General features: G+C 54.3%; 7 protein-coding genes across 14 annotated transcripts in view; 5 read left to right on the forward strand and 2 right to left on the reverse strand.

The window, feature by feature from the left end:
• The first annotated feature begins 1959 nt into the window (after positions 1–1959).
• On the forward strand, positions 1960–61087 carry NUP210L (nucleoporin 210 like). 4 transcript variants are annotated; one of them, XM_074980503.1, is made up of 39 exons: positions 1960–2171; positions 4447–4583; positions 5121–5252; positions 6059–6152; positions 6766–6916; positions 13829–13961; positions 14517–14675; positions 15214–15282; positions 16614–16720; positions 17727–17867; positions 20939–21076; positions 23389–23544; positions 24108–24306; positions 24641–24786; positions 25616–25837; positions 26336–26509; positions 26945–27137; positions 32775–32863; positions 33186–33290; positions 34089–34190; positions 35035–35163; positions 36580–36707; positions 37636–37768; positions 38621–38683; positions 40039–40218; positions 40705–40785; positions 44643–44774; positions 45602–45760; positions 47362–47453; positions 49056–49230; positions 50020–50195; positions 50420–50640; positions 52204–52340; positions 52861–52987; positions 55558–55707; positions 57532–57582; positions 58344–58448; positions 60229–60303; positions 60741–61087. In XM_074980503.1, exons 1-39 carry the CDS (start codon positions 2014–2016, stop codon positions 60830–60832), a joined length of 5211 nt encoding a protein of 1736 aa, XP_074836604.1. In that variant the 5' UTR covers positions 1960–2013; the 3' UTR covers positions 60833–61087. The 4 variants fall into 4 exon arrangements, with proteins under 4 accessions (XP_074836604.1, XP_074836605.1, XP_074836606.1 ...); XM_074980504.1 differs by lacking the exon at positions 52861–52987 and having other exon boundaries at positions 2033–2171; positions 2929–4583; positions 57378–57582; XM_074980505.1 differs by lacking the exons at positions 4447–4583; positions 52861–52987 and having other exon boundaries at positions 2060–2171; positions 57378–57582.
• A 458-nt stretch (positions 61088–61545) lies between these two features.
• On the reverse strand, positions 61546–63796 carry RPS27 (ribosomal protein S27). Its single transcript, XM_074980507.1, has 4 exons — positions 63747–63796; positions 63410–63518; positions 62634–62744; positions 61546–61776 (listed from the first exon to the last, which is right to left on the reverse strand). Exons 1-4 carry the CDS (start codon positions 63750–63752, stop codon positions 61748–61750), a joined length of 255 nt encoding a protein of 84 aa, XP_074836608.1. The 5' UTR covers positions 63753–63796; the 3' UTR covers positions 61546–61747.
• A 12725-nt stretch (positions 63797–76521) lies between these two features.
• Positions 76522–84928, forward strand: RAB13 (RAB13, member RAS oncogene family). Its single transcript, XM_074981146.1, has 8 exons — positions 76522–77597; positions 80665–80725; positions 80981–81041; positions 81180–81257; positions 81713–81802; positions 82060–82125; positions 83454–83504; positions 84403–84928. The coding sequence occupies exons 1-8, from the start codon at positions 77474–77476 to the stop codon at positions 84475–84477; spliced, it is 606 nt and encodes a 201-aa protein (XP_074837247.1). The 5' UTR covers positions 76522–77473; the 3' UTR covers positions 84478–84928.
• Positions 84929–87136: 2208 nt separating this feature from the next.
• Positions 87137–92525, forward strand: JTB (jumping translocation breakpoint). Its single transcript, XM_074980675.1, has 5 exons — positions 87137–87301; positions 88149–88189; positions 88852–88937; positions 89206–89285; positions 89787–92525. Exons 1-5 carry the CDS (start codon positions 87249–87251, stop codon positions 89941–89943), a joined length of 417 nt encoding a protein of 138 aa, XP_074836776.1. The 5' UTR covers positions 87137–87248; the 3' UTR covers positions 89944–92525.
• A 518-nt stretch (positions 92526–93043) lies between these two features.
• CREB3L4 (cAMP responsive element binding protein 3 like 4) lies at positions 93044–105630 on the reverse strand. The gene is made up of 10 exons (XM_074981184.1): positions 105282–105630; positions 104493–104648; positions 103773–103974; positions 99367–99494; positions 98925–99017; positions 98279–98385; positions 97984–98052; positions 97497–97581; positions 97280–97376; positions 93044–96999 (listed from the first exon to the last, which is right to left on the reverse strand). The coding sequence occupies exons 1-10, from the start codon at positions 105543–105545 to the stop codon at positions 96707–96709; spliced, it is 1494 nt and encodes a 497-aa protein (XP_074837285.1). The 5' UTR covers positions 105546–105630; the 3' UTR covers positions 93044–96706.
• Positions 105631–109707: 4077 nt separating this feature from the next.
• On the forward strand, positions 109708–115875 carry SLC39A1 (solute carrier family 39 member 1). Of its 2 annotated transcripts, XM_074981210.1 has the most exons (4): positions 109708–109751; positions 111729–112036; positions 112589–112719; positions 113887–115875. In XM_074981210.1, exons 2-4 carry the CDS (start codon positions 111838–111840, stop codon positions 114547–114549), a joined length of 993 nt encoding a protein of 330 aa, XP_074837311.1. In that variant the 5' UTR covers positions 109708–109751; positions 111729–111837; the 3' UTR covers positions 114550–115875. The 2 variants fall into 2 exon arrangements, with proteins under 2 accessions (XP_074837311.1, XP_074837312.1); XM_074981211.1 differs by lacking the exon at positions 109708–109751 and having other exon boundaries at positions 111910–112036; positions 112521–112719.
• Positions 115876–119043: 3168 nt separating this feature from the next.
• The window catches only part of CRTC2 (CREB regulated transcription coactivator 2), a 20773-nt gene continuing 3006 nt past the window's right edge, over positions 119044–136810 (forward strand). For 2 of the 4 annotated variants that reach the window (XM_074980864.1, XM_074980865.1), the window contains exons 1-11: positions 119044–119225; positions 126228–126329; positions 126706–126822; positions 127015–127076; positions 129830–129898; positions 133505–133608; positions 134159–134188; positions 134627–134709; positions 134944–134993; positions 135307–135551; positions 136292–136701. In XM_074980864.1, coding sequence (XP_074836965.1) covers positions 119073–119225; positions 126228–126329; positions 126706–126822; positions 127015–127076; positions 129830–129898; positions 133505–133608; positions 134159–134188; positions 134627–134709; positions 134944–134993; positions 135307–135551; positions 136292–136701 — 1425 coding nt within the window. In that variant the 5' untranslated portion in view covers positions 119044–119072. The remainder of the gene's footprint in view (positions 119226–126227; positions 126330–126705; positions 126823–127014; positions 127077–129829; positions 129899–133504; positions 133609–134158; positions 134189–134626; positions 134710–134943; positions 134994–135306; positions 135552–136291; positions 136702–136810) is intronic. The other 2 variants (XM_074980866.1, XM_074980867.1) reach the window with 2 other exon arrangements.

Genomic DNA, 136810 nt, shown 5'->3' on the forward strand with positions numbered 1-136810 from the left:
AAAGTTCTAGGTCTCACAAATGTGGAGAAATATGAAGCCATGAGCGCTTGTGTCCTAGCAGCTAGAAAGCAACAAAATACTTAACGCTGATTATTGGGGGCCTAGCTTGTGGTAATTAAGGATAGGGGCCTGACAATATAAGAACATAAGAATGGCCATACTGGGTCAGACCAAAGGTCCATCCAGCCCAGCATCCCATCTGCCGACGGTGGCCAATGCCAGGTGCCCCAGAGAAGGAGAACAGAAGACAATGATCAAGTGATTTATCTCCTGCCATCCATCTCTTGCCCTTGTTCTGAAGGCTAGGGGCACCATACTTTATCCCTGGCTAATAGCCATTTATGGACCTAACCTGCAAAAATTTACCAAGCTCTTTTTTAAACCCTAATAGAGTCCTGGCCTTCACAGCCTCCTCGGGCAAGGAGTTCCACAGGTTGACTGTGCGCTGTGTGAAGAAAAATTTCCTTTTATTAGTTTTGAACCTACTACCCATCAATTTCATTTGGTGTCCCCTAGTTCTTGTATTATGGGAAAAGGTAAATAATTTTTCTATATTCACTTTCTCCACACCATTCATGATTTTATATACCTCTATCATATCGCCCCTCAATCGCCTCTTTTCCAAACTGAAAAGTCCCAGTCTCTCTAGCCTCTCCCCATATGGGACCCGTTCCAAGCCCCTAATCATTAGTTGCCCTTTTCTGAACCTTTTCTAATGCCAATATATCTTTTTTGAGGTGAGGAGACCACATCTGCACGCAGTACTCGAGATGTGGGCGTACCATAGTTTTATATAGGGGAAGTATGATATCTTTTGTCTTATTATCGATCCCTTTTTTAATAATTCCTAACATCCTATTTGCCTTACTAACTGCCGCTGCACACTGCGTGGATGTCTTCAGAGAACTATCCACTATAACTCCAAGTTCCCTTTCCTGATCTGTCTTAGCTAAATTTGACCCCATCATGTAGTACGTGTAATTTGGGTTATTTTTTCCAACATGCATTACCTTACACTTACCCACATTAAATTTCATTTGCCATTTTGCTGCCCAATCACTCAGTTTGCTGAGATCTTTTTGTAGTTCTTCACAATCCCTTTTGGTTTTGACTGTCCTGAACAACTTGGTGTCATCTGCAAACTATGACATTGCACCAATATAATTAAATATCCTTTGCACTTTACTCAAGTTTGTGCTATTCTCCCTTTAGCGTCTTTCCTTTTTCCCAGCTCTGAAGAGGTAGGTCTGCCCACAAAAGCTTATCACCAAATAAAGTGTTAGTTTTTAAAGTGCTACATGACTACTTTTTTTGTTTTCTTACCCTGACCCACCTTTGGCTCAGTATAAAAGAGCAGGGTCACTCTTCTCTCTGGCATAGTTGTCTGCTGATGTACGCCCCCCCCCCCCCCACCCACTTTTCTGCCAGCTGTCAGAATAACCTCAGGCTGTATGTGAAGAGCATAGGGCTGGCTCCGTGGAGGATAGGAACAGCCCCTAAAGCAGATTATTTGTGGGCTGGGGCTAAGTATGCAGCTAACTCTGGGGAGGAGCTAGTGCACAGCTAAGAACAGCAGGTTACTTGGTGACTCAAGGAATTGGCCTAGGGATGCTTAAGGATAAGGCAAAACATACATCAGCCCTGATCTAAATGATTTCTGCACCAGGCTCCCAGCTTTGCAGCAAGGGGGGCAGTTCTGCCCTTCCACTGAGCCAGCGTCCTGCCCCCCAGTCGTGCTCATCTCGGGGCCGCAGGTCAAGTCCCTCCTGCGCCGGGATCCGAACCTCGGGCTTTACGGAAGCCAAAGCCTAGTCGGGCAACGTGCGCGTGTGAGGAGAAACCCAGCCCCCGCCCACTGGCGCATGCGCAATTGTCGGGCTAACGCGCAACTGACGCCGGGGCGTTGCGGCGCGCGTGAAAGGACGCATGCGCAAAACAGCGGCGTGCCGGCAGGCGGGAGCCGAGCTGCACGGCAGCCGCCATCTTGTTCCTGCTCTGCTTCAACTGTCCAGTATGAGGCTGGGCCGGCCCCTCCCGCTTCTCCTATTCCTGCTGCTGCTGCTGGGCCCCGGCTGCCCCTTCAAGCTCAACGTGCCCAAGGTGCTGCTGCCCTTCAGCCCAGAGCGGCGCGTCCCCTTCGTGCTGGAGGCCGAGGGCGGCTGCTATTCCTGGTAGGGGCGGGGCTACGGGAGAGGGCTGGGGGCGGTGCTGGGGCGGGGCCTGTGGGGGCTGGGGGCGGTGCTGGGGCGGGGCCTGTGGACAGGAGATGCGGGGCAGGGGTTAGGGTTTGTGGCCCTATGGCTGAGGGAGGCTGGGTGAGGTGGGGGAGCATAGAGGGGCAACACGTAGGCTGTAGGGAGCTTGGCTTTGGGTGCGGACTCAGTGAGTGCGAGCCCGCAGGGGTGTGGGGGCGCGAGAACGGCTACACTGGTCACACCAAGGCTCCCTGTAGCTCAGAGCCCTCTCTCCTGATGCTGGCTGATGTCGGGTGCCCCAGAGGGAGTGAGCAGAACTGGCGATTGTTAGGTGATCTGGCGAACTGAGGCTAGACGCGCTCTCTTGGCCCATTCCGGCTAATAAGCATTGACAGAGCCCTGCTGTAGTTTTTACCTTCACAGCATTCTTTGGCAGGGAGCTCCATGGCTTGTGTGGGGTGTGAAGGAATATTTCCTTTTGTTTGTTTTAAATCTCCTCCCTATTTAATTTGGTGACCCCCTGTATTTCTAACCGTATGAGAAGGAGTAACTAACACTTCCCTATTTATTTCTCTACACTTCATGATTTTATCGAATTTAGTCATCTATTTTCTAAGCTGAAAAGTCTTAGTCTTATTAATCTCTACTCATGTGGAAGCCATTCTGTCCCCCCGATCATTTTTGTTGCCCTTTTCTTAATCTATTCTAATTTCAATTTATCTTTGTTTTTGAGATGGACCAAACACATCTGCACACGGAATTCAAGCTGGGTGTTTGGCAACTGTTAAGAGGAGTAAGGAGCTGTTCCTGTTTCCCATGAAGAGAGGAGTCCATGTCAGTGGTTCCCAACCTTTTCAGTAAAAGGACACACTTCAATGAGACAAACAATTCCATGGCACACCCACTTTTTTCAGCTGAATAGATTGCTCATAAATGTCACAATTACTTACATTTACTATGGTTACAGTCTTACTAGAGAAGTTTGCAACATAGTAGTACATACAGCAAGCTAAATAAGGCTCAGACCCATTAATGTTTGAAATCCACTGCAGAACACACCTTCTTTGACAAGTGGGAAAAAAAGGCAGACAAGTGAATGTGTGCCATGCTGAGGATGTTGAGTAATCGAGTAATGGGTGAATATGTCAGTGGTTGCTCAATTACTTGCGGGGGAGGGTGGGAGGAGGCAGCTCCAGCATGGAGAAATTGACAGAATTTCACAGCGCACTTGGACAGTTCTCATGGCATACCAGTGTGTCATGGCACACTGGCCGAAAACCTCTGGTCCAGATCTCTCTCCAGGAGGAGCCTATGAGGTGGGGAGCAGCTGAGCCTCTGTTGAACTAGAGGAGTTTTGGCCTGTTAGGAGAAGTTATGGCTAGAGGGACACTATTCTTTGAGAGGAGCATATGGGCCTTTGGAGGCGTAGAGGGGTCACAGTTCTGGAGAAGTCAGGACCCATGGAGAAAGGTCAATGAGAAGTCCTGTGGCACCTTACAGACTGACAGATGTTTTGAAATAAAAGCTTTCGTGGGCAAAGACCCACTTTGTCAGATGCATGGAGAAAGGGTTGTCGTCTTAGTTTATTTTATCTGAGTCCTGTGAGAGGCCAGATAATGTGGTACAAGGTTGGTTCTGTTGGCTTCTTACCCTGCTGAGCCCATGTCATTTATGTATATCCTTTTGAGTTTCAAAAGGATCATTGGCCCAGTGGGATTTACCCCATGAAACTCTTGCCACAATATATTGGTAAGACCTAACCTTGTGTGGGATTCAGAAGGAGGTTAGATGTTTACATGGATAACAAGAATATCTCAAATTGGATAATAAATAAAAAACCCAGTTAGAGTTTGGAAATGATGTAACCCTTATTTCTTAGGGCTTAAGCCACCCCTAGTTATTGTCAGTTAGGAAGAAACAGTTCCTATGAGTGGGCATTCCATGATTGCCTGTTACAGAGTTTCTCACATCCTCTGAAGAATTTGGTACCACTCTGTGTTGTGGGACAGGGTACAATTGCTAAATGAGTCGCTAGTGTGATACAGCATGGCAGTTCCTATGTATCCTCTGTAATCGCATGTAGCTGTCCCTTACCAAGGGTTGCAGTTCCCTGAGACATCTCCTTATTCTGAGTTGCAGATCCACCTGATATGGAATCCATCTGTAATAAGCAGGGAAAATGGTTTCCTCCCTTATTTTGCCTAGATAATAAAAATAGGAATAAAAGCATCCACATCTCTCTGTTTTCCAGGTATTCCACACGTCATGATGCAGTCACCATTGAGCCTATTTATGAGAATGGTACTATTTGTTCACAGAAAGCCTTGTTGTCTTCTCAGTCTACACAAGCCACAAAGCTAAGCAGTGTTGTTATAGCTGAGGAGCTTGGTAGGTAGATAAAAAGCAACATAAGGAAGAACTAAGGTGCTTAGTAGGGACTTCCAGGGCTGAGATAGAATAGGTTCATTTAAATCATCCATGCTTTCCCAAAGGGAGACGTACACAGGATTGTCACAATAGTTCTAGTGCTTTGTCCCATTTTAATAATTCAGGATGTGGAACTGTGGTGTATTTCGTTGTTCATTTCAAAATCACAGATCTGAGTGATGTATGTGGAGAATGACAGTACTGTACAGTGGGCACACCAAAGTCTGCATATGACTCAAGGAAGGATAAGATCAAAAGGTATAATGGTGTATCTTCCATGAACAACCTTGTCCCAGAATGGGCTTTGCAGAGGCTTTGTTGAGGAACTTGTGCTTTCTGACAAAGGCACCTCCTCTTCCTTTCCCTCATTTAAGAATCACCACTTTGTTTTTTGTTTTGTTATTGTTTACATTAGTGCTACCTTCTCCAGATTTGGAAAATCAAAATAGACTTATGGGATGTTGACTTAAGGCACACTCATTTATTCTCACATTTTAGTGACAGGCCACTTACTGCGTTGTGACATCATTGTCGATATGATAAACAGTATTGAAGTTATCTCCCGGACCCGAGAAATCTATGTGGAAGATTCTCCACTTGAGTTAACTGTGAGAGCGCTGGATATTGAAGGTACTGTATGCAGGGCAAACTGCTGGGGCAACTTCCAGGATTAAACTCTGCCTCCTGAAAAATCATGACATCATTTAATCTGAGGTTTTTTTTTATATTTTGTAGCAGATTTTGTTCCTAAACTTCTGGGCATTTTACCGTTTATATTTCATGTGTTACCTAATTTTCAGATGGAGAAAAATGCCCGTTTCTAATTAGCTTCCTCCCAAAATGTTTTAATATGAGCAACATGAGAAAGTATTGCACTTCTGTTTATTGTTCATCTGAAGCACTGAGCAAAAACTGTGTCCCTTTAGTTTGAGTGAAGCAACTTGTGTGACTCTTCAAGGTTCTCATTAGCCCTGTTAATGAACCTACTATAAAAATCTAGCTAACAGGGAACCAAAATTATTGTTTTCTTTACTACTATTCTCAACCACAGAGCTGATTAATAATTGTTTAAAAGTGTTATATGTACATTCCAGCTAATTTCCAGATTGCAAATACACTAACGTTCTTCTTTTTATCCTAGTTTTTTGTCTTTATAGGTTTGTATGTCTGTGTTTAGGGAGGATTTGGATATGGTCAGAAATATTGTGGATTGTAATAGGCATGGACAAGTGCACGAGATCTGTCATCGGACATACTCCACACTTGAAACATGGGCCTGTGACCTGTTTGTTCACAGTTCTGTAAAAGAGCCTGAGGAACAAGACAACAGTAGACAGTAGAAGATACACATTTAGCTGTGTATGCCTCAAATACATAAAAGATATGTATTCTCCAGCACATACTTCTGACTCTGTCTGTCTGGTTTCTGTCTTCAGGAAACACTTTCAGTAGTTTGTCAGGAATGAGATTTGAGTGGAACATTGCTAAGGACGATGAGGTGGAAGGCTTAGAACTGTCTAGCAAAATTAGGTAACAATATTCAGAATGATAAATATGTTGTATTTCTATAGCACCTTTGGTCCCAGCATCTCCTAGTTGTGTGGGAGGTACTATTATCCACATTTTACTTACGGGATTGCGGAAAAAAGAATTGATTTTTCTGAAGGTAACAGTGGGTCAGTGGTAGACCTAGGTGAAGAACCCAGGAGTTCTGATGTCCAAGTTCATGGACTGACTCTTTGTTTACACAGAAGTCCTGCTACTGGTAAAGTCAGATGCAGCAGAAGCAGTACTTGTGGTCTGCACATCTGTAATAAGTAGACAGGTGGAGGGTTCTGTAGTGGAATAACTTCAGATACTTGTCTGTACATTACCTTATTCTGTTCTATTGCCATGTACACCCTGGGGAGGTTGAGAGGGGCTGTTGTCTCCCTGATTTGGTGATTAATGGATATGCACATATGAACATAGAAGTTACAGGGGTTTTGTCCCTTTATTCTTGCTAACATAGGTCTTTGTTACACATGATCCCATAAGGCTTATTCTTTGGTTACAAAAATGTTTTTGTGCACACTGAAAATATAAACTGAAATGATTGTGGAGATCCTTTTCTGCCTGTAAAAGCCTAGTTTGGTCTTTTTAGGATTTTAAAATATTCTGAAGCAGAGTATTCCCCACCAGACTACATTGTCGAGATGGAAACAACAGGAAAACAAGGGGATAGGATTCTGGTATCAGGTGTCAAAACTGGTGCAGCTGTCATAAAGGTCCGAATTCAGGAACCAGCTTATAAGGTGAATTCTTACTGTAGCTTTGACAAAGTACCTCACCAAAGGCTCTTGTGTAAATTAGGTTGTCGTGGGATAAGAGGGAACATCCTTTCACAGATTGAGAACTGGTTAAAAGGAAACAAAGGGGAAGAATAAATGGCAAATTTTCTGAATGGAGAAAGCTGACACTTGGGGAACACCACTTGTCAGTCCTAGGACTGATCCTATTCAACTTATTCATAAATGATCTTGAGAAAGGGGTAAGTAGTGAGGTGGTAAAGTTTGTGGATGATTCTAAACTGTCCAAAATAGCCAAGATGAAAGCAGTGTGTGAAGAACTTCAAAAAGATCTCACCAAACTCACTTATTGGGCAACAAAATGGCAAATGAAATTTAATGTGGGTAAATGTAAAGTAATGCACACTGGGGAAAAAATAACTTCAACTGTGCATACAATGTGATGGCGGCTAATTTAGCTACAACTAATCAGGAAAGAGATTTTAGGGTTATCATGCATAGTTCTCTGAAAAGATACATGCAGTGTGCAGTGGCAGTCAAAAAAGCAAATAGGATGTTAGGAATTATTAAAAAAGGGATAGAAAATAAAGCAAACAATATTTTACTGCCCCTTTATAAAAGTGTGGTACACCCACATCTTGAATACTGCGTACAGATGTGGTCTCCTCACCTCAAGAAAGCATTGGTATTGGAAAAGGTTCAAAAAAGGGCAACTAAAATGATTAGGGGTTTGGAACGGTTTCCATATGAGGAAAGGTTAAAGAGACTGAGACTTCTCAGTTTAGAAAAGAGGAGACTGAGGGGTGATGTGATAGAGGTATATAAAATCATGATCAGTGTGGTGAGGGTGAATAAAGAAAAGTTATTTACTTGTTTCCATAATATAAGAACTAGAGGATACCGAATGAAATTAATGGGTAGCAGGTTTAAAATTAGTAAAAGAAAGTTCTTTTTCACATAGCACACAGTCAACCTGTGGAACTCCTTGCCAGAGGAGGCTGTGAAGGCTAGGACTATGAGAGCTCAAAGAAGAGAGAGAAATTCATTGAGGTTAGGTCTATAAAAAGCTATTAGGCAGGGGTAGGAATGGTGTCCCTGGCCTGTGTTTGTCAGAGGCTGGAGATGGATGGCAGGAGACAAGTTGCATGATCATTGTCTTCAGTCTACCCCCCTGGGGCACCTGGCACTGGCTACTGTTGGCAGACAGGCTACTAGGCTGGATGGACCTTTGGTCTGACCCAGTAATAGCCATTCTTCTGTTCTTAGCTTTCCAAACTTTAAAACAAAACTTGTGCCTTGTTAATATTATATGTTCTTTACCGTCAATAACATGATTTGTCTTTCCGAAGTTACAGGCAATGATAGTATAGTACTGATAGATAAATGTGTAAAATATAATATACTTATGTATAGCAAGATAGGAAAACCACTCAGTTAAAAATCACATTTCTGTTTGAACTTGCCGGTAACAGCAGCAAATAGAAAACACCTAAGACTACTGTAATTTTTTTTTCAGCTTGCTGCTGCATTTGTCAGCATTTGTTGTATAGTCAGTTTCACTCTTGTTTTCCAAAATGATTAATTACAAGTTGAACCTCTCTAGTCTGACACCCTTGGGACCTGACTGGTGCCAATGAACTTGCTGAACCATGGGAGGTCAATATTGTCTAGCAACATTACCAACGCTTCCACTGCTTACTGGGCTCTTAGAAGACATTTTGAGGTAAATTACAGCTAAATAACACCACAGAACACTGAGGGTGCATCTGCACTAGCAAGTACATTTGAAATCCAGATTGGAAGACTGAGTTCTTCCGAAAGAACCCACGGAACGTCTACACTGACACGGCGCTCTGTTGGAATTAATTTTGAAAGAACTCCCCCGTTCTTTCAAAGTTGGTCCTCCATTCCTAGTATGGGAAAAGCACCCTCCTTCGAAAGATTATTTCAAAAGAGAGCAAGTGTAAGATGCTCTGTGGCCCATTCTTTCGAAAGAGCAGGTCTTCTGTGACCACAGTCAGCTGGCAGGCATGGCACCGCTCGCAGCACAAGCGGAGCTCTGTGGCTCCAGCGTGCGGCAACACATAAGGACATAGGCTCCCAGAATCCCTCAGGCAGGAAGCTGAGAGTGTGTAGGCAGCAGGGAGCCCATGCTGCTGCCCACCCATCTAGCAAGGGTGATGCTCCAGCCCACCTCTCGCCATCCTTGGCACCATGGCCGGTGCCCCGGACTCCCACCCACCCCAGAGGCCACCCAGGGACAAGGGGGAGTCCTACCAGGAGGGGAGCCAGCCCCTCAAGCGCTGGGCCCCCTCCTGGACTGAAGCCGAGCTGCTGGACATCCTTGCCGTCTGGGCAGATGAGGAGGTCCTGCACCAGACGGGGGTCCAGCTCAGGAACATGGTGGTGTTTGAGTGCCTCGCTAAGGGCCTCACCAGCTGGGGTCATCCCACCCAGACCCTGGACCAGTTGAGGTCCAAAGTGAAGGAGCTCTGGCAGGGCTACTGCTGGGCTCAGGACATGGCTGAGTCGTCAGGGCAGCGCCCACCAGGTGCCCCCACTTTAAAGAACTTGGAGGTGGGATCCCTGGCCGTGTTCCTCAACACAGCAGACCCCCCACCCCGATGGAGTTGGAGAGGATGGGGACTGAAGGGGAAGACCACCCCAGACCACCGACCACCCGCAGGCACCCGGCATGGATCCCGGACACCAGCAATGATGAGGGCTCGAGCGAGGGGGCCCTCATCATTGATGTCCCCTCGGGCCCCTCCAGCCTGACCCCCTCAGATTGCACCTCACCCAAGTTCCTGGAGGGATCTACAGGTAGGTACCGTGCACACGGGTGGCCATGGGGCCAGGTGAGGGGGCATGCAGTCCTGTGTGGGGTGGCTGCAGCCCACCCAAAGAGACATAAGCCCCAGGACACAGGCAGGCCAAACGGCCCGCCGCACCACCCCCCAGAGGGCTGACGTGGCACCCAGCACCTTGTGGGCTGGACAGCACCATGGGCCACCAGGCCACAGAGGGATGGCGGGTGGCAGAGGGGAGCTAGTGCTCCCACAACCCAGAGGGGTACCCCTGGACACGGTCCCTGCAGGGGCCCCCGGGATGGGGTGGGAGGGACAGGAGAGTTCAAGGGGTCCCTCACTGGGACTAATGGGCTCTGAGGAGAGAACAAGAGGCAATGGACTTAAGCTGCAGCAAGGGAAGTTTAGATTGGACATTAGGAAAAAGTTCCTAACTGTCAGGGTGGTCAAGTACTGGAATAAGTTGCCAAGGGAGGTTGTGGAATCTCCCTCGCTGGAGATATTTAAGAACAGATTAGATAGATGTTTATCAGGGATGGTGTAGATAGTGGTCGGTCCTGCCGTCGGGGCAGGGGACTGGACTCGATGGCCTCTCGAGGCCCCTTCCGGTCCTAGTGTTCTATGATTCTATGATTATGATTCTAATGGCCCATTCCTCTTCCCTTATGTCTTCACAGTACCAGAAGCCGGACCAGCCCTGTAATGGGGGCAGGGAGCCCCACCATAGAGGGCGAGGGGGAGCAGCCCAGGCCTTGGTGTGGAACAGCATGGGCTGTCGCCCGTCCCTCCGCCAGCGTCAGCACACCAGGGAAGAGGCAGGGGATACAGCCCCTACGGCTGCCCTCAGGGAGCTGAGGGCATCGTGCAGCAGTGGCTTGTCATGGAGTGGCAGGCATGGGACCGGGTGGTGTCCAGCCTGGATGCCCTCACCCAGGCTGTGGTCAGCCATCTGGCCCCTGCAGCTGCTCCATCGTGGGTCACTCCCACACACATGCCCCACATCGCCTGTGCATCCCCTCCCCTCCCGCCCAGCGGTTCCCCTCCTGCCCCAATCCCCCATCCCCTTGCCTCCCCCACAAAAGCACACCCCCCTGCCCCCGAGGAGGCCAAGCTTGAGGCCTGCTCCCTCCCCACCTCCCCCCGGCCAGCCTCATCCACCTGGCCCACATCCTGTTGGTCGGGGCTGGCCAGCTGGAGGCTGAGCCCCCAGCCCCCCTTTCCCCCTGTGCTGAGCCTGGCACAGGTGCAGGGACCATTCCCAAGCCCTTCCCCTACCTCCCTATGCCACCGGCCTGGCCCCCGAATACGGGGAGGAAGGGGCGGGCAATGGGGCTCCTGGCCAGCAAGCCCTGTGGAGGGGTGAGGCCCCCAACTCTCGCTTCCCATTCACCGTCCCCACACACATGTAAATAGTTCTCCCCGTTCACCCAGCCCCCCATACCTGTAAATAGTTCCCCTGGAAAAAGAGGGGCACAATTATTTAAGTAAATAGTTTATTTTTATGGTTTACCCTGTGTCACCCGTGCATGTGTGCTGGTGGGTGTGCATGTGTGTTCAGGGTGTGGGTGGGGGGGGTTACTGTGGCCCCTGCTCAAAGGCCTGCTGCAGGGCCTCATTTACATGCACCCCCTCCTGCTGGGCCTGGTGGCATGGGGCAGCAGGGGGCTGTTCATACCCATACCCCGCCTCGGCGGCCCACGCCTGCATATAGGGCTCGTATTTCGCCTCCACCAGGTTATGGAGGGTGCAGCAGGCTCTGACCACTGCCAGGATGTTGGGGAAGTGCACCTCCAGCCTGGCGTGGAGGCATCTAAAACGCCCCTTGAGGTGGCCAACTGCGTACTCAACAGTGTTCTGGGCGCAGTTCAGCTGCTCATTTAAAAAGGTCTTGGGTCGGCTGGGTGTGCTTTGTGTATGACCGCATCAGCCAGGCCTGCAGGGGGTAGGCTGCATCCACCACGATGCAGGGTGGCATCATAGTGTCCCCGATGGGGAGCTTCCACTGGGGGATGAAGGTCCGCTCGGCCATATGACGTCCCAGCCCTGAGTTCCGGAAGACCCTCACGTCGTGTTTGCAGCCGGACCAGCCCATGTAGATGTCCTGGAACCGGCCACTGGCGTAGACCAGGGCCTGCAGGACCACCACGTGGTAGCCCTTGCAATTCATGTAGGCCCTACAGCTGTGCTCCGGGGCCCGGATGGCAATGTGGGTACCATCCAGTGCCCCAAAGTAGTTGGGGAAGCTCAGCTCCTGGAATCCCCGGATGGCATCATCCAGGTCCCTGACGCAAACCAGCTGCCTCAGGAGCATGCTGTTGATCCCCCGGACAACTGGCAGGGCATAGGGGGGTGAGCTCGTGAGCAGCGGGTGGGGTGCTGCTTTCCCACCCATGCCTGTCCTCATCCCCACCCCTGTCCCTGGGGTGCCCACCCATCTCCCAATGGTGCCCCCTCACCAGGCTGCCCCTCCCTCGTGCAGTCTAAGTGTGAGCTGGGCACAGTTTACCTCGATGAGGACGGCCCTGACAGTGGCTTTGCCCACCTCGAACTGGTGTCCGATGGATTGGTAACTGTCTGGGGTGGCCGTCTTCCATAGGGGGATGGCCACCCTTTTGTGCAGGGGGAGTGCTGGCCTCAGGTGTGTGTCCTAGTGCTGGAGGACTGGGGAAAGCCAGTGATAAAGCTCCAGGAATGTCCCTTTGGTCATCCTGAAGTTCTGTAGCCACTGGTTGCCCTAGTCCTCCAGCACCAGCTGATCCCACCAGTCACTGCTCGTGGGGAAGCTCCACAGGTGGCGGATTACCTGGGGGACAGCTGGGGACGTTGTGCCCTGAGGATTGAATCCAGGAGGGTGTCCGTTGTGAGCCACCTGAAGCTGCTGCAGCATGGTGGCCAGGACCTCGTCCAGTGCACTGGCCACGGCTGCGATTGGGCTGGGGGGGTGCTGCTCTGGGTCCATGAGAGCCTGGGATGCCTCCTCTGATATCTCTTTCTCTCTCACTCTCACGCTTCCTGTCTCTTGTGCTCTCTCTCTGCCTGGGGAGAAGATGGCTGGCCCTCGGTGTGTGCAGGGTGAGGCATGGGGGGAGCCCTTTAAGGGGACGGCAGGCAGCAGCCCCAGAAGGGCTTGTCCACCATGCAACCCTGCCCGTGGCGTTTCCTGCCCCTGCTCTTTTGAAAGAGTGCCCTGGAATGTGTGGACGCTCTCTTTTGAAATTATGCTTGAGGCCTTTCAAAAGAACGGACTGAACCTTTGGTCCCCGCTGGTGTGTGTGGACGTTCCATTTCGAAAGACCATTTTTCAATGTTGTCTTTTGAAAGATGTTCTTTTGAAATGGATCTGTAGTGTGACACAGCTTGAGAGCCAGGCATGGTGGCTGTAAGCAAACTTTATGGGACCATGGGAAACTTGGCCACACCCATGAGTGGATATACATCTGACTAAACTCATGCTGGATTACAGATGTTGCTGGACCAAAAAAGTGCCAGATTAGAGTTTGGCTTGTAGTAATTTTTCCTGGTTGGTTGTGGGGGGGTCTTTCAGACAGCATCAGAAGAAAGAAACACATCGACAAACAGGAATGTGTGCGTGTAAAACCACAAAAATTAGCAAGGGAACTTGGGGAGATGTTTTATCTGAAACTACTTTTAACATTTGTTTGAATTAATTAGCATTCAAGGTGACCATTCCTTTAAAAGAGTGTGGGCACATTTTACTTTATCTAGTGGGCAGAAGGCTCAAATGATGATACTTCTCCCCAGGAGGAACAACTTTTATGTTAGAATAATATTTTTAATAGAGTTTGAATTTTGAAGACTGCTGTTGGTAGCATTTTGCTAAAAGTGTCAGTGTGATATAGATAGGATGGAATCTCTGATCAATATCAAACTCTAAAACTAGTTTCCCGCTTGCTTTTGACACTGCGTTCAGAATCATGGCAAATCTTTTGCCCTTTATAACCAAGCATTCTGTTTAAATACTTTTTAAAGTTCTGTTTTTGGCTGTTCAAACCTATATTGAAGCTCTGGCGGAGATATCCTCTCACACACACTTCTGTTCAATGTTTGTTTAGTGCTTGTAAACACCTGGTTTTTATCTGTCCTCCATTAGAAAGTAGCTGCTGCACTGGTGCGCCTGTTGGTTCTGGAGAACATATTCCTAATACCGTCCTATGACATTTACCTTCTGGTTGGAGCCTACATTAAGTACAAAGTTGCTAAAATTATACAGGGAAAAATCACAGGTAAATTCTTTTTTAATACCGCCAAGCTTCCCAAAATTGTCAGAATTTTTCTAAATGAAATTTCAAAAGTTAAGGTTTCATGCACAGGTGCTATTCCATTTTCCTGCTCTGACGTTTCTGAGTCCTGGGGAAGGTTGGGGTAAACAACTTGGCAAACCAATGGAACAGACATTTTCCTTGCATGCCTGATGTCCCTTGTGAGGGGGTCTGTGTTCTGCAGACAAACTCAAGTCATAATAGCAATGGATAACTCCATATAGAGGCCAATGACTATCGAGTGGAACAGTGTCTCAATCTGTGGCAACAGAAAATTTAAACTTCACGTAATGGCTGCACTCAGTGTTACCCAACCAGGGAATGACTGCCAAAGCATGTACATAGTTATTTGACAGTCCTCATGGCTAACATATCTCTCCCCTGTGTGTTTGTAGGGGAGTGTTGGCTCCTTGGTTATCAGGAGCCCAAGTCTCCGCCTTTGAGAAGAGAGAATCTTGTGTAAGACAGACGCAGACTATTGTGAAATAATGATTTTAAAAAGTAACTTATTTCCTGCAGAAGTGGAGTTGCCTCTTGAACATTATGAGCTTGAACTGCGTGACCCCATTGTTGCATTTGGTGGGTCTGATCTCATTCCAGTGGCCAAACTGGATGTGGACACAGTTACTGTGACAGCAGTTCAGTTGGGACAGATTAGTCTGGTCTTCATTCATAAAAGTATCCTTTAAAAAAAGTTGTAACCATGTCAGCCTTCATTACTATCACCTTTCTCTTTCCTAAGTGTGTCAGACCTGAATGAAAAAAAACCATGCTTCAGGAAAGTGTGACTTGAAAAGCAGATGTGGTGAGGCCCCATCTTGGAGAACGCTAACTTCTTAGGGTAATGGTCCATCAGGAATTCCTTCATAAGTCCCTATCCCACCTTCAGGCAGGGGATGATAACATACTCATTTATCCACTTCAAGGTCAATAGTGTTGGGTTTTTGTGGCCAGTAAGCAAGTACCCATCGCTCATTTCCTAGCTCATCTCCATCACCTGTGATGCTTCTGGAATGAGAATGAGGCTCTTTGCCAAGTTCACAGTCCAGTTGTCATTGAAGTCAATAGAAAAACACCTATTGACTTCTGTGGAAATTGGCTCAGGCCCCAGGTTCCCACACGTATGAGCTTAAGGAGTCCAGGGATATGTGGTTTATTTTACGGGCTTCTGTTGCTCCCATAAATGACTGATTTCCTTCTTTATATGCAAACTAAGATATTCACATGCGAGCTGCATCTGGACTTCCAAACTGCACAATCTATGTTGTAGAGCCTGGATTTCTAGGTAATTAATCAGAAAATAAAAATTGATGTAAAAAAGAAAATCTTGCTTCATGTTATTGACCAATAAAATGTCCGACTTTTCAAAAAGTGGCATGATTGTATGAGAGCATTGCTCATTTTAGACAGGTCTATCTCAAGCACACACAAACCCGCTGTTCTTGTTTGTAAAATGCTGTATAACTTTACAGCTCTGGATATGTCTTGTTTTAATAATAATAAATTCTTCATATAGTTTACAGAAAACTTAGATATCTGCTAAAGAAAATAACTCCATGGTATTTCAAGCTTCTTGTAAATTTTTGCTTAACTTTTTTTATTGTATACTTCATTTAGTGACATTTTCAAAGAATTAGGTCTTAGAGAGTTAAAAGCTGGTGTTGTGGTCAAATTCCCACATTTGCCATGTTTTATCATGACTGAATTAATTGACAGGCAAAGTGGGGTGTGCTGATATATGCGCACATGCACATATAATTTGTATGACTACTTTGTATAAAGCACTTTTAATTTTTTGAATGAGATGCTTTCTGTAAATGAGCAGATCATTCTCCTTATCGCTTACCTTCACTTTGCAACAACAATAGGTCATGATAGTAGAATGAGACTGTCTTACTGAAAGACCAGATTTTGCTTGTTTTCTTCCAGATACAAGAGTTTGAAAATTCAATCATGCATAATCACAACCCAGAAATCTAGCTAGGTGCCTGCTCTGTAATTTAGAGGAGCTCATTATCTTTAGAGAATAATGGCAGAGTGGACACCAGAGCTGGAAATAGTGGGTCTTGGTTGTCTTATGAACCTATACAGTCAAGCTATCTTATTAAATGTAACTACACCGTTTACTGAACTCTTTTCCATAGGGGAGTTTTCTGGTGCTTAAGAATTTGTTGAGAAGAGGGACTGAGTAGTTTAAGGGATGGGTTTTGTCTTATTTAAGGTCATATTCTCTTTCCACGTAAATGCATAGTGATCATAAGTTACTAACTACCACCTGATTGTCTCCATTCACTTTGCAGCGAGCAGCTGCCTCTGTCACAAAACTCACCACCACTGTTGGTGCTGCTTTAAATTGCCCCTTAGCTAACCTAGGAAAAAATTTACTGTGCACTTGCCTCTTAAGTGGTCCGAGCAGCAGTAAGGATCATTGCAGAGAAATTTGCATTTACCATTGCCTGTGTTCCAACATTTAGTGGACAAAAAGGGGCTGTCTTCCAAGCTGTTAATCCATCACCTTTCACCAACCTTAAATTAACTAAACTGAAACCTAAGTGGGTTTTTTAGAAACAGTTTTCTTTCTTTTAAGAGGCCGCATTCTTTTACATTTTATTTCAGGTTTCACTGTTCAGCCAGGAAACAGGTGGGTTCTGGAAGTGAAGCGGGCATACACTGTTACTGTTGAAGTGTATGATAAAGCCAGCACTAAAGTCTATTTATCTGATGTGAGTATGTATAAAGTTAAAGACATGAGCATCTCCCAAAGTGAAGGGCTTGTTGTGCCCTGTACCTTACAGATCCATAACTGTAATAACTGAGGGATTAAGGCCATTTAAAAGTTTTATTGGAAATAGCTTATTCTTCACATGTTTAGGGTTGAGAACCATTCAGGTCTCTGGAATTCAGCATAATGTGATGTCTCTGAAGAGAGGATAACGTTTTCAAATGTAAACTGCCCCTTCATTTAGCTGTTGTAGTGTTCTAATAAATGTAATTTTACTTATAGCTCTACATTTAGGGCATCTTCAGCAGATGGGGAGAGTCTGTTAGGAGAAAGGTAGTCTCGTTATTTAGGGGAAGGATTGTTTGGTGGTGGACACTACCTTGGGAGTCGGGACAGCTGGGTTTGTTTCCTTGCTCCGCCACACACTTCCTGTCTAACTTCAAATAAGTCACTTAGCCTCTCTGTGCCATAGTTCCCCCTCTGTCAAACATGGTGGTAACACTGACCTCACAGGGGTGTTGTAAGGATAAGTTTGTTAACATTTGTGAAGTGCGTTGGGGTCTGCTAGGTCAAGTTGGTTATAGTGTGTTGTCAGCCAGTGGCTTATAGTGACCTTATTCTGGTCTCACAACTTTCCTTGACCCTTTGTTTCAATGTAATTAAAATGACAGTGACAATGTTTCCTTAACCCCTGTAGCTTTGTAGAGATGGTTGTCCTAACAGGCTGTTCCCTATAGAAAAAATGGCTTCAGTCCAATACAGAAGCCAAAGTAGGATGACTGGGACCTTCCTTTACCCAGTTGTATCCAGAATGCATTCCCTGCTTATAGTTGTTTGTTTCATAACCATGTTGACTTCTGACTTCCAGAGGCACTAGCATGTGTGTACAGTCATGGCCTTATACAGATTAGAGAATTTTTCATCTTGCAATTCTTCTAGTGGAAAGTGGCTCCAGTTTCTCAGAGAAGCAGTTCCTTCATTGATTTCTGGGTTTTGTTGTTTTGCAGAACCTCAGGATAACTCACCAGTTTCCTAAGGAATATTTTGAAGAGTTCTTCTCTTCTGTTAATGGTTCTTACCATATAGTTCAAGCCCTGAAGGAGGGCATCACAATAATAAAAGCTGCGCTAGTATCAATTCTTCTACAGGTAAGAGGTGAAGGTTGTACCCTTTCCATTCCAGAATTTGCTGTTGCCTAATGAGTTTATCTGGTGCCCGTTAAACTGAGCGTTTATTTGGAGTGGACCATGTAATAGTGTGTTCATAAACATATAAGCTGAACTCGTGCACGTTTCAAGTTATGGCAATGTTGCCAATTCCATATTTACTTTGAGTTATGGCAGGTAGTCCTATAAAACCATCTTCTTCTGGGGCTCCAGAATAGCCAGCTTTCTCTGAAGGACAGTGTGATTTCCTCAGAGGCCTGAAGTTCTAAGGACTACAGCAGTGAGAAATGCATGACTAATTCAACTAGGTAAAGCTGAAGATAAATAGACTTCCCTCAGCTGCTTGTGTGACTTTTGCTGCACCCTTTCCTACACTATTCTGAATTTTTCTAGGGTCTACAAACAAAAACAAGGGGGTGAAATGAAAAGAAAGAAAATGTACATTGAATATCAGGAAAACCTTTAGATTAAAGAGGTTTTTTTTTTTAGTCTATCGACTTGTCTGCAGAGGGAATTATAGAACAATAGGGCTGGAAGAGACCTAAAAAAGACATCAAGTCCAGCCCCCTGCCCTAGGCAGGACCAAACCCATCAGATCAGCCCAGCCAGGGCTTTGTCAAGGTGAGACTTAAACACCTCCAGGGATGGAGAATGTACTACTTCCCTGGGTAGACCATTCCAATGCTTCACCACCCTCCTAGTGAAAAAGTTTTTCCTAATGTTCAACCTGGACCTTTCCAACTGCAACTTGAGACGATTGTTCCGTATTCTGCCATCCATGACCACTGTGAACAGCCTCTCTCCAGCCTCTTTGTAACCTCTCTTCAGTAAGCTGAAGGCTGTTATCAAGTCCCCCCTCTGTCTTCTCTTCTGCAGACTAAACAGTCCCAATTCCCTCAACCTTTCTTCATAGGTCATATGCTCCAGCCCCCTAATCATTTTAGTCGCCTTCTCCTGGACCCTCTCCAGTGTATCCGTATCCTTCCTATAATTGGGGGCCTAGAACTGGACACAGTACTCCAGATGCGGCCTCACCAAAGCCGAATAAAGAGGAATAATCGCTTCTCTGGATCTACTGGCAACTATCCTCTTGATGCAACCTAATATGCCATTGGCCTTCTTGGCTACAACGGCACACTGACTCATGTCCAGCTTCTCATCCACTACAACTCCCAGGTCCTTTTCTGCAGAACTACTACCGAGCCAGTCGGACCCCAGCCTGTAACAATGCTTGGGATTCTTCCAGCCCAAGTGCAGGACTCTGTACTTGTCCTTATTGAACCTCATCAGATTTCTTGCAGCCCAGTCCTCCAATTTGTCTAAGTCACTCTGGATCCTATCCCTACCCTCCAGCATATCTACCTCTCCCCCTGGCTTAGTGTCATCCGCAAACTTGCTGAGGGTGCAATCCAACCCCTCATCCAGGTCATTGATAAATATGTTGAACAGAACAGGACCCAGAACCGAATCGTGGGACACTCCACTAGAAACCGACCGACATCCTGACATCAAGCTGTACAAGATTCATTGCTCAAGGCATTTTAAAATTGAACTGTACCCAGCCCTTGGGAACGTAGCACAGGACTGCTTCCTGTGCTGGTGGTCATAGGATGGACAAGGTGTGGATGCTATTAGTATTTTTCTGTTGGTAATTTCCAGGGTGCAGTTCAAACTGACTAAAGAAGTGAACTAACCTTCCCCTATAAAGAACCTTGCTTGAAATTGGTACATAGGAATAAGAAGCAAGAAGATGACCTATTAAACATTAGTTTTAGGGAGCCTGTAATTTTAATGTATCTAACGTTCTCTGTAAAAATCTAGGCTTTAATAACTATGTTGTATATGGGAAATTTTGCAGATGTGTGCTTAATGTCCACAGTTTAAGGCCACACGTGGCCCTTGTTTTGGAGAATATCTCTGACTGAACTGGGTACTGAAGATAGTATGTGTCTCTTAGAGTAATCATCTTGGCTGAAATGAATTCCTGAGTTAGTGCATTAAGCTGGCTGGTTGTTTCTCTCCATTTGTAGTGTTCTTTTCAAAAGGTTTTTAAACAAGGGAGCAGACTTAGTGTAATTAAATAGCTGTGATTTCTCTACCCTTCTTCTAAATTCAATGTAAAGTGTGGCTTGGTGTTATTTCTTCTCTTGATTCTCTGCTGGCCCTGGCAGCAAGTGTGCTCACCTGTCCATAGACCAGCGATTTGCAACCTTTTCACTTTGGGGGCCCCCATCAAAGCCAATTCTAGTCAGTATGTATATTTCATTAAATGAAAGAGGAAACCACAGCACAGGTTTTCAGACAGCAATTAATAACATTATTGGAAGGTATTTAATTTAAAAATAATAATTGATTGTAACTCAGCAATTTATTTAAAATTTATTTTCTGTGATATTTTGTATTTATCTTGTTTTGGGAACCACTTCCATGGACCACACAAACAGAATCATTAAGGGCTGCTTGTTACAGTCTTCTTTAATTTCTGCTTTTATAACTGTGGCAGCAGTTTCCCTTTAAGGAACTCTAGATGTTGTTCCTTCTCTCTCTGGTTGGTGACATACTGTAAATTTCTCAGTCATGTGGGCTTTGACTTATCTCCTAGAGGAGAGTTTTACAGGGGAGGCACAGTAGTTGGGAACAGCTGGAGTTGTTACAACTGTCTTTGAGTAGTATCGGAGAGGTAGCTGTGTTAGTCTATATCTTTGAGAACAACACGAAATCCCGTGGCACCTTATAGACTAACAGATATAGCTGTCTTTGAGGAATTTCATTTAAGTGTATAAAAAAAAATCAGTTGATTTAAAGCAGAGACAGGTGTTCTTCCCCCCCACCCACTTTGTTTTCCAAGTAATCAGTAAAAATAGGAAACATTGTTTCTTCACAAAGTGTCAAGTCTGCAAGGTCCCTTCCAGTTCTAGTGTTCTGTGATTCTGTGAATAGCTGGAAGGGAGGAGCATGGCTGTTACCCTCTCGTATTGGTAGTTAAGCTCTGCTGACCACTTGGTGAGCAGCGCCTCTTTGCTTGACAGATTTGTTTTGTTTTGTGCCTGTAGGCTGGCTCTGAGGATTATTTACCTGTCCAGATCAGCCATGAACAGGAGGTGAAGATTTACCTTCCCATCAAGCTGACACCCTCCTTCCTCGCATTTCCACACCATCCCCTGGGAATCTTGTATCGGTACAAAGTTCAGGTGACGTATATATGGCGTGGTACACCAGGAAGACCTCATTGATATGAGAGCCTCTTCTAGAATAAAACCTTATTATTTCTAGCTAAATAGAAGCCCTGGGAGTATCCTTGGTACTGAGTGAGAGGGTCTATCAGCCTGTCTGTCTTTGCTAGCCAGATCTGCATCCATTAAAATAAAGGAGAAAATGCTCATCGAATTTACTGGGGACAGAACTGGCCCCATGCTGGCGACATCACAGGCACCTCTGTAGTGCAGGGTAACATGGGTCGCAATGAGGTTTGCTAAGGGTCACCATCAGCTCAGAGCTGCATGTGGCTCTTAAAGGAACCATTTGCAGCTCTTTAATGCTGCCACATCCAGCAGCTCTCTCTATCAACACAGAAGGAATTACGCATGACAAAGCCAAGTTCTCCACCTTTGATATTCGTAGCCATCCCAGGCAAGCCACTTAATAGACTCTTTCTGTAAGTAATTTTTGCCACCCTCCACCCTCCTACCCTTTAGTCCCCCTTTCTGTTCTATGTAGCTGATCTGTCAGTTTTAAATTTTTTGGTTTATATCTCCTGCACAGCACCTGAGTGTGACCATCCCAGCTCCGCCAGCTTGAGTGTGACTTCCCCAGCCCTGAATGTCACACCCAGCCCCTGGGTGTGACTCTCCCCCAGCTCCTCCAGCCTCTGAGTGTGGGGTTTAAGCTGGGGGAGCGGTTTGGGGATGAGGGTCTTTCCCCGACCACAACTCAGATAAACTATAATAATAAATATAATGATAATTAACTATAATAAAGGTAGTGTTATTATTCTATTAATAATGTATTTTACCTTTTTCTATGAAATAACTATTGTGAATATTTAAGCATGAGGGGGTGCAATTTTATATTCTTGTGTCAGGCGCAAAATTAACTCCTTATGGCACTGCTTCCCCTTGTTTTTGAATTACCTTGGGTCATCAAGTCTTCTTGAATTGTCATTTTGGATCCTTGTCTGGAAAAGGTTGGCAACCACTGATCTAGTGCTTTATCCCTTCTTGCCAGCGTTCCTCTTCCTCATCAGGTTTGTGTGTGCTTCCCCCTCCCTCACAGAGGTCACGTTTTACCTTTGTCTTAATTCTTAAATTGTTCTTTCGGATTCCTGTTTCTCTGGCTTCATCTTCCTCTGTCATCTCTTCTTGTTCCCATTTTTACTAATCATACCCATATTTCCAGCGTGGCTTACCGTTAGTCTAGCTACAAAGCCCTCAAGCCAGCTGGATGTTTGTATTATTCTAAATTGTATTGTCTAAGCGGCATAGGCAGTGAGTGAACCTAGGGCTGAGGGAGGCAAGACCCCAGCTCCAACCCTGCCACCTGTGGTCCTTAAGAGCCCCCTCCATGAGTATGGATGGCCAATGGCCTGCCCCAACCCTCAGCACAGGTAACCTTTAGTCCCACTTCCAAGCACAGGCAGTCCACAGCCCAACCCCCCAGATCATGGGTGGCCCATGGTCCCAGCCTGTCCAGCACCCCACCCCTGAGCACAGAGAAAGTGGGTGTTCCCAGCCTCAACCTTCCCTGGCCCCCTAGGGCATGGGCAACTTGTGGGCCCAGCTTTCCTCAGCCCCCACATTCCCAGAGAACGGGGAGGATGGCTGGGCATGCCCCATACCCAAACCTCCTAAGCCCCAGGATCATGTAGAAAGTAGGCTGCCCCACCCCATCCCTCTGCCCCAGATGGCAGGTGGCATGTGGTGTTTGATCCTCCTTGCCCTTGGAGTGTGGTTGGTGCCTTGCCCCAGTCTTGGCTGGGCTGAAGCCCAAATAGCTGGGAAAGAGACACTGAATGGCAGGGTTACTGGGGGCAGAGTGTAGGCAGGGCCAGCCAGGTAGTTTGGGAAGGCATTGCCTTACCCTGTCTCTTATACCGTCGCTCATGCTAAGCAGATAGAAAAAGAGCCAACACAATCTTCTTTAACTGTTCCATTCCTGGCTCTGCGGCTGACTTGCCTTTATGGGGGGGAAAAACCTTCCTTGTCTCATTTGTATCAGTGTGGTTTAAACTTTCTTGGCTGTTCCTCTCCATAGGGAGATTGTGAGACTTAATGAATGCAAGTGAGGTGCTTTGAGAGCTTCAGCTGATGTGAACTGAAGAAATGCTGTTCTTACTTAATTTTTTACCCTGTTAGCCTGTTGGGCCACAGCCAGATCAGCTCAAGCATGCACTTTGCCAAAGAATTAGCCCTAATCTTGATCCCTGCACACAAGCTCCCCACACTCCAGCACTTTCATTGATGGTGATCTGCACTGTTTCCCTTTTCTGTCCTGTACTGTTTCATAGGTAGAAGGAGGCAGTGGCAATTTCACGTGGACCTCTTCCAATCAGACTATAGTCACAGTCACCATAAAAGGAGTAGTGACTGCAGGGATGGTCAGAGGACAGAGCACAGTACAGGCTAGGGACGTGCAGAACCCCTTCCATTATGGAGAAATACAGGCAAGTCCATTCCTGACAAATCATGCATTAGTGGCAGAGGGTCTCTTATCCAGGTTTAGAAATCTGACTTGTATCTGAAGAGCAGTGTTGATGGTAGCTACTTGCTTAGAAATGTTGGATTTGATTTTCCTGTGACTTACGCTGCAGCTCAACACTTCAGAAGCGTTACTCTTCATGCCACTGGAGGGAGGGAGTGTGTAGAATCACACCCCAGCTTTGCTGCTGGTTGTTTAAGCACAGGCTTCTTATTAACATATTAACACTTTGCTGAGCACAACCATATTGAGATTTATCTGAGTCAAGGTGCTTGGTGTTGTATAGTAACCAAAATCAGCTTTTAACTCAAGCTCTTAAACCTGTGTAGTGGAATTCTGCCTATACAATTAAGGCTGAAAGTGGAATTCAGCTAAGAGACAGCTTCAAGTTTTGGTGTATTTTGACTGCCTATTCTGAGAGATCCTGGGTATCCTTCTTGAACCTGCAGCATTTTGCCATGACACAATTCTAGCCATGAGTAAGCTAATCCTTCCTGCTTCACTGTTTGAGACTCTTTGTCAGCACAGGTATATGTACTGAGGCTGACAAAGATGGAGATGTTGCCGTTCCATGCAGATATTGAGATTGGCCAAGTTTTGGAAGTTCCACTCATGATGTACCACACCAATAGGGAGACAAGGGAGACCATTGCTTTTACTGACTGCTCCCTCTTAGCCCTGGATATAAGCATGGATAAACAGGGAGTCTTCATCCTTGCTGAAGAAGGTAAGATAGATGAGCTACAAACTAGATCACTTTTTAAAACACCTCCATTTATAACTTATTTCCCCATTTTCTGGTGTGAGCGTTTTATCAGCTGGGCACAAGGTCTAGACAGAGGGATAGTCATTGTGTCCTCATGCCTGATAATGTATAATCAGACTTATCCAACAACTAATAGGGGCAGGACAAGTGGAGAGAGGGTGACAATCAGGGAAACATTCAGAGAAAAATTGAATAGTCATGTGTTCCATTACAGGGATTCTGTAATCCCATGTCTAGATAGTAGCCTGGCTCACTGGAGACATAGAAAGTGCTGAAAATTCTTTCAAATTTACAGGTAGTCAGAAACCTGGCTTGACATTCTGCTCCAGCATCCAGTTAGTGGCAAAGTCCTTGGGACACACTTTAGTAATGGTGAGCACGACTGTGTTCCAGGAGTATTTTGAAACCAGCGCCACATTTGCTGTTTATGAGCCTCTCAAGGTGAGGAGGTGCTCCCTGCTCTCTGCTTCGTTCCCTCCTATTTGGTCTCTGCTTTCTTCACATCTTTGCTTCTGGGCAAACCCACGGGTGGTGGTGAGGCAGTACGAGTGCTCACTTCTCTTCTGTTGTGGGTTCCTGCCCACTTCCATGTTGTCATAGATTTGTGATCAGAAACAGAGGGGCTTTTACTCCTACCCATTGAGGGATTTGTGAGATTTTTATTAACTAACATCTGGCAAGTCTGTTGGAGCAGGGAGTTTTTAAAGCTAATATCCTGAAATGTTCCTGTACTCTCCTTTGGGAGGAGGAGCTTCCTCTGATACTACTTTTTCCTTGATGTTATACCTGCCCACAGTTGAAAGCAAGTTCGTCCTTCAAGACTCAGAGAAGTGAACAAACTCCTTTCATGGAAAAAAAACACTAAATGCATCTGCGCAGGTTCTCTGCAGTAATTTCTCATCTCCCGTTTAGCTGAGCTTTCTGCTACTGCATTTGGGTGTCTTGAATTTTTGGCACAGATGATTATTCTCGGTGCTAGTCATCTTACTGATAGCTTAGTATAGCCCAACCCAATTCTAATAGCAAATGATCTTTCTATGGTACTTGTGGTTCTAATTCTCATTTAAACTTAGGCCTCTTGACACCATGGTAGCAGCGTTAAGGGTCCTTGAAGTGGACAACTCCACTTAAAGGACCCTTGCATTGACAAGTGCTGTAAAGACTCCTGAGTGTAAATGAGAATCACCGTTTGGTTGTATCCTCGACTTTATCTCTTTAATGTCCTTGATGAGCAAGTACATTAAAATAGCTAACTCTTCTTTGTAATCAGGCCCTAGACCCAGTTGAGGTAGCACTGGTGACCTGGCAGTCAGCAAAGCAGATGATCTTCGAAGGAGGGCCGGGGCCATGGGTTTTGGAACCTTCTCGCTTCTTCTTGGAATTGACTGTGGAGCATGAAGAAAAAGTTGATGTTACACAGGTCCGACTGCCAACTAAAAGGAAACAGAACCAGTATATTTACCAGATTTTGTGCCTGGAGCTGGGGGAACAGGTAGGAAAAACAGCTACAATTTCTGCCATGTAATAACCAACTGACGACAGATGAGCTAATGTCTCACACGTAAAGCAATACAATGAAAAAACATGTTCCATTTTTCCTGACAGGAGAACTCAAGGCTTGCAGTAGCACAAGTGAAATGGTTCCTCAGTTAGCTCTTGTGTACCGAGCAATCACTTCAGAAATTTCTACTCTCCACTATGGTGTGGAATTGCTGCATCTGATACTTAGATGATAGTACCATCTTCTTCAGTGATGGTACCTCTCTGGGCCTCTAGAAATCCTCCCGTAGAGTGTGTGTTTGTTTTTGAGACTCAGTGGTATGTGTTTATTTAAGAAGATTAGACCTGTATCACGACCCCTGACCCCAGCGTGTGGTCCTGCTCTTGTTTTCTTTAATACCATTTTGGGATGCTGTTCAACATGAAATCATGGGTCTAGCTGAAATTGGAAAGCCTGGTGTTTAACCATTTCTTTTGCATGTCCTTGAAGGTGCTTACACTCCGAGTAGGTAATCAGCCAGGAGTCCTGAACCCTAGTCCTGCTGTGGAAACTGTGCAGGTGACTTTAGTTTGTGCTCATCCAGCCAGTATGTCTGTGACTCCTGTATACAAGATAGCTGCAGGTGCCCAGCCTTGCCCATTGCCTCAGCACAACAAACAGCTGGTATGACTTTATATGTTTTAAAAACACCAAATAACACTCCTTTCCTATACTCATTTGTAGGGTGATTGGGAATCTGTTGTGTGTGGTATGTTTGATGTCCAAGTGAAGCGTGTGTAGCATTAAATGATTGAATATTTTTACCAGAAAATACATTATCTGAAAATGGAATCAGCTCTGTCAAGTGAAATTGCTTTGATGCTCAGTTCCTCTGCCCATCAAACTAGCTAAGACGACAATGTGTAATTTAGCAGTAATGCACTCTCTGCATAAGAAACTTCCAAGAGTAATCACAGCATCCTGGGCTCTTTAGTTTCCTTAGGCTGCACCTCTCTCATTCAGATGAAGGTGGCTATGGGCTGCACTGTATAAGGTAGTTTTCCTCCAGAATCAGGCTCTGAGTTACTAATGAAATTGTGTTCTGTCATTTTCGTGTAGATCCCTGTGTCCAGTTTGAGGAATACAGTTTTGGAGCTGGCTGTATTTGATCAGCACCGGCGGAAGTTTGACAACTTTAGCTCCCTGGTGCTGGAGTGGAAATCAGCCAGTGAAACTCTCGCGCACTTCACTTACTCCAAGTCCATGCAGATGGTAGCAAAGAAGGATGGGAGTGGACAGACCAGATTGCATGGTACCCGTTCAGTTTTATACACTGAACTCCAAAGAAGCCAGTCAGAGTTTGCAACTGCTTACCCCCGCACTGAATTTACATCAAACTTTTCTCCCCTTCCTCCTAATGTGATCTCTCTGTGCATTGCTATGATATGTGGGCTTCACTCTCTCTAATGATTTGAACTTATGATATGATTTCTGAAATACAGGCATTTATGAAAGTGTGTAGCCAGATTCGTAGCATCATCCCTTAAAGGAGAAGCACATCATCTAACTGTAGCTTGAGTATTCCTGGTCATGGTGAATGTTATGAGGCACTTTCTAAGGAGCCAATCTGTACATACTGTGTAGAATTAAATATTCAAGAGCTTTCTAGGAATTAAACTCAAACTTCCAAGTTTCCTCCCTGTGCAGGGCTCCTCCTAGGTCTTTCCCTAAAGACCGTTCAGCTATCTTGCTACATCGTTCCTTAAGTGAGCCAATCCAAGTTCTCTTATATCTGCAAGTAGAGTGTGAAGTCACCTGTCTATGGCTGAGTCTACACTACGAGTTTAAGTCAAACTTAGCTGCAGTAGGTTGATTTTTCTAAGTAAATCCACACCCCAGGCCATTCTGCTGACTTTAAAGGCTGGTAAAATCAGTTTCTGTACTTCTGCTTGATGAGAGGAGCAATGGAAAATTTGACCTTATGTGGTCAGCTTTGGGGTAGTGCAGATGCAGTGCTGCAAAAGTTGCTGTTCTTGGACGCCGGGGATGTTTCACAGTGCCCCAGTGTGACCACTCTGACCAGGACTTTCAACTGTGCTGCTCTCCAGGTGCTCAGGAAAAGCTCCAGGAAAATTTGAATTTAATTTTCTGTTTGGTCAGCATGATGAGCCCAGCGTCACACCTGACCTTAAATGCCCAGAGTTGCAGATGACCTCCCTCATTGATCGTGTAGGAGACCCTGGATTTTATTGCTGTGTGGGGAGAGGAGTCTGTGCTCGCAGAAGGAGAAAGCGGCAGAAAACATGCTGGTATCTATGCCAAAATCATATCACTTGCTGGAAAAAGAATACACCAGGGACAAACAGCAGTGCCGCTTGAAAATATAGGAGCTCAGGTGGGTGTAGCAGAAGACAAAGGAGGCAAATGGGCAGTCTGGGTCAGAGCCACAAACATGCTGCTTCTGTGAGCAGCTGTGTGGGATTCTGGTGGGGAGGGACCCAACCAATGTCCCAGAGGTGTCTGTGGATACCTCCCAAGTGCCCATGCAGCCTTGGGCAATGAGGAGGATGTGATTGATGAGGAAGAGGATGAGAATGCTCAGCAGGCGAGTAGAGCATTCTATCTGACTGACAGCCAGGACCTTTTTTTTTTTTTTTAACTTTGGAGTCAGTCCCCTCCTCCTAGTACATATTCATGTTGGGGAGGACGCTTTGGTGAGTTCACTCTTTTAATCATGCTACAAATGGGATAAGCTGATTGGGTGTGATCTGTGGTGGCCACTCTGCCTACACAGTGGGGTCTCCCTGGATCAGTTTGTTAAAGTGTGTGGAGACTGAGCTGAAATCCTTCCTGCACACCTCTATAAGGCTCTCATAAGAGGTATTCTTCAATCCTGCTCACAGGGTTTCTGGGGAGGCCTTTTTTTATTATGTCCTCCACAGTAGGATACCTTTCCACACCAAGCCAGCAGTAAATTATCTGGCATCATTCTAGCTCAAATCATTGCAGCATAAGGTGCAGGTTTCTGGCCGCATTCAGTCAGCATCGGCTCTTTATCATTCTGTGTTATTCAGAGAAGACTCGTATCACCTTTGACAACCTGGATGAAACAAGGGAAGCTATGTAACTGATGCCGCTGAGGCAGTACACCTTCACTTGCTCATCCCCAGCAAAGCAAGGCTTGCAGACTGTGCAAGCCCCTGCCACCATACCTGGCAGCCCTCCCATCAGCAGGCCCTTGTGGGAAGGGAAGGGTGCACTCTTCCAGAAAATGGAGTGGTGAACACACAGTGACCTCTTGAGCCAGGCCCTGCTGCCACAATGAGCCCTTTTTCCCCCAGGCCACCCCTTTGCAACCACAGTCCCCTTTGCAAGCAGGGATGAATGCCTAGCCGTGGGAGCTGCAATTTGCAGCCACTTTGTCATGCATGCTCTCAAAGCAGGAGCAAAAGCCCAACCTATTTGTTACCATACTTGCCACCAAATTGTACTTGATGCCCAGTTTGTAGGCACTTAAAAACATAACTTTGGCCTTATACGTGAGGCATGCCTACTGTTTGGGACGGAAGGTCTTTCGTGGTAAGAGATCAGCTTCTGTATTCTACAATGTTTCTTCTATAAAGTCTCCCCTTCACTTTTTCTGTGTACTAAAATGTATCTCCTCTGAAGCCTGCTCTTCCACTTTTTTTCATTACAGCAGATGCAACTGTGAGTCAGTTGCCCACTCACCTGGCTCCTCCGGTTATTCAGGTGCAATAGTTCTGAAGGTGAAGAAATCTGTAATTGGGATGAGATGTTTAACAAGCAAATGCAATCTTCCTGCATTGGCAGGGTGCAGTTAAATGCATGGAGGAAAATGATGCTGCAGGAGATGCCAGTAGAGTGTGAGAAGAGGACAGCATGTGGGAACCGCGAAGCCGTGACCCAGAAGTAGATCTTGAGGCTTGGGACAGCAAAGAGAGCTGCTAAAGCGCCTAGTAGGGGCACATGAGAAGCGTATGGAAAACAGACACTCTCCCTTGCACCAGATGCTGAACCATCTGCCCTCCCCACTATGTTCCATAGTCTCCTCTCCCAGGAGCCCTAGAATGCAGGAGTGGCGAGTCAAGGACAGCCTTGCACTCAACTCCCTGGGATGTCTCCTGGAACAGAAGGCTGTCCTTCCCACAGCTGGGATTGCTGAACAGGGAGATTGTCATATGCAATTTGCCCCTGCTCCTAACCCCAAGCTCAAATCCTGAACTCTTCTTCTGTCTCTGTTCCTTGTGTTCGCTAATTAAAAAATGCATGATTTCTCATCAACAAGATCTTTATGGCTTGCATTATTCTGGAGGAGGCGACGGGGGGATTAAAGGCCAGCACGCTTGGTGCCTGGGGCACCTTGTGAGGCGCAACAGACACGACTATCCTATCATGATCTGGTCATTCACAAAAACTGGTTTTCAAAGTGTCTCTGATTCACAGTGCCCTTTGATGTGTTCACCTTATTGCCCTCATGTTTGGCTGCTCATAATTAGTGGCTAGGCAATCTGCCTTGACCTCCGCCACCCCACCAGATAATTTTTCACCTTGCTTTCACAGATATTATGTAGCACAGAGTAGGCTGCCGCAAGAATGGGAATTTTAGCAGGTCTGACCTAGTCAATAAACTGCAGAGCCTTCCCTTTGAATGTCCAAAAGCATATTCTACCACCATTCTGCACTTGCTCAGCCTGTAGTTGAACTGGTCCTTACTAGTGTCCAAGTTACCTGCGTAAGGCTTCTTGAGCCATGGGAGCAAGGAGTAGGCTGGATCTCCAAGGATAATTATATTGGCATTTCAACATCGCCAATGGTAATTTCTGGTCTAGGTAGTAAGTTCTACCTTACAGCTGTCTGAAAAGACCAGCGTTCCTACAGATGCATGCATCATGCATATTTCCTGACTATTCCCACATTGATGTCAGTGAAATGGATCTTGTCATTTACCAGCAACTTACAACACCATCGAGCTGTATCCTTTGCGGTTTATGCACTCTTGGCAAGGTGGTCTGGTGCCAAGATAGAGTTGTGCATGCCATCTGTTGCCCAACCACAGTTAGCAGATGGCTTTGCCAAGATGGAGTGCCCTATGTCCTGCATGTTTCCCAGAGTTGTCATCCTTTCAAGCATCCTTTTTCACCTCAAAAAAGATATATTGGCATTAGAAAAGGTTCAGAAAAGGGCAACTAAGATGATTAGGGGCTTGGAACGGGTCCCATATGGGGAGAGGCTAGAGAGACTGGGACTTTTCAGTTTGGAAAAGAGGCGATTGAGGGGCGATATGATAGAGGTATATAAAATCATGAATGGTGTGGAGAAAGTGAATATAGAAAAATTATTTACCTTTTCCCATAATACAAGAACTAGGGGACACCAAATGAAATTGATGGGTAGTAGATTCAAAACTAATAAAAGGAAATTTTTCTTCACACAGCGCACAGTCAACCTGTGGAACTCCTTGCCCGAGGAGGCTGTGAAGGCCAGGACTCTATTAGGGTTTAAAAAAGAGCTTGATAAATTTTTGCAGGTTAGGTCCATAAATGGCTATTAGCCAGGGATAAAGTATGGTGCCCCTAGCCTTCAGAACAAGGGCAAGAGATGGATGGCAGGAGATAAATCACTTGATCATTGTCTTCTGTTCTCCTTCTCTGGGGCACCTGGCATTGGCTACCGTTGGCAGATGGGATGCTGGGCTGGATGGACCTTTGGTCTGACCCAGTATGGCCATTCTTATGTTCTTATGTTCTAAGGGTATTGATTACTTTGGCTACTTGGATCACAGCAGCCCCCACTGTAGATTTACCAGCTCCAGATTGATTCCCCACTGATCAATAGCTGTCTGTCACTGCAAGTTTCCACAGTATTGACACTTGCTTCTCAACTATTGGAGGAGGTGTCATGCTGGTATTGGTGCACTTCAGGGCAGGGAAAGCAATTTGCAAAGTTCCACAAAAGTGGCCTTACGCGTGTAAAAGTTTTGCAGCCACTGCTCATCGTCCCATCACTGCATAATTATGTGGTCGCACCGGTTTGTGCTTGTCCAACAGGACCAGAATCGGTATTCCACTATGTCAACTTGATTGACTGCCACCAGCATCTGCCAATTGCTCCAATGAATCATTTCAGAGTTGTCTGTGTTCGTGGCCTCCTCACATTCTTCTTCACTCCAGGGGCTTCTGGATAGCCTCTGGACATACTGCGATATAATGCCCGAGGTATTTACAATGCTTGCCACAGCATTCTGAAGCTGCGCAGGGTCCATGCTTACCCTGCTATGGCATCTGCACAGATAACCAGGGAAAAGGGGGCATGAAAACAAATGTTTGCCGTTGCTTTCAAGCAGGGAAAAGGAAAGAGATAAGTGCACTATGGGAGGCTGATGACTAGTACCTAGAACTGCTCGTTGCACTTTCTTTGTCCCACCAGGCACTGAGCCTAACCCAGAATGCAAAAGGGCAGCCGGAGATGTGGGATATTTGCCCCCTGTATCACTGTCATAGGTGAAGTAACCCACCCTACTAGGGAAGCACTCTGTTAAACTTGTGCACACAGCAAGTGCATGCACCTTGGACTTTACAAAATTAGGTGCTAAAATAATCAACCTTAATAAATTTGACTTAATCTTGTAATGTAGACCTGAGATTAGTTAGCAGCAGCCACTTAATCCTTCATGGCAGAATTTCTTCCTGCTTACAGGGTAGATGGTGTATGTCAGACAAACACTGCTGGTTTGTTATACTCTTTAAAAGTGCCACAGCAAATTTCTAACACATTTTCCAGTTCTTAAGGCTGAAATTATTGTTCATGAGCCTCATCTGTAAATATTGCACCATATTTATTCTTACCCCCACCTGGAGGTGGAATTGTTTTTCTCTTTTTCAAATTCTCTCTTATTTCCAATGAAATTTCTGCTTTCTGTTGCTTATAGGGCATCAGCTCCTGGAGGTCCATCACATAAAAGGGAGTGTTCTGATTGGAGTCAGCTTTGTGAAGTATTCAGAGAGAGGCAGTCCAAGAGTGAGTAGAAGAGGGCATTTCGGGGGACTTCTGACTTGGACATACCTGTGGCTTGCTGATCTTTGATCTGTCTAGTGAGCTGTTGCAGTCTGCTGATGAATTGAGCTGAGTAGCTTAGTATTGTGCAGATATTTTTGTCTTCAAGTATGAATACTGGGCTTTTCTTTATTCAAAAGGAAAGTCCCATTTCTGCCATCACAACCACTTGTGAGAAGTGCTCATGCGCTGCCACTGCAATCATCAGTTCCTTCTGTGATGGAGAAGGTTTGGGGTTTTGTGACTTGAAGGAATAGGAATGTAACTTAACTTTTCTCTGGTTTAGGAAGTAGCAAACTTGCCTATTTCCACAGCTGTGGAGCTGTTATTGGTAGAGGATGTGACGGTGGTGCCAGACAATGCCACTATATATAATCATCCTGCTGTGAAGGTAGGAACGTTGTTAGTATGGTTAAATCATATCACATCAGTCTTTGGTGTAGTACATAAAGTTCCTTCAGAACTCAGGTGAATACAGTCTGATCCTGGTCACTTTTATTCCTGTTTAATTTACTAGTTTGTTCCAAAGCCTCCTCTGTTGGCATTTCAATCTGGGACGGTGCCTCTGATTTGTCAGATAAAATGAATAGATCAGTTGTTGTTGGAATTTCCCTCACATCCTTTACAGTGAAGACAAATGAACAAATGTAGTTAGCTTCTCTGTAATGGCTTTGTGTTCTTCAAGTGCTCCTTTTACCATCTGGTAGCCTCACGGATTGTTTGGCAGGCTTCCTTCTTCTGATGTACATACAAAAATTTTGCTGTTAGTTTTTGTCCTTTGCTTATTTCTCTGTAAATTCTTCTTTGGTTTGCCTAAGAATTGCTTTACACTTGATGTGCCAGAGTTTGTTCTTTTGTGTTTTCCTCAGTAGGCTTTGACTTCCAATTTTTCAGAGAGGTCTTTTTGCCTCTAATCCCTTCTTTCATTCTCTCTCTTTAGCAATGGTGGCATTTTTTTGGTCCACTTACTGGATTTTTGTTAAGTTTGGATTCACCTATAGTTTGAGCCTGTATTGCAATGTTTTAAAAATGTTTCCATGAAATTTGCAGTTCTCAATTCTTATTTGGGCTAAAACTCTCTTTTGAAGTCGGAGTAAAAGCTGAGTATGGACTGCAAGTGAGCCAGCACTCTGTGTTGGTAGAGGAGTGAGTACACTGGTATCTAACTTGGTTTTATATCCCCTTTAAGGAAATATTTGATCTAGTGGAAGGATCCGGATACTTTTTGGTCAACAGCAGTGAAAAGGAGACCATAAACATGACCTACCTGGAAGCAGAGAGTGCCATCGAGGTGAGCACTTGGAAAATTTTTTGCTCTGGAGAAAAACCCAGGTTCACAATCTCACAGGGAGAGTCACCCTTTTGAAATAAATAGATATTTTCTCTTGCTTTCCATTCCCCATTTCCTTTTGCCTTCAGAACTGCTTATGCAGTTCACTGTAACACACTGGATTATTTTATTGCTAGCAAATGTGTAAAGCAAGCCAAATGATTGTTGGAGTAAATTCCTGAATAAGAGAAAACATTCTAGAATAATGGAATAAAGAATGTCTGTCACCAAATAGTGCAAAATACCTTTTGGGTTTTATAATATGTTTATGGATTTGGCTGACTTCCAGATCCTGTGTAGCATGACACTTTCAAGAATTATTGTTGCTCAATCAAAATAATTTTCACCCATAGCTTTCCTTGCTGCTATTTCCTGTAGCAATAAACACAAGGCAATATATTTGATACTAACTGGTCCAGGGACATGAGTGAGCAGTCGGGTAAGACATCAAACTTGAATCAACTTCGCTTTCCTGTAAAAAGAAATATCTTCCTCCTGAACATCATGGAGAAACATCTTGATCATTTGACCTTCTGGATTATTAAATCATTTTCAATAATTTTAAATTAGACTGAACAATGCTCTAGTAACTGCTGTAAGAACAATCCTGTGATGGCTTCTGGTTGACCCTAACATAGCTTTTTCCCTCTTTCATTTAGATGATGGTTTGAACAAAGACTTGTCAGAAGCATGATAAATTTGGTCACTTTTACAAGTTTAGATTTATCTTTTTGGTAAAAAAGATGTAAAGTAAATTGGTATCCATTGCAGACAGTCTGGCTATGCCTTCTGACTTTCATTGCAGGTCATCCCTTTGCATCCCGGATCTGTAACCTTGGAGGTCTATGATCTCTGTCTGGCATTTCTGGGACCAGCTGCCATCTATCTACATGTGTCTGATATGCATGAGTTGGAGGTGGAGCTCATTGATAAGGTGAGACAATCTTAGGAAAACTCAGAAATATCTAGCCTGGTGGGATGTGGTATATTTTGTTTTCATTTCTGTTCAAACCTTGGGGTTCTTTTGCACTACATGGAGCTACCTATGAAGTAATTTTTGTTTCAAGAAATATATTTGTTTTATTTTCATGCTGTTAGAGAAATCTTTGTGCACCTATCTTAAATACCAGAGATACAGCCAATGTGGCAGCCCTTCACCTAGGCATCCAATAAGAAGATTTTTGGCTACTCCTTCGTGCTGTCGAAACCCAAAGATAAAATGCTTGACTACACAACATGTATTTCTGAAATGATGAAACCCATCTTTATGTAGGTTGCTTAGTAAGATAAACTCTTAACTGTGGTGAGTTTGAGAATTTGAGACTTCAAACATGTGTGAGTTACTTTGGGTCCTGTAATCCTTGTAATTCTTTCTTCAAATCCTGTGGATTAGAGATACTTCACATGAGCCACTTAACCTGGACTTGGTGCATTTTCTGTGGGCTTTGTACACAGGACTGTATGAGACGTTATTTTATTTCAATACTTGGTTAGATATTACCAACCCCTTTCCATGTTTCTACTCTTCTTCCTTGGGGAAGTAATCTACTTCTGGAATTGAGCAGCAAAGAGCTTATGGAGAAGATTGAGTACAGTATCTTAGCTTGGTGATAAATCATGAGCACATCAGACATTTGTTTTGGTAGTAAATCATGCTGCGGTAGAAGAACCATGCCAGTCTTTGGTTGTTCACATTCTGTTAATGTCAAGTCATATTTCACCAGCATTAAAAATATATTTAAGGCCTTTCAATGTCCCAACGATGATGTCACTGTGTGCACAATGGGAGACCCTGATGGAATTCTGCCTCACTATGCGGCTGCCATACATTCTGGCAGCCCCCACAGCAGCTCTTTAGAAGAGGTGAGCTTCTAACTTTCACAGAAGCAACTCTGTATTTCTGGTCAAGAAGAGACAGTGAGAGGATAAAGAGTCTGTGTGAATCTTCTTGAATGTCCTACCTATGGCTATGTCCACACTAGAGAGTTTTGTAGACAAAACTGGGGGGAACATCTACAAACAAAATGTGTTTTGTTGACAGAAACAGTCAACAAAAAAGCTTTTTAGGTTCTCCACGGGGCCTTTTATTAACAGGGCAGATCAAAAGAGCAATCCACTTTTATGTGTAGATGCAATCTGTCGACAGACTTTTTGTTGGAACATCTCTTCTGACAGTAACTTCTGTAGACAGATGCTTCTAGTATAGACTTAGCCATTGTGAGTACCTTTCTGCAGGTAGAAAGGAGAACATGAAAGGGATAAAGTGGAGGTGTCCTTTTGCAGCTCATCCAAGGGCAGATACAGGTACAAAGACCCTGCCAAAAATGTAAAAGTGCTCTTTTTTACATAGATTGAGATTGGCAAATCTGTCCTTGTCAGCGTGCAAATCCTTGGTTTTCATCGACATCCACTCCGGAGTAAATATTTCAAGTACATGAAGCTCAAACTGCAGGCAGCATCTGTTATTGTTACACTTGTGTGAGTATTACAGTAGGCAGCCTGGTGCCTTTCCACCTCAAATAACAGCTGATAATGTCCATTCAGTACTGCAAAATAGAATTTATTATTACATAGCAAAATCCAGCTCACTATCCGTACCCTGGCCAAAAGAGTGTTGCGAGGAGTAGATGCCTGGACTCTTCCATTCTGTCTCCAGTTATGTTACTGCCTCAGGGTGTGCGTTCTTGGGAATGTCACTTAAGTGCCCCATGTCTGAGGGTTAATCTTTTGTAAAGTGGAGATCATACATAGGGTAGGTCACCAGGCTTAATTCATATTTGTAAACATCTCAGTGTAGGTCATCAGTGAAAAGTGGTGTAGAAGGCAAAGTGTTATCTCCACTACCATCGCTTGGCTTTCTGCACGGCCATGGAATCCCCTTGCCACAGAAAAATACAGCTGTACATTAAATATGTTCACAGTGTTTATTTCTGACATGGGTAGCCCAACCCCTTGCTCACTCTGTTTTCCTTGGAATCCCTGCATTATCTTAGTACTGTATTGCTTGCTCTGAGGAGGCAAATGAAAACATGTACTCACTTACCTTAGTATTCAGCAGTGATGTCAGAGCAAATGAAGGGCGGTTTAATGGATTACATAATTTAACCCTTGCCACAACCTGATGGAAATGTTGTGTGCATGGAAAGAGACTATTTTTCCATGGAAATGAATGATCCCAGAGCATTAATGTGATTGAATGTAGCCACAAGAACATCTCACAACTATCACAGATTGTGAATTCTGCCACTGAGAGCATTGCGCAGTGTAAATCTAAGCTGTGCTGGTTGTCTAAACACAAACCTCAGACTTTTGAACTCCTCTTGTAGTTAGAAGGATTTTCTGTTCCAGCACCCCGTGATCTTAATGCAGGGTGGGAAAGTGAAGTAAATGTTAAGTATCTCTGCAGGCTAATGGAGGAAGTGGATGAATACTCTGAAGTCTACGTACTCCGAGCTGTTGCAATAGGCCAGACAACTTTGGTGGCAACAGCCTGGGACAAGATGGGAAGAAAATTCACTTCTCCTCCTCGGAAGGTTGAAGTAAGAGTGCTCACAATTTGTGTCTGCCTGCCTTTGGATGCTTCTCCCTTGGTGCAGAATCATTTTCTTCAAAGTGCAGTGAGAAAATTCAGTTGGATAATGTTAGCCTGAAAAGCTTGAGTTTTAGATGGTTTTGACAGTTGTAAAAGGATGAACATATCTTATTAGAAATCACAGATCTTGGCAATAACAATATACTGATATTTGTATATTTTACCAAATTATCCCATTTTCCTAGTAAAAAATCTGTGTAGTCCTGATGTTTACAAATCACTATTTTGAGGAGTAAAGGGACTTTGAAGTTGCCCAAGCACTTCAAAGTACTGGCGGGTGAGCCGCGGCTACACGCCAGCTGGCACTTCCAAGTTCAACACTTCAAAGTTGCCCTGGGGGAGAATTAGCTTAATGAAGTTTTGCATATGCAGCGCAGCACTTCATTAATAATCTCTCAACACCCTACTTACCATGCTTCCTTCAAAGGAGGGAGCTAGTGTAGATACACCCGAAGTGTTTGCTAACTAGGAGTCCCATTCTTTCTTTATAGTGCTCTCAAAGGGAGGTGACATAATTATCTTGAGAGATGCATGTGTGATTTATTTTGCATGTTGTAGCAAGTAATTCATATACTGAGCTACCAACAATCTCATGGTCTCTCAAATATACGTCATTTTAGCTCTTGTGAGTTGCGTGTGAGGGTCGAGGATAGAACTTCTGTGGCTCTTCAAGACTTAAGTGCCTGCTGCCCTTTGTTGTGCACCACTAAGCTAAGAGTATTTTCAATATTAATGGTTTGTCTTTTTTAAGTGGAAATGCTGCATCAGAAAAATTGTGCCCTCCTTTTCCTTTTCTCAGGTCTTTCCTCCATTCAGACTCATCCCAGAGGAAATGACCCTCATTCCACACAACATGAGGCAGGTGAGCTTTAAAGTATATTAGTTCTTCCTTAGACAAATGAAACTTACCCAGTCCCCTTTGTCTTTCCTTCTCCTGCTCTGCCCCGGATGCCATATTACAAGAGTATGCCACTGGTACAAATGGCACGACAGAACAGTTGGGGAAAGCTCTGTGTCAGGGTGGGGAACAGTTTTTGGGTTGGAGGCCAGTAAACCACAGAAAAATCAGTCAGGGGCCACATGGAAGTGAGAAGCTTTTTTTTTTTTTTTTTTTTAAAAAAAAAAAAAGACATGGACTTACCCCGACTGATAAGCAGAAAAAGAAAAGAGACACTCTTCTTGCTCATGCAGTTTGGGGCAACAGGGTTCCTCACACTCCAGCTCAGTGGTGCAAGGCACCAAGGATCAGATCTTCCTCCGCAAGGCCGGATTAACTCTTCAAGAGGCCTGGGGCTAGTAGATTTTGTGGGGCCCCTAGGGTTTAGGATGGGATCCAAGATGGGGGATGCAGTGTGTGAGAGAGGCCTACGGGTGTGTGTGTGCAGGGTCTGGGGAGGTGGTGTTATGCAAGAACCGGGGTGGAGGTGAAGGTTCTGGGTTGTGATAGGGTGCAGGAGCTGGGTAGGTCTGGGGGTCAGGGCGTGGGATGAGGGCACCTACCTGATGCAGCTCATGCAGGAGGAGGTGCGGGTGGCTGTGTACTGCCATGTGTGGGTGGGTGCTGCCTCCGTCACTCCCACTGGCTGAGATTCCCAGCCAATGGGAATGAGGGGTGGAGCCTGCAAGCATCACAGAGGACACAACTTCCGTGTGCTGCCATTCCAGCACAGAGCCTGTGGGTTGGATGTAGATCACAGGTTGCTTTGATCCAGCCCTTGAGGCTTGAGGCTCCCCCTCCAGCAGCGGGGAGGTGACGTGATGCTGGCATTCTAGCCGCACAGGGTGGGTCAAAACAAGTTGCAGTGCTGTAGGTTCCCCTCCCCTGCTCTTATGTCCTAGTCCTAGTCCTGTTCCTGTTTTCTACTTTACTGCCTCTTTCTCATGTAATTGTCTCCACTCTTCTCTAAGAGTAGGAGTCAAAGTTACATCAGGTGTACTTGGTCTTTTCTTCCCCTCCCTCTGACTCCACCTCCAGATAATTTCCAGGCTACCTTCTCCTCTTTCTCTAAATTGATTTGCCTTTTATTCGCACTGTGATGTGTATCTGGGACACTCACTTCAGAAGACAGGGAAGGGGTACTGCATTGTGTGTTTCCAGTATGTGATACACTTTGCTTGTGGTCAAGGAAAAGCACAGATCTGGAATGTGCATTATTTCATTTGCTTCATTTTCTTTCTGAGGCTACATTTTCCTCAATTTGTTTAAATCCGTTGCAGGTGATGTCAGAAGGTGGCCCACAGCCACAGTCCATCATTCACTTCTCCATCAGTAATCAGACTGTGGCTGTAGTTAACAGGCTGGGCCAGGTGATAGCTAAGGCGCTTGGAACAGCCATAATTCAGGGTACCATTCAGGCTGTCAGTGAAGACACAGGAAAAATAATTGTTTTCTCCCAGGTATTTTCCTATCTTGTTTTGTAATTTTCCATTGGTTCCTTTGGTTTATTTCCCGTGTACTGACTTCTGCTGGGGAAGCACATCTGCAAGTGGATTCGGATGTCTAAGGGCATGATCTTGAAATCTTGTAGTTGAACAGAACTCCCATCACCCCACGCTAGCAGCATGCTACACCTAGAGAGAAATAGTCTTTGGAGGGTTATCATCAGGTTCGTTCTTTTGTTTTATGGTTGAAATGAGAGGTAAGGCTGTTGGGGGGAGAAATACTGGAGGAACTGCCAGCTGTCCATTCCTCTCAGTTTCTTGCTTTGTTGCACCCTCAGTGGGAAGTGCCTTGTTGAAACTCAGTAGTTATTTAATTCACATGAGAAATCAATGGGGCATCAGATAACTCTGTGCCACTTAGAAACTTGGTCTCCAGTCTCCTTCCTGAGATTCTGTCTGTTCACTCATATCTCAGGGCATGTAATTTGCCTTATATTGCAGGGTCAAGTGAAATTGCAAGTAGTTCATCTGAGAGCAATAAGAATTCATGCACCTGCTACTAGACTTATAACAGCCACCAAGGTTAGTTATGTAGTTAATGTCAGAAACGACCGTGACCTGCAAATAACTGATGACTTTCTAGCTCTAGCTAGAGTTTGTGATTACAGGTATAAAAGGTTCTGAAAATCTTGAAATAGGTGTTAGAGTGTGGGAGTCTCCAGAACCTGCACCCCATCTGCAGTCAGGAGTGACTCTCACTCAGCATGTAGAACAGACAGTTTATTAGTTGACAAGGACACGGCATGCTATAGACTTGTCAGTACGGCAGCCAGAAGCAGTCAGTACAATCCATTTTGGGGACAGGACGCCCCAAGGGGGACCACTGAGCCCAGACTTTGTCTCTCTCCCCTAGTCCAGACTAACTGCCCAGTTCCCACCCAAACCAGTCATGCCCCTCCCCCCTCCTTTGTCCTGTTTCAAGGAGAACAAAAGTGTCACCTGGTAGCTCTCATTATCACCAGACACTGATGCTACCTATCAAAACAAAAAGCAGTCAAGTGGCACTTTCAAGACTAGCAAAATAATTTATTGGATGAGCTTTCATGGGACAGACCCACTTCTTCAAACCATAGCCATACCAGAACAGACTGGATATTCAAGGCACAGAGAACCAAAAACAGTAATCAAGGAGGACAAATCGGGGAAAAAATGATCAAGGTGAGCAAATCAGAGAGTGGAGGGGTGCGGGGGGGGGAAGGTCAAGAATTAGATTAAGCCAAGTATGCAGAGGAGCCCCAGTAGTGACTCAGAAAATTCCCATCCCAGGATGCTACCTAGTGGAACTTAGAGAAACTGCAGGGAACCAAGGGTATCACGCCACCTAACCTGCAGAATGAAATCCTCACACGCCCCACTTCATTGTAGTAGGGTATACTAAACTGTGTAGGAACTGCAAAAGGACTTCCTTGGTCCTCTAGGACAGTAATCTCCAACCTTCCTAGGCAATTGACACCAGTTAACCAAATGCAGACTTTAGCTGACTACTGTTATGTTGTGTGGCTGGAACCTGGGCTGCTGCAACCCCCATTCTCACAATGATAAGTAACCTGAGCCCTACAGCGGCTTACAGCTCTTTGCTCAGCTGAATTGGAGCTGGAAAGTGACAGAGTACTAGGGTCCAACAGAGACACATCATTGAAGTGGGGAGAGGGAGCCTGGAATATTGGTCACAAATGCCTCAAGAAACAGTGCTTGTTGACAAGTATCAGAGAGGTAGCCATGTTAGTCTCCCCATTAGACTCTGACAAGGGCTCACATCCCCCATCTGATCTGACTTGTTTTTTCCTCTTTTGATAGTACTGTTGATACTGGGCCGTTTCCACCTTGCTGAATAGACCTTGTCAGCTCTGGCCCTCCCTCTTACTGTGACTCCACTCTTTAAATACCCCTCTGAAACCACCCCCCCACTCATGCATCTGATGAAGTGGGTCTTTGCCCACGAAAGCTTATGCTCCAAAATATCTGTTAGTCTATAAGGTGCCACAAGTGCTAGCTGAGAATCTTGCATCTAGGTTGCTGTTGTAAGACAGTTTCTGAAACATTTTAATACTTGGAATTTGGAAGGGTTCTCAAATCTCTGGTGTGTATAAGGTGAGAAGGAAGCCATGTGCTGGAAAGCAGAGAAAGTGAACTGGAAAAGGGAACTGCTTGTCTGCCTCGAAAGGACTGAGCATGCTCCATGGGACAGGCTTGCTTTGCTTGCTGTGTACAGCACCTCTCATTAGTCCAGGCAGTGGGGGGCTGAGTTTGGGTCTTCTGCACACAGGTATGTGCACTGAATGAAGGGGTTGGGATATTTACTCTGTGGATAGGTAATTAACAAGGTTGTATATTTGCAGTAATGTTAAGGGACTTCAGAGAGGTAGCCGTGTTTTAGTAAAAACAACAAGGAGTCCTCTGGCACCTTAAAGACTAACACAGAGGTGTCCAACATGTGGCCCGCGGGCCAGAATCCAGCCTGTGGAGCCTTTTTATCCAGCCCACAGCACCAGCAGCAACACCATTTTTAAAAGGCAGCTGAGTGGCTCCAAGCTGCATGTGGCTCTTTAAAGAGCCGTTTGCGGCACACACCGCTGCTGCCTGATTCCTACTGCGCTGACAGCATAGCACTCAATTTAATTGGTTTCAGTCCTATTGTTTCAGCATGGCAGGGCACTGAGAACTATCCCTACCGTGCTCTACATGTGGAGGGCTGGGGGAGCTGTGCAGCCACAGTGAAAGGGAGATGGTGAAGGAGCCGCGAGGGTAGCAGCATGTGGAGTCACTGTGCAAGATAAGTAAATCTTCAGTTTGGGGCTGCATGGGATTAAGCCTGGGGGCGGGGGTGGCTTGGGGCTGTGGGGAGGTTTAAGCCTGGGGGTGGCTTGGGGCTGCATGGGGGTAAGCCTGGGGGCTTGTGTTACTTTTTTACAGTATGAAATATTAATTGACCCGATGATGCTTAAAAAATGTGAATGTGAAGAAAATTAGACCCACCCATGTTATTGCAAAGTGAATAGTTTGATGTTTTATGTTGCAGTTAAGCCTGAGGACGGGGGGTTGCAGTTTGGGGCTGAAGGTGGTTAAGCCTGGGGATGTGGGGGAAGGGTTTAGGGCTGTGAGGGATTTAAGCCTGGGGATGGGCAAAGGTTTGGGGCGATGAAGAGTTTAAGCCGGAGGGTGGGATGGGGAGCGGCGGTTTGGGGCTGCTAGGGGATTAAGACTGAGGGTGGGTTTCAGGCTGAGAAGGGCTGAGCCTGGGGATGGGGAGGCCAGGCATGGGGCTGTTTTGTGTTTGGCCCCCAGAACATGTAAAAGTTTGCCATGTGGCCTCCAATGAAAAAGGATTGGATACCCCTGGACTAACACATTCATTAGAGCATAAGCTTTTGTGAGTTACAGTGCATCTGACAAAGTGAGCTGCAGCTCATGAAAACTTATACCCTAATAAAGGTATTAGTCTTAAGAGAAGAAGCTGTTGGTAACCATTCTTGGTAGTTAGTACAAACACTGACTATTTTTGAAGACTCGGTGGGTTAGTCAAAGTGTTTTTATCCACAAAACGACATGAACTAATAAATTTGTTAGCTTCTAAGGTGCCGCTGGACCACTTGCTGTTTTGAAGAGTTTATAGGTAATGTCTAGTATCACCATGCTGATAACTCTGAGCCCTGTTAATTCCTTTGTTTGCCGTTCAGAAGAACAGCCATGCTAGGTCAGTATTCATGGCCCAGTGTTCCAGCAGTGGCTGGTGCCAAATGTTTCAGTAGGAAATGAGCAATCCATCCCATGTTGGCCATTCCCAGCTTTTTGTAGTTTGAGGTTTAGACACCAGAGCATGGGATTGCATCCTGATCGTCTTGGCTAACAGCCATTGATGGACCATCCCCATAAACTTATCTAATTCTTTTTTGAACCCAGATATAATTTTGGCCTTCACAACATCCCTGGGCAATGAATTCCACAGGTTGACTTGTCTGAAGAAGTACTTTTGTGTGTCTTAAACCCACGTCTTGGTAACTTTCCTTGTTGATCACTGGTTCTTGTGTTTATGTGATGGGGTAAATAACACTTGCCTAGTCACTTTGTCCACATTAGTCATGATTTTATCACTCTCTATTATAATCCTCCCTAGAACAACAAGAAGTCCTGTGGCACCTTATAAACTAACAGGTGCCACAGGACTTCTTGTTGTTCTTGAAGATACAGACTAACACGGCTATTTCTCTGATAATAATCCTCCCTACTTATCTCTTTTCTAAAATGACCAATCCCAGTCTTTTTAATCTTCTCTACTCTGGAAGCTGTTCCACACAGAAATTAAGCCACTTTCAGACTGTAATGTAGGACACCTCAGCAATATGGCGAGTTCCTATGGCAACAGTATTTTTACTTTGCAGATGCCTGTTTATGTCATGGGTCTGACAAGCACTCTGACTCCATTTTCCTTTGGTAATGCTAACCCAGGGCTGATATTCCACTGGTCAATGAGCAAACGGGATGTCCTGAACCTTCTCCCCCGACACTTAGAGGTATGGAGCTGTCCACAAGATTGCAGTTAACACCCACATGCTGGCAGGTGGTGGGTGTCTAAAGGCAGTAGGGAAAAAGGCAAACTGCATTTAGAGTTCTTCGCTGTGTACATTAGCACTGCTTTGTGGATCATATGGTTGAGTGCTAGCATCCCTGCCATCCTGGCTTCATAAATTAGGACAGGAGGTGATCAGACCTTTACATTGGGCCCCACTTTTCATCCTTGCAATTAGGAAGGTCCCCCTAACTTGTCCAAAAGGCAGCAGCAGTCATCTAGAAATGATGCACCGCACTCCCTTGGTGGTGGTGACGTGGATGCTGCAGGGCCATGAGGGGAGCCAGTGGAAGCTGGGAGGGGGGGCCAGTCATGCTGTAGCCCCTTATAAAATGTCATGCCCCCCCACTTTGCACCAAGTGACCTCCCCTTCCTCCTCCTAGTCCTTCCTCAGAACAGAGGGTCTTTCACAAAGTCCTTTAAGCAGGCCTTCTGAACAGTGACCTCTGCGGTGACATTGCTGTGGGTATGTTTCAGATTGTGAGCTCCTTGGGGCAGGGACTCTTTAGCAAGAGAGCCAGTTGGTGCTGATCTTCATAGATCTTAAAAAGAACAGTACTAGGCTCCTCAAAGAGTTGCTCATCAACCGTTCTAACTGGATACAGTTAACTTATAATCACATCTGTCATCATACAGAAAAATATCCAAGGAAAAGTGACTTCTCCAACCCCACGCATGACATTTTCCTGCATTTTTCCTTTACTATAAATGCACAGTTGATCAGAGAGGCTTGTACAGTCTGTAATGACAATCCTGCCATCTCTCTGTCAGGCTTCCCTGCATGTTGTACCTGAGAATAACTTTGCTATGATTGTACATACTAAGGCAGCTGGGAAAACCAGTATTAAAGTGACAGTGCAATGTCTGAATGTATCTGCTGGTCAGTTTGAAGGAAACACTGCTGAACTCTCCGATGAAGTACAAATATTGGTAAGCTCCCCTGGTCACTCCAGACAAGATGTTTTACTTTCATGGGATGAATGATGTACAAGGCAGGATTTCATATCTGAAGCAAGGAGGATCAAGAAGACAAAGTCTAGGCAAGATACCAGGTCTGGCTGGCAGGCATGCTAGGGATGGGCATATGTATGGGCCACAAATGGAGAGGAGCATCACAAAAGATGCATTTTGCTCACAGTATGCTCAGACCGAGGTACACCCATCTCTGTGTGTTTCTGTATTTCTTGTTAACCGATACACATGATTAGTGGTGACTTCATTCATGCTGCCCAAGGAGTGAATACGGTTGGTGTGTAAGTCAAGCCCATGCTTGCTGCTGCATTGTTTCTGCTGCAAAGCATGGGAAAGTTCTAATGAGCTGGCCTGCCCACTTCAAGGCTATGTCTACACTAGCCCAAAACTTCGAAATGGCCGTGCAAATGGCCATTTCGAAGTTTACTAATGAAGTGCTGAAATACATATTCAGCACCTCATTAGAATGCCAGCAGCTGCGGCACTTCGAAATTGATGCGGCTCACCACTACATGGCTTGTCCAGACGGGGTTCCTTTTCGAAATGACCCCAGGAATTTCGAAATCCCCTTATTCCTACCTGCTGTTAGGAATAAGGGGATTTTGAAGTTGCCGGGGTCCTTTCGAAAAGGAGCCCTGTCTGAACAAGCCACACGGCGGTAGCCGTGTCAATTTCGAAGTGCCGCGGCTGCCGGCATTCTAATGAGGCGCTGAATATGTATTTCAGAGCTTCATTAGTAAACTTCAAAATGGCCATTTGCGTGGCCATTTCGAAGTTTTGGGGTGGTGTAGACACAGCCCAAATGTCCAGTCCACACTTTTGATATGGCCGTTATGGGTTTTCATGTAGATTTGACGCCGAAGTCTTCGGAGAGGGATAGCTCAGTGGTTTGAACATTGGTCTCCTAAGCCAAGAGTTGTGAGCCCAATCCTTGAGGGGGCCATTTAGGGATCTGGGGCAAACAGATTTAAAAAAAAAAATCCATCAGGGATGGTGCTAGGTCCTGCTGTGAGGGCAGGGGACTGGAGTCAATGACCTCTGAAAGTCCCTTCCAATTCTGTGGTATAGCTCCATATTTATACATCAACTCCTGCATAGCAGCAGTTTCAGTGACCAAGCTGGGTTCAGTGCAAGCTTGGCATTTTCACAATAAAAGCATATGTCAGCCATTAACTGGGAGAAAGTTCCTCATTTCCAGGATGGTCTAGGAGTAAGAAGGGAGAAAAAAAGCCCTGTGTTTCAGTCCTCTTGTTCTCTACTGTGCATGTAAATGGTGGTAGAGTCTGTCAGGCAGCAATCAGCTTGCATTTGCAATCTTAAAATGTGTTAATCCCTACCATGTCCTGTATAAAGTTATTGAGAGAAAATTATCCAGTTGCTACATTTTAATCACACCTGATAAATCTCTGTTCCCATGTGGGAAGGAGTCGCACAGGATGATCACATACTGTGCACAGAAGCATTTTGCTTCATTAGTCCTAAACATTCTAAACATCTGCTATTTAATTGAACACAGATGTACTTTTCTCTTTATAGAATGATGTGTTCTGTTCCTACAGGTGTTTGATAAGCTTCTGCTTTTCTCTCCTGAGTGTCCTGCAGAGCAGATTCTGATGTCCACAAACTCACAGCTCAAGCTGTATACCAACAGGTAAACAAAGAAAAGATCTTCCCTTCTGAACCCAGGAACTAGCTGATAGGAAAAATTTACCGCAGGGGTGCCCAGCCTATGGCCCATGGGCTGTACATGATTGACCAGAGCATGTCCTAAAGCCTGTAGCCTGCATCGTCATAATATACTAACAGCTGATTTATTAGCCTTTAGTTGTCATGTTTACATCATTAGTTTACACAAGTGTCTAAATAGACAATATTGTACATAGAAACAACCTAGCTAAATGCATACAAAAGAAGCCAAACTTAAAACATAAATCAATACAGGTGATGTTAAAATATGCAGAATTTGTTTGGCCCATGTGCCCCACCTGTGTAATATCTGAGTGCCATTCGTTTACAGCATATGTTCTTCCTTCAGAGCCTGGAGCTGTCCATCTCCTTTGCATTGCAGTCAACTTTTTATCTTCTTTCCAAGATCTACACAGACTTGCAGAATTCTGTTGCATGGCAGAGCCCTTTTGAGGAATGCTCAGTCTCTGAAGTTGCCTTAACATCAGTCTTTAAAGCCATATGTTGTGCGTATTAAGCACAATTCAAGCCTGGCACGTAGGGACTTAACTGAAATTTAAGTGTGGCACAGGCCCTGTGCTAGCCCCTGCACAGAGCTGAACTTCACTCATTGGCCATGTCTACACATATCCCTCCCTTTCAGAAGGGGCAAGTTAATGAAGCACTTTGGAATATGTTAATAAGGGGCTTACATGCATATTCAGTGCCTCATTAGCATAATGGTGGCCAGTCACGCTTGGAAAGTGCTGCTTTTGAAACCCAGACTAGCTGTATCGACTAAACAAATCGGGAATAAGGGAATTTTGAAGTGTGGGGTTTATTTCAAAGCACCTGTGTCTATACAGCTAGTCTGGGTTTCGAAAGCAGCACTTTCAAAGTGTGACTGGCAATTGTTATGCTAATGAGGTGCTGAATATGCATATTAGCACCTCATTAACCAGTTTCAAAGTGCCTCATTAACATGCCCCTTCCAAAAGGGAGGGGCATGTGTCGACATGGCCACTGAGTATTAAGACTACGTTGAGCTCTGTCAGTGCTAGATATGAACTGTTGGACAACTGCAGAGGCTTGTCTCTAGGGTGATTGCTTTTATGGTTCTATTCTTTTCTATTCTATTCTTCTAACTGTTCTATTGAAATTATAACGTGCTTTTTGAGAAGTGTGTCTCATGCCTTTCCACCCCCAGATGTGTAACATAACAGAGTGACCCTGAGCAGAGCTGGGTCTAACAAGCTGAGTATACTGTGTCTTCCTCATGCTGTCCATCAGTATGGGTCTCAAACGCTGATCTGTAAGTGAGTATGTTGTGCTGCCAGAAACCACTAGCTCAGCACTTTCATATCTCATTTAAATAATAATAATAAAGTATGCTAATCTGTGAACTGGAAGAGTTTAGAGGCACAAACATCCTGGGGAAGTTTTGAAATTGCTAGGTACAGGGCTTGTGTGAGAGAAGCCCTGCTGGAGTTGCTGAGGTTTCTCAAAACATCACTGCCCTCCATTTAGACTGAAATTCTTCACCTGGCATAGCCTAACCAAAGGTGTGCTCATTTTGTTCTTGACCTAGGGAGGGGGCAGCGCTTGTGAGCTCTCGGATCCTGCAGTGTTTCCCCAACTCTTCGGTCATTGAGGAACGTGGTCAGGGTCTCCTGAGAGCAGGAGCCATAACAGGCACTGCAGTGATAGAAGTAACATCTCTAGAACTTTTTGGAGTTAACCAAACCATCATAACTGGGGTCCGGGTAAGACTCACTGCAGGCATTTGCCAATACTGTTGCAAATGGATCCAGCATCTGATTTTTTCAAACCACTGAAACCAGCTGATGCTGAGAGATCAGGTACACATTTGATCAGGATCAGTGTTTGAGGGGTGAGTAAGGATCAGTGTTCCCTCTATTGTTTTCCATCTGTGTGGAATAAATTTTGTTGTGCACTGAGGCATGTGTGAATGTGCACCACCAGTAGAAACAAACCCTAGTTGTGGGCGCTCTGCTAATCAGCTAGGTGCCATTGGCCTCTCTCTTGAGTGCTCATACAAGCGCACGGCTCACAGGGAATACTGGTAAAAGCCCCTGGTTTGTGTTAGAGACCAGGTGAACTGCAAGGTAGATCTCCTGGCTTCTGCCTGAGGTCCCCCACTGACCCAATGTGGGACCTGGGAGGCCAGTCACATCACTTCTCTGAGCCTTAATTTACCCACCCCTAAAACGGGGGATAATGGGGTTTTGAGGTTTAGTGTTTGTAAATCAGCCCATTGCGTGAAAGGCCCTATGGAAGTGCAAGTATCTTTATCTGTTACTTTGTATTGTAGGGCATTGATAATTTAAGGGAAACTGAAATGCTTTGGTTGATGGGAGAATAAGCAAAACCCAAGTACTGCAGGAAGAGATGTTGATGGTTCAGTGGGTGGCACTGTTCCTTCTCAATTTGTTACAAACCATTGTGCATAACAAGGGGGTCTGTTTCGGTGGGAAAGACGTGAACTGCATGTGTGTTTGTAAAGTGACCTAATGCAGCATTGTCTCTTGCAGGTGGCGCCCGTGTCCTACCTGAGGATAAGCACCAGCCCCCAGCTCTACACCACTAGCAGCACATCTCTGATGGCCTTTCCTCTGGGGATGGCTCTGACTCTGACAGTTCAGTTCTATGACAATACTGGGGAGAAATTCCATGCCCAGAACACCCAGCTTTACCTGGCTTTGAACAGGTACAGTCCTGAGGAGGTGACCCAAGCTCCCAGGTAAAAGGTTAGCATTGCAGGTGGTAGGGGAGGTGAATCGTTGTGCATCTCAGGGCTAAAGAAGGGAGTTCTTTAGAAGTGAAAAGCTGGCTTGCTTGATTTGTTGTGCTGTCTTTGCTCTGGGAATTTCTTACTGCTCCGCAGCTGAAGCTCTGCTTGTTTTCTTTTAATTGGAGCTTCTTTGTTTTCAGAGATGACCTGCTGCTAATCAGACCTGGGAATAAGAATTACACCTACATCGCCCAGGCTGTGAACAGAGGCATGACAGTGCTGGGCATCTGGGATGAGAAGCACCCAGGCATGGCTGACTATATCCATGTGCCTGTGGAGCATGCCATTGAGCCAGACCTCTCAAAGCTCCTTGCGGTGGGAGATGTTATCTGTCTCAGCACCCCCCTTGTGAACCAAGAAGGTTGGTTTGTTGTTGTTTTTGTTCCTGCTGTGTTGTCTCTTTCCATTGTGGATTTTAGTGACTGTGTTAGGGCTCACAAGCTAAACAGAGCTAGGCAGCGCATACTTGGCTGGGAGACCATTTAAAGGGACATTGGAGCTGTGCTGGGGACTCTTCTGCAGAGTTGGAATGAGACTGGAGTCTCAGTGTGGAAAGAGGGGCCCATGTGCAGCTGAAAGTGCTGACTTGAAAGCAACATAAAACGGGCTGGGGTGGGGGTGTTCACTCCAGCATCCTGGCCAAATTCTCACCCAAACACACCCTGCTTTCATAAAGTCGTGTCCGATTGCAGGTTGGATTCTAACTTCTCCATTAACTCTGTGGTGACAGGACAAAGGCCAGTGTGGAATGTGAAGCTGCTCAGTGATGGGGTGGGAATGCATATCGACACCAAGGAGTTAACTGCAGACATGTCTGAGTGGTCTCCCTTTAACTTGCCACACCAGCAGGAGCCTATTCAGCTCATTTTGGCAGCCAGTGGTGAGGAGGAGAGAATGCATGCTGCATGGCTCTGGCGCCACTGCACGGGGAAAGCGGTGCCGGCGTCACTTCTGCACTAGGTTGACTTCTGGGATTGAGCACAAAGGGAGCTCTGTTGGGTCAGGTGGAAACCCTTTCCCTACAAGAGCCTCGCTTAGTGCAGTGAAGGGCTGCCACTGACAATTCCTAAATCTGCCCCAGAATGGAAAGTGTCAGCATCAGTGCGCACTCAGAAGAGTGGCTGCTTCTTACCCTCTCCTGGAAAGGGACCTAATCTTCCTCCTGCCTACATTGCTTTGTACACCACCGGGATCACGTTGGCATCAGTGGCTCCATCATAGATTGACACCAGTGCCAGTTAGCGTCAGGCCCATCTCTGCCCTCAATAGAAAGCACCCTCCCTTCTTCAGTGCTCTGGGATGCACCCTTTGATTTCAGGGCTGCCTTTCTCCCCAGACCCCTGTGGGGCACTTTACAGGCATTCAAGAGGACAGGCTGCATGGGCACTACTGGCTGCTGTTCTTTATACAAGGGGTCCTGCAGCTGCATTAAAACACTCAGCACGTGCAGTCTGTGCCCCTGCAGCGCCAGTTTTCTTACTGACTCCTCATCCCTGCACAGTAAATTAGGCTTTGATGGTGCCTTAGGAACAAAAGGTAACCAGAGCGCCATCCCATGGAATGCCAGGCCCTTGCCTTCCTCCTGTAAAGCCTAATTCGAACATTCATGCAACTCAGTCACCCTAGAAATTAGCCTGCATTCTTACGGTACTGTTTTAATCCAGCAAATAGGATTTCAAGACAGCATTTGAGATCAAAGTGTATTGCACTGGCAGGAGTGTTTGTGCAGATTTTGTGATTTATTTGAAAGGTTCACTGTGATCTCCAAGAATACAAGTTCTGTGAGTGTGGCCTATGCTGTATGAACTCTGTGACCGTGCTGTAGGGGAGGTGCTGTCTGAAATATATTCTCAGCATGGTCTGTAATCCCTTTGATACAGTGGAACTGACTAAAGGAATCTGGTTTATGACTTGGTCTTTACAGGTGAACCTGGGCTGTGGCAGGTCTCCCCCACTGGCATTCTTGAGATGGACCCTGTGAGTGGAGCAGCATTTATAAAGAATGCTGGGACAGCTACAATCTTTCACGACATTCCAGGGATAGTGAAAACATACAGAGAGGTATTTCTTCCTATACACTTCCATAGAAGAGGCCAGCTTGCTGCTGCTTGTACCAAGGAAATTCTTCCCATAAATTACTTACATGTTGCCCCCATGGCAGCTAGTCTGTATTTCTCTTGGAAGCAGTTGTTCGTAAGAATGCACACCCTATACTTAGCAACTGTAACCAGTGCAATTAGCCTGGTGGGTGAAGACGGTGCTACAGAAGCAGACAGTCTGTACTGTAACTTGACATGAGTTTAATTTGCAAACCTGGATTCAGTTCCTCTGTAAGAAAAACAGGACTGTAAGTAAACTAACTGGGTCTTTAAAAAGACACTAAGAGCTCTATTACACCAGTCAGACAGTGAGAAGGGAATGTAGTGTAAATTACAGTCAGGTCCCAAAAGTAAAAAATGGGCTGATTCTGGAAAATGGGAGAATGTTCAGTAGCAGAAGTTACAGCAATAAAACTACCCACTGTCCATATGAATACAGCAGTCTGGTGGACCCGGAGTTACACTCTGTTTTAATGTTTTAGGTAGTTGTCAATGATTCATCCAGATTAAGCCTCATTCTTGGTCCCAAAAGTTACCTAACCAATACTCCTAATGCGACTGAATTCTGGGTTTTCATTGCCACAAGCAGTGCAGGAACGAGCCTCAGAGGTAAGACCTATTAATGCTGGCTCATAAATTCCTCCATCTTGGCTTAAATTAAACTACAGCATTTAATAGAGTAGCTATGGTGTTTGTTCTGTGAGAAATCAAATGTATTTATTTATAGTACCCTCATATTTGAGAGAAACTGCGTTGTAGGTCTAAAAGCAGTTTATAAAGCTGGGCCTCTAGCTCTTTATTCAAAGTCAGGGTAAGTCTATACTAGGAAAATAAGTTGATTTCAGATATGTGGTTCTAGCTACAGCATTTGTGTAGCTAGAATGGATGCATCAGAACTGACTTATTTCCCTAATGAAGACTGAGCCTCCATAGTCTCGCATCAACATCCCTTACTCCACACAATAGCCTGGAATCCAGCGGCAGCAGCCAAGCCCAGAGAAGTCAATTTTGCTGCGTCTTCACTGGATGCACAAAACTGAATTCCAGAAGGTCAACCGCTAACGTATCGATAGTCTGCTCAGTACAGTAGTCCCTTGGGATATGCGAGAATTGCGTTACACACAACTCTTGTGTATCCCAAATTTCAGGTAAGTCAAAGTGTTGTGGGGAGGCTTGGACGCTGGGTTGGGGATGAGGAGTTAAGCTTGCGGGGGTTAGGGCTGCGGGGGGGGCGGCGCGCAAAAGGGTTGAGTTGAGCCATGGTGTGTGGGGGTTGGAGCTGGGTCTGCGGAGGTTGGAGCAGGGTCCATGGGGGTGGGGAGCAGGGGGCTGGAGCCCAAGCCCCGTGCACCGGGATCTGGGAGCCCTGTGCACAGGTTGCAGCTGATCTGGGGCTGTGGGGGGGAGGGCTGATCCTGGGGGAGGGACAAGGGGGTTTTAGCCCCGCTAGCTGCCTGCAGCAGTGGGCAGCTAGAGGCACTAAAACCCTTCTCCCTACCTTTCCAGAGCAGAGCCGTTGTCAGCTTGACAGCAGCACTGCTTTGGAAAGCAGCTTTTAGCACACTGGGCTGCCCGTAGGGGCAGGCAGCCAGGCGAGCTAAAAGCCTTCCCCCTACCTTTCCAGAGTGGTGCCTAGCGTCTCTCTGGGAAGGCAGGGAAGAAGCTCTGCAGCTGCAGGAAGCTAGGCAAACTGACAGCCACACGTCTTCAAGTTGTGTGAAACCCGCATTAAGGTGCATGTCGTGAAACTGGAAGACATGTAAAGCGGGGACGTACTATATAGACAAGCCCTCAGAACAAACCCTGCAGATATTAATGGTAGTCCATTGATCCGATGATAACCCTGCAGATTTTATAACTTGGAAATTAGGTGAATTTTGCAGCTCAACCTGTGTAACTGCTGGACTACACAGTCTCTATGTAAAAGAATAAATGGACATAAATCAGACATCAGGAACGGTAACATACAAAAACCTGCAGGAGAACAATTCAGTCTCCCTGGACACTCAGTAACAGATTTAAAAGTAGCCATCCTACAACAAAAATTCAAAAATAAAATGGAAGGAGAAATTTCTGAGCTGCAACTAATTTGCAAATTTCACTCCGTCAACCAAGGATTGAACAGAGAATGGGAGTGGTTGGCCTATTACAAAAGTTGTTTCTCCACTCTTGATGTTTGCACCTCCACATTAACATCTGACAATGGGCCACGTCAACTGACTGAACTGACTTATTTTCTTTTAGGGGGCAAGGAGAGCTCAGTGATTTGCGCATGGGCCTGCTATACCCTGGGGTTGTAAGTTCAGTCCTTCAGGAGGCCATTTAGGGATTGGGACAAATAGATGCCAGGAATGGTGCTTGGTCCTGCCAAGAGGACAGGGGACTGAACTACATGGCCTCCAGAAGTCCCTTCCAGTTCTAGGAGATGTGTATCTCCAACTACATCTTTTTTTTCATATCTTTTCCTCTCTTGATGCTCACAACTCCACATTAACTGCCAATAATGGGCCATATCCACCCTGGCTGAATAGACCTTATCAGCTCTGTCCCTCCCCTTGAGACCCCCCTCTTTAAATCCTCCTCTGAACACCCCCCCGACTCATGCTTCTGATGAAGCGGCCTTTGCCCATGAACGCTTATGCTCCAAAATACCTGTTAGTCTGTAAGGTGTCACAGGACTTCTTGTTGTTTTTGAAGATACAGACTAACTCGGCTACCTCTCTGATACAGATCACTAGTTCATCCTATTTGTCCTTCTAAGAATATCAGAATTAGTAATCATTTCTCAAGTAAAGTAGGAAATTCTTTAATGTATGCCTGGCCTGGCTTCCTTCCCTCCAATTATAGCTCAGATATCACTGAATGGAATTAGCACCATAATACATTACAAAAGGACAGGGCCTATTCTTATACTGTTAGTAACCATTTCCATTTCCGAGCTCTAGGTTTTAAGTAAGAAAAACATTCTCTTTCAAGCACAGCTTTGTACTTTGCTATTGAAATGATTGTATGCATCAGGAACCTACTGGGAAAGACTCTACTGCCTAGGAAGTATAGGTAGAATGTAAATTACAGACTGACCCCTCAGTCCACCACAGAAAGCTTCGTCCCTTAGGGTTGCTAGAGAGACCCATTGTGGTAATACTGGCTTGCTTATTCTTGCTTTCTCTTTCTTCCAGGTCCATGCAACCCTCCTCAGGCTCATGCAATCACTCATCTGCTTCACCCAGAGTCTCAACTGCTCTGTCAAGTTGAGTTCAGCAGCACAGTGCTGCATATTCCAGCCAGTGAAGTCTTTCATGTCCGTTCGCACTTCAGTGTTGAAAAAGGTAGGCATGCTGGTCCCCTTCAAGGGGACAGGACACCAGGGTTTTCCCTTCCCACAAAATTCCATTTCTCTGCGGGACTGACATTAAGGCTTCATGCACAGATTGTTTCTGCTGACTTCTCTTGGCATTGGGTAAGAAGAGGCACCATGAACTCTCCTTTTCTCTCACCCTTTTTTGTTTTCCAGTGATAGATGCTTATGTGTTTAAAAACAAGTAAATGCAGCCACCTGAGTGTTGACTCTTGGTTCTCCCTATCTTGAATTAGGTCTCTATGCCTGCATAATCAGTGCTAAACCCCAGTCTGAGGAAGTCCTGCTGGCTTTGAGTTTTGCTGAGGCCTCTGTACATGTGATAGTCTGTTTCTTCAGTGAACAAAGCAAGGATGGAATGCAAAGAATCCTGGTTCCCTTCCTCCCTGCATTTTATCTCAATCAGTCGGAACTGGTTTTTAGCAGCAAACAACTAAATGGCAAGATCAAAGTGCTAGGAACTAAGGCAGTGTTAGAAAAGCTGGAGGTACATAGAAAGGTTTCTCTGACCCTCCGTTCTTGGGGAATACACATACATGCTAAACAGAAGGGAGAATCTGATCCCCTGTGTGCTAGGTTTGGTCGGAGCAGGTTAGTCTGTATTCCAACAAAACAAAAAGGCAGTCATGTAGCACTTTAAAGACTAACAAAATAATTTATTAGGTGATGAGCACTCCTGGGACACACTCACTTATATTTCAGATCTGAAGAAGTGGGTCTATCCCACAAAAGCTCATCACCTAATAAATTATTTTGTTAGTCTTTAAAGTGCAACATGACTGCTGTTTTGTTTTGTTGGAATTCAGACTAACACAGCTACCTCTCTGTTAATACCTAGCAATGCATAACACTAAACAAAAACAAGATTACATATTAAGAAGCAAACAAATGTATGCAGAGTACTTTATTTACCAACAGCAGTAGTGTAGTACACTGTAGACTTATAGTGTATTTGCTGTACTTCTTTGTATTTACTTTCATACTCTACTTATGGAAAATATAAGTAAAGGTTACGTATGGTTAAAATGGAACTCTCAGATAACCAGCATGTGATAGAATGCTGTATATGAAAGAGTTTACTGTAATGGAGACCTGCACCTTTTCACGTCAGGAGCTGGGGGAGTGCGGGGGGGAATGTGGGCAGGTAGGCAAGGCAGAGCCTAAGTTACAGTAACCCCACTGCTAGGCAACCCATATGTCCAGTGGTAAACAGATGTTCCTGTTTTGGGGTGGGTTGTCACCTGTCTGATGATAAAAGAAAATCAGATGGGTGTAGGCAAGGAAAAGGAGCTTGCCATGCCACCCACCTGGCCTCACACAATGTCCAAGGTCACACTCCTCAGGGGTAGGAGGTCACAGTCTTCAAAGTGGCACCTGCCAGGTGGCGCTGCCCAGTGTGTGCTGTGTGTGTAAAGCCATGCCAGCAGGCCCAGGCCATTTCTGGACGTCCCGGAATGTCTGGTATTCTGCTTCCCAATGCAAGTGGTTGAGTAATGGTAATTACAGGAATACTTTGTGTTATCACTACTACATTGTTGTAAAGAACTTCACTATGCTGTGTCCAGGTGTGGAACAGCATACAGAACTGACTTGCATTGTGTGTTTCCCTTTTAAATAACTGCTTCTTGTGTGTTTTCAAAGATCCACCCCAGCTGTCCTGTGATAATAGTGCAGAGGCCTGAATGGTCACCCAACATGCCTGGACTTGTCTCCTACCCACTTAGTGTGGTCAATCTCACATCTCTCCAGCAGATGGCAGGCCCCATCTTCATCAATGTCTCTTGTGCTCTCACAGGCCAAAGAGTTACCCTACCAGTCAGAGTTCTGGCAGGGCAGCATATGCTCAGTAAGTACCAGCTGGTCTTTGTACCACCCAAGCGGTGTGCTTGTTCCTGGATCCAGCCTAGTCTGCTCTCCAGTTACAGTAAAGTGAAACAGTCCATCTGATGGTTTCCAGCCTGAACCTGTGGGAGCTATTTTAACTTTCATTGTCTGTAGGAGAAGCTGAGTGCCCACCCCCTGGGGACTAGTCCTTTGGAATACTGACTCAGTCACAAGGGGTTTCCCATTCTGTTTATTTCATGGTGAGCTGGATACAAGGAAGAGACACTCCCTTGGTGTGGACAGTAGAACTCAGGGTGGGAGCTGAGTTTTATGGCACTGCTAGTCTGTCCCCTTTTTGTCACGGCTTCCTGCTCTGTCCTAGGTTAATAACCACACAAAGCAGTTTCCATCCAATTTCATTCCATAGGCTACATTGTTGTGGTGTTGGTCTGAATCTATTCCAAGTGAACAAATGGGACTCTCAGACTGAAACTGAATTACTCTCAGCCCATGAGATGGTTCCTCCAAGTCCCACTGAGGCACTTTGACAGGGGCCTGAGCCAGGAAGCTTTCACTGTAGTTGTTTATGTTGCACCAAGTCTAGGGAGAAAACTTCTTTGCCTAAGGTTCTCTCATCAAATTCCTATGGAAGGGAGAAACAATTTTGAAATAGCTTTTTTAATATTCCCTTTCAGTTCTTGCAACAAAGTTTAAGGGGGGTTAGAGAAACCAGGAGTCTGCTTACAGCCATGACTAATTATATTTTTTTCTGGAAAATGTTAGGTCAGTGCAAGAAAGCTGACATGGTCCAGCAGCTTATGGGCTCTTACCAGATCCTTCTCTTTACCCTTTTTGCTGTTTTAGCATCAACATCTGTCATCTTTCTCAGTAAGTGAAAATACAAGAGGTTTGCAGTTAATTATTAAATGAGGGGAAAACCTTTGTGTTTGTTCAGTTTGAAAACCCACCAGATACAGCTCAAACTACTTCAGAGCATGTCCTGAAATAAAATACTTCTAGCACATAAAGGGTTTATATATTCTCCTGCCCACCCCCCACTGACAAGTAAGAGAGATATAGGTAAATAACTAGCCATCTGTAATGACCATATAAAGTAGGCAGTCCCCCCCCCCCCCCCCCAATAAATGCCATGTAGCTTAGTGAACCTCCCTTTGAAGGACGATAGGCTAAGTTCCTGCTACTGTGCTCACAGCCTGTAGTTCTTGAGCTTTAGGCTGCTGGGTTATGCTGCATGCAGCGGGAGGGCTAGGCTCATACCCGTATTACACTGTATTTCTGATATGAAACATCACAGCTCTCTGCCCCAGGAGATTGTGCGCATGTGCATAAACACACATTGCTCTGAGCCAGTAATAATCCAGTCTATGGCCTATATAGAACACTGGAACTGCACAAACCTTGAGACGTCAAATGCATTCCCTGCACCAAACCCCATATTGTCCACTGGCGTCCAACACACTGGCTAGTTGGCTTGAATAAATATTTTTCAGACTGAGGCTAGTCTGCTACCTTTAGAACTGGTTGGACACCTCCAATCTAGGCCACACCTGACAAGTGTTTGTCAGACCTCCTCTGAGATCTCCACAGCTGAAGATTCCACAGCCTCCCTAGGCAGTTTATTCCAGTGTTTAACCACCATGCCTGTTAGGAAGCTTTTTTTGTAATTGCCAACATAAACGTCCCTTGCTGCAGTTTAAGCCCCTTGCTCCTTGTTTTATCCTCAGATTAAGGAGACTATTTTTTCTCCCTCCTCTTAGCACTGCTTTAGATACTTGAAAGCTGTTATTTCATGACATTTAATAAGTTCAGTTCCTCAAGGGTTTGCACTCTCCATGGAAAAGCCAAATGTGTGTCTACACACGAACAAGAAGGCCTGTGGCACCTTTTAGACTAACATATTTTGGAGCATGAGCTTTCGTGGGCAAAGAGCCACTTCATCACAAAAGCTTACGCTCCAAAATATGTTAGTCTATAAGGTGCCACAGGACTTCTTGTTCTCAAAGATACAAACTAACATGGCTCCCTCTCTGATACTTCTCTACACATGGTCAGCGTGGAGCAGAGCTGAGGTAGTATACTGGCAAAAGGCAGGCTGATGGATATATAAAAAGTGCCACATGGCCCCTTGTTTCACCTGGTAGCTTTGTACTTGGATTTTTTCCAGCAGTGCCAAAATGTACATTCTGTTCTTTGACACACCTGCATGAACAGTAAGAACAGACTGACATGCACAAGCTGTGGGAAATCTGTTCATCAGAAATCTCCTTTGCCTCTGACATGAGTGCATTGGTTTAGTTAAACTTGTGGTAGAAGCTCAGACCTTTGTGTGGTTTATTGTACTTCAGTCAAACCTGTAATTGACTGAAGCTGAACATTACATCTCCATGTGGAACAGTCCAGAAAGATAGTCAAATCAAGAAGTATCAAGTCAATGCACCTAAATTAAAGCATCTTAACTCCCCCTGTGTCATTCAGGAGTAGAGGCTGATTCCTTGCAGAAATAGGCCCTGGCTCCTGAGCGGCCAAAGCAGTCTTGTGTTGGTCGCTTAAGTCACAATTTACTCAAACTATACACAAACATTTAGTGTAGGGATGACACCAGCTTCAAGCCTGGTCTAGACATTTACCAAATTGGTTATTTTTGCAGCATACAATGCGTTTCTCACCAGAGTGCAGAATGTACCTATTGTGTACATGCCAACCTCAACTCCACCTCAGCCAGGTAAGGTGGGATACTCCATGAAACCTGTGTAAAAGCTGCATACATACGTATCTAGAACATGCTTTGTAGAGGTCAGTAGCTTGTCAGTTGCTTAAGATAAGGTGAGAAACTTGTGCTTCCTTCCCCACAGCCTATTTGCTGTAAAACAAACTCACCTGTCTAGCTCTGGAACAGCCAGACATTAATTCAGCTAGCAGCAGGCACTTCTTGTTGGCCCAAGGTTTTACAAACTATACAATGCAATATCTTCTATTTAAGGGTACCAACAAAAGTTGACCCATGACGATATTTCCCCCCACACTTTTTCCAAGTACAATAAAGGGCTTAAAGTTTTCAGAGCACCAGCTGTCTTCAGTAAGACCCTGTCTTTTTTTTTGTCAATTGATATACAAGTAGTCCAATATTAAACAGAATAACCTCTCTCTCCTTACCTCTAGGCTATTCAAATCCTCCAGCCAGTGCTCCACCACACCCTGGCAGAAACAGGACACAACTATGGCTTTGGAGTGTACGAAGAAGGCACTACTGAAACCATGCCTTTTTGTACAATAAGTGTCTAAGCATGATGTGGTGTGTGTAGTTCTTAACTAGGTGTCACAGCACCTGCCTGCCTCTGTGAGAAAACAAGCTGACTATCACCTGTAGGCCACAGTGATGAGCACTAGTCAGTGCCCACCCATGTTGCAAAGGCAGAATAGGGCTCATGGCATTCTATTGTAATAGTGTGGTACAACCTGCCACCAAAACACTCATGCTTCTGGCCAGAAAGGGTCGGGGGGGTGCACCCAGAATCTACCCAGCAGTTTGACTTTTAGACCTTTTACAGGCCTGTAAGCACTTGCATAGCATTATACATTACAAACAGAATTTGGGGGTCTGCCTGTAAAGATCAGGGTAGTGAAATAGTAGCAAAGCATCTTATTGTGGTTTGAAGAACGTTTTATTATCGCATGTGAAAGCCTGCACTCAGCAGGGCAGAGTGGTTGATACTTCCACTTCAAGGGGGAATATTCTGAAGTCTTAAAGGGTGGGGTTAGAGCCTACCACCACTGTCACTTTAAGGCAAACACATGCTCATTGCACATGCAAATTCTTTCCCTGTTCAGGACCATCACATCATGTTGCACATAAAAAGCAGTCTGGAGTCAAACTGCCCAGAAAGGGAGTGTTCTCTCATGCCTGGTGGCCTTGACATCCCCAGAAGAGGACAATGTAACCATGAGGACTCAGTTAAACAGATGAAACTGTTTTATCCAAAATTTATTGACAGATGGATGAAGCTACAGGGACAGTATGAAAGTCACATTCCATAGACATTTTAAAACCCTTCTGCTTGCACCTTGACAATGTCACTCTGTGGCTGAATCCCATCCTCCGGAGACATCTGTATTTGTCTGTGCCCCAACTGTGCAGGTAGTCCCACCCATCTTAGACACACCTTAGTTTAGTGCTGCTTTCGTCGGAAGGAGCATCCTAGATGAGGAGAGAACAGTAAATAACCCCAAGCACCACACCAGCCTGCACAGGGTTGGAGGGTTCTTAAATCCTTTGTCTATAGTACACTGACATATATTCCATTTTTTCCATCCATGCACAGAGTAAGTGTTGTGTGTACCACTAACGAACATGCAGCCAGCTGAAGAGGGTGCTCTCCTGGTCAGCATCTGACTCTCTCCTATGTGGCCACCACCCAAGCACACAGCTTTTGGGGAAACACTGGTGCTACCCCACAGGAGGGGGACAGTAGCACAAGGCCTTTGGGGACCATGCCTGAGGCAAACAAGGTTCTCATTGCTCAGCAAGACCTCAGGCAGCTACAGCCCACAGTCAAATCCATTGTCAGAGCCATCATTAGACAATTAACTGTAGCAGAGCCTGCAAAACATGGAACTTCCTGAGATAAGCCAAGCATGGCTCAACCACCAAGGCCAGCAGTAAAATTTGAATGTTTGCAGTGACCCTCTTAGGGAGGCCAGAAAATAACTAACCCCCAAAGCAAAGGGTTCAAGAATCGCAAGATTTCTAGTAAATCTGTCCCTACTATCTACACTAGACACTAACTTCACTGATTACTTAAAAGGACCATCAGTTAGCAAACCCACTCCCTCCAAGCACTTCAGGCACCCACAAGCCAGACCCAGACTTGCTCTCAAGTGCTACCCAAGATTAAATTCAGAATCAACGGTATTATCCGTAACACAGAGTGCAGATGCAGTGAGAACCGAGATACACGTTCCATGCTCAGAACAGTTTAAGATGCTCAGATTAAAAGAGCTGGAGAAAAACAGGATATTAGGTAGTAGATTTTTTAAGTATAAAATCTTGTTTACCTTCTGTAAGCCTTGCCTTTCCTCCAGTAGGCTGGCACAACACAGTTGAGCAGCCAACACAGAGAACCACAGTCTGTGCATGGCTGAATACAGTGGTGATTTTATAGCAACCTGAAACAAAGTAAAAGTGTGAGAAGAGCCAGGCCAGGGTTGTTTTCACTGATGAAGGCCAGTTTTCTCATTTGTTCCAAGTGGAGAAATACTTCATTTTCAGCAGCCCAGTGCTTGCTGCAAGCTGGTGGTGACAGAGAAGAGGGTTAAGGGAGACTCTAAAAAGTGTTTCAACAGTCATGCCAATACTAAGGGCAGGCGTCTTGCAAAACAAACCTTTAAAAACTGCATTTTAAACGGTGGTAGTGGAGACTGGGAGCCCTCTCCCTGGGCCTCCAAGGAAAAAAGTCAGTTGTCCACTAGCTACGCTGAACCGGCTAGCACCAAACACAATGGGGATGAGGGAATCCCAGAGCGGGTACTACCCAAGAGGCACAAAGAGGCTCGTGCTTCGCTACGATTGCCCGGGGGAGTCTTTTTGTCGGGGTGCACATGCGTTGAAGAAAGACTCAGCGCCCGGACTCCAGAGAAAAGATGTACGGGTCTGTCCAAGAGGGCCCCGGGTTCCCCTGGGCCTGCTCTCCCCTAGTGCGCGCCGCACGCTAGCCCCTGTGCGGCGCTCAGCCCCGCAAAGGCGTCAGCCCCCACCGCCTCTCGAGCGTTCGGAGAGCGTCAGCTCCGCCGGCGGCTCGGGGCAGGGGCCGGGGCACAGCCCGGGGGCTCACCTGGGCACTTCACGTCCATGAAATAGGAGTTCGGACTCTGAACCAGGCGCTTCTTCTTGTGTTTCCGCTTCTCCTCCTCGGGGGAGGGATGCAGCAGGTCCTTCGCCAGCTGCAAGCCGAGCGCCGCGGGTTAGGCCGGCCGGGGGACCCCCCGCCCCAACCGCCCCCCGCCGCCATCTTGGTCCCTCCCCGCCGCCATCGCCCCGCTCCACCGCCTCCCGCTCCCGGTCGGGTCCGCGCCGCCCGCCCCGCGAGGCCGAGGCCGGGCCCAGCCGAGCCGAGCCGAGCCGAGCCGAGCCTGGGGGCAGCGGGGCCAGGGCCGCTCGCCCGCACTCACAGGCATGTCCGCGTGCAGGCAGCCGCGGCCGAAAAGAGGTCGCGGCCGGAAAGCGGGGCGCCTATATCCGCTCCGGGGTTCCCCCGCACGGGCGGAAGTGAGGATTCGGCGCGGCCTCGCTGCCATCTTGGAAAGGTCCGGGTGACCAGCCAACGTGCAAGGGGAGCTCGCGAGGACGCTATACGGTCATTACGTACGGTCGGCGTCGCCATGCCACGAAGGTCGAGTCCCTCACTCGCACGCACGCACGCACGCACGCACGCAGCCGGCCATGTTCAGAAGGTCGGCCTGTTCACAGGCTGAGGGCGTGGGTAATGACGCCATCTTGGGAAGGTCGGGGGGCAGGCTGCTGAGGCGCCCCCTATCACCGTGCCTCAGGGTCCCGCCCGGAGGATATGGGGTGTCTGGGGCAGAGGTGGTACCTGTGCGTCTCCGGCAGCTGCGGCTTTTCAGGCGGACGGAAGCACCGGTCCTCACCCACCACTCAGCTCTCGCTGTTGGCTCCTAGCCGGTGTTGTGCGTTACAGCGACGCATCCCCCGGGCACCTGCGTCAGCCCGCAGGCGGCACACGCGGAGCGGGTCTGGTCTGTCGCACACACCGACCTCGTGGAGGGACCGGGTCCTTCGCCCTTCGGATGCCCGGTCTCCACGGCCGACCAGGAGGTGCGGTGCTGCAAATCGACAGCGCCTGCGAAGGCGGAGGAAGACGCCCCACTGCCCTGTGGCTTATCCTGGGAAGGAGCAAAGCTCAGGGCGTAAACCCTGACAGAAAACCCGGAGGGGAGGCCTAAGGCGGTTCTGTGCCAACTTCTGGCATTGACCCGGCAACTCCTGCAGCTGAGCTGGTACCAGACGTGGAGGTTACCCTCTGCTTTGGACTGTATCAGTAAAGCCGGGGGGCTGGCATCTGGGCAGCCCAGAGTCTCCATAAAAATTGCCCAGACTCGCGCCTGGAGAGGTTCTCCAGCATCGCTTAACAGCATTGAACCAACACGGGAGGCAACAGATACCGGTTACAAGCTCTTGCTCGATTGGCGTAGAGAACGAGCGCCAGGGGTTGCTTCCGACGGTGGGAGAGATCCTCGCATCTCACTGGACAGTCACCGCCTGCCTCAAGCTGGGCAGCCCCCAGCCAGTAGGGTGCTGTCTCGCCACAGTTCACCTGCCTCACTGGGTGCATGAGGCTTAAGGTTCCCAAACCTGACAAGTGACTGAAATGAGCACCAGACAAACCAATAAGAAAATTATTAAGAAAAGGAAATCATCAAAGTTTCAAGCTTGCTTGTTGGAATGTGTGGACCATGTTGACCAGTTTGACTGAAGATCTTCAGGACATCAGCAACACCCAAAAGACCGCTGTCATCAACGGGGAACTGAAGAGGCTCCAAGCTGGCATCGCCACTTTGCAGGAGACACAACTCACAGCTTCAGGATCCCTAAAGGAAAAGGACTAGACCTTTTTCTGCCAGGGCAAAGCCCAAGAGGAATCCAGGGAGCACAGTGTCAGCTTTGCCATCAGAAACACCATTCTGCAAATGGTGGAACTAGTCACGGGCGGATCAGAAACACTCCTTCAGGTCAAACTTCAAACCTGCGCTGGTCCTGTCCACCTGATCAGCACTTATGCTCCAATCCTGAACGCCACGCCAGAAGCAAAGGACAAGTTCTGTGACAAACTCAGTGCCACCATAGTGCAAATACCTGCTCATGACCAATTGTACCTTTTGGGTGACTTCAATGCAAGAGTTGGAGTCGATCGTGACTCATGGCCCTCTTGCCTAGGTCACTTTGGTGTGGGAAAAATGAATGACAATGGACAGCGTCTCCTCAAACGTTGCACGTACCACAATCTGTGCATCACAAACACATTTTTCTGAACCAAGCCACAGCGCAGAGTGTCATGGATACACCCACACTCAAAACACTGGCACCAATTAGACTTGGTCATTACCAGACGCGACAACCTCAAAAACATCCTCCTGACATGCAGCTACCATAGGGCCGACTGTGATACAGATAATTCGCTAGTCTGCTCCAAGCTCAAGCTGAGACCCAAGAGGCTGCACCATTCTAAACCAGCTGGAAGGCCCTGCATTGATGCCAGAAAGACGGCAAACTCAGAAAAAGCTGAAATGTTCAGAGACACCCTTGAGGAGAATCTGCGCAGCAGCCCTGGGGGTGCTGATGCGACATCCAGGTGGCAGCATATGAGGGACACAATCTGCAATACGGCCTTGTCAGTGTTTGGAAGAAGAGCTGGAAACACAAATGACTGGTTCAAAGCTAACTCCGATGAGATGATTTCAGTCATCGAAAAGAAGCGCGCTGCACTTCTGGAGTATAAACACTCACCGAGTCAGAGTACCCAGCAAGCACTCAGAGCAGCCAGAAGAATAGTACAGCAGACATCCAGGCACTGTGCCAACAACTACTGGCTTAAACTATGCAGCAGTATCCCGACCTGTGCTGACTCTGGTAATCTCAGGGGAATATACGAGGGCATAAAGAAGGCAATGGGACCCATCCAGAACAAGACGGCACCTCTGAAATCCAAATCTGGTGAAGTCATCTCTGACAAAGCCAAACAGATGGAGTGATGGGTTGAGCACTATTCCGAGCTGTACTCATGCAAGAACATTGTGGTTGATACAGCCCTCAACGCCGTCGAGCTCCTGTCAGTCATGGACGAGCTGGACCAGGAACCAACTGTGGTCAAATTGAAGAAAGCTATTGACAGCACTGCAGTAGGAAAGGCCCCAGGCCAGGATGGTATACCATCAGAGGTAATCAAGTGTGCCTTGGACACACTCCTGGAACCCCTACATGAGCTGCTGTGCCTGTGCTGGAGAGACGGTGAGGTTCCACAGGCTATGTGGGACACCAACATTGTAACCTTGTATAAGAGCAAAGGAGACAGAAGTGACTGCAACAATTACCATGGAATCTCCCTGCTAAGTATCACTGGTAAATTGTTCGCTCGTGTCCTCGTCAGCAGACTCCAGAAGCTCGCTGAGAGGGTGTATCCTGAATCTCAGTGTGGATTCCACGCCAAGAGTTCTACCATTGACATGACCTTCTCCATGAGGCAGCTGCAGGAGAAATGCAGGGAGCAGAGAAAACCACTCTTTCTTCTTCGAGTGTCCCCGTGGGTGCTCCACAATAGGTGTCGGGCTCGCCCGACACCGCAGATTGGAAATCTTCCAGCAGTTTCTCCTGGATTGCGCATGCGCCGGCGCGCACCGCCCCCCTGCGTACCCCCGGCCGCGTGCGCGATCCGGTCCCTGCCAGTTCCTTCTCAACCGCCATCGGCTGCAGATGGAATTTACTCAGGCTAAGGCCAGAGTCAGATTAAATAGTGTTTTTTTTCTACGTGTCATTTGTTGTTTTTGGTTATTAAAAAAAAAAAAAAAAAAAAGAGAGAAAGCAAAGACAAAGAGAATATCAGCAAAAAAAAAAAAAGAAAAGAAAAAGAGAGGAGCGGAGAAGAGAAGAGTGGACGTGAAGGCTATTTAGGCCGCCCGCTGACCCGCAGGCCGGTGATCACTATTTGGGGTGGAAAGGCATGGATTAAGTGCTAAGTACCCTATTAACAGTAAAGGACTCACCGCAATGGCCTCTTCAGGTTTTACAAAGCGGGAGTCATGCTGCAAAGCTATTCCGGCCTCCGTGGGGCATAGCGAATGCATCCGCTGCCTGCGGGAATCACCGGCTACCCAGAAGTGTTCTCACTGTGCTAAGCTCACAGCCAGGGCCAGGGAGGACAGAGTGATGAGGCGTAAAATGCTCTTGTTGTTAAGGCTCTCCAGCTGGACTTGCCGGAGAAGCCTCACCCAGAAGGGCCCTCTGGGTTGCATAAGAGGAGGGCAGTTTTCTCTGACCCCCTCGGTGCAGAAACGGAGGAAACTCTCCCTGGCTCGATCCTTGCCGGCGTTTGCAGCGAGCAGGACGAGCGGAGCACACAGCCACCAGCCGCATACTCAGGCAAGCGGCAGCGCGGCAGCGCACGTGGCAGAGGCTGAGCCTCCGGTTATACAACAGCCAGCACACGCGGCGCCTAGAGCGTCAGCGAGGCAAGCACCAGACCCGGTGGCACCGCCACAGGTGGCACCGGTCCCCGCGGCACCAATGGTGCAGGGGCGCCAGGCACGGAGCCTGCAGGCATCGGAGGAGGATACCCGCGCGGCACCGACAGCGGGGCCGAGATCCCCGGCACGGAAGGGGGCGGTGCCGGCCCTGCAGGGGAGGGGCAAGGCAAAATCAAAAGCCCGGCACTGCAGTCCATCTCCGGACAGGGCTGCACTGCTGTTAGCACCAAGCCCTCCCCCTGTGATACACACGCCGCACCGAAGGCCTGTGTCTCCACCGGCCCATCCGGAACCACCTCCTCCGTTCCTCCAACCAATGGCACCAGGGCTTGGGCCACCTTCACCATTTCTGGGATTGGATCCCCTGGAGTACTAGCACAAGCCAGTTTCACCTCTATCTGTGTCGTCGCGGAGGTCTCGCTCTCCCAGACATCGGGGGTACACACCCCGTGAGTGGTCTAGGTCTCCATCCCCGGACCCTTGCCCATGCTGCCATGGTCGTCCTTATCATGCTGGACACAGACACCACAGGCCTACACCCAGGGGCAGGTCCCCCCCAGCCGCCCAATACCCCCGTGGGCGCTCCCGATCGGGGACAGAAACACAGTTATCTCAAGGGGAGTTAATTTTAGAACCCCGAGACTTTCCTTCACAATCCTCAAGCGAGCAAGTGTATCATCGACCACAAGAGCCCGAGGGTTCGAGGGAGGTTTACCCTAGTGGTTCCTCCTCATCCTCCCCAGATGAGGCCATGGCCCCCGGGGAGGTCTCTCCCCCGGATGACCTTAAACAGTTTCAGGAGCTGTTTAAAAGGGTGGCTTCACGTAAGACATTCAAACGGCAGAGGTGCAGGAGAAACATCACAAACTCCTGGAAAATTTGAGACCCCCGGCTTTGTCCAAAATTGCTATTCCGCTGGACGAAGCCATTCTGGAGTCAGCCATTACTGTATGGGCACACCTAGCAAACCATAATTTTGATAATTACTCCAGGCTTACTCCCCTCATGGATTCACTTCCAGAAGACAAAAAGCTGGTGTTAAAGGCGATTATTCAAGAGGGCTACGCAGCATCGCGGACAGGAGTCCAGATTGCCCTGGACATGGCGGACACGGCAGCACGTTCAACGGCTACAGCAGTGGTCATGCGTAGAGAATCCTGGCCCCAGATGTCGGGTATCCCGAGGGACCTACAGGCGAAGATCGTGGATCTTCCCTTTGATACATAAAAGCTGTTTGCAGACTCAACCGACTTGGTCCCTCACTCCAGTAAGGACTCGAGTGCTGCACTTAGAACCTTGGGCATTTATACTCCACCATACAGGAGGGAAAAATTTTATCCTAATAAGAACATAAGAACGGCCATACTGGGTCAGACCAAAGATCCATCCAGCCCAGTATCCCGTCTGCCGACAGTGGCCAATGCCAGGTGCCCCAGAGAAGGAGAACAGAAGACAATGATCAAGTGATTTATCTCCTGCCATCCATCTCCTGCCCCTGTACTGAAGGCCAGGGCACCATACTTTATCCCTGGCTAATAGCCATTTATGGACCTAACCTGCAAAAATTTATTGAGCTCTTTTTTAAACCCTAATAGAGTCCTGGCCTTCACAGCCTCCTCCGGCAAGAAGTTCCACAGGTTGACTGTGCGCTGTGTGAAGAAAAATTTCCTTTTATTAGTTTTGAACCTACTACCCATCAATTTCATTTGGTGTCCCCTAGTTCTTGTATTATGGGAAAAGGTAAATAATTTTTCTATATTCACTTTCTCCACACCATTCATGATTTTATATACCTCTATCATATCGCCCCTCAATCGCCTCTTTTCCAGACTGAAAAGTCCCAGTCTCTCTAGCCTCTCCCCATATGGGACCCGTTCCAAACCCCTAATCATCTTAGTCGCCCTTTTCTGAACCTTTTCTAATGCCAATATGTCTTTTTTGAGGTGAGGAGACCACATCTGCACACAGTACTCAAGATGTGGGCGTACCATAGTTTTATACAGAGGAAGTATGATATCTTTTGTCTTATTATCTATCCCTTTTTTAATAATTCCTAACATCCTATTTGCTTTACTAACTGCCGCTGCACACTGAGTGGATGTCTTCAGAGAACTATCCACTATAACTCCAAGATCCCTTTCCTGATCTGTCGTATCTAGATTTGACCCCATCACGTTGTACGTGTAATTTGGGTTATTTTTTCCAACATGCATTACCTTACACTTACCCACATTAAATTTCATTTGCCATTTTGCTGCCCAGTCACTCAGTTTGTTGAGATCTTTTTGTAGTTCTTCACAATCCCTTTTGGTTTTGACTGTCCTGAACAACTTGGTGTCATCTGCAAATTTTGCCACCTCACTGGTTACCTCATTTTCTAGATCATTGATGAACAAGTTGAACAGGATCGGTCCCAGGACTGACCCCTGGGGAACACCACTAGTTACCCCCATCCATTGTGAAAATTTACCATTTATTCCAACCCTTTTAACCAATTCCCGATCCATGAAAGGATCTTTCCTCCTATCCCATGACCACCTAATTTACATAAAAGCCTTTGGTGTGGGACCGTGTCAAAGGCTTTCTGGAAATCTAGGTATATTATGTCCACTGGGTGCCCCTTGTCTGCATGTTTATTAACCCCTTCAAAGAATTCTAATAGATTAGTTAGACACGACTTCCCTCTGCAGAAACCATGCTGACTTTTGCCTGACAATTTGTGCTCTTCTACGTGACTTGCAATTTTATTCTTTACTATTGTTTCTACTAATTTGCCTGGTACTGATGTTAGACTTATCGGTCTATAATTGCCAGGGTCTCCTCTGGAGCCTTTTTTAAATATTGGCGTTATATTGGCCGTCTTCCAGTCATTGGGTACCGAAGCGGATTTAAAGGATAGGTTACAAACCACTGTTAATAACTCCGCAATTTCACATTTGAGTTCTTTCAAAACCCTTGGGTGAACCTTATGTTCATAGGGGCGGTGGAAAGAGTGCCGGAATAATTCCAGGGGAAGGTTTTTATTCACGCTACTTCCTACCAGAGAAGAAAACAGGAGACTGGAGGCCCATCTTAGATCTTCGGGACCTCAACCGTTACTTGTGCAAGCAACGTTTTCGGATGATCACAGTTGCCTTGATACTCACAGCACTGGACGATGGAGACTGGGTTGCAGCACTCGACTTACAAGACGCTTACTTTCATATAACGATCCACCCAGCACACAGACGCTTCCTCCGCTTCACGGTCGGCCAGGAGCGCTTCCAGCACAGGGTTCTTCCGTTCGGCCTCTCCTCGGCCCCCAGAGTCTTTACCAAAACCCTGGCAGTGGTGTCAGCCTACCTGCACAGACAGGGGGTGTTTATTTTTCCCATATCTGGGCGACTGCCTGCTAAAAGGGGCCTCGAAGGCAGAGGTCTCATGCATGATACGCGTCACAGCGGACACGTTTTCTTCGCTGGGCCTAGTCACCAACCTCGCAAAGTCAAAGTCCGAACCTACACAAGATATAGAGTTCATAGGGGCACGCATAACCTCTATCCCAGCAAGGGTGTACCTACCCGACGCCTGCTTCCGCACAATCATTTCGCTGGTGCAAGTCATCACATACAGCCCCACGGTGCCAGTCTTAACATGCTTACAGCTGCTGGGCCACATGGCGGCAGCGACGTTTGTGGTACAGAATGCCAGGTTGCACATGTGAAGCCTGCAGCATTGGCTGGCAAGCGTTTACAAAACGGCATCCCACACTGTCCACAGGGTGGTGTCGCCTGCAACAGAGGTGCACAGATCCCTGGCGTGGTGGGAAAACCCCGAGAATCTGCCAGTGGGGGTGCCTTTTCACCAACCACAAATTTCTATTTTTTCTTACTACCGACGCCTCCCACATAGGATGGGGAGCGCACATCGGCGACAAGGTAACGCAAGGGCTATGGTCCCCTGCGGAACAGACACTGCACATAACCATGCTGGAGCTCAGAGCAGTGTTCAATGCCTGCAAACATTTTCGAGATTACCTACATGGCAAAGTAGTCGGGATTCAATCCCGACAATACCTCCACTATGTTTTACATCAATCGACAAGGAGGAGCACGATCCCATGCCCTATGTGCAGAAGCAGTCCAATTGTAGAATTGGTGCATCGCCAACAACATAACATTGAAAGCCTCGTACTTGCTGGGTGCTCACACCGTGAAAGCAGATCAGCTGAGCAGGCGCTTCGCAATCACGCACGAATGGCAGATCCGCTCCGATCTGCTACAGCGCATTTTTCATACATCGGGGTTTCCCCAGGTTGATCTGTTTGCCACAAGGTCTTGCACAGAGACAGGAGGGAGAGAGCTCACATGATACTCATAGTCCCGCTTGGGATCGGCAGCAATGGCTTCCCTTGCTTTTGCGCATGTCAGACCGCCCACCGCTCCCTCTACCGGTGGCACTGGACTTACTCACGCAGGCTCAGGGGTCCATAGTGCACCTGCACCCTCAGGGTCTGCACCTACAAGCATGGCTAATCCATGGCTCAGCTCTTTAAAGAGCACGTGTACGGAGGGAGTACAACAAGTCCTGGAATGTAGCCGAAGGACCTCCACCAGGAGGACTTACAAGCAGAAATGGACTTGATTCACAGCCTGGTGTTCCGCCAAGCAGTTAGCTCCCCTTGACGTTCCTGTACCTGCAATACTAGAATACTTATTGGACCTCAAGAGAGGCGGGTTTTCTCTATCCTCGCTACAGGTCCACCTCGCCGCTATATCAGCCTTTTGGCATACAAAGGAAGGGCCCACGGTATTCGCCCATTCTATCATTACCAGGTTCTTGAAGGGGCTGGTAAACCTGTACCCCCTTTGGAAACCGCTTCCACCATCGTGGAATTTGGACTTCATGCTCAGCACGCTATCGGGTCCACCTTTTGAACCATTAGCCACAGTTCCCATACGTCTCCTTACGGAAAACAAACAAACAAACAAACAACCTTCCTCCTTGCAACTACGTCAGCCCGCAGGGTGAGTGAGCTTGCGGCAGTGATGGCAACGCTGCACTGCACAGTATTCTCAAAGGAGGCGGTAACCTTAAGGCTGCACCCAGCCTTTGTTCCAAAAGTCTCTTCAGAGTCCAATCTTAATGAGCCAATAGTTTTACCCTCGTTTTACCCGAAGCCTCACAGCTCCGGCAAGGAGGTGCGCCTGCCTCTCCTGGATGTGAGGAGGGCGTTGGCCTTCTACATAGACAGAACTAAGTCCTTCCGGAAAATGGACGGGCTCCTAGTCTCTCTCACTCCCAGGTCAAAAGGAGAAGGTCTCTCTTCACAGAGAATCTCTAAGCACATTGTGTCCTGTATAAAAATGTGTTACGAGCTTCAAAACGAGCTCCTTTGCTGGCCCCACCCAGGGCTCATTCCACCAGGGTGGTGGCGGCATCAACAGCCTTCTTCAAGGGCATCGCATTAAAAGACATCTGTAGAGCGGCGAGCTGGTCATCATACGACACCTTCACCGAGCATTATGCCCTGCCTTGGGTATTCGAAGAGGATACCCGTCTGTCGACAGCAGTCCTCTCGGGGGCAAGCTGCACATAAACCGATTACCCATCTCCTTACTTGGGTTACTGCTGGATAGTCACCTATTGTGGAGCACCCACGGGGACACTCGAAGAAAGAGAAGTTACTCACCGTAGTAACGGTGGTTCTTCGAGATGTGTCCCTGTGGGTGCTCCACTACCCACCCATCCTCCCCGCTTCGGATCTCTGTCTAGTGTTTTTCAGGAGCATCCGAGGCGGTTGGTCAAGGAACTGGCGGGGACCGGATCGCGCACACGGCCGGGGGCGCGGAGGGGGGTGGTGCACGCCAGCACATGCGCGATCCAGGAGAAACTGCTGGAAGATTTCCGATCTGCGGCGCTGGGCGAGCCCAACACCTATTGTGGAGCACCCACGGGGACACATCTCGAAGAACTACCGTTACTATGGTGAGTAACTTCTCTATGTCGTCTTCATCGACCTGACCAAGGCTTTCGACTCGGTCAGTAGGGATGGACTGTTTAAATTGCTCCACAAGATAGGCTGTCCACCACGGCTACTCAAGATGATTCAGGCTTTCCACGAAGACACGAGAGGAACCATCCAGTATAACGGCACATCATCAGATGCCTTCAGTATCAGGAGCAGCGTCAAACAAGGATGCGTCCTTGCTCCGACATTGTTCGGGATCTTCTTCGCACTCCTCCTGAAACAGCCTTTGGGTCCTCAACACAGGGCATCACTTTGCACACAAGATCTGACGGGAAACTGTTTAATCTTGCAAGGCTGAAGGCTAAGTCTCAGGTGCGGGCAGTGCTCATTGGAGACGTGCTGGTCGCAGACGACGCTGCTGTAGTGACACACACAGAAGACCAGCTTCAAAAACTGCTGGATCAGTTCTCCAAAGCAGGCAAGGACTTCGGGCTCACCATCCGCCTAGAGAAGACAAATGTACTTGGTCAGGACGTTGCTGAACCTCCATCAATCAGCATTGACAATTACACACTAGAGGTCATCCAGGAGTTTACTTACCTCGGGTCCACCATCACTGACACCCTGTCGCTGGAGACTGAGCTAAATAGGAGGATTGGAAAAGCAGCCATATCTCTGTCCAGACTTCGCAAGAGAGTGTGGAAAAACGACAAGCTGTACACTCACACCAAAATGCAAGTCTACAGAACCTGCATCCTCCTCTACGGCAGCGAGTCTTGGACTTTGTACGCCCGCCAGGAAAAGAGGCTGAATGTCTTCCACTTGTGTGGCCTCAGGCGCATTCTTGGGATATCATGGAAGGACAGAGTGCCCAACAATGTGGTCCTGGAGCAAGCTGGAATCCCAACCATGCACACCCTCCTCAGGCAGCGGCAGATCCGCTGGCTTGGCCACATCCACAGGATGAAAGATGGAAGGATCCCAAAAGACATCCTGTATGGCGAGCTAGCCTGTGGCAAAAGACCTCCCAGACGCCCCCAGTTGTGCTACAAAGACGTCTGTAAGAGGGACCTCAAGGAGGTAGACATCGACCCAGATAGTTGGGAAGAGCTGGCAGACGACCGCAGCAGCTGGAAGCAGGAACTACACAAGGGCCTTCAGAAGGGCGAGATAGGCTACGTCTACACGTGCACCCAACTTCGAAATAGCTTATTTCGATGTTGCGACATCGAAATAGGCTATTTCGATGAATAACGTCTACACGTCCTCCAGGGCTGGCAACGTCGATGTTCAACTTCGACGTTGCTCAGCCCAACATCGAAATAGGCACAGCGAGGGAACGTCTACGCGGCAAAGTAGCACACATCGAAATAAGGGAGCCAGGCACAGCTGCAGACAGGGTCACGGGGCGGACTCAACAGCAAGTCGCTCCCTTAAAGGGCCCCTCCCAGACACACTTTCATTAAACAGTGCAAGATACACAGAGCCAACAACTAGTTGCAGACCCTGTATATGCAGCACGGACCCCCAGCTGCAGCAGCAGCAGCCAGAAGCCCTGGGCTAAGGGCTGCTGCCCACGGTGACCACAGAGCCCCGCAAGGGCTGGAGAGAGAGTATCTCTCAACCCCCCAGCTGATGGCCGCCATGGAGGACCCCGCTATTTCGATGTTGCGGGACGCGGATCGTCTACACGTCCCTACTTCGATGTTGAACGTCGAAGTAGGGCGCTATTCCCATCCCCTCATGGGGTTAGCGACTTCGACGTCTCGCCGCCTAACGTCGATTTCAACTTCGAAATAGCGCCCAACACGTGTAGACGTGACGGGCGCTATTTCGAAGTTACTGCCGCTACTTCGAAGTAGCGTGCACGTGTAGACGCAGCCATAAAGATCAGACAGCTGGCAGAGGAGAAGTGAGCCCGTAGAAAGGACAGCAAGGACCTGCCAGACACCCACTACATATGCAGCAGATATAGCAAGGACTGTCACTCACATGTGGGCCTCCACAGTCACAGTCAACGCTGCAAATGGCGATCTTAAATGGAGTTATGAAGGGCACAATCCATAGTCTACACAGACTGAAGGAAGCCTAGGACTAGGGTCCCGTCCATCCTGTGTCACGCCACCACGGGCGGGGCGAAGCACTGGGTGATGTCACCCTAGCCCGATAACGTCACCGAGGGGAAACCGTCCCTGTGGAGGCCACGCCCCATTTTCAAAGCCATGCCCCTTTGCCAAAGCTCCGCCTGCTCCCTCACTCTCACCTGGTGGGGTTGCAAAGTGGGCATGCGGTGGCATGAGGGGTTGGGGTTTTGTGCAGCCCGGGTGGGGCTCACTCCCCTTCCCTACATCCCAATAGAGAGCACAGGACAAAGCAAGGGCGGGGGCTTAGCCTTGCTGCTGGCACATCTCTGCACCCCGTGGGGGCAGGGGCAGCAGGTCTCCGTGAGCTGCCCAGTGCCGGGGCCGGGGCATGAGCTACCTCTCCCCGTCATGGTGCAAAGAGGCCATCTGCTTCTGGGAGCAGCGTGGGGCCACTGGCCACGTGTGCAGGCAGCCTGCCAGCCTGGGCCCTGCTGCGCTGGGCATTTGGGGGCCCCTGTCATTGAGACCCCCTGCTCAGAGTGTTGAATGGTAGAGTCGCGCCTGACTGGCAGACCCCTCCCAAGCCAGGGCTCAGGGCCCCATGGGCTGTCTCAGCAGGCCCTTGCTGAGCCCAGGTGCTGCGGGCAGGGATGAGAGGACACGGGACTAGGAGGGGAGTTTGCAGACCTCTAGAAAAGACTTCAAAGGCCCCTGTGCCCTAATCTCCATTAGCACAGGGCCAGGGCCTGGGTGTGGGCCAGGCCCTGGGCTGGAGGCATGGGCTGCACCCCTGGGTTTCTGCACCTCCTCCATGGGGAGCTTTGCACACAGCTAGGGCAGGCCTGGCTGCACGCAGGGACCAGCAGCGCAGGCCAGAGGAGGCGTCCTGGCGCTGGGGGCAGCAACGAGCCCGTCCTGCCTGGCCATAATGTGCTCGGGCCTCCCTGCTCCTGCTCCTGCTCCTGCTCCTGCTGTACCTCCCCGGCTGGCCCTGCCGGGGTTCCAGGCCAGCCTGGGGCAGGAGGCTCTTTCTGGGGGCACAGGGGGTGGGCTGAGCTGAGCTGAGCTGAGCTGCCGGTTAGGGTTCAGGTGAGGTCAGCAAACACCACAGCGACCCAGCCCAGATCCGCAGCTGCCCCAGCCCCCTCCCCCCCGCTGCTCAGCTGGTGCCCCTCACTCCTGACCCAGGGCCCCTCTGCTAGCTCAGGGCACCGGCTCCACCCAGCCAGAGCCTGACCATGGCTCTTCCCGGGGCTGAGGGGCTCTTGCTTGGGCTGGGGGAGCCCCGCCGGGTGGGCCCGCTTCAGCCGCTGCCGAGGGCGGGAAGAGAGAGGGGGGCGCAGCGCTGCCTGGGGGCCCCTCTGGGAGGCACTGGCTGCCCCCGGGAGCGCAGGGGCAGTGACCGAGGGAGGGATCGGGCCCCGGCCTTGGCAGCGCCCCTCGCTCCCGGCCCCCGAGCCCAGCGGGAGGCAGCCCCGAGCTAACGCCCCGCCGGGCTCCCCGCCCCCGGCCCGGCCAGGGGAGGGCTCGGCAGGCGCAGGCGGGGCGGAGCCGGGGCCGCCTCTCGGCGCTTCCCGGCTGCAGGAAAGTTCTGCCCGGGCCGGGCCATGGCCAAGTCCTACGATCACCTCTTCAAGCTGCTGCTGATCGGGGACAGCGGCGTGGGCAAGACCTGCCTGGTGATCCGCTTCGCCGAGCGCAGCTTCGCCGGCACGTACATCTCCACCATCGGTGAGTGCCCCGCGGGACCCCCCGGCAACCCCCCCGCCTGGGGACCCCGTGCCTGGGGAGCCCCCGCGGCCACCCCGCTCCTGGGGACCCCCTGGCAACCCCCCCCGCCTGGGGACCCCGCCCCTGGGGAGCCCCTGGCAACCCCCCCGCCTGGCGACCCCCCACCTGGGGACCCCCTCGGCAACCCCCCCACCTGGGGACCCCTCAGAACCCTCCCCCACCTGGTGACCCCCCCCCAGCAATCCCAGCCAGTGTCACCAGCTCCTACATCTCCATCATCACTGAGTGCCCCCCAGGCCCCCTGCCTGGTGACCCTCCAGAAACACCCCCGTCCTGGGGACCCCCCCCGGGGTAACCCCAGCCAACTTCACTGGCACCCACTTCTCCACCGTTGAGGAGTGACCCCTGTGCCTGGGGACCCCAGGACCCACCAATGTCACCAGCACTAGGAGCTGCCATTGCCAGTGTCACTCGCCCTCCCCGGCATTTTGGTGGTCGTGGGGTGGGGGTGGGAGCCCCCCTCGGCCAGACGCCTCAGCAAAGTGAGTGACACTCCCCAGCCCATCTCCCTGGCAGCCAGATCTCCCCAGTGCCCCAAAACCCCTCTGCTACCCAGACTGGGTCAGCACCTCCAGGTGTTCTCTGCCAGGCCCCATCTCCTGCCCGGCCTCCGGACCACCCCCTGGCCTCAGGGGAGCGCTGGGTCCTCATGTCCCTCGCTGCTTTCCACCTAGCCCTGGGCACCCGCCCAGCCAGCTCCAACAGGGAAACTACAGCCTGTCCTGGACCTGGGGTAAGGTCAGACACACAGACACAGGGCTGTACTGCACGGCCTAGGGACAGACAGACACTGGGCCTTACTGAGGAATAATCCCCGGATCTGTCTGCCTGGTCCCTGCCCAGCCCAGAGCCCCCATCTGTCCCTGAGGGATAGTCCTTGGTCCGGCTGTCTGACCCGGCCCAGAGCCCCTGTCTGTCCCAGAGGGATAGTGCCAGGTCCGTCTGTCTGACCTGGCCCAGAGCCCCCGTCCATCCCTGAGGGATAGTACTAGGTCCGTCTGTCTGACCCAGCCCAGAGCCCCCATCCATCCCTGAGGGATAGTACTAGGTCCGTCTGTCTGACCCAGCCCAGAGCCCCCGTCCATCCCTGAGGGATAGTACTGGGTCCATCTGTGTGACCCGGCCCAGAGCCCCCGTCCATCCCTGAGGGATAGTCCTGGGTCTGTCTGTCTGACCCGGCCCAGAGCCCCCGTCCATCCCTGGGGGATAGTCCCGGGTCCGTCTGTCTGACCCAGCCCAGAGCCCCTGTCCATCCCTGAGGGATAGTCCTGGGTCCATCTGTCTGACCCGGCCCAGAGCCCCCGTCCATCCCTGAGGGATAGTCCTGGGTCCATCTGTCTGACCCGGCCCAGAGCCCCCGTCCATCCCTGAGGGATAGTCCTGGGTCTGTCTGTCTGACCCGGCCCAGAGCCCCCGTCCGTCCCTGAGGGATAGTACTGGGTCCGTCTGTCTGACCCAGCCCAGAGCCCCCGTCCATCCCTGAGGGATAGTCCTGGGTCTGTCTGTCTGACCCGGCCCAGAGCGCCCGTCCATCCCTGAGGGATAGTACTGGGTCCATCTGTCTGACCCGGCCCAGAGCCCCTGTCCGTCCCAGAGGGATAGTCCCAGGTCCGTCTGTCTGACCCTGCCCAGAGCCCCTGTCCATCCCTGAGGGATAGTCCTGGGTCCGTCTGTCTGACCCGGCCCAGAGCCCCCGTCCATCCCTGAGGGATAGTACTGAGTCCATCTGTCTGACCCGGCCCAGAGCCCCCGTCCATCCCTGAGGGATAGTCCTGGGTCTGTCTGTCTGACCCGGCCCAGAGCCCCTGTCCATCCCTGAGGGATAGTCCCAGGTCCGTCTGTCTGACCCGGCCCAGAGCCCCCGTCCATCCCTAATAGATAGTACTGGGTCCATCTGTCTGACCCGGCCCAGAGCCCCCGTCCATCCCTGAGGGATAGTCCTGGGTCTGTCTGTCTGACCCGGCCCAGAGCCCCCGTCCGTCCCTGAGGGATAGTACTGGGTCCGTCTGTCTGACCCGGCCCAGAGCCCCCGTCCATCCCTGAGGGATAGTCCTGGGTCCATCTGTCTGACCCGGCCCAGAGCCCCCGTCCATCCCTGAGGGATAGTCCTGGGTCTGTCTGTCTGACCCGGCCCAGAGCCCCCGTCCATCCCTGATAGATAGTACTGGGTCCATCTGTCTGACCCGGCCCAGAGCCCCCGTCCATTCCTGAGGGATAGTCCTGGGTCTGTCTGTCTGACCCGGCCCAGAGCGCCCGTCCATCCCTGAGGGATAGTCCTGGGTGTGTCTGTCTGACCCGGCCCAGAGCCCCTGTCCGTCCCTGAGGGATAGTCCTGGGTCTGTCTGTCTGACCTGGCTCAGAGCCCCTGTCCGTCCCAGAGGGATAGTCCTGGGTCCGTCTGTCTGACCCGGCCCAGAGCCCCTGTCCGTCCCAGAGGGATAGTCCCGGGTCCATCTGTCTGACCCGGCCCAGAGCCCCTGTCCATCCCTGAGGGATAGTCCTGGGTCTGTCTGTCTGACCCGGCCCAGAGCCCCCGTCCATCCCTGAGGGATAGTCCTGGGTTCATCTGTCTGACCCGGCCCAGAGCCCCCGTCCATCCCTGAGGGATAGTCCTGGGTCCGTCTGTCTGACCCGGCCCAGAGCCCCCGTCCATCCCTGAGGGATAGTACTGGGTCTGTCTGTCTGACCCAGCCCAGAGCCCCTGTCCATCCCTGAGGGATAGTACTGGGTCTGTCTGTCTGACCCGGCCCGGAGCCCCCGTCCATCCCTGAGGGATAGTCCTGGGTCTGTCTGTCTGACCCGGCCTAGAGCCTCCGTCCATCCCTGAGGGATAGTCCCCGGTCCGTCTGTCTGACCCGGCCTAGAGTCCCTGTCTGTGCCAGAGGGATAGTCCTGGGTCCCTTGGTCTGACCCGGCTCAGGAGCCCTTGTGCCCCTGAGGGTGGGGGTGGTTGTGCTCTGGCCCTGCCCCCCAGACGGTTCTGTTGATGTTGCCTGTCTTGTTCCAGGGATCGACTTCAAGATCCGGACTGTGGAAGTTGAGGGGAAAAAGGTCAAACTGCAGGTCTGGTAAGTGGGACCCGGCAAAGCCGCCTCTGCCTGCCCCAGCCCCACAGCCGAACCGCGCCCAGGCCAGGCCAGGTGGGGACAGGGGCTGGGCTGCTGGTTCAGGCCCTGGGGGCCATGGTCCCCTGGGGGGAGGCCTGGGTGGGTGGCCAGCCCTCTCCCCCTCAGGGCAGCAACCAGGCCTGGGTGGAAGCCCCCCTTCCCGAGCCCAGGGGCTGCAGACGCTGCTGACCTACTGACCCCCCACCTCTCTTGCAGGGACACGGCAGGCCAGGAGAGGTTTAAAACCATCACCACGGCATACTACCGAGGAGCCATGGTACAGGGGGGTCCATGGGACTGGGGGCTGGGCAGAGGGAGTGGGGGGAGGGGCACACAGTCCAAGCTGCAGCATTGCCTTGCCCCCTCCCCAGCCAGGCCCAGGCCCAGGCCCAGGCCCACTGAGCATCTCTTCTAGGGGATCATCCTCGTCTACGACATCACGGATGAGAGATCCTTCGAGAACATCCAGAACTGGATGAAGAGCATCAAGGAGGTGGGGGGCCCGGGGAGGAGCTGTGTTGTGGCTGGGGGGTCATGGGGCAGCTGTGTGAGAGCTGTGGGTCTGATCACCACCCTGATGAGGTGCTGTGTGGGGTTACAAGCTGCTCAGGGCTGGGCGAGCAGGGGGCTGTGGGTGGGGGGTGAGGGGCACTGGTGGGGGGATGGGGAAAGGGGGTGTGGGTTGGGGCGCTGGTGGGGAGATGGGGTGGGGGCTGTGGGTTGGGGGTGAGGGGCGCTGGCGGGGGGATGGGAAAAGGGGCTGTGGGTTGGGGGTGAGGGGGGCTGGCAGTGCTCTGACCTTGGAGACACAGGTCTGGGGCGGGGGGCTCCCCGGGGGCCGTGTGGGCAGGCTGGGGGTACCCATCCAGAGGCTCAGTGGGGGACTCGGCTCGGTGGAGGGGGGTCAGGCCCTGGGGGTGACGTGGGTCTCTCTCTCCCTACCCCCAGAACGCTTCGGCGGGGGTGGAGCGTCTCCTGCTGGGGAACAAGTGTGACATGGAGAGCAAGCGGAAGGTGCCGCGGGAGCGTGCAGAGAAGGTACTGCAGGGGCTGGGCTGGCTCTGGGGAGCAGCGGCTGGCAGAGGAGGCAGCTGTTAGTGAGAGCTGAAGGCAGCGGTGCCAAGGGCCAGGCCCTGCTCCTCCCAGGCCACCTACCTGTCTGGGGCTCTTGGAAGCCTGGGCCGTGCCCCCGGGGTGGAGAGGCAGCCGAGCTGGTTCCAGGCTGTAGGTGAAGGTAGGGAGGCCGTGGGGGGGCAGCGGGTGCCCAGCTCAGAGGCCCCTTTCTCCCCTGGCAGCTGGCGAAGGAACATGGGATCCGGTTCTTCGAGACCAGCGCCAAGGCCAGTGTGAATGTGGAGGAGGTAAGCAGGGCAGGTGCTGGCCCCGGCCCCGGGCAACTCCCCAAGGTTCCCATCATGCCGCTGGGTGCTTGTGCCCATGCAGGTGGCTGCAGGAGCTGAGGGTGCCCGCAGGCAGCGGGGAGCCAATGTTGTTTCCCATGGCTCACAGGCTGGAAGGGGAGGATGGGGACGGGGACGCAGGGACCAGCTCTCTTCAGTGGCTGCCCAGCGATTTCAGTAAGGGAGCGGAGCTGGGCGAGCTGCAGCAGTCGGCAGGTGGTGCTGAGCTGGGCGAGGGGGGGAGCTGCCAGTGCTGCGCAGGGCTGACCTGGGCAAACTGCAGAGATGTCTGAGACCAGTGGAGGGAAGGTGAATAAGGACAAATGAATGGACAGCTCCCAGTCGGTTCCACACACACAGGATGGCGGGCGACTCCCAAGGCAGGAGCACTGCAGACAGGGAGCTGGGGGTCAGCCTGGGCTGTAAGCTACATATGGATCAACAGGGCACCACTGCTGCAGAAAAAGCAAATGAGATTGTGGGCAGTGGTGAGCCAGACACGAGAGTCACCCGTCCACTCTGCTCCGCCCTGGTTGTGCCTCAGCTGGGGCCTGCTCAGGGCCCCACACATCAGGGGAGACACAGAGCAATTGGACAGGGTCCACGGAGGAGCAACTAAAGTGGTGAAAGGTCCAGAGAGCCTGAGCTGGGGGGCCCACTGAGAACTGGATGTGTTTGGTTTGCACAAGAGAAGGCTGGGAGTGGAGCAGAGGGGAGGGGAGAGCAGCTTCCCAGTACCTGAAAGGCTGGTACAAGGAGAGGGAGGAAAATCTTTCCCCCAGGCTCCAAGGACAGGGCAAGGAGCAATGGGCTGAGCCTGCAGCCGGGGGTGAGGCTGGACACTAGGAAGACGTCCGAGCTCTCAGGGTGGTTAGCGCTGGGGTGAGTCGCCCGGGGAGGGCGTGGAACCTCCATCACCGGAGATTTCTTAGGGCAGCTCTGGCGCGGAGACGCGGCTCGGTCCTGCCGCAAGCTCAGGGCACTGGACTCATGGCTCTCGAGGTCCCTCCCAGCTCTAGCGTTCAGCGATTCTGGGTCTCTCCCCGTCTCTGGGCTGCAGCAGGGCCCTGGGCAGATCACTTTCCTGTCCCTGGAATGGATGGGTGGGGGCTGCAGTGGGGCTGTGCGCCCCACCCTGGTGACCTCTGGCGCCAGGCACTTCTCCCTGTGCTCCCACAGCCGCAGGACCAGAGGGCAGCTGGCTTGTTTCCCACAGCTAAGCATCCCCTCCCCCACCCCGGGGTCTGGCTGCCGCTGGGTCACCCCTAACCTGTTCCTCTCTCCCTCAGGCCTTCCACGCCCTGGCCGGGGACATCCTGCTGAAATCCACCAGGAAGCTGGTGAGCAGGGGGCCTGGCTGGCTGGGGAGCCCCCTGTGGATGTGCTGGCCTTCAGATAGGACAGGAAAGCTCGAATCTGCCTTTCCCTATCAATGCCTTTTCTCCAGCCCCTTCTTCTCTGAAGGTCCCAGAATGGGAACCCCTCCCCCGGGGCTGGCTTGCAGCTACCTCTGGGATGGGGTGCAGGGGCTCTTTATAAAGGGGTTCCTCACCTGGGACTGAGATGCAGCTGCCTCTGGGGTGGGGCGTGGGGGCTGATTATACAGGGAGCCCTCACCCAGCGTGCAGATGCAGCTGCTTCTGGGCTGGTGCTCGGGACAGTTTAACAACCACACTGCCATGCCGTATCTGGGCTCATGAGAACTCATTCCCCACCTAGGATAGTGGCCAGGACAGTGATTTGGGATCCTTACTGCCCCTGGTGGGGAAGCCTGACCCCAGCTGACTCTCCCAGCAGCACAGCGCCCTGGTGCCTCTCCAGGCATTGGCTCGGTCACACTGCCCAGAGGGTGCCCAGTCTGGCAGCAGCCCTGGGAGCAACCTGGCTCTCCCACCCCTGCCCAGGGTGAAAGTCCCTTGAAGTTCCAAGTAGTGGCCTATCACAGCCACCCCGGGGCTCGGGGCAGGAGGTCGGGGAGGTCTGCGATATAACAGCATCTGTAAGAAATTTGGGGGGGGGGGGGGGCTGGAGGCAGGAGTGCACGGTGGTGTATGCAGGGCAGAAGGTTGGGGTGCAATGGAGGAGGAGGCAAGGCAGGGGGCTTCGGGTGGGGGGGCTGGAGGTGGGGTTAGGAGTCAGGGCAGGGGGCTGGATGGGAGGCTCAGGGCTGGGGCCTGTTCCCCGTGAAATGGGTGGCAGGGGCCCAACAGTGACTCTCTCTCTCTCTCTCTCTCTCAGGGCCAAAGCCCAAAAGAGCACCTGGACTTGGACAGCTCGGAGAAGAGACGCGGCAGTAAATGTGCCGTGATCTAGCAGCTGCTGTACACCAGCCCAACTGCGTCCTTCACACCCCTCCTCTGCAACTGCACCCCACACCTCACTGGCGGCTGAGCTCCGCAGCTGGGGGCTCTGGGCAACTACCCCCCTTCCACTGCTCTGGGTGCTGCAAGGGGTGAGCTGCAGGCTGGTTTGTGGGGGAAGAGGAGGGCTCCTGGGGCGATGCAGCCGTGGTGCAGGGTTCAGCTGCTCCCCTCGGCCGTTGAGCCAAAGCCCCGGGCAGCCAGGATCCCTTCCCTGCCAGTGGGTCCCTGGCCAGGCCAATGCTGGAACAGGACTCACTGCTCTGCCACACCCAGAGCAACTGTCTGGGAACCAGGTCCCCACACCCCACGGGGGGGCTGTGTCTCCACTCCCAGGGGCTGGCAGAGCCCCCTGCCTGTCTCCAGCTCCTGGACCCACTCAGTGCTATAAAGCTCTAGCTGTGCCTCCGCTCTCGGCTCCCGTGATTCCAAGGGGGGGCTGCCTGTGGAGGGGGCTGGGATGAGGGGGCACCTGTGGGCAGAGGGCTGGGCTGGTCCACGTGAGCTCCTGCCTGGGATTGCAGTGGCTCCAGCCCTGGCAGACCTGCAGCGGTTCAGTGGCTGGGGAACCAGTGCAGACAGGCTACCATGTTACCTGCACACATTTCTTTCTCCTTTCCACACTCCGGGACACACACCTTTACCCAACCCGCAGGGCTCAAGGCGTGACCCTGTTCATTTAAACTCCCCCCTTACTCAGCCCGTAGGGCTCAGGTCCCTGCCGATCTGTGCCACTGAAAAAGCTTCACACAGTAACAGTCTTATTCTCCATTTCTTTACAATTACCAAGAAAGCAGAACACATGCTAAGTACTCAGTGTCCGGCTCACCAGTCCTGACAAGGCAGCAGCCTTCCTATGCTGGGACACAGTCACTCTCTGGATGCTGGTTGCTGCTCCTCAGGGTCTTGGGGACCTTGCGTGGGGGGTGAGTCCTCCTTAGGGCGTTCCTTCTTCCATCTTTCCTGCTTCATGTTTTTTTCTTTCCTTCCTGCCTGAGGTTCTGTTCCTCCTCCTCTTTCCTTCTTGGAGCCCAGCTTAATAGTGAAACTTGAGTCGTGCACAGCTCTGCCTTGACCAATTATTTTAGTACAGTTTTACTAACCAATCATAACCTACTGTAACAGACTTACCTAACCAATCATAACCCACCATCTTAACTGACTTACAGCTAACAAAATTAATTATACAGCAGAGGGGAACATTCACAAACCAGAGAATATACAGAAATCAGTAGAAAAGTGAAGACAATCATCAGAGAATGGGAATTCCACAACCTCAGCCATTGATAACTCATCACTTCCCAGACAAAGTGCTGTTAGCTAAGTTTTCTTTACCCATCTTGAGAGCTGGTTAACACTGGGTGGCATTAGGATGTGGTCTTCTCCTCAGCAGCCTGGTGTGACGCTATTGTACTGAAATCATAGAATCACAGAGCTGGAAGAGACCTCAAGAGGCCATCAAGTCCAGCCCCCTGCCCAAAGCAAGATGAACCTCAACTAAGTCACCCCTGCCATGATTGTCCCAGGACTTAACCTCTAGGGATGGAGAATCCACCACCTCTCTAGGCAACGCACTGCAGTGCTTCACCTCCCTCCTGGGGACCTTTTCCTACTGTCCAGCCTACACCTTCCCCTCTGTGAGGCCAGACCCTTGCTCCTTGTTCTGCCGTGGGTGGAATGCGAGTGTGTGACTTGTAGCTCCACAGGTGGCTGCAGAGGAGCTCCAGGCCTCTCAGTGCGGCTAGAGAAGTCATATTGGTTGTACTGTTGCAGCCGGCCATGGCCCCCTCTGCCTGGCTGGGTTTTCCTCTGCCGCTGCCAGCCCCGAGCTTTGCCAGCCGCGTCTGCCTGGGCCCCCCAGCCTGAAACGGAGCGTGCAGGAGCAGAGGTGGGCGGGGACGTAGGGGGGCCCCCCGCTGTTTCTGTCGGGAGATGAGACGGGGGCTCGGCCTGGGATCTCCACCGCTCCCGCCAGCAGCTGGCTCGCAGCCCGGCGGGGAACCGGGCCCAGCAGCCCAGGCATCGCCAGCCCTTGGGAGAGCGGGCTGGGGCTGGCGCTCAGCCTGGGGCGGCCGCGGGCTCGCAGCCCAGCGGGGAACGGGGCCAGCCCGCCCAGGGCAGGGGAGAAGCAGGTCCCGGGGAGGCCGCAAGGCCGCGGCCCCCACGCAGCGGAGCAGTGACGGGCTCTGCCCAGGCTCCCGCGGCCGCTGCAGTCCCCGCCTCCGCCCCGAGCTGCGGGCGGACCTAGGGCCCGGGTCCGCCCCGCCGACGAGCTTCCAGCCCCGCTCCAGGAGGCGGCGGCTAAAGGCGGGTCAGAGACTGACCCCCGGGGCGGGGCGGGGCCGCGCCGCTTTCCCGTGCTGGGAAACTCGCGTGACGCGCCGCGCTGGCCCCGGCCCCGGCCCCGATCCCGATCCCAGGGCCCCGCCCCGTCACGTGGTGCCCGGCCCGCGCGGATCAGCGAGCGGTGGGGGAGGGGCCGCGCGCCGAGCAGGGCCCGACTTGGGGGCGGGGCTTTCCCATGGGCCGGCCCCGCCCCGCCCCCTACGTCACGGGCCAGGTGCCCCGCGCGAGCCGCGCCCTTCCCGTCATGCCCTGCGCCGCCACTCCAGCCCCGCCTCGTGCCGCTCCCACAAGGTGCCGCGCAGGCCAAGATGGCGGCGCTGGGGGGCGGGTGAGGCCGGGGCCGGGGCCGGGGCCGGGACTCACCTCCCGCCGTCCGTCATGGAGCCGCGCGGTGTCCTGCTCGCGCTCAGTGCCCTGGCCTGGGGCGCCGGGTGAGCCCACGTGACCCTGCGGCCTGGGACCCCCGCCCCTCGCCTGGCCCCAAGTCCCTGTCCTGTGACCCCCCCGCTGCTCCGTCTGCTGCCTGGGACCCCTCCCCGAGCCTGTGTTCCCCACTGCCCCTCCCCCCACCCTGGGACCCGACTCCGCCTACCCCTCCCCCTGCTAGTGCCCTACACTGCTCTGCCCCTCCCCCCATTTGTGCCCTATCCTGTTCTGCCCCCACTGTCCCCTCCCCCCCATTAGTGCCCTTTGCTGTTCTGCTCCCCTCCCCCCATTTGTGCCCTATCCTGTTCTGCCCCCTCCCCCCGTTAGTGCCCTATCCTGTTCTGTCCCCACTGCCCCCTCCCCCCATTAGTGCCCTATGTTGTTCTGCTCCCCTCCCCCCATTTGTGCCCTATCCTGTTTTGCCCCCACTGCTCCCCTCCCCCACCCTGGGACCCCCCTGCCCCTGCTAGTGCCCTACACTGCTTTGGCCCCACTGCCCTCCTTTTCCCCCTCCAGGATCTCATTGCCCTACCATGCCCCCCATGGCCCTCCTTCCCCCTCTTGTGCCCCTATTGCCACATTTCCCTCTGTCCTGGGATCCTGCCCAGAACCCCACTGCCATGTCTCCTCTTAGCCTCCAAGAGCCACACCAGGCTGGGTGTGACCTGTCAAAGGGGGGCTGCTGGAGATGAAGGCCCAGACTGTTAGCTTCTCCTCCGAGGGCCTCAGGGCCCAGCTGGTCCCAGCCCTGGAGTAGAGGCACCTGCTAGCTGATTGGGTCAAGGGGGCAAAAGCCTGGTCCCAGACACCCGCTCCCCACAACTGACCACGTGTGTTCCCATTTCCTTGCAGCTTGGCAGAGGCAACCGTATCAAGTGAGGTCAAGCACTCAGGTGAGTCCCAGGGGTGGGGGCAGAGCTATTGGGGCCTTGCCAGCGCATCCATCAGGAGGGGTACTGGTTTGTGGAGAACTGGTGCTCATCCGGCCTGCATGGCTCTTGCCGACTGTGTGGTCAGGGCAAGAGCACGTCCCATCCCAGAGAGAGCTTTGGGGTGATCTGCAGGCTGTGGTGCCATCATCCCTGTCCTCAGCTGCCCCTGGGGAGGTGTATCTCTGGGACCTCCTTGTGGGACTGAGAACCCCAGTGGTGATTCGCATGAAAATAAACACTCCAGGGCAGGGGTGTGGGGGTGGGCTCAGTCCTGCAGCTGGCTGGTGGCAGAGCCTGGTGCTCCTTCTTCCCCAGCTGTGCTTGGAGCACATGCTGCTGCCCCGCCCCCGTGTGTGATCTTAGCCTGTTGGGGCAGGGGAAGTTGTTGGCCAGAAAGTATCAGAGACCTGTTCTTGGAGGCGGACGGGAGCTGGCTTACACCAAGCCAGGAATCAGTCAGAGTTACGCACAAGTTTATTGGGCTTAGTAGGAGCCCAGCAAGTTCTGACACTAAATCTTTCCTTTGCCTGGCTATCTGCTGCCCTTCTCTCCAAACTGGCTGCTCCGACTGCAGCCCCCATGCAGCTGTGCTGGGTGCTGAACCTCTGCCCCTCTCTCTGCAGTGAGCCCGCTGGCGGCCACTCCCTGCTGGCAAGTAGAGGACTTTGTGATTGCTCAGGACTGTGCCCCATGCTCAACCTTCCAAGCAGTAAGTGTGGGGATGGACTGCCCTGCGGCCAGGTGGCGGGTACCTGTGGGCTCACTGCCTAGTGCTGGTGGTTACATGCTGCTCTGGCCCATTGTGTGGAGAGCATTGCCTGGGTCTGGCTGAAGGTGCAAAGCAGAGACCCCTTAGGGCAGGGTGTGGGGGGGGCTAAGCATCCCACCCCATGGAGCAGAGACCCCCTCAGGGTGGCGGAGGGAACGGGGCATTCTGCCTGGCAGAGCATGTGAATGTGGGTTTGGTTTGATTGCAGAAGACGATGGCTGAGTGTAGCATGACTGGCTTCATTGAGCAAATTACCTGTGCCAAGTCCAAGAAGGAGGAGTACAGGAGGTGAGCTGGGCCCTGGGACCCTGCCAGCGCAGCATGGGACAGCCAGGGCTCGCTAAGACACAGCCTAGGCTCCTGCGTGTGGCTACCTCATGCTGTATGCAGAGCACCTGAGCTCTTGGGGGAGGTGGCCGCCAGGGCAGTATTGCTGGAGGGACCCTGGACTGTACCTAGCATGGCTATAATGGGGCCCACTGCAGCTGTCCTGTCCTGTAATGCAGTGGGGCAGTTCCCAGCAGCTGTGTGAGGCTGTGTTGGGACACGTCACATCTCACAGAGCTGGAAGGGACCTTGGGAGGTCATTGAGTCCAATCCTCTGCCCTCTTGGCAGGGCAGAGCATCAACCTTTTTTTTGCCCCAGATCCCCTCAGGGATTGAACTCTCAACTGGGTTTAGCAGGCAAATGCTCAAACCACTGAGATATCTGTCCCCACTGCCCAGCCCGGCAGAACTCTTGATGCTGGCTCCAATCCCAGCACTGTCACCTCTTTCCTCTCTCTGCAGCTGCCGCTCAGTGGAGACAGAAGCCCACAGCTTCTGGAAGTTTGAGGGAGCCATGATCTGTGTGGCTGTGGTCTTTGCCCTGCTGGTCATGTGCCGCCAGAGGGTGCTGGACAGAAAGGCCCTGGAGAAGGTTCGCAAGCAGATAGAGTCCATTTAGTGCCCAGTGACCTCCCAGTGCTGCTCACGTCGTTGTGTCTTGTGCAGGGAACTGGGGTGTGGATGCCAACCCCCTTTCCTGCTCCAGGGAGCTGCGGGAGGAGGAAATGCATCAGACTGAGATCTGTGTCCTGGCAGAATCCCTCAGACTGCTTAGGAGTGGTGTTCTAGCGGCTCAGAGCCATGCCGAACATTGCTCTGCTTCTTCCTTGGATCGCCAGGCACTGAGGCTCCCCTGTGCCCATCTCGCCGGCCAGTTGGCAGGTCAGGGCCCCGCCCCTCCTTGGCTCCTTTCGCCAGCTCTCTGCGTACATGGAATCCCTCTGTGATTGGTGGCTGCTGGTGGGGTGTGGAGCCTGAGCCCAGCCAGGGCTGCCACCTCGCATCCCTCGAAATTACCACAGCACCCAGCCCTGCTCAGTCAGCAGCTTCAGGAGGAGTGTCTGAGCCTGCCCACATCCTGCTGTGCTGGCTTCCAGCCTGGTGCAGCACAGCAGGGCCCTGGGTTAATGCAGCCCCAGGCTCCTGCAGGAGCAGAGCGTGACCCTGCCTGGCTGAAGGGACAGCGGGGAAAGCAGCCTTCGAGGGAGAGGTGCCATAGGCAGCAGCTGCCCCCTTCCCTCAGCACAAAGGTCGTGCTGTGGGCCTGCCATGTGCAGCCCTGCCACGACTCCAGAGTCCCATGCTGCGGCCGTGGCAGTCTCAGGCAGCACCAGCTGCCCCTTTGCACCAGGGGCTCTGAGCTTGTCAGACCAGTCCCAGAGTTCTGCTGTAAGGAGTGCCAGGCCCCTTCCTCCTCCAAGGGAGGTGTGAGCAGGGCTGCCTGCCCTCGACCCCGTCCCCTGCAGGGGGTAGGGGAGCTGCCCTGCTGGGCTGGATGCAGGGGTGCCAGAAGCCCTGGGGCAGCAGACTGCTGGGCTGGCCGCTCTGTTGCAGTGCCACGTAGGGCTGATGCTGTTACCCAACGCGGCGCCTCCTGCCAGTGTGGAGGGAGCCCAGCCAGGCCTCTGGGCAGGACTGTGCCCTTCCCCCAGCCAGACTTAAAGTAGTGGCTTCCCTCATGCTGCTGTCCCCCTGCTCTAGGGCATCAGGTCTTGGCCAGTAGTTCTCCCAGCTGGGGTGCTGGAGCAAAAGGCAGGGCAAAGGTTTCCCCGGGGGCCTGGCCATGCCTTGGGCTTAGGGCTTTAGCCAAGGTCTGGCTCCAGGGCAGATCCCACCACTGAGCCCAGCTCCTGGGCACCCTGTCTTGCTACTGCAGCAGGAGGCTTGTGGCTGGCAGCTGGGCTAGGCCAGGCTGGGGAGGGGGGAGGGGCTAGAGGAGGCATCTCTGGTAATTCATGGGCATTGAGTCTTCTGGCCTTCATCCTGGCTCCTTGTTCCTCCTTGCTGGGTGTCCCTCCGGCAGGAGCTGAGCAGGCCAGGCTGGGGAGCCCTGGTCACAAGGATCACTACACTCTGCTTCACAGGCCGGGGTCTCCTGTGGCTGAGGCACCCCACCTCCCCACGCCAGCTGGGGCAGCTCCTCAGCCCCCTAAAGCAGTGGTGTCCAAAAGGAAACCACCCAATCACCACATGCCCACTGTCCCCTCACCTGCCGCAGCCTGACACCCTATCCGCTGTGACTCACCAGAGCTGCCCAGCCCCAAGCCGCACAGCCCTGAGAGCTGGGGCAGAGGTTCCTTGGGGGCTGGACGGCAGCGGCCTGGGCCACACGGTAGGGCAGCTGCTTGGGCACAGTGCACCTCTCAGGGCTGGGCAACTCCAGCGGCACAGTGCCCACAGAGCCACCACCTGGCCCCCAAGCCAGCCACATGGCTTCTGCGCCAGCCTGCTGACCTCCATTCCCCGCAAGGTGCTCAGCGTGTTGGACGCTGTGGCCCTAGAGCAGATCAGACGGTTGGGTGCAGCCGGGGGCTGGATGCTCCCAGACGGGTCCTAGCGGGGAGAGCCTCCAGGGTGCCAGAGGAGGGTTATGAGGATGGGTATTCAGGAATTTCACCATTGCCCTCCCCCACCCCAAGCCAGTGCTGGCAGCCAGGAAGCAGCCATGTGAGGATGGTGCAGTGAGCCCTGTGTTCCCTTGGGTGCCCCAACTTGGGCAAGGTGGGAGCAGACAGCTGCACCAGTACAATCCGGCTGGTCTCCTGGGCTGCCCTTGGCGTCGGTCACAGCTGCAGGCAGGGCTGGCCGCCTGCACACCCAGCTGCCCCCACTCGCTGGAGACCAGTTGCACAGCATCCTCAGATTCCCTCTGGGCAGGGCACCCCAAAACCACCCCAGGGGCCAGACGTGGACATACTCTAAGGGTAGCTGGTGTCACTCAGTGGGACCGGCCCAGCCCTGCAGAGCCCCTGAACGCTGCCGGGGCGAACCCTGTTAGTTCCTCTGTAGGTGAGGTGACTGACCCTTGGTGACAGGCTGAAGTCTTCCCCCCAGGTTCTCGAGCTGGGGGGGACAAACCCCCGGCGCGGTCAGGCTGGCTACAAAGGCTGCAGGTGGCCACGTGCAGCTTGGTGCTCAGGGCCAGGTTTAGTATTTAAAAGGCTTTGGAATGAGGAATGTCATTAAAACCCTCTTGGTGCAGCCGTTTGGTTTGCCTTTAAGAGCTGGGGTCTGGCTAAGGGGCAGGCGGCAGGAGCTGGGCTGGAGTAAGCAGCAAGTAGCAGGGAGCCGCAGGCAGTGACTGGAAGCCAGAGGTAAAACCCAGGGGCCGGGCTTCACCCTCCTGGGGATGGGAGGTCAGAGGGTGGCTCAGGGGGCTGGGCCTGGGCACCATCATGTGGGCAGGCGTAAGACAGTGCTGCCTCCGGGGCAGAGGGGCAGCCCCAGGTGGGGGGCCCCCAGACAGACCTGCCCTTTTGCGCACGGAGAGGGGCTGCAGCCTCCCATGGCCATGCTCCACAGGACCCAGGGAGCCCGAGCAGCTGGCACCATGTGGTGCTTGGGAACATGGGGTCCTGCGATCAGGGCCCTAAATCCAGACACAGGCAGCCTGAGCACTGCACCCCTCAGCACAGCTCAAGCGCCCCAAGCCTGGGCCTAGCTTTGGGGACTAGGGGAGCCCCTGGAGCAGCAGCCCCAAGCTAGGCCCAGGCTTGGGGTGCTGAACACAGGTGGCTGAGCTGTGCTGAGGGGTGCAGTGTCCTCCCGGCCTGGAGGGAGCAGAACCTGCCTTGCGGCCGGTGGGAGCAACACCTGGCAGTGCTCCCTGCCCCTTCCTCAGCTGTGCTGAGTGGCTGGCCCCTGCCTGCAGCGCTGCACCAAGTGGCCTGCGCTGGGGCCTGTGGGTGGACGCCAGAGAGTTGCGGCTGTAGGTGGGTGTTACAGGTGGCTCCGTGGGCCTCCCGGCCGCATCTCAGCTACCTTGTGGCAGGGGTGAGGGGAGGAGAAGGGGAACCCAGCAGTTATGCGGAGCGCAGAGCAGAGGCGGAGCCCAGCCCCAGCCCGGGGGCCCACCGCAGGCATGGTGGAGGTGGTGGGCCTGTCCCAATAGGTCACTGAGGACACCCGGGGGGGGTGGCATGTGGTCTTGTTCCAGGGGGAAACAGGCACGGACAGGACTGGGGTGGGGTCCTGGGACGGGGTTGACCTCGCTGTAAAAGCTTCAGCCTCAGTGAAAAGCCCTTCCTGGAAATCAGCCTCTGGCAGGGGGGTGATGGGAGCAGCCTAGCCCTGCCCTGCCCCCGAGTGCCACCCACCAGCCCCAGCAGGGGGGTCAGTCTGTCCATCCACACTGCACCCCGTGTTACTCCAGGCACCCCAGCGCAGGTGAGACCAAAGCCTGAGCCCAGGCAGTGTCCCCAGGACACATGGAGGCCTGAGCCCATCGGCAGCCTCAGCTGCCTGCAGTGAGGGGGTGGGGGGCACCAGCTGCTGGTCAGGGCAGCCCAGTGAAAGGGGTGTGCCTTGTCCCCAGGCAGGGCAGTGTGGTACGTGCCCATGCGCATCTTCCAGGGTCCACTGGGTGCTCGGGCAGGCAGCCACCCAGGAGAGATCCAGGGGCTGTCCAGCTGGTCAGTGTCTGCTGGTGGGGACATCCACACACACCTTGGTGCACAGCACAAACGTTATTCCACCCTGGATGGACACACTGTGTGTGTGTGTGTGCGTGCGCGTACGTACGTACATGCTTGTGCACTGGGGGGGCAGTAGCCAACATGGATTCACGAGGGGCAAGTCCTGCCTCACCAATCTGATCAGCTTCTGTGATGAGGTAACAGGCTCTGTGGACATGGGGAAGTCAGTGGATGTGATATACCTTGACTTCAGCAAAGCTTTTGATATGGTCTCCCACAACATCCTTGTCCAGAAGTTAAGGAAATATGGATTGGGTCCTTGGACTATAAGATGAATAGAAAGCTGGCTTGACAGTCGGGCCCAACGGGTAGTGGTCAATGGCTCGATATCTGGATGGTGGTCGGTTTCAAGCGGAGTGCTGCAAGGCTCAGTTCTGGCATTGGTGTTATTCAACATCTTTATTAATGGCCTGGATGAGGGACTGGGTTGCACCCTCAGCAAGTTTGTGGATGATACAAAACTAGGGGGAGAGGTAGATACGTTGAAGCGTAGAGAGAGAATCCAGAGGGACCTGGATAAATTGGAGGACTGGGCCAAAAGAAATCTGATGCTGTTCAATAAGGAGAAGTGTAGAGTCCTGCACCTGGGGCGGAAGAATCCCAAGCATTGTTATAGGCTGGGGACCGACTGGCTCAGCAGCAGTATGATGGAAAGGGATCTAGGGGTTATGGTGGATGAAAGGCTGGATATGAGTAAACAGTGTGCCCTTGTAGCCAAGAAAGCTAACAGCATACGGGGGTGCATTAGGAGGAGCATTGCAAGCAGATCTAGAGAAGTAGTTATTCCTCTTTATTTGGCACCGGTGAGGCCACATCTGGAATATTGTGTCCAGTTTTGGACACCCCGCCCCCAGTATAAAAAGGATGTGGATTTGTTGGAGCAGGTTCAGCAAAGGTCAACAAAAATGATTAAGGGGCTGGAGCACAAGACCTATGAGGAGAGGCTGAGGAACCTGGGCTTGTGTAGCTTACAGAAGAGAAGACTTGGAGGTGATTTAATAGCAGCCTTCAACTTCCTGAAGGGGAGCTCTAAAAAGGAAGGTGAGAAGCTGTTCTCAGTGGTGTCAGATGGCAGAACAAGGAGTCATGGTTTGATGTTACAGAGGGAGAGGTGTAGGTTAGACATTAAGAAAAACTACTTCACCAGGTGGGTGGTGAAGCATTGGAATGCGTTGCCTAGAGAGGTGGTGGATTCTCCATCCCTGGAGGTTTTTAAGTCCTGGCTGGACAAGGTCCTGGCTGGGATGACTTAGTGGGGGTTGATCCTGGTTGAAGCAGGGGACTCGACTAGATGACCTCCTGAGGTCCCTTCCAGCCCTGTGATTTTGTGTGTGTGTGTGTGTGGACATTTGTGCACTGGGGGGGTGTACACACCCATGCACTGGGGGCTGTGTGTGTGTGCACACCTGTGTGCTGGGGCCGTACCACTGGGTCCCAGGGAGACGCTTCCTGCTTGGCTGCCCTGCGCAGCATCCCCACTAGTGGGGAGGAAGTTCCCAGCTTGAGGCTGCAGTTTGTGTGTCAATCAAAGGGGCACCTTGGTGCCACCCCCTGTAAGGGAGTTGTCCCTGCCAGGCGCCTGCCACAGGCCACTGCCACACCCCCAGCAGTGCTGGGGGAGCCTGGCAGCTGCCTTTAGAGCAGGCTGAGCTTTGGGGCTCCCTTGCTTGGGCAGCTGGGAATGTCCTAACGCTGAGGGGAGGAGTGGGATTGAACAGCTCAGCTGTGTGGACAGGAGCCGGCTGCTCTGGCCTGGGCTCTCTGGGGTGGGCACAGAGCCCGCAGTGGGGCTCAGGGAGCCTCAGCCAACCTTGGCCTGACAGGATCCCTGCCTGCTGTGCCCAGCCCCCGCTGAGACTGGTGGCTGGGCAGAGGGTCGGGGAAGCCCAAGTACTGGCATTACTGGCTCGAGGCCTAGTGCCCGGGCACAGGGTGGTGCCGGGGTTGGCCAAGGCAGCCCTGTGCCCCGTTCCCTCTCCTGCAGCAGCACCAGGAGGTGAGTGCAAGCTGGGCCAGGGCCTGTGGAAAGGACGGGGGCTCAGCAGTGCTCCACAAGCCTGGGCTTGGGAGGGGCCATGCTGAGCGCAGAACCTTTGGGGCCTGGCTGCAGGGTGTAGGTGGGGAGTCCTCCCAGCTGGGCTGGGGGCCCCGGCAGGTGGCATCTGGCCCTCACCCAGTGCCTGAGCCCAGCCTCCAGCAGCCCTGCGAAGGGAGCGGGCGGCTGCATTGAGCCCTGCAGTTGATGGGCTGAGCTGCTCTGCTCCCCCAGGGTGACCTGGCCTCGGAGCTGCCCAGGGGTTGCAGGGTGGGCAGATGCTCCCCACACCTGGGGAGCCAGGTGTGACCTGCCCAGCCCAGGCACTAGCCCATTCAGAGCCCGGCCAGGGAGCTGCAGTGGCCCCCATGTGTCCATCCTGGCAGCAGGCAGGAGATGGGCTTTCCGGCCTGATTAGCTCAGAGTGGCACCTCCAGGGCGACGCTGGCCCATGGCACAGAGTCCCCGGCAGCAGATCCACCCCTCCCCCAGCTGCCAGCTGCTCCGCTGCAGCTGGCATCCTCACCCCGATGGCACTGACACCGTGGGGGTGACCAGAGCCTGTGGGGTGGGTGCAGCAGGGGCACTGGGGACAGTGTCAGTGCTTCCCTCTCCATGGGTCCCAGCAGCCCTGGGAAAGCCCCTCTGGTCCCTCACATCTCCTCCGCGTGGCCTGCCTTAACAGCAGCCCTGCTGGCTCTGAGCCTCGTCCCCTGGGGCAGGCCCATGGGCTGCTCCAGATGGGCCTGCACAGACATGTTCTTGCTGCCAGCACCCAGAGGGGTGGCGCCCCCGTATGCCCCTTCTGCTCTGGCCTCTGCTGCCACCTTGGGCACCAGCTGCTCCCCTGGGGCTGGTTCGGGCCCTGCTGCCGATGGCTCCTGTGTGCTGGGGGCTTCGGCCGGCTCAGAGGACTCTCTCTGGTTCAGGATGTTCCTGGAGATCACTGGGATGGGGGGAAAGGCAGCATTAGAGAGTGACTGGGTGGGGGTCCTGGGGGTGCAGGCAGGGGCCCCAGGGCTGGTGGGGTAGGGATCTGTGTGGCTGCCCTGTCCTGCCAGGGTGGGGGCAGGGCAGGGATCTGTGGGGGTGTCTGGACAGATGCCTTTGGGCAGAGCCAGGCCAGGCAGTGGCAGGAAGTGGGTCAGCCTCGGGGGCGTTTGGTTCTGATCCCTCTCGGTTCCATGGGGAAGTTCTGCCCACCTCCCATGTCCCAGCTGGGTTACCTCCGGTGGGGGCGGAGTTGCCCTGGGTGCCCCGTGCCCCCCCATGCAGGGGGCTGTAGCTGGGGGAGATGAGCAGTGCCAGGGAGATGAGCAGGATCTGCAGGAGGAAGGGAGAAGGGTCACAGCCCCTGAGCCAGTGCAGGGCTGGCCTGTCCTGCATGGGCAGCCCGGAGTGGGGCCGTGCAGGGGTGGGGTGTGCATGGCAGCTGGGCTGTACCAGGATGCAGGTGCTGGTCTGTGCTGCTTTGCTGGATGTGGGTCTGATCAGCGCTTGCAGCTTCCGGAGCTGGCTCAGCAGGGACCTGTGGGGAGCAGAGAGCAGCTGAGGGGCAGGGCCTGGCCTGGGTACAGCATCCCCCCCCCTGCCGTGAAGCTGGGTGGGCTCGGTTCTACCATGCCAGGGATCCTCTGCAGCTACCGGGGTTCCCCACAGATCTGCAGTACACCATGCTCCTGTGGGTGGGAATCTTCCTGGCTTTGGGAGGGGCACAGTGGGGCTGGGTGCCTGGACTCCTGGGTTCTCGCCTGGGAGGGGCATGGGCTGGTGGGTTAGAGCAGGGGGGCTGGGTGCCTAGACTCCTGGGTTCTCCCCCTGGCCTGGGAGGGGCACAGGGGCTGGTGGATTAGAGGGCGGGACTGGGTGCCCGGACTCCTGGGTTCTCTTCTTGGAGGGGAGTGGAACCCAGTGGCTGCGTGACACTCACATGTTGCATTTCTCCAGCTCCTGCACCTGCTTCTGCAGCTCCTGGTTCTGGGCTGAAGACGAGGCCACCCTGCCGGGAGAAGAGCCAGGCTGGTCAGGGTCCTGTCCAGCTGCCTGCCCCGGGGAGGCACAGCCCCGCTGTGGCAGGGCAGCAGCCGGCCCCCTTGGCACAGCATCTGCCGGCGGGTGCTGCTCCTGATGGCTGGCACTGAGCAGGGCAGGCGGTGCCCTTGTGGGGGCAAGGGGGCTTCGCCCATGGTGGCGTGTGTGGGCCCAGCGGTGCCCCTGGCGCTCACCGGCTCTCCAGCCCGTCCACATACTCCTTCTTGCGCCGCCGGCTGTCCTGGGCCGACTGCTTGTTCCGGATCTTCCTCCGCACCTTCTTCAGGAGCCGCTCCTCAGCCTTGGGGCAGACGTGACCTGAAACCCTGGGCGGCTCCCTCCCCCCCCACCCCCAGCGCTGGCCCATGGGGGGGCTCCCTCCCCCCACCCCAGCGCTGGCCCATGGGGGGGGCTCCCTCCCCCCCCACCCCAACCCCAGCGCTGGCCCATGGGGGGCTCCCTCCCCCCACCCCGGCGCTGGCCCACGGGCGGCTTCCCTCAGCACTTGCCTCTGCCCCACCCAGGAATCCCCCTGCTCCTGGGGTACAAGCCGCGTCTCAGACTGCAAGGCCACGCCCCCAGGCTGTGCCCAGTCCCCCCGGAGCCTGCCAAGAGCACCAGCTGCTCCGGCCCAGCTGGGCTGCTCTGTGGGGCGGTTGTGTGCCGGAGTCAGGACAAGCTCCTAGTGAACGTGCTGCCCTGCAAATGTGCTCCCCATCATCCTCTCCTGCCTGGCCTCACATAGAGACGCCCCCCTGCCCTCGTGCAGGCTTGCACACTTGTGGCACGCTCCAGCCAGCCTGGCTCCCACTCGCACAGCGACACTGCTGGCTCCCGTACCTTGGTGAGCGGCAGGGCGCTGGGCAGGGAGACGCCCTCCTGAGACAGCAGCCGCTTCTCCTCCTCCGTCAGGAACAGAGCTGGGAAGTGCAGCTGCTGGACAGAGTCAGGGCTGCAGGGCCCAGCTGAGGGCCTCCCCTCCCCTCAGCCCCCACTTCCCAGCAGGTGTGACTCGGCTCCAGGAGGGAACTCCAGTGACTTGGGGAAGTGGGCGGGGTGGCACCTCAGGCCCTGTGGGCAGCAGCTGAGCTGCAGCAGCTCTTGGTGTGGAGGGGATGTGGGGGCAGGCCCCCAGGGGCTGCAGGCTGGGCCCAGGGGCATTCTGCCACCTTCTCGCTGGGAGTTTCCCTGTAGCTGGGGGCGGGGAGTGCCCAGCCCTGTCCAGCCCTTCTCCCCTACTGGCAAGCCAGTGTCTGGAGGGGGCGTACGGAGCCATACGTACCAAGGGCACCACTGTGTGTGTGTCTCCAGCGCTCAGCACCACGGGCACCGTGCCAGGCCCAGCCGCAGCCAATGGCAGCTCGTTCACAATGCAGGTGTCCGAGATCAGCAGTGGGGGAGACCAGTCACCTGGGGCCAGAGACCACTGGGGTCAGGAAGTGGAGGGGTGGCTGCGTCCTGGGGCCAACCCCCTTTGGGGCTCCAAAGCAGGACTTGGAGGGGGTCTGCTGCTCTGGCCCATCCCCAGAGCCCACTTCCACCAAGCCCAGCATTCCTAGGGGCTGGGGCTGCAGGCGCTGCCCACAGACCCACCTCCATCTCCACCGCCCGGCTGGCAGGAAGGAGGCACTGCTGGGCCTGACGTTACGGGGTGAGGGACTGAGATGTTACTGGACTCTCAGAGGAACGTGCACAATGCTATTGCCAGCACTGCTCTGTTTGTCTCACACCTTGGGCCACGAGGTGTCCATTGGTGCTGCAGTCTCTGAATCTGTTTGTACGGCTTGTGTGGGTGCGTCATTTCTACATGTGGTGTTGTGCGTACTGGCTCTGGGCTTGTAGTGAGATGGCCGTGGCTGGGGGACCTCGTGGGGGGGTGGTTCCCGCAGGTGAAGCTGCACTTGACACACTAAGGGCCTCGTCAGGCGCCAATCTCCAGCTGAGGAGTGCGGCTCTCGGGTGCCGCCCGGCAGGCAGGCGCTGGCTGATGGCCTGAAAGGGCTTGGACAAGTGACCTGCTCGTGTGACCGGCTCCATCTCCGCCGCTCCCACACTGGGCGCACAAGGGAATTCCCTCCACAGGTGTAAGAGTGTAAATAGGGCCCTGAGGTTCCTCCATCTTCATCGTCACTCCAGCTCATGGCTTCAGGAGCATCTCTGCTGTGAACCACGCCCGGAAGGGTCGCTGACCCGGCCTAACGGAGGATGGCCTCCAGAGACTTTTCAGATCCCTTTTTATTACACCACTGCTGCAAACCTGCCCCTCTAATGACCCAGAAAATTCCAATCCCAGTTCAAAGACAAGGAATTAATGGGCACAAAACAGACATAAAAACACTCCTGATCCACAAACTGGTCAGCCAACAGGGTAATGAAGTGGGCCATTCTGTTAATAACCTGAAGGTTTGTGTCTTACTGAAGGGGAATTTTCACACTACTTCAGAAAGAGAGGCTGCTGGACTCTCTTTTATATTCAAATTCGACACATTAACACATGATTTGAACTGGGATGGGAATTGTCGAGGTCTTTATAGGGGCTCTTATGCATACTTGGCTTCATCTAATTCTTGACTCCCCCCAGCCCCTTCCACCCCTCTACTCTCTGATTTGCTCACCTTGATATTCTTCTGATTTGTCAACCTTGATTACTATTTTTGGTTCTCTGTGCCTTAAATATTGAGTCTGTTCTGGTCTGGCTCTGGTCTGAAGAAGTGGGTCTGTCCCACGGAAGCTCATCACCTAATAAGTTAGTGTTAGTCTTTAAAGTGCTACTGGACTGCTGTTTTGTTTCGATAGCATATAGACTAGCACGGCTTCCTCTCTGTTAAATATCTCCAGTGATGGACATTTCCCAAGCTCCCCAGGCAATTTATTCATGTTTAACCATCCTGAGAGCTAGGAAGAGTTTTTCCTAATGTGCGGCCTAACCCTCCCTTGCTGCCGTTTAAGCCCATTGCTCCTTGTCCTGTCCTCAGAAGCCCAGGAGAACAAGTTTTCTCCCTCCTCCTTGTAACACGTTTTTAGGAACTGGAAAACCGCTACCACGGCCCCTCCCAGTCTTCTCTTTTCTAAACTAAACCAGCCCCGTTCTCTCAGTCTTCCCTCGGCACTCGTGTTCTCTGGATCTTGCATCATCCTTGCTGCTCTTCTCTGGAACTTCTCCAGTTGCTCCACATATTCCTTGGAAAGTGGTGCTCAGAACTGGTCATAATGCTCCAGCTGAAGCCTAATGAGTGCTGAGTAGAGCAGAAGACCTCTCACATCTGCAGCTGACACCCCGGCAATGCATCCCAGAACAGTGGGATTGGCTTTCATAGCCTCTCACCTGTGTAAGGGGATGCGATGAAGTGTGGGGGGATTTTAGCCCTGTGGTTAGCTGGCAGGTGTTTCCTGATGCCCTGTAGTTCTCTGTATTTCACTTGGCAGCATTAGTGGGAAGTGAGCTACCAGGTGACATCTTTGTTCCCTGAGAAACAGGACAAGGTGGGACTTGGCTGGTTTGAATTGGAGCTGAAAGTTGGACAGCAGTTCATACAATCACAGAATCCCAGGGCTGGCAGGGACCTCAGGAGGTCATTGAGTCCAGCCCCTGCCTAAAGCAGGATCAACCCTCACTCAGTCATCCCAGCCAGGACCTTGTCAAGCCAGGACTTAAAAACCTCCAGGGATGGAGAATCCACCACCTCTCTAGCAACGCATTCCAGTGCTTCACCACCCACCTGCTGCAGTAGTTTTTCCTAATATCCAACCCACACCTCTCCCTCTGTAACTTCAGACCATTGCTCCTTGTTCTGCCGTCTGTCACCACTGAGAACAGTTTCTCTCCGTCCCTTTTAGAGCTCCCCTTCAGGAAGTTAAAGGCTGCTATTAAATCACCCTAAGTCTTCTCTTCTCTAAACTAAACGAGCCCAAATCCCTCAGCCTCTCCTCATAGGTCTTGTGCTCCAGCCCCTTAATCATTTTTGTTGCCCTTTGCTGAACCTGCTCCAGCACATCCACATCCTTTGTATACTTGGGGGGCTCAAAACTGGATGCAATACTCCAGATGTGGCGTCACTGGTGCCGAATAGAGGGGAACAACAACTGCTCTAGATCCGCTCAAAATGCTCCTCCTAATGCACCCTAGTACGCCACTAGTCTTCTTGGCTACAGGGGCACACTGTTTACTCATATCCAGCCTTCTGTCCACTATAACCCCTAGGTCTCTTTCCACTGTACTGCTGCTGAGCCAGTTGGTCTGGGGGAGAGAGACAAAGTGGGGGCCAAGGCTCTGGCTCAGGGGCCCCCTTGGGGATTCGTCTCCCCAAAATGGATTGGGCTGTCTCTGCCTGCTGTACTGACACCCCTGTATGATGGTGTCTACCTGTTGCCTGACACCCGTTCTGTTCTCCCTGCTTAGTGAGAGTCACTCCAGCCTGCAGCTGGGGAGCAGGGCTGGGGGACGCCCCACTCCGTGCTGCGGGGGGTACTGGCGGTGGCACAGGAAGCAGGTGTGTTGGAGGGATTTGCAGGTGTGATGGCTGGCTGGGCATGTGGTGAGAGCAGTGCTCTGGGGCATGTTTTTGGGGCCTTACAGTGGGTGACCCCCAGTCTTGGCCTCTTTTACGCAGTTTGCCCTGAATTGGCGTTCTCAGCCATGCCTGGAAAAACCTCCAATATTACAGGGGTCAAATCTCCCAGCCGGTGCCCACGCTCAGCCTGACCCAGGGCTTCCAAGTGACTTTGGGGAGCCAAGGGCCACAGAGTGTAATGGGCAGAGGGCAGGAGTGGGCACTGGCCAGGCAGAGGGCAGCGGTGGGGGTGGGGGCACCGGCTGGGCAGAGGGCAGAGGTGGGGGTACTAGCCGAGCAGAGGGCAGCAGGGGTGGCAATGGATGGGTAGAGGGCAGCAGTGTAGTGGGGGGGCAGCAAATGGGCAGAGCTGCTGACAGCTGACCATGGCCTTGGCACTGGTGGTCTTTGCCTCTTCTGGAAAACTGATGCGGGGGGCACTGGCTGGGCAAACAGAGGAGCAGGGATGGCAGTTTCCTGCAGACCATCGGGCTGGCTACACCACTTTGGGTGCCCTGTTACAGCTGGAGTGTTGGTCTCTGCTGGCTACCCATGGGCAGGACAAGGGCACCTGGCTCTGCTCAGCTCCAGGCTGCACATTACCCCCAGAATCACTGAATCACAGAATCCCAGGGCTGGAAGGGACCTCAGGAGGTCATCTAGTTGAGTCCCCTGCTTCAAGCAGGATCAACCCCCACTAAGTCATCACAACCAGGACCTTGTCCAGCCAGGACTTAAAAACCTCCAGGGATGGAGAATCCACCACCTCTCTAGGCAACGCATTCCAGTGCTTCACCACCCACCTGGTGCAGTAGTTTTTCCTAATGTCTAACCTACAGCTTTCCCTCTTCAACTTCTGACCATGACTCCTTGTTCTGCCATCTGACACCACTGAGAACAGTTTCTCACCCTCCTCTTTAGAGCTCCCCTTCAGGAAGTTGAAGGCTGCTATTAAATCACCTCTAAGTCTTCTCTTCTGTAAACTAAACAAGCCCAAATCCCTCAGCCTATCAGCCCTGGCCTGTACGGTGCAGCTGCATCTCCGAAAGCCAGCTGGGGATGTGTACAGCTGATCCCGCCCGGAGCCGCCCCGCCCCGCCCTGCCCCAGCCCAGCTTGGTCCCCCCAACCCCACTCACCCTGCTGGATGGCAATGCTGGGGCTGGGGAGGGGTGCACTCTGGGCGCAGATGTCCGTGTAGCAAGCTGGGGCTCCCTCGCCGGGCTCCTCCCAGAGGCCGCAGGAGCTGTCTGGCGAGGGAGGGGTGCTGCCTGCGCTATGCGCTGTGCTGGGGCTGGTGGCCTTGCAGAGGACAGCCTGGGGCTCGCCATCACTCAGGGCCTGCGGCGGACCGGGGTGATGCTGGAGCTGCACAGCCAGGGCCCGGCCTGCCCAAGGGGACCCACCTGCAGGCACCTCGGGGCTGTGGGCAGCTAGTCCCCAGGTCTCAGAGGGGCAGGAAGTGCTGCCTGGCCCTGGCCCTGGCCCTGGCCCTGGCCCTGCTTGTGGGCACTCTGCAGGTGCCAGGGCTCCTGCCAGGGGGACTCATCTCCCTTCCCCAGGCCAGAGCCAAATCCCACCGCAGCCCTGGCAGGCCCTGGCCTGTACCGTGCAGCTGCGGCTCCGTCCCCAGTGGTGGCTGCGAAAGAGGCTGGCTGCCCAGGAGAGAGGGGGCCTTGGGGGGCAGGCAGAACCCTCCGTGGCTGCGGGGCTGGGGCAGGAGCCGTGCAGGGCCAGGAGGTGGGCTGTGCCACTCCTGCCCCCACCCCTCCACAATCGACCCCACAGTGACTGGGGGAGCCCACCTGCGCTACTGGCTGAGCCCCGCTTTGCTGTGCCCCCATGGAACCCCAACTCACGCTGGCTGCCCACTGCTCGGAGCCCTGCCTGGGGCCCAGGGGCTGCTCCGCAGGTCCCCAGGGAGCAGCCGGGCTCGGGAAGGGGCCAGAGGGGGACAGATCCTCCTGCTCCTCAAAGACAAGAGCCGGGAGCGTGGGGCTCCCCAGCTGCGCCATCTGTGAGAGAGAAGGAGAGGGAGCCCATCAGGCAGCCTCAGGCCCATCCCGCCCCAACCCGAACCTCACCCCAAGCAGCCTGGGCAGCAGAGCGCTGCACCCCAGGGCCTGCGCTGGCAGCTGGGGAGCTAGTGATTCTGACTGGCCCCTGCAGCGGGCTGGGAGCCGAACACTCTGCCAGTGCTGTGCAGCCAGGCCCAGCAGCTGCTGGCTGGAGCACTTGTCGCAGTGGTTGTACCGGGAGCTCCGCTGGGCAGGGACGGGGCTCAGCCACCCAGGCTACAGCCTGGACCTTGGCCTGACTGCGCCGTCCCCGGGCCCAGCGTGGGTAGTGCAGAGCCAGGCCCTGCTGCACCCCAGCACCCTGTGAGCACCCAGCGGTGCGCCGCCACCCAGCCCTCCTGGCCCAGTCGTGGCTGTGCAGCCACACAGGCAGACACGGGCAGACACGGCTGCAGCGCCAGGCCTGTGCCCCCTGCGCTAGGGAAACCCTCTCTGCCACCCGGCAGGCGCTGGGGCAGCCGGGCCTTTCCCTCCGCTCCTGCTGCAGCGCCAGCTACCGACTGCAGGGGGGCACCAGGCCCCATGTGCATGGACCCCCCCCCACCGCGGTCACCGTCCCACACGCTCTACCTGTGTCTTGCGCCAGCTGCAGCGCCAGCACCCGCCTGCCACTGGGTCTGCCCTCCGGAGCAGGATCTCCGCATCCTGGGCAGCCCCAGCCCAGCCCAGCCTGCCCTGGGGCCTTAAAAGGGCACCCAGAGCACCCGGCCCGGGCAGGGCCCAGCAGCAGCATGTGGAACGGGGGGGTTCAGGATCTGGTCTTGGCCAGGATTTCCCTCTGGGGTGTGTGGGGGGCAGGCCGGTGACATGGACCTGGAGCACCTGCACTGCCATGCACTGCTGGGCCCGGAAGGTCAGAACCAGCACCGCTGGGCCCGGCAGCTCGGAACCGGCACCGCTGGACCTGCTGCCACAGTTATGAAAGTAAAACTGTGCTTGTGCTCCGGCCTCTGTCCTTACAAATGACCCTCTGCCTGTTTCTCTGTGTGCTGGACGAGCCCTGTATGCCAGGGTGTATGGCTGGGGAATGAGGCAGAAAACATTCCCCCGCCCAGCCCCCTCAGCCCTCCCTCCAAAATCGTTGTTTCTTTTCTTTCCAGCCAGGTGCTGTCATTCAGGGGTCAGTGTGCTGCCCTGCGGGGGACACAGCTGGGATGTGGGGTGCAGTCAGGGTCAGTGCACTGCCCTTGGGGGGGGGCACAGCTGGGATGTGGGGTGCAGTCAGGGTCAGTGCGCTGCGTGGGGGGGGGCACAGCTGGGATGTGGGGTGCAGTCAGGGTCAGTGCACTGCCCTGGGGGGGGGCACAGCTGGGATGTGGGGTGCAGTCAGGGTCAGTGCGCTGCGCGGGGGGGGGCACAGCTGGGATGTGGGGTGCAGTCAGGGTCAGTGCGCTGCCCGGGGGTGGCAGTCAGGGTCAGTGCACTGCCCTGGGGGGGGGCACAGCTGGGATGTGGGGTGCAGTCAGGGTCAGTGCGCTGCCCGGGGGGGGCAGTCAGGGTCAGTGCACTGCCCTGGGGGGACACAGCTGGGATGTGGGGTGCAGTCAGGGTCAGTGCGCTGCGCGGGGGGGGGGCACAGCTGGGATGTGGGGTGCAGTCAGGGTCAGTGCGCTGCCCGGGGGGGGCAGTCAGGGTCAGTGCACTGCCCTGGGGGGGGCACAGCTGGGATGTGGGGTGCAGTCAGGGTCAGTGCGCTGCCCTGGGGGGACACAGCTGGGATGTGGGGTGCAGTCAGGGTCAGTGCGCTGCCCGGGGGGGGGCACAGCTGGGATGTGGGGTGCAGTCAGGGTCAGTGCGCTGCGCGGGGGGGGGCACAGCTGGGATGTGGGGTGCAGTCAGGGTCAGTGCACTGCCCTGGGGGGGGGCACAGCTGGGATGTGGGGTGCAGTCAGGGTCAGTGCGCTGCGCGGGGGGGGCACAGCTGGGATGTGGGGTGCAGTCAGGGTCAGTGCGCTGCCCGGGGGGGGCAGTCAGGGTCAGTGCACTGCCCTGGGGGGGGCACAGCTGGGATGTGGGGTGCAGTCAGGGTCAGTGCGCTGCCCGGGGGGGGCAGTCAGGGTCAGTGTGCTGCGTGGGGGGGGGGCACAGCTGGGATGTGGGGTGCAGTCAGGGTCAGTGCGCTGCCCTGGGGGGGGCACAGCTGGGATGTGGGGTGCAGTCAGGGTCAGTGCGCTGCGCGGGGGGGGCACAGCTGGGATGTGGGGTGCAGTCAGGGTCAGTGCTGCCGTCTCCGTGCAGGGCCAGGCACACGGGTGGGCCGGTTAGCGCCTAGGGCCCTGGCAGTGCCTGGCAAGGGCTGGCATTGCCCCTTTTAAAAAGCCGAGGGAGCAGCTGGACTTTGATCTGCCTGAGCTGGGGCTGCAGTAGGTCTGTGCAGCCTGGGGAGAAAAGGGCTCTGTGCCCCGAGTCAGTCTGGGGGCAGGATGCAGCCGAGATGGCAGGACCCTACTAAAGGCCCGATCCTCTTCTCACTCCCCGGGGCGGGGGGGGTAAATCAGGAGTGACCCCCCCCACACTCCCCCGGTGCATGGGGTGTCTGCTGGCTGCAGGGCCTGACACAGCTCCAGATCCTGGCCCCTGGCCCGGTTGGGTGGCCCTGGCATGGCTGGGCTCACAGGCACACCCTGCCGCACTACGGCAGAGAAGGGAGCGCCCCCAGCGTGGGCACCTGGCCAGGGCTGCCGCCAGCTCCGCAGTGTCCCTGAGGAGCAAGAGGGCAGATGGTTCCTGGGCAGTGGTACAGGGAGAGCCACCTACAGCTGGTGCTTACTTTGTGCCAGGGTTGAGCCGGCACCGCTGGGCCCAGCAGCTCAGAACCGGCACCGCTGGGCCCGGCAGCTCAGAACCAGTACCGCTGGGCCCGGCAGCTCAGAGCCGGCACCGCTGGGCCCGGCAGCTCAGAACCGGCACCGCTGGGCCCACAGCTCAGAGCCGGCACCGCTGGGCCCAGCAGCTCAGAACCAGCACCGCTGGGCCCGGCAGCTCAGAACCAGTACCGCTGGGCCCGGCAGCTCAGAGCCGGCACCGCTGGGCCCGGCAGCTCAGAACCGGCACCGCTGGGCCCACAGCTCAGAGCCGGCACCGCTGGGCCCAGCAGTTCAGAACCAGCACCGCTGGGCCCGGCAGCTCAGAACCAGTACCGCTGGGCCCACAGCTCAGAGCCGGCACCGCTGGGCCCAGCAGTTCAGAACCGGCACCGCTGGACCTGTTGCCACAGTTATGAAAGTAAAACTGTGCTTGTGCTCCGGTCTGTGTCCTTACAAATGACCCTCTGCCTGTTTCTCTGCATGCTGGATGAGCCCTGTATGCCAGGGTGTATGGCTGGGGAATGAGGCAGAAAACATTCCCCCGCCCAGCCCCCTCAGCCCTCCCTCCAAAATCATTTTCTTTCCTTTCCAGCCAGGTGCTGTCCTTCGGGGGTCAGTGTGCTGCCCTGGGGGGGGCGGTGCAGGCAGGGGTCAGTGCTCTGCCGGGGGTGGGGGGGACACCTGGTATGTGGGGTGCAGTCAGGGTCAGTGCACTGCCCTGGGGGGGCACCTGGTATGTGGGGTGCAGCCAGGGTCAATGCACTGCCCTGGGGGGCACAGCTGAGAGGTGGGGTGCAGTCAGGGTCAGTGCGCTGCCCTGGGGGGCACAGCTGAGAGGTGGGGTGCAGTCAGGGTCAATGCACTGCCATGGGGGGCACAGCTGAGAGGTGGGGTGCAGTCAGGGGTCAGTGTTCTGCCCCGGCGGGGGACACCTGGTATGTGGCGTGCAGTCAGGGTCAATGCACTGCCCTGGCGGGCACAGCTGAGAGCTGGGGTGCAGTCAGGGTCAGTGCGCTTCCCTGGGGGGGACACAGCTGGGATGTGGGATGCAGTTGGGGTCAGTGCGCTGCCCTGGGGGGGCACAGCTGAGAGGTGGGGTGCAGTCAGCATCAGTGCTCTGCCTGGGGGGGCACAGCTGAGCTGTAGGGTGTTGCTGAAAGGTGTTCGGGGCCATGGCCTCTCTCCGGGCCTCTCAGGCTGTTCAGACTGTTTTGGCACCAGGGGCCAAATGTGCAAGAGGAACCCCATCCGCCCAGCCGTGAAACGCCCCTCAAGGGCAGGCCCCAGTGCAAGGCTGGGGAGCCCCCTGCCTGCCACAGCCGGCAATGTGACCTGGTGTGGGGGTGCAGCACAGCTCAGGAGTCACCCACATCCGCTGCCATCATGAAGGGCTCCACCACGGCGGTGCTGTGCCCCCTGCCTTTGCCAGGCCACAGTGCTGCTCGGCTGGGGCCGGGGCAAGCTGCCTGCGCCCCATGCTCAGCAAAGGGGGCTGTCCGGGGCGCTCTGCTCCGTTTGCCCTTCCAGCTCCCTCCTTTCAGCCCTATGACCGCCACACCCCCCCGCGCTTTCTTTTTAGCTGTCCCCTGCATTTATTCAGGGGAGGAGGGAGAGCTCAGTGGTCTGAATATTGGCCCCCGGGGGTGAGCTCAGTCCCTGAGGGGCCATTTAGGGATCTGGGGCAAATAGGAGGAAAAAGAAAAAGGAGCCGGTGCTTGGTCGTGCCCAGAGAGCGGGGGCTGGACTCCGTGAACCCCTGGGGCCCCTCACAGCTCCTGAGGTGCATTACGTGGGGATCGCGTTCGCACCGGATTCCCCCCCAACCAGGGGGATCTTGTAGCTGAAGCCCAGCCACTTTCTCAGCCTTCAGTGGGAGGCTCCGCAGGGTCGGGGCTGCCTTCCGGGGAGCAGAGCCCTGGCTGCAGCTGCCGGAGTCCGGCGGGCGGCGTGACGCGGGGACTTGGTGCTGGCAGCGAATGGGGCTCCCACGGCCGCGTGCCCAGGGGACAGGCCGGCTCCAGCCCCGCACGGCGTGCGCCCTAGTCTAGTCAGGCCCCAGGCCAGGGCGGAGAGCCCTGGGGGCGGGCTCTGGATCCCCTTGCGGTTCATTGGCCTCTGGGCGATGCCAGTCGTTGGCCCTCCCCGTTCCTATTGGCGGAAACACTTCCCCGGCCACGCCCCTTCCGAACTCTCGGACACGGCTGGCCGGGAGACAATGTAGCGAACTCTGGAGGTGAGTCCGGGCCTTGGGGGGGAAGCGGGGGAGTCCCTGGGGCCCGGCTGCCGCCGCCGCCTCCCGGGAGGAGGTGCTGGCCGCGCCTGTCTCCCCCGAGCCAGAGCTCCGTACCCCTCGCGCCCTCCCCGGCCGACTCCTGGGCGTGGGGCTGCCGAGGCTCCGGGCTGTGCTAGGCTCGAGGCCGGCCTTCAGCGGGCGGCGCCAGGGAAAGCCCCGGGCAGGCCCACAGGCCCCCGTAGTGCTCCAGTTTTGCCCGGGCCTCGGCGTGGGGCGAGGCGGGAGGGGAAGAGTTTTGGCCTGAGGGTCTGGAAGCTCTAGGGAGGCCCGTGGTGCAGGGGGCCCAGGGCTCTGTCTGGGGTGTGGCCGTGGGGTTTGGGGCACAGGAGGGTGGGCCAGCCTGGGGGCACAGGCTTTGGAGGCTGTGGGGATCAGAGCTCCTGGTGCAGGATCTGGGTGGGGCTTACCTGAGCCACACCTACCGCAGCCCCCATGTGCATGGGGTGCCACACGTGGTCCGCAGGCACTGGCCCTGCAGCTCCCATTGGCCATGGTTCCTAGCCAGAGCTGGGGGTGGGGTGAGTCACTGGTCCCGTTCCCTCGTGGGAGCTCAAGGACTGGATAAAAGGTCCAAAGGCTGGATGGGGCCCACAGGCTGCAGTTCCCACCCTGGTCTAGGCCCTGAGTTCTCCCCGGGGCTGTGTCTGTGCTCAGCGTTGAGGGTTCCCACCGTGTCTCTGGCTGGGGGGGCACAGAAGAACCCACAACTCCCTTCTTTTGGTGCCCAGGCCCCCTGGGAAGCCCCCCAGCTATAGGTAGCGGTGGCCCACTCACCACTTTGGGACCCTTGGTGCTGGGCACTGGGCCCAGACCTGTCCCGATAATTGGGCTGTTGCTGACCACACAGAGGGCAAGGAGAAGGAACATTGTTGCTGTGGGGTGACATGGGCCCTTGCACTCCCACTCTTGGGTGCATGGGGCTGTTGGGAAGTACCCGCTGGTGCCCTGCAGGCCCACTCACAGATACTCCCCAGGGAGCTGTGCTCTTAAGCCCATAGGTTGCTCCTGGGTGCAGAGAGTCCCCAGTCCCAGCACTGGTGGCTGAGTGACTCAGCGGGCTCTGCAGCCCCAGGCTATGCAGGTAACTTGTCCTCCGCTGCTCAGGCCGCTTTGGGCAAACCGGCCAGGCACATGGGCTCTGGTTCCTGGGCACGGGGGCTGGCAGTCCCCTGCTAGCTTGGGTGCAGGCTGGAATCCGATCGGCTGCCAGCTGCCTGGCTGGGCTCTCCCTTTGAGCTAGTATCTCTGGGCCTTTCCCAGTGCAAGCAGGGTTGTGCCAGTGATGAATGCAGGCTGCCCTTCCTGGGGTCCCGTGGGTTATGGACCCTCGGTCTCCTGCAGGGCAGCCTCCTGTGGCTGGAGGAATGTACCGGGAACTGGATGGCAAAATGGCCTGAGTCACATGCTGGTCAGCAGAGGTTGGAAGTGCCTGGGAGTGGGGGAGGGGCTCGGGCTGGGTGGTCACTTGCTCCTGCTTCCCGGGAGATGGAGCCTGCCTGGAGGTCCTCCTCTGAGGCAGCAGCTGCTGTGGAAGAACATGCCCCAGTGTGGAGCACGTCCTGGCAGCCCTGCTGCTCAGCTCTGCTCCCTTGCTGGGCCATCGCTGAGCAGCCCTGGAACAATCCAAGGAACTGGCAGGAGGGGGAGTCCTGGGCTCTGTCCTTTGCTCCTTGTGGGGCTCCTGAAGCAGGGGGGCAGTGCTCCTTGTAAGCTGAGCACTTGGACGGCCGCCCCACTGATTAGGAGAGTGGCCCAGCCGGCCTTTCTAGTGGTGGTGCACGTCCCTGGGCGCACAGAACACATCGTATTCTGCCTGGGGTGAAAACCTGAGAGGGAAGAACAGCCTGGAGGACATCGGTCTCCTGCAAAGCTCCCAGCAGCCCCCAGTCTCCGCTGACGCGTGCTCTGTGTTCACAGGGTGGACGCTGTGGGTGAAGGAGGCTCTACTGTTGCTTTTGGAGGCAGGCCCAGCTGCGTGCCGCCCCGGGGAACGCAGGGAGTGGGTGAGGCTGCTCCACCTGGGACCATGGCTGAGTGGCCAGTGTCCAGACCTGACCCCGAGCAGCTGGTCTGGAGCCCAGGCTCTGAGATGACTGTGCTCCGCTCCCCCTCGGGCTTGGAGGTGAAGCTGGGCTCCCTGGTGACGCTGCTGCTGCTGACCATCCTGAGCGGCCTGGTCCCACTCTGTGTCTTCCGACCCCACAGGAATGGGGCAGATTCACTGGGTAAGGCCTGGCCTGCGGCAGGTGCCAAGCTCCTGGGTGGCTGCTGCTCAGCACAGCTCTATGCATCTGCTCACTAAGTGACCGTATTGGGAGTGGGGGGACACGGTTGCCCACCCAGGTATGGGGGGAGGTGGTGAGGGCAGAGATTCCCCAGAACTCTGGTGGAGGCTGGACTCCTGGGATGGGGGCCAGGCTCCCACTAGCCGCCGGGGCTCTGCCAGCCCTTCCCTCTGCTCAGCTAGTGAGTTGCTCTGCTTGGGTGGGAGCGGGGGAAGCCTTGACAACGCGGCAGCATTTCACCACCGCTGGGCCAGAGCCAGGCTCCTTGCCCCTGGGCTGGACGGGAGAGAGGGTGCTGAGCGGGGCTTCCTGTGTGCTGAGCACCTGCCCCGCTGCCGAGTCTGTTTCTGTTGGTGGTGCACATCCGCAGGGCGTGGGGCACACTGGTATTGGGACCTCGCCCACCAGTTGTTTGCTTTGCTAGCCTCCTGCAGACACCCAGCAAGGGGCAGGCCTTGGTGCAGCAGAGCCTCATGTCTCCCTCCCTGGCAGACACGCGCAGGAAGGCCCTGAGCCTGCTGAGCTGCTTTGCGGGTGGCGTGTTCCTGGCTACCTGCCTGCTGGATCTGCTCCCCGACTACCTGGCCAGCATCAGCGAGGCGTTGGCTGCACTGCGAGTCACTGTGAGTGCGCGTGGCGCCTGCGGCCAGCGCGATGGGCCTGACGCTGCCTTGCTCTGGGGCGTGCGTGGACTGGAGCGCCCGGCGGCTCACCCCGTGCCAGGGATCCCATTGGGCCGGGTGCTACCCCAATGCCTGCTGGGCTCTGCGGGAGCCTTCGTCCCGGGGCAGGGCGGACCCCCGGCTGCTGCACACTCAGCTCTGCTGGGGGGGCCCTGGGAGGCAGGTGGTTTGGGGGGCCAAGCAGGGGCTCTGAGGAGTGGGCTGCTCAGGGCAGTGGGTCTGTGCTGTGTGCTTGGACTGGCTGGTGAGGGGCCAGGGCGCTGGCAGGGCTCGAGGGGTCATGGGGCTGGGCAGGGCTGGCCCCCCAAAGCTGCACAGCAGGATCTAACCTGGGAGTGGCTGCGCTGGGGCCCAGCTCTGGACTCGCTGTGGATTGCACACCTGGAGTCCCTGCAGCGGGGCGGGCTGGGCTGGGCAGGGCAGAGCTTGGCCAAGCCAGTGGGGGAGGCTTGTGGGTGACTCACTGGAGCTTCCCGCATGGCTTCCTGGCAGCTGGCAGCCCCAGCTTCTCGGCAGTGATGGCTTCTGTTCCTATGTCTCTGCTCTGCCTCCCCAGCACAGGGGGTGGGGTGTCCACCATTGCTGCTAGCCCTGGCGCGTCCCCTAAGCTGCGCCGCAGGCCACCCAGGCCCAGCCACCTCTGCTCCTTGCCTGGGCTCCAGCGCTCTGTGCAGGCTGGTTCCTGATGCTCCTGCCCCAAGGGAAGCCCCCGGACGCTGCAGGGGGGTTGGCCAGGAGCCTGGCTCTGGGCTCTGCCGGGGACGTGGCAGTCATGGGTGCAGGGAAGCTGTGGGGGTGAGGCTGGGAAAGATCTGGCAATGCCCCTTGGGCCCCAGGATATGCCAAGGGAAAAGCCAAATACTTCCGCATGCCTCTCCCTGTGGTGTCAGGGTACTGGTGGCAAGGGGGGCTGCAGGCTGGGACAACTCATCACCCCGAACCCCTGGGGACTGGAAATGGGCCCCTACCACCCAGGGGCACCTCAGCACTCCGCCAGTGAGCTGGCAGCCTGTGGGGTAGCTCTCGTCCCTGGGCAGGCAGGTGTGAAGCCCTGGGGTAGGGCTGGGCTGCGCTGCTGGCTGACCCCAAATTCCCATCCCTCTGCAGCTCCAGTTCCCCCTACAGGAGTTCATCCTGGCCATGGGCTTCTTCCTGGTGCTGGTGATGGAGCAGATTGTGCTGGCCTACAAGGACCAGGCTGGCTCCCTGGAGGAGACGCGTGCGCTGCTGGGGACCTCGGCCCAGGACAGCACCATCCAGGCCCCACACTGGCCGGAGGGGCCCCTGCACCCCCATGTGCACGTGGACTTCAACGCGCACTCAGCCATCCGCTGCTTCCTGCTGGTGGCCTCGCTGGCGTTGCACTCTGTCTTCGAGGGGTTGGCCGTGGGGCTGCAGGAGGCCAGTGCCAAAGTGCTGGAGATCTGCCTGGCCCTGCTCATCCACAAGTGCATCATTGCCTTTAGCCTCTCGCTCAAGCTGCTGCAGGGCCGGCTGCACCCCCGGGCCGTGGCTGGCTGCATGCTGCTCTTTGCTCTTATGTCCCCACTGGGCATTGGCCTGGGCGTGGCCCTGACGGAGACCTCGGGCGCCCTGCACCAGCTCTCGCGCAGCGTGCTGGAGGGGCTGGCCACCGGCACCTTCATCTACATCACCTTTCTGGAGATCCTGCCACACGAGCTGGGCTCCCCCAAGCACAGGATCCCCAAGGTCATCCTGCTCCTGGCCGGCTTCGCCCTGGTCACCAGCATCCTCTTCATCAAGATCTGAGCTGCTTGGGCCTGCACTGGGGCGGATCAGCCTGACGTGGCAGAGCTGCCTGGGACCTCTCCGCCCAGCGTGGGCGCAGGAGCCCCATGCTCCTGGCTGATCCAGCTGCCATCTGACCTGGGCTGGGTGCTTGGGACTTTCCCTGCCATGTCCCAACAGAGCAGCAGCTCCTCAGCACGTCCACCCAGGGGGCAGGAGACCTGGCAGGACTGCTGCACTGGGGGCATCTGCTCTGGTGGTGCCGATCGGTCCTTTTGGGGAGCCTGGAAGCCACCCTTGCCCTCTGCCTAGGGCACAGGGCAGGTTGGCTGAGCAGGGACGATGGGGCACAGTGCCTCTGCAGGGAGAGTGGACCAATTGGTAACATGTCCCTGCAGCCCCATCCCTGGGAAGGCCAAGGCAGCCCATTCCTCTAGCCAGTGCCCTGAGCGAAGGGGAGTGCAGGGCTGGGTGGGGCTGACTGCCCCTGCAGAATCTTTCATGGTCCTCGTTGGCTTAGGCTGTTCTTGGGGTGGGTATCGGGTGGGCCTGGGCCTTCGCCTCGGGTCTGAGCCCTGTAGTGCCAATTTCTCCAGCTTCCCCATGCTGGAAGACAGTGTTGCCTAGTGGCTAGCATACTGGCCTGGGAGCCCTGGGGTTTTCTCCTGGCTGTGCCGCTGGTGATCTTGGGCAAGTTGCATCATGATCTGTGCCTCAGTTTTCTCCATCTGTAGCATGGGCCCTGTGCCCTGGCCTTGGGACCGTGCGGGAGACAAGGAAAGGAACAGGGAGCGAGGAGTTATTTTTTTAAGGACTATAAATTGGGGCCTGGTTTGCGTGTGCCGGGAAAGGCCTGTAGCTCAGCCGGGCAGAGCAGCGACATGAGCTGGTACCAGCGTGATTAGGGTGCCTGTGCTTGGGGGGATGTTCCTGCCAGAGGAGGCCCAGCATGAGGGCTGCTGCCCAGCTGAAAATGTGCCTTAGAGTGGCCCGGCGTGGTCGCCTTCCCACCCAGAGACACAGTGTAACGGGCCACAGCATGGCCCAGCCCCAGGATGATGGGCCAGCTGGTGTGTGCAGGGCTGTGCCAGGCAGAGCTCAGGCTGCAGGGGCCAGGAGCCTTAACCCCTCCAGCTCTGGGAGCCCATAATGCTATTTTTCTACACAGCCTCTTGCCAGGCTATTTCAGCAGCTTGGCAGGTGGTACAAAAGCCAGTCCCAGCCCTTTCTCAGAGTCTATTTTCTAACGACCCTTTTCTCTTCTGGCTTGGCTGCTGGCAGTGCCGCTCTGGGGCTAGATACTGGCAGTGAAACCTTTACTGACAAATAAAGTGATTTGATTCTCTAGCTGCTTGGGTACTGAGTTTTTAACTCCCTCCCAGGCCCTGGGCCACATCCCTAGGGGGTTAGAGCCATTTGTCCGTGGGTGACACCTCCCCCGCGACTGCATGGACGGAGGCCTGGGCCCATGTCCAGCCAGGCTGCCCAGAGGGCTTGGCACAGGGATCTCCAGTGAGGGTGTGCTCGGAGCCAGCGGTGACCTGCAGGGCCTGTGGCTCAGGCGACACTGAGCTCCGGGGCAGCGGGCGCACACTGTTTGCTTGGCAGTGGCAGCAGGTTGCCTTCTGCTGGCCTGGTCCTGCTCACTCTGAGCCCAGTGATGGGGGTCCTTAGCACCCTGGGCCCCCCACCCATGCAGCAGTGCCTGCATCACTGCCAGAGGGAGCTGCTGCCCCATGCTGCTGGGGTGATTGTGGTTGTGCTGTCCCAGCGGGGCTGCACAAACCCCTGCGAGTGCCCGGAATCGCCTGCTGCACTCAGCTGTCCCATGTTCATCTCTGCTCAGCCAGGCAGCGCTGAGTCAGTGTGAGCACGAGGGGCCTGGACCCGGCATGAGCCCTGAGGCTGCTAATGGGCTTTGGCTTCTGAATCTCCTGGGCCCATCACACATCCACGTGCAGCTTGCGCGTAAGAGTCACTCACTCCAGCCTGGGCCCTACCACGCGGGGGTAAACTGGGAAGTGGGACGAAGCCCGACTGGAGCAAGAAAGGGCTCAAATGTTGGTGGTTTCAGCCCTAGTGTTACCCATGATCTCCAGGCCTGTGGCCCTGGCTGCTCCCAACTGCCGTTCAGAAATGATGCCCCACAGAACTCCCTGGGGCTGGGAGAGAGGATGGGCCCCCCAGGTTTTCACCTACTCTATACAAATGCTTTGGGCTGGTGTGATGGGGTTCTGGGGTCCCCAGGCACTGCACCCCGTCCGCAGGCAGAAGCGACTCACTCAGCAGGTAAAACAGGAAGTTCATTAGGCGACAGAGGCCCAGCTCAGCACAGAGGTGTCAGTACAGCCGGCACAGACAGTCATTCCAACCTGTCCTGGGGAGAGGGGTGCCCCTCTGGGGTGTAGCATCCCCGCAACCAGGCTGGCTGCTCCCAACTCTCTTTCCAGCTTCTAACTGCCGCCTCCGATTCAAACCCCCCTCAGCTCCTCCCTGCTCTATGTTCAGGTCAGAGGCATTACCTGCCAGCTGAAGTTACAGCCTCAGGGGTCATCCTTAGCCACAGTGAGCTGCTCTGCCTCTCTCACACACACACACACACACACACACTGATTCTCTCACATGCACCCCCCTACTCCATCACAGCTGGCCCCTGAGTTTGGGCCTTTGCCCTCCACTGACACCCAGCTTTGGCCTGTGCCTGTCTAGGGGGTGCGGAGGAGAACTGGGGAGCCCTGAGCGACACTCCCAGCTCAGCTGCTGTAAGGGGTGGGGCGGGGGACAAATTCCAAACAGGGCAGGACAAGAGCACCAGCCTGTGCCCGTTGGGTGCATATAAGCAAATCCCAGAAGTGTGGGCGCAGGCCTGCAGCATGTTCCAGCAGAGGGCAGTGACTTACTGCCAGCCTGGCATGGCAGACGGCCTGTCTGCATTAGGACAGAGCAGGAAGTGCTGCAGGCTTTTGACTGGTACTGAATGAGCCCTGCTCTGAGACTTGGACCTCTGGGGGTCCCAGCTGCCCTCTCAAATCATGCTTAGTACCCATACAGGCCTTTCAGCTGCACACCCACTCTCCAGCCTAGGCTGCCAGGGTGACTGTATGCTCGCCTTGTGGCTCCTGGAGTGTGTCTTCCGCTGGGAAGCGACAGTCTCTCACGGGAAAGCCAGGCTGGTTGGAGAGGGAGGTTCCCTTCGGGGTCATGTGTAGGGTTACTCCTATCACAGCTGATTGGAAAGGCTCCCAGTAGCTCCCTTCACTCCACTTCCTGCAAGGTCGGCTTGTAAAACTCCAGGCCTCGTGGGGGCAGAGGCTGCAGGACTTCCGGCCTTGCGTGGACTCGTGAAGAGACCTAGAGCCAACCGCTCTGTGGCTTTGGGCTGCCTGGGGAGGAGAGAAGCTGTTTGTGGAGTGCTTTGCAGGGGTTCAGGGCTGAGGCCATGCTGGCTTTGTGTAGCACATGTCCCACTTTGCAGGCTGTGAAATAGGCATCAGAGTCCGGAGATCATTTTGCTTGCGTTGGCTCCTCATTCTGCCTGAGGCTATTGTGCAGCCATCACCTCAGTGCCTGACTGCTGTGAAAGTCACTTGACTAGATCCTGCGTGTGGCTCTCTCCCTTGCTCTTCCGTTCCCTTCCAGGCAGAAAAGGGCACAGGCAAGTGATTCCAGAAAATCCTTGGTAGTTTTAAAAATTAAAACTGGCAGCGGTGTCTGCCATGCAACGTTTTCACAAGAGGTAGCACGTGAAAGCAATGCACCTGGTGCTTAGAATGGCAACTTGAGGAGCCTAGAGCTGCCCTCCGGTCATGTGAGTTCATTCCACGGCTGAGAAACCTCTGTACCCTGCACAGGTTTGCCTGGGCTGGGCAATGATGCAAAGGACAGTCAGAGGCCAGGTTCACCAGTGCTCCACGCTGCCTACCCTTTTCTTGCACTAAGCAATGGGTGCAAAGGGCAACCAGTGGCCAGGTTCCATAGCGTCCTGTGGTGTTCCCTTTCCTTGCACTAGACTATGATGAAAAGGGCAGTCACTGGTCAGGTTCACTAGGGACCTGTGCAGCATTCTCTCTCCGTGCAGTAGGCAGTGGGGCCAGTTAACTGGCACTCTGTGCAATCCCAGCCATTAGCGTCCAGCAGCTCCAGAGATCCCCGCTGCGCCTGGATCCACTGTGAGCTTGCGCAGGAGGCCTGGGCGCCCGCCTGCAGCCCCGCTACGGCCCGGGACGGATTCTTGGGGCTTGAGACGGGGAGCTCGCGGTGCAGGACGGGCGCTGTAGTCTCCGAGCCCCTTGCCAGCTGGGGAAGAGGGCGCGCTTCCGCCCCAGGCAGGACTACTACTCCCAGCAGCCCTGAGCGGCGCCCCCGCGGGCGGCGCGCTAGGCCCTCTGGGATATGTAGTCCATTTCCGTCGGCCTCCCCCTCGGGGCGAAGGGTGCGCGAGGTAGTAAATAAACTACGCATCCCGTGAGGCCCCGCGCCGCCGTGTTGTTCGGCGGAGGCCTGCGGCCTGCGAGGCGGCGGCAGGAGCTGCCTGAGCAGGGAAGATGGCGGCGTCGGGCTCCGGGGCCGGGCCGGGCCCCTCGGCCGGCGCCTCCAACCCCCGCAAGTTCAGCGAGAAGATCGCGCTGCAGAAGCAGCGGCAGGCGGAGGAGACGGCGGCCTTCGAGGAGGTGATGATGGAGATCGGCTCCACGCGGGTGAGCGGCCGGGCCGGGCGGCGGGTCCGAACCGAACCGAACCGGGCCGGGCCGGGCGGCGGGGCAGGGGGTCTGCCCGTGGCTCGGGCCGGGTGAGCGGGGGGTTGGCGGCGGCTCGGGGCGGGGGCGGGGGCGGGTGTGTTGCCCGTGGCGGGGGGCGGGGGCCGCCGGGCGGGGCGGGGCGGGGCGGGGCGGGGGGGGGAGGTTGTCAGCCGCCGGACCCCCGCGCAGCAGGAGCGGTTTCTCAGCCTGTCCCCGCTGGCCGGGGGCAGCCCAGGGGGTCCCGGCCGGGTAACGTGGGGCCCGGGCTCCGGCTGCTCGGCGCTAGAGGATGCAGCGCCTCTGGCAGCCCCGCTCGGGTGCAGCTGGAGTCTCCCCAGCGCTCGGTCTCTGGCTGGGCCCTGTGCTCAGGGGCTTTTCCCCGGGGCCATGCGCCCAGCTGGCGGGCTGGGTCCCTGGGGACGGTCGGACGCACGGGCGGGGCGGCGCTGGGCTGCCGTGCAAGGGGTGGTGGGTGGCGGCTGGTTTTCCGTGCCTCTTTCGGGGTGGCGGGGTTCTTCCTGTGCGTGGGGCTGGGGCGGCCGCATGGCCCGCAGCCGCTGCAGCTCAGCCCGTGCCGGCTGCCCCCGGGCAGAGCAGTGTGGATGTTGGGAAAGGTGCCAGACTGAGCGGCTCGGCAGCCGAGCGGCTTTTCCTTCCCTGACTTCTCTGCTCCCGAAGCTTTAGGCCGAATCCCGGGCAAACCTTCCTGCCAGCGATCTCTGGAGCGCCAGGCGATCGGCTCCCAGGAGGAGCTGTGGAACCCGCGTCCCTAGAGAGGCTTAAAATTAGACTGGACAAAGTATGAGAAAATGTCACATAGGGAACAGATCTGCTCCAGAGGTGCTGGTCTGGGTGTGATCCCGGATGTGGTGCCCAAGAGGTCCCCCAGAGCAGCCCTCCCCCTTCACACCAGGAGCCTGCTCAACCCCCGCCTTCTGGTGCTGGCTTGGGACCGGCTCCACAATCAGTGCTTTGTCCCAAAGCTTTCAGAAAAGGTTTTGAAGAGGCTAAGGATGAGCTCAGGCCCTGAGCCCTTGGCTGGGTGGAGTTTGAGGGGGGTCTGGGAGACAGAGCTGCAGAGGCAGCACTGGGGCTCCCCTGCCCAGGCACCCAGCAGGAGTCATGTGCTAGCACCAAAGGGGACAGGTTTCTCTGCATGCAGCCCTCCGAAATCAATGGGGTTTGTGTGGCCATTGCAAGACTGGGCTGTGAGCAGCAGGTGGTTTCCTGAGCTGCTGAGTCCGCTGCCCCAGGCTGTGGGAGAATGGCAGCCCCTGTCTTGCATAGGGTGCTCCAGCCAGACTTCCTTCCCAGAAGGGAGGTCGGGGGGGGCAGGGGTGTTTGCAGCTGTGATTTGAAATCTGAGTGCTGAGAGATGGGGGGACCCTTCCAGGTAATGGCGGCTGCAGACAAGTCTCGTACATGACAGGGAGAGGCTGGTAGTGGGGAAGCCAGCTCCAGAAGGTGGGGGCAGGGGTTGGCGGGTGCCTGGCATGAGCTTGAGTGGCTGCAGCAAGGGGATCAAACCTGGGAGTTGGGTCCATGGGGACTCGGGAGGTCTGACGTTGGGGAGCGGAGCTGGGCTGAGCTGGCCTTAGGTCAGGCCAACTGGTGAGAGGAAGGAGCTGCCTTGAGGGGCATCTATCACTGGTGTCGCTGCCTTGAGGTGAGGACAGAAGGCAGTTCACAAGGCAGTGATTTGTCCCTCAGTGTGTAGCCCAGGGCTCCTGGATGGCCTGGGAGAGCCCTGCCCCAATGGGCAGATAAGGAGCTAGCAAGCGGGATGGCAGCTTGGCTGGAATGTTGCAAGGGAAAAGGGTCATCGCATCCCTGCCGAGTGTGGTCCTGGCCCAGAGGCTGTGTTTGCATAGTAAACAGCTGGTTAATGTACAGCAGAGCCAGCAGCTGGGGGCAGAGCTGCCCTCCTTGTGGCCCAGACCCTGCGGTGCTGCCCAGTGCCCTTTCGGAACCGGTTGGCATGACTGCCTGAGGAGCTAGTGGCTCCAGCAGTGGCGTCTGCTGTTCCGTCCGGCATCAGCATTCAGGCCCCTGCTCAGTGCTGGCTTCAGAGCAGGGAGCCGAGCGGCTGGAGGAGGTTGGCCAGGAGAGTGGCAGGAGCCAGGGCGCTCTGCTGGAGATGCTGCCTGGAGCATGTGCCGTGGGGTGCAGTCTCTGGCTCTGCTCTTTGGGAGCCTCACTCCCAGCCTTTGTGGGGCAGGGCTTTCCCAGCTGGGCTCAGCACTGGGAGAGGGGCCCGGTCTGCAGCCCCAGGGGTCCCAGAGCAGGTGCATGCTATGGAGTGGCAGGTTCCCTTCCTGCCCATGGCCAAAGGGGAGTTCCAGCTCATGGCTTCTGCTGGTGCTGCCAGCCAGGATGCTGGCTGAACTGCTGACGCTGGCTCCCTCTCGAGCTGTTCTCCTACACTGGCCCTTCTCTAGGCTGTGCGCCCTGCCCGGGGCCTTTGTCTCTGCAGCTGGTTACTGCAAACGAGCTCGTGCTCTGTTCTCCAGAGACCCTGCTCGGGAACTGCAGCTGGATTTCAGAGGCGCCTGTGCCTGCATGCAGGCGTGTCTAGGGACTGGCTCTTCCAGACCGAGTTTCAAAAGCAAATGGCTTGTAAACAGGACTAACCCCAGGGCCGGTGTGACGAGTGGGGGCTGTGCTCGTGGGTCGGTGGGGGGCTCGGGAAGGACTTCTTCCCGCCTGCTCTGGGCCAGGGTGGCAGCATCCGTGTCCCCTTTGGTTCAACAGGGCGTGATGGCGTGCGGTGCCCCCAGGATGCGTCTGCTCTTCCACGGGGCCTGGAGCTTGGGAAGCAGATCTGAAATCCTGAGCCTGTAGCCCAGGGAGGCTCAGAGCCTAATCCCGGAGCGGAGCAGAGCAGAGACAGCTGGGGACTAAATCGCCCTTTTCTCCAGGCTCTGGATTTTGCTGGTTTTCAGCTCAGGAATTTGAGTGGGCTGGGGGGGTTCCTGAGGCACTCGGTGGCAGCTCTTCAGCCAGGGCTCAGGCGAGTGAGCCGGTGTTGGGGGCAGCTGCTCCCGTGGGTGGCTTTGTTCCCAGGAGAGCCGCTCACTGGTGGGGCAGGAGACTGGCCATTTGGGGGTGATGCGGGATGGGCGAGGGGACGGTTGTGTGTCTGGCCTTGTCCTGCACTGAGCAGAGACCTGCGCTGCGCTGCCCCTGGGTCGCCGCTCTAACCGTGTCTCACCCTCCCCCCCGTGGCCTTCTCCCAGGGCAGCCCGTGAGCTATCCTCCGCTCCCCCAGGCCAGCCTCTGCGCTCCCCCGTCGCATGGCCCTGCCGCTCCCCCAGGCCAGCCTCTGCGCTCCCCCGTCGCATGGCCCTGCCGCTCCCCCAGGCCAGCCTCTGCGCTCCCCCAGGACAGCCCCTGAGCTCGCTCCCCCGGGCGGCTGTGCCACACGCTGACCTCTTGCCATGGGGCCGGCAGGACTGGCCATTGTCCCGTGGCGTGGCCAGCAGTGTCCTCACTTGCTGGGTTTGACTTGGAGGGATAGCTCTGCCCTTCCTGCCCCTCCGGGTGTCACAGGAAGGGCGGGGAAGTCTGGGTCTCTCCTGGCAGCCGTGCCCTGGCCCCAACATGAAGGGCTGAGAGGGCAGTGGGATGGGTACCTACTACCAGGCCTGTGCTGGAAGAGGTGCTTCCAGGTCCCGTGACCAGGGCTCCCTGCCATTCCCGCTCTCATCTGCTCTGGGCAGAGCCCAGCTCTGCTCTTCTGCCCCCGGTGGGAGCAAGGGGCCCTGGCTGTGAACCCCAGGGCAGGGAGGGGGGATGCTGCTGCCGGTGGCTGGCCTATTGTGGGAACCAGCCTGCGAGTGCAGTGGTGGTGGCTGAGCCCTGGCACTTGGGGGCCACGTGTATTTCGAGAGGCTCTTAAAATATCCCTGCGTGCTCTCAAGGAGCTCTGTCTCCTGCTCCCACGACGGCCGGAGCAGCAGCGGAGACCTGTGCCAGCCGGGCTGCCTGGGCTGGAGACAGAAGCTCTTTCTGAGGGCTGCGCACGTGTCCCTGTCAGCCCCCTGCCTGAGCCTGCCCCCAGTTCTGGCCGGCTTTGCTCTGCAGGCATCTTGCACAGGGAGCTGGCGAGCTTGTCCCCCGGCGGGCTGTGCCCCACAGCGCAGCCTCGTGCTTTGCTCCCTCTGCCTCCTCGGGTGGCTCAGGAGCTGGCCCTGTTGCTTCCTGCATTGGTGATCGAATGTGATTTTGGCCCAGGCTCTGTCTTTCTGTGTTGCTGCCCCTCTCTGCAGCCAGGCTGGTGCTGGAGCAGCTGCCTGGGGGGCCCATGTTGAGCCCGTTCCTGTCCCGGGGGCCCCTCACCAAAGCACATGGCCATTCCCGCTGCTGTCTTCTATGGGGTGGCCCCGGCTCAGCTGTCTTCTGTGGTGCTGGGGTGGGAGCGTGTCTGGCCGGGTCCGTGTAGTGCTGGCCTGACCCAGTCCCGCCGGCCAATCTGTTCCCCCTGTGGGCAGCAGCAGCCTGGCTGCTCCCATGACCTGGTCATGCCTCTGAGCCCAGCATGGCTGGCTTCCTGCCGGGCACCGCAGCGCTGCCTTCCCCGAGCTGGGCCAGTGGTTCAGCTCTGGGGCCTGGGAGCTGAGCTGGCCCCTTGCCCTCTGCACTGGTGGGAGGGAGGTGGCAGTCCCTTGAGAGGGCTGTGGGGGTCGTCCCTGCTGTGACTTGCAGGTCTGAATGCCTGCCTGGGTGGGTGTGCGGAGCTGTCCCGCGGGCTCCTGTCTGCCCAGCCGTCTCCTGCCCCTCCACGGCACCTTGTGTCGTGAAGAGCAGGAAGGACGTAGGAACTCTCCCCTCCCCAGCAGGACGTGTTTGCCCCCTCTTATCTCCAGCCTGTGGTTATGCAATGGCAGCCTCTCCTGACAGGCTACCCCAGTGTGCTGCTGGGCTGGGATCCTGCCTGGGCTGGGGAGCCCCAGGCCTGAGCAGGGATGTTGATGCTGGTTCTGGGCCGGTGTATGGTGTGAATTGTCCAACACACCTGTAGTCGGGGAGGGCTCGGGTAGCAGCTGGTGCATGTTGGTCTGGGACAGGTTCCAGATGTGGGGCTCTGACCCTGCTGTGGCATTGCAGGTATCTTGGTCCCAGCGGTAGAACCTGCCTGGTCATTGCCCTGCACCCAGACTTCCGCCTTCCAGACGAGGGGGGCTTTGGGGTTTGCATCTTGCCTGCACCCTGGCCACCCACGCAGGGGCCAACCTGCACTGTGGGCGAGGGTGTGGCCTGGCCTGGCCTGAGCCTCCTGCTTCCCTCTGGCTTCAGACCCTTTCCTGGTGGTTCCTGACACCGGCTGCTTTGACTGCTGCTGCCCCAGAGAACTCCCCTGGGATTCCCGGATCTTTCCTCAGTGGGATCAGTGGGGCTGGAGCCCGTCGCTGCGTACACGGAGCTAGGCTTTGTTCTGCAGTGTGCGTTGCTTGGCACTTACCAGTGTGGAATTTCATCTGTGTTGTCCTGCCTGGTTCTCTGGGTCTGTGAAAAACCCTGGAACCTTCCCAGACAGCCTGGGACTGACCCGTCTGGATTCTCATCGGCTGCTTCCCCTCCTCCTGGGTGACAGATGGCTGCTGGCCAGACCTGGTCCCAGGACAGCTCCTTGAAGGACTCCGCTGGGCACCTCTTTCCATGCAGAAGCCTGGCCGCTTGTTCTTCTCACTGATTTCCTGTCTGTTAACCAGGAGAGGCCCTTCCCTCAGCTCCCGCCATTGCGTAAGAGGGACCGCAGCAGAGGCCTTCGCAAAGCCCCAGTACGTTGTGTTGTCTGCAGGCCCCTGGGGCACACTCTTCTTGGCCCCTCCAAGGATTCGAACTGATTGGAGAGGTGGGATTCCCATTCTGAAACCCGCACTGACTTTTCCCAGCCTGGCGCCTTGTGCCATGGCCGATCGCTCTGAGTCGGGATTTCGCTGGTGCTGGGCTAAGGGTGCTGGCCTGTTGTTGCCAGGATCCGGCCTGGCGCCGTTCTGAAAAGTCAGCATCACGTCAGCTCCCCTCCTGTCGCTGGCACAGGGGGTGAGTCAAGCGGTAGGTGCCGCACCACGGTCCCTCGCTGTGTGTCCTCTGCAGAGAAGAGCAGTGTGAAGAGTTCCTTGAGCATCTCCCTGGCTCGGCTACGGGCCCCGCTGGGGTTTGGCAGCTTCCTGCTTCTGAGGGACTGAAGACACCACGGCTGCCGCCTTCTCTGGCTCCAGTGCCTCGCCCCAGCCTGCGCACGTGGGGACTCCCTGGGGCTGTCCGCCAGCCATGCAGCCGAGCCCTGACCTGGGCGCTGGGCTCCTGTGGGCTGGCCTCTCAGCAGCCCCCAGGCATGGCCCATTCCTGCCGGCAGGATGGCCTGGTGGGGTGGGGGGTTGTGATATACAAGACTTAGATCAGGCCCACAGCCCATCCACACAGAGGCCAGTGTCAGGTGTTTCGGAGGGAGTGAGGAGCCCCAGGGCTCTCCAGTGAGCTGTGCCCCGTCAGCCTGTCTTGGGCTTTGGCACTCAGGGCCAGGGGCCCACAGTGGGAGCCTTGGGGACTACGGAGGTGGGGAGTTAAGGGCCAGTCCTGGCTGTAGAGCCAAGCTGACTGCCAGGCACGGGCTGGAATAGCCAGCAGGGGAGCCCCCGGTAACGGCGTGCTGTGGTGGCTAGAACCGGGCCCAGGGGCTGTTCCCAGGCTGTGGGGACCAGCAGTTCGGTTGGTGTTCCTAGCTCTGCTGCTGACGCGTCGCTTCAGTCCTCCGCGTGTCCCTGCCTGTAAAGGGGCTGGTGCTGTCTCTGCAGAAGGCTCTGTCCTCCCTGGCGGTGGGCAGACGAAGGGAGCCGGAGCCGGAGCTGCGCCCACCAGGAGGCTCCTTGGCCTGTTCCCGCGAGATAGCTGGGGGCTGTCTTGGGGGAGGGCTGATGGCGGCTCCAGCTCTGACGCTGGCTCGTCTCTGTCCAGTTGCAGGCGCAGAAGCTGCGGTTGGCTCACAGCCGGGGACCCTACTACAGTGGCTCGCTGCCCAATGTCAACCAGATCGGGAGCGGCGCCTCCGACTTCCAGGTAACAGCCTGAGGGCCACGCAGCAGCTCCCTTGTGGGTGCAGGTGGGCTCCCTTCCCTGCTCACCCCCAAGGAGTGCCAGGGCTCAGGGAGCTCTGGAAAGCCCCAGCCGATAGCAAGTGCTGAGCTGGGGAGGAGGCTGGCAGCTGCCAGCTCTCTGTCATGCACAGGCTTCAAGCGAGCCCCCCCTTGGCTGGGGCCACCCATCTGCCATGGGGTCTGCAGTGGGGCCGGCTCAGGGCCTGAGCCCTTTACGGTGGGGGTGTTGCCATCCAGGTCAGCAGCTGGGGTGCTGGAACCGGGCCAGCACTGCAGGGTTGGAAAGCCCGCCCCGCCCCGCGGGCGCAGATGAGAGCGGCTCCCTTGTCTCCCCCCAGGGCCCCTTGCATTCACCGCTGGACTCGGCGCGCAGCACCCGGCACCATGGCCTGGTGGAGCGAGTGCAGCGGGATCCCCGGCGGATGATGTCTCCTCTGCGCCGATACATGCGGCAGATATCCTTTAGCAGCGCTGTGGTGGGCTGTGGGGCTCCCTCCTGCACAGGTCGAGAGTGCTCGGCTCGCCGGGCGGAGGGGGCACTAGCCCTGGGGCAGCTGCCATGATCACACGTCCTGGCACAGCCCCTCCGGGCACCTTGAACTCTGCTTCCTCAGAGGTAGTCCGCTTGGTCCTTAACTCCTGCTCACATCGACAGCTCTCCCTACAGCCCGGCCTACCTGTCGCCGCCCCCTGAGCCCAGCTGGAGAAGGTAACTCTCCCACCAACAACCAGCTACCTTGGAGCAGTCCCCATGGGTGGGGGCTGCCCGGTCTCCACTCCTCCCCTGGCCACAGGCCCTGGGACAAATCTCCTGCACAGGACCCAGCCCTTGGAGGCAACCTGAGGGGCTGCAGGGCCCAACTCAGGGAGCTGACGGCAGGGGGAGAAGCTGGAGGTGACGGAAGATGTGGGCCTGCAGCATGTATAGAGCTTAACCAGGAAGCTGCTCACTCCAGTGCTGCAGTCTCTGGAGTTACCTGCTGCGACCCTGGCAACAGCAGCACCCTCCCACTGCCCTCAGTGTCCCCATCAGCTCCCCCAGGAGGCAGGTACTGGCACTCGGCCAGGACCTCCCAGGGTCCCTCTGGGGCTGGGCTTCAGTGTCTGACCTGGATCAGACGCTGAGCTGCTTTGGCTGGGTGGGAATTGCTTGCTAGGCCCATCAGCACAGAGCTGGGTTCAGGCACGTGGGGCCTGTTACAGGTGGGCCCAGCCCAGGCAGCTGGCCAGCAGCGCCCCCCGGGGGTGTCTGATGTGCAGAGGATGGAGGTGTTTGTAGCCACCTTCCTGTGCACAGGCCAAGGCCCAGCGGGGAGTGTCCCTGCCTGGCTGGGCTGCAGGAGGGAGCAGCTACCTCTGCTCCTTGCACTTTGGCCGCCTCAATCTGCTTCGCTGCTGCTCAGCCTAGAAGACAGGTGCCGTGGTGCATTCTCCGTGTAGCCAGAGAGAGCCCAGCCAGCCCCATCTCACTGTCCCCATGGAGGAGTTCCATCAGTGGTGCGGGTCAGGGGCCTTTTGTGCTCCGTGATTGCCTTGCAGGAGCACGGGGAGAAGCTCTGTCCGTGTCCTGTGCTCGGCGCTGTCGTCTGTAGTGGCTCTCCTGCTCTACAGGAGACTGGCAGTACCCATGAGCTGTGCAGGTCGTGTCGTCTTGCCCCCGGCCGGGGTGACTGCTAGCAGCAAGCTGGTTGGGGAGCAGCTTGCAGGGTCCCTGGCAAGCCCTGCAGCAGCTCTATTCATGTCACATCTGGGCTGCAGGTGCTCTGAGGTTCATGGGTTGCATAAGGTCCTGGGGGCTGGGTGGCTTGTGGGGCTGGTATCGGATACATTTGTGGGGCTGTCTGGCTCTGACACATGCCTGCTGTGCAAATGTGGCTTCATTCCATCGCTGGGGTCACCAGTGCTGGGACCAGGTGTGGTACTTCCCCCCCTGAGCCTGGCTCTGCACCAGCCTCCTCCCCCCACTGCCAGACCCACCCCAAGTTCGAGAGCAGCATTCCCAGTGGAGCAGGGGGCTGGGTTGGTTGCAGATGGCAGCAGTGGGGGCAACTGGTAGGCTGTTTCCCGGTGAAGCGGCTGAGCAGGCTGTCCCGGTTAAAGCCTGGCTGCACCAGGAGCTGCTCGTCTGTAGGGGGTGTGCCTGGGGCTGCAGGTTCCTCGCACTGGGCCAGGCTGCATGTGGGTCAGGTGTGGACAACGGCCTGGGGACCTGCAGGGAGTTGGTCTCATCAGCTCCATGCCGTGGCCAGTGCTGCTGGAGGCCTTGCGAGCCTGGGAGACAGCCCTGTGTGAGCTGCTGGGGACTGGGCCAGGCCTCCCGAGAGCAGCATCGAGGCTGCTGTTACTGTCTGAGCCAGTGCGGGAGGGGAAGACACCCCCAAGCCCCGTGTGTCGGGTGGGCTGTGCTCACCCTCGCACAGAACAGACCTCTGGGGGGCGTGGCTGTGGGGTGCCCCAGCCGAGATTTGCTGTGAGTGGAGCAGATCCAGTCCCAGCCCTGTCTGGCACCAGGGCCCCCTGTTGCCGGCCGTACCCACGGGAGCTGGTGGCTGGCAATGCCCAGCAGTGGAGGTGCCATGGGTCTCCCTTCCCTGCCCTCTGGGTGCTGGGGCAGGACTCTGGCCTGGGCAGTGCTCCCAGCTCTGCAGTGGGCCATGTGCCCGGCGCTGGCCCAGCTCCCTTTGGCGTGTGCTGGCCCCTCCCGGTGAAGTTTGGAACCCGGGGGGTGCGGCAGCTGGAGGTGCTGCCCCGAAGGTCACTGCCCCTGCCTGCCTTTCTGGTCATCTCTCGCTGCACATCCTGCTGCTAATGCCCCTCTGGCTGGAGCCTTGGCCCTCTGCTCCGTGCCCTTCCGTTGCGTCTCACCCAGCCGCTGCCCCTGTCCTGTGGGGGAGGGAGCCCGGGGGACTGGCCTTGGCAGGTGTTCCAGGCTGGGGGTCTCATTGTCCCCTTTTCATCTGGCCCCTTGGCCTCCCCATGGCACCATGCTGAGCCCAGGCCCTGGAGGTTACGGGCTCCACTGGGACCACCCAGCTTGCGACTGGCTGCCCCCCAGACCCATGGGCCTGACGTGTGGGGCCTTTTGGTAGCTCTGCATGAAGCGCTGCATGAACCAGGTTTCCTGGTTTCTGGATAGCAGCTGCCCTGACCCTGGGGAGAGGCACTGGGTGGCTGGTAGCAGCTTCCCTGAGCAGAGCGCTTTGGTCCCAGGGCATGGAGCTGCTCAGCTGGCGCTGCCTAGGGGGGTGAGCAGGGTGTGTCCGAGAGAGGGCTGCCATGGGGCTCCCTTAGGTCCGCTGTGCCCCCTGGCCTTGTTCTCCAGTCGGGCCCAAACTTCCAGGCAGCCCCTCCCCCTTGCAGCTGGTCCCGTGCCCCCTGTGTTGCTATCCCCTCCCCAGTGGCCAGGTGAGACCTGGGCCCATCCCCCGCCCTCCTGGTAACCTGCTGTTTTTTCACACCAAGGACCATGCCCTGGGGGAACTTTCCCATGGAGAAAGGACACTTGTTCAGGCTGCCGTCTGCCCTCAACAGGTGAACTGCTTTGGGTTCCTCTTTCCAACTGGGGGGCAGGCTGGTATTCTGGGTGGGCACCAACCAGTGGGAGCGCTAGCATCACAGCACCCCCCAGCACAGAACAGGGGCACTCTGTGGAGCAGGGCTGATTTACACCAGCTGAGGATCTGGCCCAGGGTCTCCTTGCCCTTCATGGTTTGCTTTTCGGGGTCACATGGCTGTGCCACCTGGGCCTCCATGCCCTGAGCACAGCTGTCAGGTACCCCAAAGAGCTCAGTAGCCAGCAGAGGGTCCGTGGCAGTGGTGCTGCTGCCCGACATCTGCAGCTGAGGGGGCGGGGGGCCTGCAAACGGCTTTTGGGGCTCAGGGCAGCGCCCTGTGAGATTCACCTGGGTTTGTCTGCCTAGCTGTGCCCTGGCAACCCTCTGGGCAAGGTAGTGCCAAAGCTTGTGCGTCCCTTGCCTCTCCGCTCTCCGCTCATGGGCATGCAGGCCTTAGGCAGCCCTGGGCACAGGCAGCTCTGCTGCCCTAGGAGTGAGGGGTTGGCCCACTCAGGCCACACTGGCCAAGTCACTCAGAGGGGATGGTGCAGCTTGGAGGGTGCTGGCAGAGGTGCGGACCCACTGTCAGCTGCTTTTGAGCCCAGAACGTGGGGACCCCATGCCTGTTTATGGGCTTACATGGAACAAATCGTGGTGTGGAGGGGACTCAAGGCATTCCCCAGCCGCCTCCTCAGGGCCCTGGAATCCTGGGCCTGTCCCGTGAGGCTGAGGGGGCAGCCTGCCCTGCAGCTGAGCCAGCACACTGAGCTTGCAGGGAGACTGCAGCCCCTCAGAAAAAGGGGATTCTGGCTGGCCATGCGGTGCCTGGGGTGGGGGATGCAAGGAGGCTTCCAGCCGCCCCCAGGTCTGTCCCAGCTGATGCTGTTACATATGGCCCGCCCGTTGAACCCTGCCAAGGCAGGTCTGTGTGTCAAGCGGGTGAGAATGCCGGCTCTGGCCTTTGCAGGCTGTGATTGTGAAACCCACCGCAGGCAGCATTTCCCAACCCACTGGAGTAACAGGCTGCAGGGTGCTGCCAGAGGCACCGCCCCGCTGCAGCCTGCCAGCCAGGCAGCTGCACTCTGCACCCGCAGATTGGCAGCATCAGGCCTGGGCCCCTCCCAGCTGCACTCCCCCAAGGGCTGCTGGCATCTGAGGCCCCGCTCCTTCTTCCAGTGCCCAGCAGGCTGTGAGCACCGCAGGGGAAGCCTGGAGGAGGCTGCAGCTCCGGGTCTCCTTCCTCTGCGCTCGAATGCAGCAAGTGGCAGCTGAGCTGGCCTTGGAACTGCCTCCCCCATCTTTCCACCAGGCCCTGGCTCAGAGGGATGGGCTAGTACGTGGCCTTGGGCAGAAAGACTCAGCCACTGGCCAGAGTGGGAGTTTGGCACAGGCAGCAAGAGCTGAAGGGAGCTTACCCTGCCCCTGAGTGAACGGCTCGTATCCTGCTGGGGTGGTCAACCTTGTCCCTGCTTGTGTGCAGCCCCTCACTCCCCGCTGGTCCTGCTCCTGGCTCCTTCGCTCTACGCCCCCCCTTACATCCAATCCAGGCTCATCTCAGCCCTGCACTCTCCATCCTCCCACTCCCCTCATGCACCATGTTGGTCCTCACCGACAGCTGCGCTGCCCTGTGCCCCATCCCTTCCAGGCTGATCCCTGTCCCCCACTGCTAGCTGCACCTGCCTGTTGGTGCCAGGCTGTTCCCTGCCCACGGCTGCCCTGTCGTATGGGCTCCACCGTTCCTTCCAGACTGCTCTACTCGTGGCTGGTCAGGCATTGCCTCTTGTGCGTTGTACAGCTGCCCTGAGATCACAGCTGGGAGAGGTGCAGGGGATGCCTGGTACACAGGGATCATCAACCTCTGTTGAACAGCCACCCGCTACCAGCTGGGTCCTAGGCAGCCTTCCCTCCAATTTATTGGAACCACGGGCAGGAGAAATTTTGTTATGAGTAGGGTGAGGGGCTGAGGAGCGCCAGGCCCGGCCAGTGGCGGGTTTGGGCGGGTGGGACGAGGCCTGAGGAGCGCCAGGCCCAGCCAGTGGCAGGTTATGGAGGGTGGGACGAGGGCTGAGGAGCGCCAGGCCCAGCCAGTGGCAGGTTATGGCGGGTGGGACGAGGGCTGAGGAGCGCCAGGCCCAGCCAGTGGCAGGTTATGGCGGGTGGGACGAGGACTGAGGAGCGCCAGGCCCAGCCAGTGGCAGGTTATGGCGGGTGGGACGAGGACTGAGGAGCGCCAGGCCCGGCCAGTGGCGGGTTCAGGTGGGTGGGACGAGGGCTGAGGAGCGCCAGGCCCAGCCAGTGGCAGGTTATGGCGGGTGGGATGAGGACTGAGGAGCGCCAGGCCCGGCCAGTGGCAGGTTATGGCGGGTGGGATGAGGACTGAGGAGCGCCAGGCCCAGCCAGTGGCGGGTTTGGGTGGGTGGGATGAGGGCTGAGGAGCGCCAGGCCCGGCCAGTGGTGGGTTTGGGTGGGTGGGATGAGGGCTGAGGAGCGCCAGGCCCGGCCAGTGGCGGGTGCGGGCTGGTGGGACGAGGGGCTATTGGGGGGTGGGTGTAAGAGGAGGTAGGCCCAGTGGCTTTGTCATATGGCCTCCAGTCCTTCACAGGACTGGCTTAGTGCCCAGACACCCCGTCCAGCTCTCCTCCAGGCACTGTGCTGTGGGCTTGGCATTGCCCGCAGTGCACTGTCTGCTGGCAGGGAGGTCAGTGTCACTTTTGACGCTCGCTGGGGTGTGGGCAGCTGAGTGAGGATGCCTCTTCCTATGGGTTTTGTTAACACACGAGCAGGGCCCCTGCAGCAGTAAGGCCTGGCCCCTGGGGGCTGCGGGGAGAATTTCCTGCGTGGGAGCAGGCTAGGCTAGACCTCCGCTGAGCACTGTCACTAGTGTGTGGTCCAGACGTCGTTAGCTGGAGCAGCTTTCCCCATGTCCCAGCCTGGCTTGTTAGGAGTACAGTGTGTCTTCTGGGGGCCTCAGGCAGCCCCTACTCTGCAGCACGTACTTTGTGCCACCCCAGGAAAGCTGCTCCAGGGCCTCAGCCCAGCCATGCCCCTGAGTTGAGGGGCCCTCAGATGTAGCTGAGCATCTTCCTCAGCCATGCAGCTTCCCCCTGGGCTGGAGTGCAGCCCCCACTGCTGGGCTAGGAAGGGACTTTGGCTATGTGACAGACACGACTCTCAGCCCCGCCCTTGGCCTGGCTGCTCAGCCAACACAGCCTTGGGGTGCCGTAGAGTTTCCTTTGAAGCGTAAGTGGATGGGAACAGCTGCTGGCTCAGGCTGGTGTTGGGGGGAGGGGGTGTGTCCCAAGGTTGTTGTGATCCACTGAGAGCCGCGCCTGCTCCCCCCGCTCCTCTCCTGTTCTGTCCCAGCAGGTGGGAGTCTCCCTCCTTGGGGGTTTTCCTGCCATCTGAGAGCCACGCAGCTTCCCCCTGGGCTGGTGCTGCTTTGGGGGAGGGAGCGTGGTTGCTGCAGGTGGGAGGGCCGCTACCCTGGCAGGCACGCTGGTGGCTCATGCGCCTGCTGGCTGGCACCTGCCTTGCTGTGCCGAGTCCACCTGGGGGTCTGACTGGACTTGTGTTTTGCCACTAGAACAAATTCAGATTCGGCGCTTCACACGAGCGTGATGAACCCCAGCCCGCAGGACACGTATTTGGGCCCCTCTCAGGGCGCCCCCCCTCCCAGTCGCCGGAGTGGTGAGTAACACCCTGGCTCTGCTCCTTCATCTTCTGCAGCCGTCCTGCTGCTTCTGCCTGCCGCAGTGGGCATATGTCCCAGCTCCCTGCCTCTGCTCTGTTGCAGGTTACTGCTCCCCGGCTAAGCTTGCACTGGTGCAGGCTGGCTGGCTCCTGCAGTAGCCCATGAAATGGCTCTGATTGCTAGGCTGGTCGTGCCCTGTGTGCCAGCCTGATGGCAGAGACACTCTGCCATTAGCTCTCATGCTCCAGGAAAGCTGCAAACTTCCCCACCTGGTTACACTGGCCAGATCCATCTCTAGGCCCCTCTGTGACTGCACCTGCTCTTGCCAGGCATTCATCTTCCACTTCCCTTCCACACCGGCTCGCCTGTCAGGCAGCTGCTCCCTGGTGCCGCTTGCAGAGCCCAACAAGTGCGGTCTCCCGCCTCCTGCTCCCTCGGGTGTGACTGCGCTTTAGATCACGCGATAGGACCCCTGCCAACCTCTCTCTTGCAGAGCTGCCCGCCTCCCCCTGGCCCTAGCTAACCAAGTCCCCCTCTCTCTCTTAGGTTTTCTGGACGGGGACGCGGACAGTAAAGGTAAATACCCAATCCCTGGCTGTCAGAGTGGGGCATGCAGTGGGTTCTGCTCTCAGCCCTGGGAGGCGGATCTCCTGGTCCTTGCGGTGCTGGAAGCTTTGGGGGTGCCAGGGGAAGGTGGCACATTCTGCTTCATTGCTGGGGCCAGGGGAAGGGGGCTCATGAGTGAGTGACTGCTCCTAGGAGAGCAGAAAGACTGGTAGGTTGGGCAGAACTACACCTCCCAATGTGCGTGGGTTCATTGGGAGGCTTCTTGGCTTGAGATGGAGCATTGCTTGCTGGGACTCGTAGCATTAGGCCCATTGTCCTGCACTAATGCCAGGCATAGCTACCGTTTAATGCCACTTCCAGTTGCCAGGGCTCCAGGCTCTGGCACAGGCAGGGGCTGGGCTGGGTCCCTTTGCACAGGGCTCACCTCCACCCTTCTTCCCTTGCCAGTGTTTCTCTTCCAAGTGCCTCCCATCGAGGAGAACTTCCTGGATGACAACAAGCACTTACTGAAGCCCTGGGATACCAAGAAGGTGGGTGCAGGGGTCCCGGGGAGGGATGGCCACAGGGGTAGGGCTTCTGTATGGTGGGGGTGGGGCTGTGCTTCTCTCTGCTTCCTGCCTTTGGCGCCTGGAGTGTCGCAATGTCTGTTTACCTCTCTGCTGCCTAGAAGCTGCTGCCCGTCAGTGCTGGTCGGGGGTGGGGAGTGGGTGGTGTGAGGTAAGCACCCTGCCCAGCTCACCAGTCCCCTCTCTCTGCTTCCTCAGCTCTCGTCATCCTCAGCACGGCCAAGGTCCTGTGAAGTCCCCGGGATCCAGTAAGTGCTGTGCCCAGGCACATTATGCGGCCAGGGAGCCCTGCTGCGGGGGTCTCTGGGCCCCTTGCGTGCAGGGTCGGGCCCCTCAGGAGAGGGGCTGGGGGGGGTACAGGCATGGGGATGTGTGCAAAGCCACAGAAATCAGTGCATGGCAGAGCAGGGAACAGCGCCAGGAGTCCTGTCTCCCAGTCCAGCCTCTGTTTCCTCCCGCAGCTGGGGCCAGAACCCAGGACACCTGGTTTCCAGGCCCCATCTGAATCAGGGCGCTTGGGAGTGTCGCCTTTGCTTAGCAGCATCTCTCTATTTCTTTCAGTGTCTTTCCATCCCCAGATCAGCCTGCCAACGTCCCCCTCATGCCCACGGCGCTGAACACAGGCGGTTCCCTGCCAGACCTCACCAGCCTGCACTTCCCCTCCCCGCTGCCCACCCCCCTGGATCCTGACGAGTCCAGCTACCCCAGCCTGAGCGGAGGGAGCAGCACCGGGAACCTGGCCAGCACCATGACACACTTGGGCATCAGCAGCAACATGGGACTGGGGTCGGGCCACAGCGCCGCAGGTGAGGCTCCGGCTGCTGCCTGGCCTCCTGGTGCAGGCCACGCCGCAGTGCTGCTGAAAGAGGAGTTGGCCTGCATCCGTGGGCTGCGGTGGGACTCGGATCTCAGAGCTGGGGCTGGGACGTCAGCCGGGCTGCCGAGCTCCACCCAGCCCCTGGGGCGTAGCTCTGGGTCACAAGTGCTGGAGTTGGGTGCGGGCTTTGGGCTGCACCTCCTGGGTTGAAGTGCTTCCCAGTCTGTACAGGGTCCAGTTCACTTCAGTGGTTCTCAGCCCCCTGCTCTGGGGGGGCCGCAGGCATACTGGGTCCCCGCAGAGCAGAGCTGGGATGGGCAGGGACAAGCAGGCCTCGAGGGGACCCTGGCAGGTCAGGGGGAGTGGGCTGGAGCAGCTCTGTGCAGCCGGCAAGCTCCTGCCTCGCCTCGTCCCGTCCAGGGGAAGGCGAATGGACACATGAGAGCCCCGCTGGTCCGGTCAGCATCAGGCTTAGCAGGCCGTGAGCCGGGCGGAGCGAAGCCCACGCTCTCCGGGGCTGGTTCCCCTCCGCCCCAGTGCTCGTCCAGGGCCCAGCGGGAGGGAGCCCCGTGCGGGCGGGGGGTGTGGGCCACGATCCCATTCCATCGCTGGGTTTGTCTGTCTCCACTCCATTGTTTGGTCTCCCCTCCCCATCCATCCAGCCCGGGGGGCGGAGCCGTGCTGGTTGCCATGGGTAACGGTGGTGTCTCTTCTTTTTTGTCCCCACAGGACTTACCTCACCTATGCAGAGCTCCCTGAGTAACCCCGCCCTGCAGTCCTCGCTTAGCAATCCCAACCTGCAGGCCTCCCTGCGCCCCCACGCGCTGCAGTCCTCCCAGAGCAGCTCCTCCATCCCCTCCTCCCTCAGCACCCCCTCGCTCCCCTCCTCCCTCAGCACCCCCTCGCTCCCCTCCTCCCTCAGCAGCCAGTCCATGCAGTCCTCGCCCAGCACCCCCAGCCTGCAGGCCGGCTCTAGCAGCTCCTCCTACTGCCCCCTGGTGCAGGCGTCCATAAGCACGTCACCCCGCCGAAGGGCCCCGCTCAGCCCCCTCACCCTCCCCATGGGTGGCGACTCGAGAAGGCAGCACCCTAAACAGTTCTCACCAACAATGTCACCCACACTGTCCTCCATCACCCAGGTATGCATGATCCATTGTCATGGCGCCGCCCCCGTCACCTCCTTCCCTCCTCCTGTCTGTCCATCCTCATCTCAGTAGGGGGAGCCCCAGGGGGAGCCAGTACCAGCGG

This window comes from Carettochelys insculpta, chromosome 30 (genome assembly GCF_033958435.1).
Source record: "Carettochelys insculpta isolate YL-2023 chromosome 30, ASM3395843v1, whole genome shotgun sequence".
Lineage (NCBI taxonomy): Eukaryota > Metazoa > Chordata > Testudines > Carettochelyidae > Carettochelys > Carettochelys insculpta.

Bases quoted from the DNA above. Each gene is read 5' to 3' on its own strand.
- NUP210L (XM_074980503.1), top strand. From the start codon at position 2,014: ATGAGGCTGGGCCGGCCCCTCCCGCTTCTCCTATTCCTGCTGCTGCTG. The intron at 33,291-34,088 runs GTAGGAACGTTG...ATCCCCTTTAAG, and splicing joins ATAATCATCCTGCTGTGAAG to GAAATATTTGATCTAGTGGA. The intron at 35,164-36,579 runs GTGAGACAATCT...TTTTTTACATAG, and splicing joins AGGTGGAGCTCATTGATAAG to ATTGAGATTGGCAAATCTGT.
- RPS27 (XM_074980507.1), bottom strand. The intron at 62,745-63,409 runs GTGAGCCCCCGG...ACTTTGTTTCAG, and splicing joins CATGGACGTGAAGTGCCCAG to GTTGCTATAAAATCACCACT. The intron at 61,777-62,633 runs GTAAACAAGATT...CTCCTCATCTAG, and splicing joins AAAGGCAAGGCTTACAGAAG to GATGCTCCTTCCGACGAAAG.
- RAB13 (XM_074981146.1), top strand. From the start codon at position 77,474: ATGGCCAAGTCCTACGATCACCTCTTCAAGCTGCTGCTGATCGGGGAC. The intron at 81,258-81,712 runs GTGGGGGGCCCG...CCCTACCCCCAG, and splicing joins GGATGAAGAGCATCAAGGAG to AACGCTTCGGCGGGGGTGGA. The intron at 81,803-82,059 runs GTACTGCAGGGG...CTCCCCTGGCAG, and splicing joins CGCGGGAGCGTGCAGAGAAG to CTGGCGAAGGAACATGGGAT.
- JTB (XM_074980675.1), top strand. From the start codon at position 87,249: ATGGAGCCGCGCGGTGTCCTGCTCGCGCTCAGTGCCCTGGCCTGGGGC. The intron at 87,302-88,148 runs GTGAGCCCACGT...ATTTCCTTGCAG, and splicing joins GCCCTGGCCTGGGGCGCCGG to CTTGGCAGAGGCAACCGTAT. The intron at 89,286-89,786 runs GTGAGCTGGGCC...CTCTCTCTGCAG, and splicing joins AAGAAGGAGGAGTACAGGAG to CTGCCGCTCAGTGGAGACAG.
- CREB3L4 (XM_074981184.1), bottom strand. From the start codon at position 105,545: ATGGCAGTGCAGGTGCTCCAGGTCCATGTCACCGGCCTGCCCCCCACA. The intron at 104,649-105,281 runs GTAGAGCGTGTG...TCTCTCTCACAG, and splicing joins GCAGCTGGCGCAAGACACAG to ATGGCGCAGCTGGGGAGCCC. The intron at 99,495-103,772 runs GTGAGTGGGGTT...CTCTGGCCCCAG, and splicing joins CAGCATTGCCATCCAGCAGG to GTGACTGGTCTCCCCCACTG.
- SLC39A1 (XM_074981210.1), top strand. From the start codon at position 111,838: ATGGCTGAGTGGCCAGTGTCCAGACCTGACCCCGAGCAGCTGGTCTGG. The intron at 112,037-112,588 runs GTAAGGCCTGGC...CCTCCCTGGCAG, and splicing joins GAATGGGGCAGATTCACTGG to ACACGCGCAGGAAGGCCCTG. The intron at 112,720-113,886 runs GTGAGTGCGCGT...ATCCCTCTGCAG, and splicing joins TGGCTGCACTGCGAGTCACT to CTCCAGTTCCCCCTACAGGA.